Raw genomic sequence first — 131,870 nt, forward strand, 5'->3', positions numbered from 1 at the left:
AAAGTCATCATTATCCTCTGTCCACGGGTCCTGTTGACAATTTACCTGAATAGGATCATCACAAGATTCAGTTCGAAGATTATACATTAGATTTTCGGGACACATGTAGGAAAATGTGTATTCATTAGCACATATGTGGAATAACTTGCAACTTAGTGCCCCGGCAGAATAAATACCATTGATTTTTTTGTGGCAACTAAATGTAGTGTCCGTTTTCTGTAACACGCGGATAATTTGCGAGTTAAATGTATAAGGACGAAATATCTGTTCTCCAACGTTTTGACATTGGTCCTTGTCAATGAGATCACAAGAACGTGTAACCACATTGAACCAGCTACCTGTGGGACAAAGGTATGTCCATCCACTCTCTCCCCAACACTCATGCCATTTCGTGCAACCACTTTTCACATCCATATAGATTCCTTCATCACCTTGCAAACATCTGAAATTTCCAAGGATTTTCGGAGCTATGCAGGAAACTGAATTAGCCTCTTGACATTGTTTGGTCACATCACTAAATTTCTTACCTTCTGGACACTTCAAAAGCTCTTTCCTTCCGTATGCACAAATGTAGTAACGATTACAGTCAGAAAAGAAATCTGGAAATAATCCTATTCGACCTTCACAACCATAATGAGACTGATGAAAAGAAGAGAAGACAGGGCTATTTTGGCAATTGACAAGAGTGGATTCCAAACATCTTCCAACTGAGGCATCAAACAAAGTTGACTGTGGACAATACTTAGCTAAGATTCTACGGTGGCTAATGCACAAGTAGTAGGCAGAGCAATCGGTGTTAATATCAGGGTACAGGCCGTCGGGTTTACCTTCGCAGTCAGGATCCTTTGCTGAAGAGCATTTCACCAACGAACGATGGTCACATCTCCAGGTTGCTGGATTCATCAGTTTACCCTGAGTACACGCTCCGAGATGTGTCACGTGGCCATCTCTGCAAATCAAAAATTCCCGACAACCAGTTTCCTCCAGGATGTATATCCCATTAGACTTATTTCGACATTCTGAAATTGCAGGCTTCTCACAGTTTGTTTTAGATGGATAATCGCAAGCTAGAGGGCGTTTGCTGAAAGCTAAGTTTGCAGGACAAGAAAAACTTTTCGGTTTGTTTTTAATGCACAGATGAAACGCTCGGCAGCCGTTATCATATTGTGGATAATACCCATCAGGCATGCCATTACAATTAAAAGTAGAGGAATTGAAGCACCGTACTCGTTTGGGATGATCACATTTCAATGTCTGTTCATTAAAAATTTTCCCTGGAGGACATATGTACTCTAATCTTTCACTGTTACGGCATAAATAATATCGCTTACAGCCTTCTATATAATCAGCATACAATCCGTCAGGCTTGTTCTCACAGGACAATTGCAAACAAGGTACTTCCTGTATGTCCCGACATGACCCTATCCTCCAATCAAAGCGTTTGTTTTCGGGACATCTAAAGTCCAGTTTTTGTCCGCCTAGTTAAAAATAAGAAGATTTTACTCAACTTGTAAACAGATGTTTAAACATAAATAAATATATTTTGTAAAAAGAAATTATTACACGTTTTCAAAACACTTTTCTTCTACGACATTACTCCAATCAGATAGTTCGTGTTTCTACTTAAATAACATATTTTATTTATTGCTATTTTCTTTCACGACATCGATTATACTATTTTGTAAATTGAATTTCCTTGTTTGTTGTTTTGATTTGATGTTTGTCATTACACTTTTACTATAAAGATTTATTTGCATTATTAGCTTAACGTACGTATTTAGGATTAACCAATATCTCCTAAATTGTCTGAAACCCCTGAAATATTACTAATATTGTTGCTCAACATACGGTTAACAACAATGGTACCCCATGAGAAAACAATGTTTTTTATCTTTATAAACAGAAACTTAACATACGTATATCTAATTATCTCAACTTATAGTCAGGCTGATTTTTAGTTTCGATCTAATTACACAGCTTGCTCTGGTAAGAATATAATGTTCTTTACTTCACGTGAAAATCACCGTTAAACACCATTTTTATAATTCATATTTAAGTATGCCAAAATATTTCTTAAACATATTTTTCGTAATAGCAAATAAAAATGTCGAGATTTAATCTGTATCGTTTTTCATCTTTAAAAGCGGTTTCCTACTAAAAATAACAGCTTTATATGAAGCCGAATTAACATTAACTATTACGTAATTAGGTGTCACTGGTATTTGTTATTAATAGATGTGTATTAACTTGTTTACAAAGTAGTTCTTCGACCCATCAAACGTGCAAAATATTTCCATATTTAAAAGAAATTTTACAGCATAAGTTAGTGTTCATGTTAATCTGTGTTAATATACTGTTGTTTTGTGTGTGTGTGTCTAAAATTTATGTAAATACAAAGGCATTTCTGAAAGGTGCAGCAAAGTATATTTTACATTTCCACTAAGCTGTCTCTTGGAGATCCGGCATGGTCAGGTGGTTAGGGTGCTCGACTCCTAATCTAAAGATCGCGAGTTCGAATCCCCATCACACCAAACATGCTCGCCCTTTCAGCCGTGGATGCATTACAATGTGATGATCACTCTCACTATGTGTTGGTAAAAGAGTAGCCCAAGAATTGGCAGTGGGTGGTGATGGCTAGTTGCCTTTCCTCTAGTCTTACACTGGTAAACTAGGGACGATAGCGTTGGTGTAGTTTTGCGCGAAATTGAAAAACAAACAATTTGTCTCTTGGAATTATGATGTTTGTTGAGTAAACATTATTTATAGTCACATTGCCGTAGGAAGCAATTTTTTGTTGGCCAAACCGTAGATACATCTGAACAATGTGACTCACCATATGTGCAAAGCACACTGCAGGCATTAAAAGCATGCCATTTCTAGAGGGTAGTTTTTCAAAATTTAATGCTATGAGATTGAATCTCGAAACATTTTAAGTACAAATACTAAGTACACGCAACGTTATTTATTGAATCAAAAGAAGCAAGTTTTAACATACCAGTTGCAACCGTACATGACATGAAAAAGTGGTCAGGCCATGGCCTAACTGGCCTTACCACTTCCTACGACCCTGAATCAGAATTCATAAGGTTGTTCAGAGTAAAACTCTCTCGAATGAACAACAGCTAGGGATAAGTTTATCATCTTGGTGGCAGCTAAAGCTACGAAAAAAATGGATCTTTTTTATGTAAATTATATTTCACACTACCTTATTCCTAAATGCCTCTCGAACGTTTTTCAAACCATCTCATGGGTATTTTTTATGCAGATGATGGATCGAATAAAACGATATTTTAGTCAGTAATAGTCGTTGTTTCAAGATGACTTCAAACCAATTTTTGATCGGCCCTAATACCTTTACTTGACTGCTTGAAACCATTTTTAGTCATTGTCATTGTCATTGGTTACAAATCATTTTTTAGTTAATACCAACTAACTGTTTTACAAAGTTATTTTAGAGAGTATCTTCTTAAAATTTATCATAAATTAAGTTTAACAATTACTTATAAATTGCTTACAATTGTCTATTGATAAGCATTAGTACTTCGGAAAAATTGGTTTAAATTATACATTTTGTCAGTTTCAGTATCACTGTTCGGTTAACTACCAATCGTCATTTAGTCAGAATCAGTTTCTCCATTGTATTAGTTGTAAGTTGGTTAAAATTGGACAACTGCTGGATAGATTTCAAATAACTCCAGACAGCGTCAGTGCTTCTATGGTATTTTTTGTTGAATGCTTTTAGTCAGAAATAATATTTCTGATGAACTGATTATAAATATATATTTTCATCTGTTAGTCTCTTTGTTGCATTGGTAACCAGTCATTGTTTAGCTAGAAGTAAATTTCTAGCTAAAGTGCATGAAGTTTTTTGTTAGTCCCAGTGTTTTATTTGATTGGTGACAAGTCTTTATGTTATTTTTTTTTTGTTTTAGGTTAAAATTTTCTCATGAAAAGTCTTAATAAAATAGTATTATCTGAATCCGACAGGGCAGACTTTCTGTTTTTTTTTCTCTTCCCTTTAGCATTCTTTGGAATTTGTTGCGTTTTGAAATAAGGATTTGAATTATTCTATAATTTTTAATTATCCACTATCTTATAACTTCCTGTGAAGTACATTTTTAGAAATGATATATTGATATATTTAAAAGTAAATGTTTATATTATAAAACTATAATACTCTTTTTACACACCTCGACACAAGTAAAATCCACTACAGCCACTAGCGTAGTCAGTGTAGACCCCATCCTCTTGATTTCTACACTCTCCAACTAGCACTGACGAGATTGACTTCTCGGGGTCAACACAGCGAACCCTATTTACCAAGTCACAGTGACCAGTATCGGAATTGTAAACGGTACCGTTGATGCACCAGAATACGTGGGTTTGTCCTCTCTCACACAGGTAGAAAATCTTGCATGCTCTCTTATATTCAGGATAGGTCCCGTCAGGTTTACTATTACAGTCAAATGGCAAATGGTCCAAACTGTATTCTTTTGGCTCGTAAACGTCGTCTAAGCTGAGAGCAGTAGAAAACTTTCGTGGATCCTGAAAACAAGAGAGAATTTGTTTTTCACTTGCTTTTCTTGTTATGTGTTGCAGAGAATGTTTCCTTCTTTGTGAGATTAGATACACTATTTCAAAATGCACCAGCTTTCTTCAAGCAATGCAAAGATAGTCTTTACAGAATATTTTATCCAAAACGTAACACCTAGTTCAAAATTACCATATCTAAAGAATATGAAACAATTTAAATATCAAAAACTTTTATTTAATACATTTATTGTTGTTTTCTTCCGGTCACTTAGATGTACCTCTATTGGCTTTGTTATGGCCCTACTAAACATAAAACGGTGATACATGGAAGTGACTAAAACATCTGTTTAGAAAAGCAAAATTACAAGTAGTCAGTCTTAAGCTTTTAATGTGTTCCGAAAAACAGAGCATCAAAACTAGCATTCTAGTTTCATTAAGATACAAAATAGCCATCAAATTGTTTCGTAACGGTATGGAGCCACTAACAAATTAATCTGGTTTGTTTTGTTTTATAATTATCAAACAATTGAAATACGTTACAAAACTATTACCTGAAGAGGAACTTGTGAGATGTCTTGTGCTTCTACAGCCGGGACTTGAAGTAGATGAAACCCTTAAAAAGACAAATCCTAGCATTATGTTTCAATTAATAGAAAAGTTATATTTCAAAGTATATTATTTTACCGTATATTTTCAGTGTGAACTGTGTCTTATACGAAACAAGAGCTAAACGACCAGGTCAGAGACCATTAGGCATAACCACAGAGATCTCCAATTTAGAGTTGCTATCGAAGAAAAGTGACCAGTCAGCAACACTCGCTGTCTATAAGGCTAGTTTTAAATTGACTGTCATAATTATAGCACCCCCACAACTGTACTGAGAGTGTTCAATCCTAAGGCCTTAAAAGTGTAAGTAAAGAAGAATATACTTGTCTTAAGGGAACACAGCTTCACCAAGGAACCGAATCTTAAGTTCTATTTACCCAGGTTTTACTTATTTGTTGTTAAGCATAAAACTACACAATTAGTTATCCATGATTTGTCTACCACGGGTATCAGAACAGAGTTTTCAGCGTTACACATCCATAAACTTACTTATGACCCAATGAGGGGGAAAATTGTCCGAAAACTTTGAACGTGATATAGTCCCTCAAAACAATATTATGTATGTGAATAAACGTTATTTTAATACAAACCAACACTTCTTTTATTTCTCTTTCTTTCAACTACAGAAATAAATTCATTTATTTCCACAACCAAAACAAAATTTCCAACAAAGGACTAAAAGTCCGACAATTAGGGCCAAAGTTTCAGCTTTTTAGAAGTTATTTTATCCAAGAAAAATTAACGCTTATCTCAAAAGAAAACTTAAAATCTCAATATTTTTTCAGTTATAATTTAATTTTGTAAACACTTTGTGGAGATACAACACATGTAAGTTTTCTAAACTTCTTGTTATAATATCGCTTTTTTGTGTGTATGACTCAAACAGTATGAGGTAATATGATGGACTCCTGATAATTTGCTTAAAATGTTTACTGGATAACAGTAAACAGCCAGTAAATTTTACTGGCTAAGAAAAGTTTATTTAACTAATCCCCTACATAGCAAGAAACCGGGTTCCGATATTCGTGGTGGGCAGAGCACAGATAGCCCATTCTATAGCTTTGCGCTTAATTCCCAAACAAAAAATCAAACAAACAAACAAAACCTCTTACTTTCGAAGTATTTCCAGCGCCACATCTACCAACATACTAGATTAGTTGTTTGAATAAAAAGCATGACAATGTTTAACACACGCTGTAAAAATCACTGGAATCATTCCAGAACATATTATGTTTGCAGTTGTTTCATTTAGAAATAAGCTTGGAATGTTAACTAAGAATGTCAAAAAGAGCACTGAACTTCTTTTGTAACAATAATTGAAACATCTTGTCACTGGACATCATTTGTGATAATAAATAAAACATTCTCTCACTAAACACCTTTTGTGACAGTAATTGAAACATCCTGTCACTGAACATCTTCTATAACAGTAATTGATGCATTCTGCATCAGGTACACTTACGTTCTTACTATGCCTTTGATAAAAATTAGCTCCCCAAAGACATAATCATTTCCAATATGTATTTCTCGTTGTAATCATTCTGTAGCATGTATGGAGCGTGAACACGAAATGAGTGGTGACCAACTGATTGATCAACTGGGTAGTGAATAGAAACTCCTTTGTTTATTCTTGTGTTTCGTGAGAACGGTTATATTTATAAACATGCTCGAATACATTTGCTTGTAGCAATACCTCCTTCTGGGATTGGAAGCAATAACACTGACGTAAATCTACTTCTGATAAAAAAAACACTTGAATGTTTAGTTATATAAATTTTAACACCACCTATTGTGTAAAGAACTTGAAGGTAAGCACTTTTTTATGAGAAGTGACAATAAGGACGTGAGTTAACACAGTACCTGCAAGGTCATTCTGTTTGGATTAAACACTTGAGAAGTTAAAAACAATTATTTTTGCCCTGTTCTAACTACCTATTTTGGTTTGTGATTTTCATGGTTATTAAGGTTTAACACCACCGTAGCTGTTAAATTTTTTATCGCGTGATACCACCCTTATGTGTGTTAATTTAGTACGAGGATTCACAGTTCGCGTTCTCTTGTTGCAAAAACACGTTACGTATATTGAGACCGTAGATGAACTATAAGAGTAGCAGTTAAATTTCTATATTCGACCAAACATGAATAATCCAAAAGTTGGCGACAGTTTCTGATGACTAATTGTTTTCCATATAGTCTATCAATGTGTCTTTGTGCAAAACTATGAAATGTTGTTTTCTTTTTTTCTTTTCTCTTTGTAAATAAGCACAAAACCGCACATTGAGTTATCTACGCTGTGCCCACAAACGAGTTACCGCTGAGCCCTTTGAAGGAATGTGGAAATTCTGAAAGAAACAAACAAATATTTTTAAGAGTACAAAACTTGGTATTACTCTTAGAATGCGCTGAGTTCAGTTTAAATCCAAAACAAAACAAAATTCTTATGGTCCAGCACCTTTCCTCATATTATTTATAGAGAAAAACAAAATAGTGATATTAGACATAATATTGTAAGACATTTTAACTGTGTTTATATGACAAAAGTAATTGAAATTCCAAAACCTCATCTACGTGTTATAGAAAAAAAATACTTTTTTCTGCCCGTGCATATGTGCATATGATGTACTTATTTAAATAATAATAATGTTATCTTCAAATTTTACTTTTCTGGTGTGATTTATGTAATGATTTTACTAGTTTGTTTCACGACCTGCAACTTGTTGGGTCTGTTGTAAAGGGCCTTCATGTAAGTAATTATTACTAGTAGTGATGATATTAAGTGTATATGAAAATAAACCAGGACAGGACATGTGAAAAATTTATTACTTGAATCGCAGGCAGACTTCATGCAGAAAATGGGTCTAATGCATAAGTGTCCAATTACTTGTTACTTACGACGCTAAGACATTTAAGGATATTGTGGTTGTTGTCATTTGTACTAAACAAATTGCTCGTTATTATGTGAAGAAAAAATAAAGTTTCGTTCAGAGATCGCTTATTTTCCCATCACAGAAATAGAAAACCATATCTAACCACCAATAACAGAAGTCACTAGCTGGACACAATATGCTATGTTCTTAAAGCTCACGAAATTGCGTGTTTCTGGGCTTATTCGGTATTAAAATAAACATGCAGCTCTTCTTCCGGTCTGATGTTTTATCTGAAGAGAGAACTGTTATTTACTCATTAGCCCGATAGTGTCTCAACACGAAGTCTTAGGGCTAACAGCGCTAAAAATAGATTAATAATAGCGATCAGTATAAAACAGATAGCCTATTGTATTGCTCTACTTTCAACAACAGACGAGTGGACTGCTAACACGGGTCCTGAGAACCCGCAGTCTTGCGCACGAGGTAGTTAATAAAAACCAAAGAGAGGAGGTGTATGCTTTGAGCACGACTGTCTTACGGCGGAGTCTTTTACCATGGCAACTACGTTGTAGGGCTATTGTTAGTACTTATGGTAATCATTTAGAACATTGTTGCAACATTGAGTGTAACGACGTGGTGAGGTTCATAGAATAATGTTATATAGTGTTCTCAACCTCTGTGTGTATGTATATATATAGAGAGAGAGAGATACCTTAGCTTCTAAAATGTGTTTAATAAAACAGATGGTAATTCAAATTACTTCACTCTTTATTCTGTATTGACATTAAAATCTTTTGGGCTCAAAGAAAGATGATTGAGGTCTCTATTATACAAAAGAGGTTAGGATTTTTATAGAACATCAGAACTGAATATTTATGATTTATCATATTGCTCAGAAAATGTAGGCATTTAATTGGGCGCCACAATCTCATAACATCAGGGAACATTTTGGTAAACAATGTATTTGTGCATAATGTTCATGATGTTAGAAAAACACGTAGTTTAAGAAATCTTGAAGGAAATAAATAAAAACCATGTAACCCGAGCGCTTTCGAAAGATGGATTTCTGGGAATCAGTCTGACCTTGAAGAAGAAAGGTCCACCTTTCGCTCGGATTACATGGTTTTTATTAATATGTACATAATGTATCATTAAGAGTGGGCGATTTAAACGAATAACTAGGCAAATTAATCACAAATTGCTTTTTTACTTTAGCCATGTATAAGACTGAAACTCTCTTTAGTGACGATCACGAACTGTCATCCAAGATTTTTATTTCTTAACATTGAAAATCTATTTATTTTGTTTCAGGGTTTGTAAAGTAATACTAAAGTGTTGTTTTATCACCATACAATCACACACATCTGAGTAAGACAACAGTAAACACAAGAGAGCGTAAATGTCCAAACATCCCATGCATGGAAACTACCTTATTATCATATAAGAAAAAAACAACAATACATTATGTTTCTTCCTTGTTAGAGTTTCTTATCATTAGAGATTAAATGCTAGATACAAAACAGGTTGGATTCAGGGTTTACTGTTTTAGATTTATTACCATATCTTGTGAAAAAGTGATAATTTGTTGTCCCACTTGTGCAAATATACCTTTCATTATTTGAATTTACAGTTACAGATTACATTTTGTTTTTGATTTGATGTTTAGGAAAATTGCTGTTTCGTGTCACGTCTTTTTTTTGTTTTTACCGTACTTAGTACTGTTCAATACTATTTTCATGATGAATTGATTTAATATATACGATAAATTTGAATTATCGGCTACAACAAAGGTGAATGTTTTTAGACAAAGTATTTGTATATGTATCAAGTTTACACTAGGTTTAAATTCGTGTCTTCAAAATAAACTAGAACAACTTTGTTGCATTTTTTTTCTGAAAAACAAAAATACTTGTATGACAGACTTGCCTAGTTGGCCAGGCCTAGCCAGGTGGTTAAAGGCACTCGTTATCTGAGGGTCGCGGGTTCAAATCGCCGTCACACCAAACATGCTTGCCATGGGCTTTATAATTTGACGGTTAATTCTACTATTCATTGGTAAAAGAGTAGCCCAAGAGTTGCCGGTAGGTGGTGATAACTAGGTGCCTTTCCTTTAGCCTTACACTGCTAAATTAGGGACGGATAGCGCAGATAGCCTTAGTATAGCTTTGCGCGAAATTCAAAACAAACAACCTTGTCTAGTTAATGACTATCGTATTGAATAAAACACATTTTTGATTAAAATAACGTTCACCTACACGATTGACCAGTCTACTATTGATATTAAAATTACAGTAGTGGATAACGTTTTACATTTTTAGGAACCAGAAGAATGACCGTAAAGTATAACTAATGAACTTTCTTGGTCCCAGATTGGGCAGTAGACAATGTTGGCTGTTTTTTAGTTGTTGTTTTTTTGCAGAGTATTTACGATTGTTTTCTTTTTCCTTCTTACGACCTACTTGGTGTACATTGTCGTATTTTCCTGACCTTAGCTAGGATTTGTTGCCTTATTCGTGAAATAGGTCAATGGCTTTTACGTGGTAGTAATAATGATGAAGAACTGTACTTCGAAGCTTATATCATTTCGCTGTCTACGTCTAAACTACTCCGAAAGTCAAACTGCAGTAAAGAAGAAAAAAAAAACACTATCTGTCTCGCTGTGTTTCGATTTACTGTTGTGATTTTGAAGAAGTGGTGATTTAACTAAATAATTTAAAGTATTTATCGTCGTAGTCTGGTAAAAGATTAGTCTTTAAGCAACTAAATATCACATAAAAAAAACAACTTATATCAAACCAACAAAGAAAAGGAGTGTGTAGATTTAAATATATAACAATTATGGAAGCTATGAGAAACGCTAGAGGAAATATATTGTAATTTAATTCGTAATTCACTTCACAATCTACAAATACTTATGTGCTCATCTATGTCGTCATTCCTACTTGATGGTAAATAAGGCAGCCCTAATAGTGTATGCCATGTGGGGGCGCTCACCTCACGAATTGACCTCACTATACGTGATATACCGTCTATGGAAACAAGGTGCATTACCGCTTTGTGCAATAGTTCCAAACAGCATCTGTTTCAAGCACCGTTCCGGGTATTCACAAATAAACATCAAGACTCGCATAGCTATGATCCAACTCAGGTTCTGTCATCGGTGGCCTATTTTTTTTTATGGAAATCACTCTATGTATAGTTCCTTTAAAGTGATAAAAATTTAGACTTCACATTACAATAAATCAATGAAACTTGAAAGAAAACTAAGAAATCAATTCTAAAATTTAATATGCTATAATATTTTTCTTTTATTAGTTTGTTTGTTTTAACAGCTGTTGATAATAAAATGAAAACCGATTTTTTTTAAATATTAATTAACATACTGTATTCTAAGTAAAACAATAAATCTTTATACTTGAATATATGAAAGAAATTCCATAATATTCGCAATTTACAAGAAAATGGTCATACAGTTTAAGGTTTTTATTATTTTCCCATTTGATGTGAAGGCCAAAAGCATCTGATAAAGTCCATACATATGATTTATAAAATTCTAGCAGAAAATCAAAGTCCATTTATCATACGGCCCGGCATGGTCAGGTGGTTAAAGCACTTGGCTCGTGTTCTGAGGGCCGCGGGTTCGAATTCCCATCACATTAAATATGCTCGCCCTTTCAGCCGTGGGTAGCGTTGTAATGTGACGGTTAATCCTTTCTATTCGTTGGTAAAAGAGTAGCTTAAGAGTTGGCGGTGGGTGGTGATGACTAGCTACCTTCTCTCTAATTTTACACTGCTAAATTAGGGACGGCTAACGCAAATAGCCCTCTGTAGCTTTGCGCGAAATTCGAACCAAGCTGTTTAAAATAATAACAACCACAATAAACTTACATTAATAATACTCCGCTATCAGATCAGAGAGTGCTTAAGTAGCTGTTTACTAACGACAAAATCACCTTTTAACTATACATAATTGAAAGGGTTTTATCACCGAAGACGGACAGAGGTTATATTTCAAAGGTGTTCGTGTTTGTCTGCATGATTTCTCGAAATTGACGAAATGGATTTCAATTATAGTTGGTATACCTTTGGAATGTCCCCCAACTTAAAAGTGTTTAGTTTTTGGAAGATGAAGGTCAAAGTTTAAGGTCACGAAGATAAGAAAAATTTCTATTTGTTAATATGAAAAGTGATATTTCACAATATTTTTACTCCATAAATCAATAACAAAGTATCGGATTTTGACGAAGTTTGGTAGATATATGTAGAATAGTCCGTGCTTTTTGATAAAGATGGACTCATGGACACATTTTCATCTGTTTTGAAAGCCGTATATGATCAATGCTGCATGGCGGAGGTATAAACTCTTCTGAGTTCCTCTCTAGGCTAATACTACTGACATTAAGTCGACTGTTGTACAACATTCCTTTTATTAGTGCAAACTAATTCTATATATATTATTAAAATGTTTTTCTACACTAATTAGAATTTCTACAAATTTTAAAGTTTCTCTATATAGCTTCTAAACATTACCTATGTTTTCCTACCTCCGTCAGTAGTATCTATATAAAACAAAATACTCTTAAATATTACAGTAGTTGAAATCAAAACGGTACACTTGTAAAAGTTTTGTAATATAAATATTTTATTGTTGTGTTGCGTAAAAAATACTGCGAAATTTAAAGTATTGATGAAATCAGCTTTATAATTATTTTATGGATCATAGTTTTAATTACAAAATCAGTAACTGACAAGTCGCTCATTAGGACTATAAATTTGAAGCCCTAATCTGTTCGTTTAAGGGATTCAGAAATGACGTGTTGCTCATTAAGAGAGTGAAATAGTGCATTGTTCCACTCAGCTAACCCGATTTTTCAGTTTATTTAAATAGTGTTTAATATTATATTATATTTAAAATACTCTATTTTTGTCTTTTAACATATCTGTGCACAAGTCAGAGCACCTGAGCTTAACTTCTTTAAAAAGTTGTAGAGTTGTAGATCTTCACCACGTAACACATGTAGCACTTATAAAAGACTTTTTAATTCCAAGAAAGACGCATATTGGGCCTTCATTAATACATTCTCATGAAATCGAATCAGTATCAAGCGATATTAGTTAATACGAGTCGCTCTGAACCAGGATTAAAGTTGACTCATTTACAAGCTATGTCCGAACAATTGATTCATTACGTCGAATGTCCAAGTGTTCTGAGTTATTTGCTATACTTACCAAGTGACAAGAAATGAGATTTAGAAGATACACTAAGTCAGTCATAAAATAATTATTTCAATATTACCTTCTTTGTAGATTGTATTAATTAACAGTGTTTTTGTGCAAGTTGTCTCAAAATTGCATATAGTTTTAGCGTTAAAACGAACCACTGGTGGCCCAACTGTAAGATTAATGGGTTCTAATGCTAATATTCTCGGATTAAGCCCTATTGCGGACACAGCTGTCATAACCCATTATACAACTTTGCGTTGTACACACAATAAATTTGTAAATATAGGCCTCGTTTACTTTTCTCTTTCACAGTAAAACGTAGATTTAGTAGTACTAAGACATTTAACTCATATGTTCATGAGTATATCTTAAAAACTAAACAAAACCAAAACTGAAAAAAAAACACTTAAAAATGCAATGTTTTGTTGGCAACAATTTTTATACATGGTTGATTTTTGTGTCCTTAGATGTGTTTGAGTTTTGGAAAGTAAGAAACTAGAAAAGTTGCTTTAAGAAGTATATATTATACAACAGCACCATCTTTACCTTATGGATTTTAAAACTTATTACTGTTTATCCCACTTTATGCTCCAACGACTAACTGACAAAATACTTGACAAATATATATAGCGTACATTCACATACAAAGTTCATTATTTTGATTACAGAAACTTTTTACTTTTAATATCCACACACTCGAAACACAGATAAAAAAATGTGTTTTTTTCATATTTCAAGAATTATTAAATTAAATGTTGTTAAATTTATTTTTTCTAACAACTATTTTGGCTGTTACGTGGTCAGTGCTTTTTATCCTTCTGATATGTTTCTAACACTTAACCCTTATTTGAATATCTAACCTTTTTTCGTGAATCGTATTCAGACACAGACTAAATGTTTCATTATATTATTAAGAGTAAACGTTAGAAGATGGATAAAAAAATTAAAACAAATTTTCAGCAATTTTCCTCCTGCTTCACGTGTAAATACTTGTTTCATATCATGTGTGTATATATTGTTATAATTGCATCAGTTCCTTAAGTATTATGAAAAAAAAACATGTCCTCAATAGGAAGTTTTTAATTAATGTGGCTGGAGACCAGTGTATAGGTACTTGTAGCAGAGATTTCGTATTGGGTAAAGTGTACATTATTAACCATACTTCTCTAAAGCCCTGAAAACATTAATTTTATTAAATACACTAAATACACAAATACACTAAGAGATTGTTAATGTAGTTACATGGTAGTATTTTGCATTTTAAGGAGATATAGATATATATACATGGTTGTTTATCAAACTATCTTGTATAGGCCTTTCGGAAAACTAAAGCGCAAGTCGTGTTACCAATTATATCTTATTTATGCTTGGTTTTTAATTCAACTACAATTTACAAATGAAGTATAAGTCTTAGAACTTATTACAAGTAATATAACTAGTACGTTTCTTGATGTAAACAGCTATAAAAGGAACTTCCATTATTAGGTTTTCAGCTGGATAACCAGACTTGTAATTAAATTGTTCTACTTAAAATAAAAAAACAACAACTTACGAATGTAAAGTAAAAGCAGTGTAAGACTCAAACCAGCCATCACATAGTACGTCCAGAAGGGTCTTTCCTTGATAAATTTCTTCCGGAAGTCCGTCTTTGTTAATTTCCTCCTTTTACTCACTGTTATTTAACTTACTTCTTTTTCGTCTTCCTGATTTATTATAAACGCAGAAAATATCAGCTTTGGCAAAATCTTCTCTGTGTAATATTGTATCTCCTGTAACAATGTTTTGAAAAAAAAAACTGAAACGAGATGATTCCTATGTTAGAGCAATGGGATCCTACAACCGGTTGAAGCCCAGTCAGAAGTTAAAATGATAAGGGTGTCGCGTGCCACCTGGCCCCCTTTACAGGTCCCGATAGTATGCAGCCTGGTAACGAATCCCCACGCGCTGCTTGTTCAAGGAAAAAAAAGACACTAGCTGACGATGCGGATAAAGAAGCAATATCCACTGAGTTTGTAAAAATTCAATCTCTCACACATTTCGATATGGATATCATATAAATGTGTTTTTAAATGTCGATATTTTATTTCCAGCACCTAAAAGTGATACTTGAAAAACTGTATTTAATAAATAAATAAAGATTGTGTTAAAAAATTAAAGATCTGTAGAAATAAAAACTTCATTGTTTAGATACAATGCGATACATTCAGATATGTTTTTTTTGTAATTAAGCGTCTCTACAAAAATGGTTCAAATAACACTAAGGAACCTCTCTGCGTATAAGAATAATATTTTCTCTTAATTTCTTTACACGTCATTGTCTTTTTGCATAAAGACATCTTTTGTCAAAAATGAATTATTTTTGTATTGTTTGTGTTATTTTTACTAGAGTTTTCATAATTGAGAAATTATTTATACTTATAATTATTTATTTGAGATATTTGGGATGTTTATCTAAACGACAGCGTATGCGTTATCTAGGCTGAACAGTTAGGTAAGACACCTTCAGATTCAGGTGTAATATTCTTTCATCTATAACTGCTGATCAGAGAAAGGCTAAAGAACCAGCAGCACCCGCCGCCTATTTTGCTCCTTCTTACCAAATAACACACACCAAGCACACACAATAGAGTAAAGTACGGCGATTGCTCAGTAACATTTCGCAGGTTGGATCTTGGATCTTGCGAACTAGAGTCCAGCAAAGAGATTATTAGATTCCAATCACATTCTGTTTTATTTTATATAAAATTGCTATATTTTCATGCTTCAACAGACAAGTTAAATTTTTAAGCTATGTTAAAACAAACTATATTTGTTCATTTTAATAAAAAAAAATCAGCATGTAAGGTTTGTATATTTGTAGTGCGACCTATGTTTATCTTAAGGGTTATTATGTCATTAAACTTTGCAATATTATATGTCTGACAAAACGGTGGTTTTTATATGATTTTAAAAAAATAAATGTGATCAAGTTATTAACCTTGTAAAAATGGTTAGAATTTACAATTTTAAACGTAACGCTCTTTGTTTTGAATTTCACGCAAAGCTACTCGAGAGCTATCTGCGCTAGCCGTCCCTAATATTGCAGTGTAAGACTAGAAGGAAGGCAGCTAGTCATCACCACCCACCGCCAACTCTTGGACTACTCTTTTACCAACGAATAGTGGGATTGACCGTAACATTATAACGGCACCACGGCTGAAAGAGCGAGCATGTTTGGTGCGACGGAGATTCGAACTCTCAACCCTCAGATTACCAATCGAACGCCTTAGCTCACCAGGCCATGCCGGGCCTAAACGTAATGCACAGAACATTTCGATATCAATACATATATACATTTGTATCCTGAAACTTTGAATTTATGGTACAAATATTGCATATGTACCTTCTTTCACATATCATATTCTTCAATTTCCATTCTAACATTGAAATGATCTACTTAATTGATTTTATACTGCTTTATATATTTTTAGTATCGAAAAATATGAAACTACTGATTAAGATTACGGGAATTACATAATTAAAAAAACAGAGATGTTTAAGCCTGAACGTTTTGAATGTCCTTTAAACACAAAGCTGAAACACAGTTTTTAAAAAAATGTTATCGCAAATTTAGTGACATCTAGGAATAAAACTTTGTATTACCTGCCTCCAAGTTGTTGTTTTTGTTGTTTTGAGCCAAGAATTCTTTTAATATATTGTTATCTTTCTCCCCAATTGTGGTAGATCTATAGAATTAAAGTTGAAATTAACAGCAAAATAACATACCGGTTATTTTCGTTCTACATGCTTTCGTCACTAAAGTTTAATGAATTAGCTAGGATTAAAGCTAAGAATATTGAAATGATTTTACTGTTTTTATCTCAGTAAAAAGCGCACAAGAAATGTGACTGAAATATGTAAGTGTATATTCAAAATCAATCTTTAGATATTGTTACTCTCACCTGTATGTTTCCCGGATCTTAATATTAATATATAACAATAATAAAACGAGAACAAGCAGGTATATATATATATATATATTGCTTAACTTGTAGGAATTAGTCTTGATTCAAAATCACGTCATCAGTTTGACTGGTTCAGTTGTAATCTGTTTTAGTAGCTAGCTTTCTTATGTATGCAGGAACTGTGCCAACTAACAGATCCGCTTGTGCAATTTCATTAGGTACACAATGATGAAAGTCGACAATAAACCTATCTCATAGTTTTTCATGAAAATGTAGCACTGTGCTAAGAAAATACTTTATTATATTCAACAGCATCTACCGTAAATGTCTTAAAATAAACAGATCACTGAAGAATAAAGAGTATTTGCAAACTCTTAAGGAACGTTCTGATGGTTAGAAGATTTGTTTTATATACTCTGAGTTAATGGTTTCTGGGGTTTTCCAAGCTTTTTTTTTTCTATGTACTGTTGCTTCATAAGTCAATTTCACCAATGAGTTGAACTCTCAAAGAATTGCAGCTTTACAAAAACAGAGGTCAGAATTTTGAATGAAATTATTTAATTACATATTACTTGGCAACAACATTAACATTTGTTACCATTTAAAATGTGCAATGGTTGGTAATTAAAATATTTTGTATATAATGCTCAGTCTACATAGTTGTTTATAGCTAAAACAGTGCATCTGAAGCGTCTGGATACAATGTTTACAAAACTAAAATACTTTCCTAACTCAATTAATTAGGATGAAAGCATTTTTTAAAATATTTGTCCGGTAAATAAGATATTCTGGCAAAGTTTTCTTTCGTGAATGGGCCTGGCATGGCCGAGCGCGTAAGGCGTGCGACTCGTAATCCGAGGGTCGCGGGTTCGCGCCCGCGTCGCGCTAAACATGCTCGCCGTCCCAGCCGTGGGGGTGTATAATGTTACGGTCAATCCCACTATTCGTTGGTAAAAGAGTAGCCCAAGAGTTGGCGGTGGGTGGTGATGACTAGCTGCCTTCCCTCTGGTCTTACACTGCTAAATTAGGGACGGCTAGCACATATAGCCCTCGAGTAGCTTTGTGCGAAATTCCAAAACAAACAAACAAACTTTCGTGAATGAGTTGGAAATTTTGTAGGAAAACTACGTAACAAATTATTGCAAGTGAATTAAGCGGCAAAACTTAATTAATATGTGCGTACATGGATGACACAATTGAATATTAATTTAAGAATGATTAATAAAATTGCAAATTCGGTTTGATGATAATTTCGCTGTAAAGAAACGTATATTTATGTAATGAAAATAGACTAGCTCAATCATTCATTATCATTAACCGAGACTGACATACCGAAAGCTGTTAAAAGATTGTTTGTAGAGAAGCACATGACAGGTTATTTGTACTCTGCCCACCCCTGGTATCGAAATCTGGTTGTTGGTGTTGTTAAGTCCACATTCATGCTGCTGTGTCACTGGGGTACCTGATGATACTTCTTCAGCCACAACTAGAGTTCCTAATATCCCAGAACTACAGTTGTTGTTTATTTCCACAGAAATAAATGAGCGTCGGGTTATCTGCTGAGCCCACCGAGGAGATTCGAACCGCTGATTTTTACGTTGCGAATCAGTAGACTTACCGCTGTACTCGCGGGAAGCCAAAGTAAATGAATCATTTCACGATCTCATTGTACAAACCTATAAAAACATAAAAGATTTAATCGAGGTAATTACCAGACAAGCTATTTTAGAAATTCTCGTACAGGATATTAAAGCATCTACTCTACGCTATTACTAAAGCTCAAATATAGAACTGTGAGGCGACTTTCTGATATTTGTTGTTTTTTTTAACGGTCGATTGTGAAGCCTTCTTTTACTGTACACACACACACCGATTTGAGTTTAAAACGGTTCTTCGGATTTTTTACGTACTATAGAGATTAAAACAACAGAGGAGCTAAGCCTAGGGTTTAAAGGAAAGAGGATACATAATAACGACTTCGTCTTACTTTCGATTAATCTACTTTTAATTTTAGCAGCACATTTCATAAGATAGGCGTTATACACGCTTTAGAACAAACTGAAGTCAGGCCACAAACTACAGAGAGGAAGTGGGGTAAAATGCATTTTACTGGAACTAGATTCAAATATACTTTAGAATTAAGAAAACACATGATGTTTAAAGCCAAACCTGTCCTACATCTGAACTATTATCCATCATGCATGAGGAAAAGACAGTTGTAGTTGTGTAATAAAACAATAACCATTGTTGTGCAGGTGAAGTACAGTGTTCCAGTCTCAGTTCAACGAACCCCCCTTCCCCCCCGCAACTGATGTTCAACTTGATATTCAACGATTCGGTCTAACTAGAACAAGGATAAATAGAATTCTAAATTTTAAGAAATAACAGACTGTATTGTTGTTCATTTTCCCTTAATATTATTTTATTCGACATGGCCATCTTTCCATCTAGTCCTAACGTTCATGTTTCGGTTATCCCACAAAGCATATTTAACTCATAATAGATGATAAGTCATGTACTGTGACTGTTGAAAGATGCAGTTTTGAGATATAACACTCATGTTATCTTTTAGAACTTTCTGAAGCACACATATATTTTACGTACTATTTTTTCAAGTTACTTTCTGTGTAATTTATTGCATAAAACTCTAGAAATATTGGCTCATTTACTCTGTAGGATATATAAAGTTTGATAAATATTTTTTTTTTTACTTTATGTAATGCATAATTATTTCTGTGTTTATTATAATTATTGCACTTATATTATCGTGCATGAACTAAAGTATTATTTTATATCAAAAGTTTATATCTAAGTAATATTTTACTTTTTGTAAACTCATCTTATACAAACTAAATATGATTTAATTTACCTGTTTTAATGTAAATATCTATGAATATTGTTTTAATTTATTTCGGTACAAAATATTTTAATACATTTGCTTATTTTTTGTTTACGTTATTTGTATATCATTTTATTTCTCCTATTTCATGGTAAAGTTTCTGTGTTATTTGATAACACGGCTGAAATACATCCTGTCATTGATCATTTCTTAAAACTTAAATAAATGAAAAATTGTTTTCCTGAAGATTAAGCAAAAATATTTCTTTCCGTTGCTTGTGGTCCTATATGTGCATATTTATTTAATTATTTTGATTTATCTGTCGGTTATTATCCAACCTAAAGGTTTGAAACTTATTAATGGCTGTGTTTATTATAATATGGTACCATGTAATTATAGTGATTATATAAGGCCTACTGAATAACTTATTTATTTATTTATTTATATGATTATAGTGAAATAATGATTTTCAATTAATTTTACGGCATTCAAGCGCTTAAGTCTAAGCACCATACTCGATCACTTCGCTAAGACGTGCTTAGTGTAGTGTAATGCAATGTAGTGTACGTTAAATCCCTACATATTACAGTTATATGATAATAATAAAGGATATGACAACACAGAAACTTCGAAATGACAGATTTATCTAGTTGTCATTTTCACAATGTATTTTAACATTCAAGAAGTTTTAAAATATATATTACTAGACCATGACGTTAAGGCTTAGCAAGTTTGTTTGGTACTTTTGTACATTACATTGTTCTGTGGTAGCTTTTTCCATGTATTAATATCAGCTAATCTGATTTAATTACAGGATATCTGAAATTGCGTCCAATTATTTGACTGAAATATGCGTGATTACTCCATTTGTTCACGTTCTCACCAGAGGGCTGTATTATCATAATTTCAATATCCAATGGCAATTATTGTACATACAACTGCATAAAGTAGATTATTACATCTTAGAAAACAGTAATTATACAAAGTACTCGTTATCTGAACGCAGTAATTTATAAAATATCATTTCAAGTGTAAATAACTACTGAGTCAGAACATTATTAAATCCTACAAAGTTACACTGCACCGTAACAAGATTATTTAGTATGCTAACTTTCAGGAATTAGTTTCCTGATTATTCATGAATTCTAAAGGGTAAGATTAGAATTCGTGCAGCTTACTACAGTAAATAACAATAAAAGGATTACAATTTTACCGATTATATCCTAATAAACAAAATGTACAATCTGTTATCTATAGTTTTTTTTTATATAGAGAGCGAATATTTTGGAACCATTTAAATGCTATTTGTTTTTTTACTTACTCATTTCCTTGAATTATAAAACTGAAGTATAGTATAACAATGAAACTGTTTCTAAGTCGTATCAAATTATTTCATTCTCAATAAACATTTGGACTTTTTACCGAGATGAATTCTTATGGACACTCTCATATTGGCTTTTTTAATGTCGTATGCTATCAGCGTTGGTTTGGGTGTACAATATAAGTAACTAGTGTAATCTTTATCATTTCATAAAACAGTAAAAAACACAACACAACACAACCATAGTGACTGAGAGAGCAATATTTGTTCAAAAGGTCACCATCAACACTAATTACAATTATAACATTTATATCAAGTAATATAAGAGCGCATTATTGTTCCTAATGTTGAGTGTTTCTTTTTCCTTCTTATTTTCAGAGTAATAACGTATCCTTACATGAGATTTGGAAGTTTAGCTGTTTTTGGACAAACACTTCAAGCGTTCATTCCTTTTATTTGTAACAAAAAATGGTCAAACATAGAAGGCTTTCCTGTTGTTGTTGCTGTTATTATTTCACTGAACAAAGAACAAAGTTGAAAAATAAAACCTCCCCCCTCAAACAGTAACGGAATTTTGTGGATGTACGCCTCACGGAGTAGATCTTATTCATCCCGGAACTAGCGCCACCTGTACACATTGTGTTTTCGGATCACATGTCATTGTAATATATTTTTCAGTGGAATCTCTGTGTGGACAAATTTCTTTTCTTTGTTGTCCCCTGTCTACTTGTTGTCTGTTTCAATAGCGTGTCCGGGAAACGGAACTACATGCCAGTTTCTTAAAAAATAGGGAATATTTCTTCACTCTCGCTATTTGCTTGATGGTTTTCAGTACTCCAGAACAGTAGGGGGGTGGTTAAGGTCATGCCCATGCTGACATAACTCACAAGAGGTTAGGTGAGTCATGAGCACGTGCAGCCTGACCTCCCCTCTCGTCATTTGCTAGGGCTCACGGAATCGACAGCTGTTATGGCGTTGGAGTGAAATCTGCAAGGATACTGAAACACAAAAACCTATAGCCTACTAAATAAAACTTGGGACGTGATTAGATATCTACGAGATTTTAAAGTTAAGCAGTTAAATATTAGCGTTCACAGACGATGACTTTTATTCATCATTTAGAATAATTCTGTTCATCTCTTCACTTCTCTGAGCTCTTGTAATTTTCAACTTCGATATTACCACTAGATGAACGAGATATTCAGAACAGCTTTTTTTAAAACCTATGGAGATAAGTAAACCCCAAGTACAAAAGTGTATTCTATTTTCCCACATAGTTAGGTTTAAACAATCAACGCATTTAAGCAATGTTTATGAAATATTTTAATTAGACAGTTATTCAGTTCAATGGCAAGCACTTGATTATGTTTTGACCACTGTTTAACTTTTCAGAGTTTCTGTATCTATAAATTCAGTTCTTAGAAAGGTAGTAGGTTAAAATAAAACTAGTAGATGTTGTTTTAAATACAATAATAAAACAAAACAACTTGAGAAAACAAGTACGAGTTCGTCACGTGAAACAAACTATTCGTATCGTATCAGAGTGAGCTAGGAATGTAAGTTATAGAGAATCGAAACAACCCATGGTTCCAATATTTTTCAGCTGTATTATAGCCCTTGATGAATTCGAAGCTATTAGGAGCTTTTTTTTCTATCGCCCCCCCCCTTTCCTAGTGCTAGAAAGATGCCCAAGACATTCAAGATCGTAAGTCCTCCCTCGCATGAGATCCCTTCCCGGAATCACACGCACGAACTCGTGAGTTTACTGTGGTTCTTCATGTATTATACCCGGTAAGCACGGACACAGTCACGGCCAAGGAGAAAAAGAATGGGCGCTAATCTGCAGGATTCCACTGTTCTTACTTTAAGGATGGCTCTAAACTACAATGTTGCCTTGGGCACATTCAAAGCGTTTGTTGCTTTCCTTCATTTCTTACTGTGTTAAAGTTCTTTGAAAATCGGAGTACATGACCTCAAGAATCAACTGTTTCATACACTAGCGTTTAGAATGTGTTGTTGTTGCAGTATGTTGTCTGTAAAAAACAAACAAAAACATTGCACGTAAGAATCTCATTATTGGTAGTGACATTTTTATAAGTGCAATTATTACTAGTTCTCTGGTGGATTATTACTGGTATCCTTATTATTAATCCTTTAAGACGATTTCAACTTCTCCAACTTTTAAAATGTTTGTTTTGTCCTCAAACACGTTTGAACGTCACGAATTTATTTCACACGACTATCCAGTGCTTTATAAATGCGTGGTAATCATGCAGCTTGATAACGTAACAATATCTTAATCATTAAGTTACTGGAAATTCAAATCAAAATCACATCAATTTTCAAATTCTAAATAAGCAGCCCTCTAGTGGTTCAGCGGTAAGCGTGAAGACTTATAACACTAAAAACCGGATTTTGATACCCCTTGTGGGCACAGAATAGATAGCCCATTGTGTAGCTTTGTGCTTAACTACAAACTAAATAAATAAGCAGCATGGAAACAGCGAATATATCCATTGTGGACATAGAACAGATAGTGCGTTGTATTGCTTTGTGCATTTACTATAAACAAACAAATTAAATAAATAAGCAGCAGGGGATAATCTAATTTACAAAAGATTTGAGGAACACTTGATTTCTCTAAGTTTCACCAGTTCTAACGATGACTAAACAAATCTGAAATACTTGCTCATTTGTTCTAGCGCAAAGCCATTCTCATTTATCCGTTCTGTCTACCATGAGGAATCGAAACACGGATTTAACTGTTTTAAGTCCGTAAACTTATCGCTGACCTACAGTGAAAAGAAAAAGGTGAATGAGGAAAAAACTTATCACCAATGTTAATGTATAATAATAAATCTATTTGACACATCATGGATCAGAAATTTACCATTTCAAAAACTCACTCACAAAAGTTTTGTATAGCTGCTGGACGGATTCCATACTTTATTTATTGGCCGGGCATGGCGAGGTGGCTAGGGGCGCTCGACAACTATATTGAAAGAAACGGGTTTGAGCCCCCGTCACACCAAACATGCTCGTCCTTTCAACTGTGAGGACATTATAATGTTACGATTAATCTCACTATTCGTTAGTAAAAGAGTAGTTAAAGAGATGGTGGTGGGTGGTGATGACTAGCTGCTTTCCCTCTAGTCTTACACTGCTAAATTAGGGACGGCTAGCGCAGATAGCTCTCGTGTAGCTTTACGCGAAATTCAAAAAACAAAGAAACTTATGTTATAGTTAAATCCCAAAATAACTCATACATTTCAACAAAGTGTGAACTATTTGTTTTTTTATGAACAGGCCGCTTGAAATTTGTAATCAAAATATTGTCAACCGAATGTGCATTTGTAAAATAAACAAATAAATACATTTTTCCAAAAGTAACACGGCCCGGCATAGCCAGGTAGGTTAAGGCGTTCGAATCGTAATCTGAGGGTCGCAGGTTCGAATTCCCGTCGCACCAAACATGCTCATCCTTTCAACCGTGAGAGCGTTATAATGTGACGGTCAATCCCACTATTCGTTGGTAAAAAAAGTAGCCCAAGAGTTGGAGGTAGATGTTGATGACCAGCTGCCTTCCCTCTAGTCTTACACTGCTTAATTAGGGACGGCTAACACAGGTAGCCATCGTGTAGCTTTACGCGAAATTAAAAAACAAACCAAAAGTAACACCAATGTGCAATCTTACAAGAATGAACTGCTAGCTTTTCTGTTTTCCTTCCCTCTTTCTTAAAACGCTGTACAGTAAAGCGCCTCCTAGTAGTAATATAAAACCAGTTCAAGTAATTGTCACATCCCTGTCAATTAAATAGTTTGTCTCTCAGTCAAGGGAACAACTAACACAAAAATTAGTTCTGAGCTTATGCAAACAATAATATTTTTTATCATATTATTATGAAGCATTGGAGAGACCAGGGAGTCTGACGTACAAAATACACAAAAAAAACATACTAAAATCAAACGCAAATTAAAAGGTATTAGCATCCGTAAAGACGTCGAAATTGGTTAGTATTGTAGTTGGTGGTGGTTTCTCAAGAATCTATTACAAATGCGTTTTTATTTAGAAAAAAAAACTAAAAAGCATTAGTAACCTTTACAAGGTAATCAAGCTGAGTGATCGTACAGTCTGACAGTACTCAGTGTGGTGCTGGATCAGGTCTTACCTTCCCCCACTCTCACACTTAAACTTTGCCTAAAATGTGGTTTGGGATCCTTGTTCTGTGACCTCTTAGTTCAGAAGTAGTATCTTTCCACAACTTGTCAAGGACAATGAGCGTTATGAGGGAAACGATCCTTGTTTCTTCTGGTTGTTGCGCGGACAAAGCAACAATGGTCACCCATCTAGCCACCTGACGTCAGATAGGTAAACAAAATATAAATCATCCATAGATAAACATAACGGAAAAATAGCAATGTGTAAATTATCTTAATACTGAAGCTCACTAATATTACGTAATGTTAGCTAGTGATTATAAATAATTTAAATGTATACATTATTTGGTTTTCCCTGTTCTTATCTCAACTTTTAAATATTTGAATTTTAACATGTTAACCAGATGACTTTTCTAGAAGCATAAGGTATTGTGGCACAATCTTTCTTGAGTTTTTCATTCACAAGCCTAATATTCTGTGCTTTTCATTATTTCAAGAATACGTATCCTCTACGGTTTCTAGCACTGTCGTTTTTTCTTAGCCTAACCCTATTTCTAGTCTAAAATATTTCAAATCTAATTAATTTAGCACTAGTTATGTTCTCGCCCAACCTGATACATACAGTTCACTAAACTTAAAAACACATACAGCATTTCATGTTCTTACTCGGTAAACAAATATATCAGTTACTTTAAATTAAAAGACAATAAACGGAATAACGTAAGGCACATCGTTAAACATGATTATAAGGTTGGTGAGTTACGAGCTTCCCTAAGTGTTCCTAAGTTAAAGATATATCTACCATCGTAGACCAAAAGGGTTAGCAAGCTAAGAATATCGCAATCTTGACTGACAGATATCAATAATCCGATAGTTAAAAGGCATCTTGGAGCTAGTGGATACCAGGTATATAAAGCTATATACATATATGCGTACACAATGACCCCCAACCTATCTTCAAGAACGTTCGAACATCCTTTCAAGCTTTTATTGACGTTATTGAGGGAAGCTAAACATGTAAAGCAATCAATAAATTAATCTTAAAAGTTTAAAGCTATGTGGAAATGTTAATAATATCTTATTTAGGGTAAATGTATTGTGTAATTATATTATATTGACCAAGAACCTATAAGTTGTTAGCCAATAGTTCTTATTGGAACGTGACTCTCTCCATAAGGTGGAAACTTCTGCTAACTGTACTATTTGTTTTGTGTTCAATGTGTGTATATATATTCCGGAAAGTCTGCGTTAATTTTCTAACAAAAATCATACAAAAGCCAATCACACTATCCATTTACTGTACTTTAATTAATTAGTGTAGTACTTGTTTTTCTTTTGTGTTAAGTTTGTTTGTTTGTTTGAAGTTAAACACAAAGCTACACAATAGGCTATCTTTGCTCTGCTCACCACGAGTATCGAAACTCCGTTTCTAGCGTTGTACGTCTGCAAACATACTGCTGCGCCACTGAGGAGAGCTTTCTGTTAAGCTCTTATGTTGCATAACTACTCAGACTTATGCAATTCTGTGTCAAAGTATTGCATGAAATATTTTTCAGATGTCCCTTCCAAACTTGCGTCCTGGTCGCTCTACAGGGAACTAAGTTTATCAGATTCTGGATAAACTTTACAAATGTTACACAGCATATCAAATAGAGGATGTTAAAACGACGTCGAGATTTTTCTTATTATATTCCAGGTCACTTGAGAACGGCATAAGGTCAGGAACACCGTACTTGTTCTGTATTTCCAATTAAAGGCAAGAATATGCAGCCTTTTCCTTTCGTCTAGGATAGTTCCGGGTTTGTGCATAACATCTGCTGCATTAGGCTTTAAAAAAAAACAAGGTTGTTTAAAAACCTTATTTTTCGCAGTCTTCTCGACCAACTCACGCTCGAACATATTCCTATAGCCGCTTACTTCTTATTCCATCACGTGATATGGCCTTTAGGCATAGACAAAAAAAAGTGCATTAAAGTTAGCCGCCGAAACAATTCGCGGCAGCACATCATAAGCTGATTTTCTACAATTACTATTTACCAATCGTAAGATATTCAGACTCAACGAGAAGCGATGTAAGTACAATGCCAACATTACCTTATCATGTAATACTTTTCAGTCACGACAGATGAAATGAAGTAGCGTTTCCTAAAAATAAAATAGCAATTTGCAGTAAAAAATACTGTAAATTGTTTGTTTAACCTGAGAATATATTAATACAGAACGAACAGATGTAATACAAACAGTTTGAGTTCATCATACTCTTTTTGTTTATACCCCACCCTTGTGGCACAGCGGTATATCTGCTGACTTACAACGCTAGAAACTGGCTTTCGATACCCGTGATGGGCAGAGCGCAGATAGCCCATTATGTTGCTTTGTGCTTAATTACAAACAAACTTTCTTATACAATTTCCACATTATGAACAATGAAACCTTAATATTGCCTTTTCATAGTTTTCTAACGAAACTTTAAAAAAGCTAAAATAAGTGTATTTTTTTACAGACTTCGTTCAGTTTGGTTAAAGATACCTGATCATAATGTGCCTCGACACGACTAACAAACTTCAAAATAAAACAACCTTTTGTCCTGAAAGATACTTGATATTTTATTGTGTTTTAATATGTCACAAAGAATTTGACTGGTTAGAAACGTTTATTTCTTTTAGCCCAAGTTACACGTCTTAAGTTTAATGGTAACTGTTCTTTCACAGTTAAGAGATGGACACTCATTGTTGTTCGTTTTGGTGACCACTGAACAAATGTTAGCAGAATGGACTCTAAGTGAACTCATACTTAACAGTATGTCAGAACAGAAAACCATGTGAACAATAGAATTAACTCTAGTACAGTGATCATGTATGTGTTATTGTGATACCAGTTCTGCACGTTTGAAACTCAAGTAATTCCGAAGAAGTTATTTTTATTTCCTGTTGTCTAACATTAGTTTGAGAGTTTATGGTGTTACGACTCGAGGTTCTATCTCTGCAGTGAACAGAGCCTAGATAGTCCATAGTGAAGCCTTACACACAACAACAAGTCTTCTCTATGCAAGAGCGACTGCCTACTTCATAGGCGTTAGAGACAAAATTCGGTGATAGTAGGAAAGGTTGGGAGATATAGTACTCTTAGATGAGAGAAAAAGAGAAAATAAATAAAAATCATAACTTTGGAGATAAACAAATGTAAAAAGTAGATGCATTCTCTATTTTTGGAACTTACAATACAAAATACAGCAATTACCTAAACACAGTCGTGTGCATTATCATATGGATTAAGAATAAGCTAAGGGTAAATTGTTGTTTGAGCAAGAGTCGTTTATAGCCTGTAAACGTGAAATGTAAAAGTTCTTATTGCTGTCATAACAATGAACATGAAAACTATACACGAAGAAAAGTGAGTAGGAAGAGAACACATTTTTTATGAACAGTCTAAAATAACTTTTTTAAAAATGTATGGAGAAGATTAGTAAATAAATATACGTCTGGATATTTGGTTTCACAAGAGAAGAATCTAACATAATTTATCATAGAATTTATTTTGTGATGTATAAGGAATATAAATTTGTGCTTTACATGCTCTGAAATAGCTCTATATTATATAAAACAGAAACTTTATTTTACTATTGTAGAGACAGTTAGAGAAAATAAAAATACAAAAGAAATACCAATTACAGAACTGATAAAAGTGTCAAAGATTAGCAATTTTATAGGAAAATTAGACCACAATTATAATTGGACTAAATAAGGAAAGTACCAAAAACTAAATCACAGAACACAGTAGGGCTTAGAATGTAGGGATGAGTGAAGAAAGAAAATGGCTGCCGCATATTACATATTTCTAATCATAGCCTCGAATCTCTCTTATAATAATCTAAGAGACCTTTATTAAAGCCTAATTTAAGTTTTTTGCGGTTTTCAAAGCTATTAAAACATTCCGTTTAGCCAAAAATTATCGCTAAGGTAGAAAACTGGCGAGTTGTATAACAGCCAAATGTTATTCTGATTATTCTGGCGTCAGAACCTTTAGCTCACAAATGTTCGAAGTTTTTGCAATTATTTACATACCAAAATGTTTCATTTTAACTTGGGGAGTGCAGAAGAAGTATGGAATTTCACTAACTTTAACACATGATGACCATCAGGATAACTCATCATGTTAGGTTGAAAGAAAGAGGGGTAACAAATACTAACAAATATGATGTAGATACAGCAATACCAAAAAGTAAAGAAACAAGATAAGGATTAATACATAAAACCACACAAGAATTTTTACATAGGAAGTGACTGAGTTAATGTTACAAGCTTTTGGTTATGAGCCATTGTAAGACTCTATAGCACTATTCACTTTAAATGCTTTTATTCAAACACAAATTAATGTAAATAAAAATGAATCCAACATTTTATTGTAGATAAAGGTTTTCTTGAAAAAGTTTGGTTACATATAGAGTATTCTTGTATGATGTTCATTCTTCTCTTGTTTCTAGGCCCGGCATGGCCAAGTGTGTTAAGGCGTTCGACTCGTAATCTGAGGGTCGCGGGTTCGAATCCCGGTCGCATACAAACATGCTCGCCCTCCCAGCCGTGGGGGCGTTATAATGTGACGGTTAATCCCACTATTCGTTGGTAAAAGAGTAGCCCAAGAGTTGGCGGTGGGTGGTGATGACTAGCTGCCTTCCCTCTACTCTTACACTGCTAAATTAGGGACGGCTAGCACAGATAGCCCTCGAGTAGCTTTGTGCGAAATTCCAAAACAAACAACCATCTCTTGTTTCTGTACTTTTAAGCATTACCATTAATTTATCATTCTTAATTTTTTTCAAATTTTATTACTTGTTCGTTTGTTTAAAGTTAAGCACAATGTTACACAGTGGGCTATATGTGCTCTGTCCACCACAGGTATCGAAACCCGGTTTCTAGAGTTCTAAATCTTCATGTATACCGCTCTACCACTGAGAGGCTTGTTACTTGTGTAATGGAATGAAGGATAAAATTACCTATGTATCAGAGACCGAGTGAAAAATATCTTGTAAGACTAAGCATCGAACAACAACTGCAAAATAAAACATAGTATCATTTGAATAATTTGTGTGTCTCTTAAGACCGATGAAGCACCTGCCTCAAAAAATATATAAAGAACATTACTCTAGCCACTATAAACATATTGCAGCTCATACTGGCTCTGTAGATTTAATAAAACGGAGTAAATGCTAATTAGAGTTTATGGGTGAAACAGCCGTATTTTGACAGCCTTCTTTTTTGTTTATCTCCAATGGAAGAGCGGTATGGCTATTGGTATTCAGAAAAAAAAAATAGTGCTTTAAGAAAGGATACTATTCATAATTTGAGTTAGATATATCTAACTTTACCATGGTTGATCTGAAACCCCACTGACACTGTTTCATAAAAATGGCCTACAGGAGTTATAATGCTCCACACGTACTCACAAGAACGGGTTCAGGACAAACCACTACAAAGACAAATTTGCTTGTGTGGGGATTTTCGCGTAAAACTGCACAAATTATTGTTTATGTTTAGCCGTCTCTAATTTTGAACTGATAGACTATAGAGAATGCAGGTAGTCAGTCAATAGCACTTACTGTCAACTCTTGCGTGCCCTTGTCTGACCGAATGGTGAATTTGACCGTCAATTTCATAGTGAACCATTGGCTCAAGTTTTTTTCAGCAACGGAACGCGAACCATGGATTTTCATATCCATAGTCTGGGTACGCTAATCACTAACTGACTCACAACTTCAGAGGAAGCAAACAAAATGTAAATTGCCCGCAAAAAATTCTTCTTGGAAGGTTTAGATGAACTTTACACTGAGGGCAACTGAAGAAAAACACGATGGAAATGTTTCCACCTTGCTCCAACCATTACTATGTAAGTATAAGTAACTTTTCATTTTCTTTTTACTTTTACAATATAATTTTAGGGACGAATTAAATTACCTTTATTCCTATTTCAAAGATTTTTTTAAAATTTTACTTCGCCTCCCCACGCTGGTTATAAGTGTAATTTGGGCTTCAATACCCGTGGCAGGCAGAGCACAAATAGCCCATAGTTAAGTTTCGCGCTTAAGAACAGTTTTATAATTGATGAGGTACCAATTTAGAAGAGTAGACGTGAATACTTCAATGTTTCAAAGTCAACAGAATCACGTAGGACCATAACAGTTATAGCACCATACAATGCTTACATGCTATTTAATACTTTTCAAAAGTGTAAAACATATTTTCTTGAGCTGTTTCTTTATGTGAGTCTTATATAAAGCCCAGTATACTGTCAGATAATATAAAAACCGACATATTATAATGAGTTTTTAAGACATTGTTTTACTAAAAAAAGATTGCGTATAATTCTGTAAAGTTTATGGAATAAGTGATCCACATTACTAACAAGCAAACTTGGGGTTTCCATGAGACAAACAGCTTTTGACGAGTTTCATAAATTGTCTAAGTAATACAAGATAGAAGAACTACACAAGGAACTTCAACTGCAGACAGTAAAACAAAAACAAAAAACAGTTTGTTTTTCATACTTAAACTTTAAAAAAGTTTTACTTACGATTATTTACTGAAAATGTTGAGAAAGGGGCGAGGGAAACCTACTGGTAAGCTCTCTGGTCGGTCGAGCTCAGGATTCATCATATTTCCATATTAGCCGTTCCTAATTTTCAGGGGTTGTAGATCAGTGGTAGAGCGTTCGCTTTGCGTGTCAAAGACCCCGGGTTCGATCCCCGGCACCTCCATTCTCTCGTTTTGGCCCGGCATGGCCAAGCGTGTTAAGGCGTGCGACACGTCATCTGAGGGTCGTGGGGGCGTTATAATGTTTCGGTCAATCCCACTATTCGTTGGTAAAAAAGTAGCCCAAGAGTTGGCGGTGGGTGGTGATGACTAGCTGCCTTCCCTCTTGTCTTACACTGCTAAATGAGGGACGGCTAGCACAGATAGCCCTCGAGTAGCTTTGTGCGAAATTCAAAAACAAACAAACCTAATTTTGAACTGATAAAATAAAGAGAAGGGAGCTAATCAACAATACCCATCGCCAACATTTAGAATACTCTTGTCTAACTAAACTTTTCTGGTAACGGAAGCGTTTTTGTGTCGTTGTTGTTGTTTTGTTTGTAATTAAGCACAAAGCTACAGAATGTACTACCTGTGCTATGTCCATTACGAGTATTGGTAATTCGGTTTATAGTGTTATAAGTCCGAAGACGTATCACTGTGCCACTGGGGAAACCAGCGGAAGCGAACGTTTGTTTAGAAGGTTCATAACTCGGCACACTAACCACTGTACCATATTTGGCTTGTTACATTAAGCTAAAGAGATATAATTTTAAACTAAATAACATAAGTTCCTAGAGATAAAAAAAATAATAACTGACATTAAAATATTTTTCAATCTATTGTTCTTTTTGTCCATTCGGATATTTTACGTTTATGGCTAGGTGTTAAAGGTGCTCGACTCGTAATCTGGGGATCGCAGGTTCGAATCCCTGTCACACCAAACATGCCCGCCATTTCAGCTGTGGAGGCGTTATAATGTTACGATTAGTCGCACTATTCGTTGGTAAAAAAATAGTCTAAGGTGGGTGGTGATGACTAACTGCTTTCCCTCTAGTCTTACTTTACTAGATTAGAGATGGCTAACGCAAATAGCCTTTGTATAGCTTTGCGCGAAATTCAAAAACAAACAATTAAAGCTTAATTGATACGAGAGCTCATCCAAATCCACAACTTTGTATGACTAAACATTACCTTAAGAATGGTCACAGTTCTTCTTGGTCTCTATCTCCACTTACATATTTTATAACGTTCAATAAATATAAAGCATATAAATGACAGAGTCACCGTGATGTATAAAACAGAAACTTCCATGGTACAAATGCAAGATTTCGCAGTTAGAAAGGTGTCATCGTGTATAGTAAATAATATCGTATACAGTATATAAATGTGTATTTGATTGTTTCAATTTTTCAATATTGGTTCATTAAAAATTTAAACAATTAATAAATAGAAGAAATTATGGATAATTTATTATAAAATATATAAAGAAGGAAACTAAATCTGCTATGGTTATATACTCTTCAAAACAAGAAACACAAAAGGGCTATTTTTTTATTTTAAAGAGAAATATATGTAATAACGTTGCAAGCTCAAAGTATGTGATGTTACATGTGTTAAGGCACTGATTGTCAACCAAAATGACAATAAAAGTTGTGCACTTTGAAAACGGAGGAAAACATCGGATTTTTCGCCAAAACGCATTCGTGTCCAATAAAGTTGTTTGAGAGATCTGCATGTTCTGCACGTGCAACATGTGCAAAATCCCTATAAAAGTGACGGGTTCTCGGTTTCCATAGCTCAGTGTTAAGCCACCGACACGCAATACAGTTACGCCAAGAGTGACTGAAGCACAACGCAACAACGCCATTGGTTGCTTGGAAGCAGGCGAATCTCGATCAGATTTTGCCAGAGCTGTGAATGTCCACCCAAGCACACCATCACAAGGCTATGGAATAGTCACCAACAACATGGATCAACTCGTGACCGTCCACGATCTGGCAGACCTCATGTGACCACGCCCGCACAAGATCACTACATCCGGTTACGTCACCTTCGGGATAGGACCACCACTGCGACGTCTACTGCCTCAACTATACCAGGACTGCGTAAGATTTACGATCAGATCGTACGCAACCGTCTACGAGATGCAGGAATCCGACCTCGACGTCCAGACAGAGGCGTCATCCTCACCCAGCAACATCGTCAAGCACGGCTGCAGTGGACTCGGACACATCGGGAATGGCCTCATCGACGATGGAGGCATGCTTGGTTCAGCGATGAATCACGATTTATGCTTCGTAGGCAGGATGGAATGACCCGTGTTTACCGTCGCCGAGGTGAACGTTTTGCAGCAAACTGTGTGCAGGAAGTTGACAGATTTGGTGGTGGCAGCGTCATGATGTGGGCTGCCATCGCCTACAATGCCAGAACAGACCTTTTGCACATTCGAGGGAATCTTACGGCTCAACAATACGTCGACGAGATTCTTAGGCCCCATGTGCAACCCATCATGGTAAACGTCAACGACGTTTTTTCAACATGACAACGCCCGTCCTCACACAGCCCGACTCACCACTGTCTTCTTGAGACACCACAACATCAACGTTCTTCTCTGGCCCTCCAGATCACTAGATTTAAACCCCATCGAACATCTTTGGGACGAGTTGGAACGACGTCTGCGACGGCGATAACCTCAACCGCAGACTGTACCTCAGCTTGCAGCAGCTTTGCAGGCTTAGTGGACAGCCATTCCACAGGATGTGATTCGTCATCTCATCGCTTCCATGGGCAGGAGATGCCAAGCAGTTATTGATGCTCACGGGGGGCATACTCGTTATTGACGTTGAGTGACGTTAAACTTCAACTAGTGAGCGTGGACTTCGCCTTTGCAGACTTTGGATCTTCAGCAGTGAATGTGTAAAGTTTCACACATGTCATACAGAACTACCCAGAATAAACTTGTTAACAATTTGTCTCAAATTTTGCCTTTTGAGTTTCTTTTTTTGAAGAGTTTATACAGTTGTAGCTATATGAAAGGAACTGCTTCTTTTGAGCTTCTGCCAAGTATAAAGCAGTTATTTATCTAAGCAGAGAGTATAGTTGTAGCTACGTGGAAGTGATCGTTTTGAGCTTTTGTTAAGTACACAAAATGTGTTAATCTGAGGAAGATACGCCATAAGCAAAAAATTTCATCATTTTGCGAAGGAAATGAACTTATACACAGACTATTTAGAAATAGCTCGAGTTAAATTAAAATAACGTTTTCGTAAATATTTTATAGCAAAAAACTCTTTAAAACTCGATAATTTAAACATGCTGAAGTCAGATTACACTACGTAAAAAAATTTTACGTTTACTTGTTCCTGGGCAGAAAGTGTTATTTCCCAATTGCTTATGCCTAACGTAAGTGGAAAAGACCTATTTTTTTCTTAAAACTTTGCTTTTGTGTCCCGGGTAATGAACTTTTCAAATTTGGATATTTTCCAAAACATTCCAGATATATTCATTGCTGAGTAGCCAATAGAGAATTTTCTCGAGCTTACAATAACTTTCTAGAATGTTGTAGAACTTACAAGAATTTTCAAGTGCAAGTCGCAAGTCAGAGGAACGTTTTCTAAGCTTCCTCACTCGTCAAGATAGGTTCTGCTTCTGCCACAATGTATCCAGTCTGTGCAAAGCAATTGGAATTACCTGTAACCCAAACAAGTGACACCTCTTCATTGATAGCTCATCCAGAAACCTCAAATCTTTGCTGCTCCATAACGGCAGTAAGTATCAGTCTCTTCTCTTGACTCATTCGGTGCACCTCAAAGAGGAATACAACAGCATCAAGACCTTGCTAGAAGCCTTGAAGTATGATGAGTATGGCTGGGAGATTATCGGAGAATTCAAAATGATGACATTTCTGAGGGGTTTCCATGGATACTTTACCAAGTGTCCATGCTATCTTTGCCTTTGGGACAACAGCGATACCGCAGCGCACTACAACAGGAAGCACTGGCCACAACGGACCGGGTTCTCTGTGGGGAGGCACAATGTCAAGTGTAAGCCACTAGTGCACCTTCAGAAGGTGTTGTTCCCACCATTGCTCATAAAATTGGTCTTATAAAACAATTTGTCACAGCTCTTGATAAGGAGTGTGCAGCCTTCAAGTACCTTCGAGACTTCTTCCCTAAGCTGTCTGAGGCAAAGGTCAAACCTGGTGTCTTCATTGGACCACAAATAGAAAAGATCCTGGAGTGCACAGAATTCCCAAGAAGCTCAGTAGGAAGGGGAAAAAAGCTTGGGGCAGTTTTGTCGCAGTGACTCGGGGCTTTTTGGGCAACCACAAGACAGAAAATTATGTTGAACTGGTTGAGGCTCTAATGAAGAACTACGACAAAATGGGCTGCAGGACGTCCCTGAAAGTCCATATCCTTGACGCTCATCTTGATAAATTCAAGGAGAACATGAGAGCATACTGAGAGGAACAAGGCGAGCACTTCCATCAAAATATACTGGGCTTTTAACGCTGCTCCCAAGGAGAGTATAACGAAAGCATGATGGGAGACTATATTTGGGAGCTAATACGTAAAAGTGATTTACATTACAGTCGCTAACCTCAAAAATTACTCACTTCTGAACATTTTTGTTCAACTTTAGTATAAATACATGTAAATCTTGATTCATATGTTGTTTTATTCAGTTCTTATGTGAATAAAAATGTGCAAATTTGCCCGTTTTTCATTTCATTATTTCTATATTTCATTATTCAGGTTAAGTGGTACAAAGATTGAAGGGAATAATGGCCATTTTCTGTACTTTTACAATAAAAGCAATTAAGAAATAACACATACTATACAGGAAAAAAAAATGTGTTACATAGTGTTTTCAAGTGAAATCACAAACGACCATAATTAAATATTTGACTTTCAAATGCGCTCAGCCTGGCCAGGTAGTTAATGTGAGGGTAGCGGGTTCAAATCCAAATCGCACCAAATATGTCCACCCTTTCAGCCAGAGGGCGTTGTGATGTGCGATCAATCCAACTATTCGTTGGTAAAAGAGTAATTCAAGAATTGGGGATAGGTGGAAACGATTAGCTCTCTCTCCTATAGTCTTTCACTGCTAAATTATGGAAGGCCAGCGCAGATATCTCTCATGTAGTTTCTCGCGAAATTCAAAAACAAATAAACACTTTCAAATGTACTCTATAACTGTGGCTTCACATAATACAATATTTTGTCAATATTATGATTAAATATTTCAACTAATAAATAAGTATAGCACTGAAACTTGCTGTGAGCACTAAATCTCGCTGTCAAACATTTATTGTTGAAAGTCAGTATCAACGTAACGACTTGTTCCACATTTTATTTTTGTTAACTTTACGTCGCTAAAAAGTTGTGAAATAAAACCTTTAGAATGGTTTGGTGGCGTGTTAATTTGTAATTTATAACACCAGCTCTTTCTGTGATGTATGTTAAGACGAGAATCTTTCTGATTACATGTGTTAATTCTAGTTTATAACTTAACTAGTCTACGGGAATCGAGCATGGTAATTCTTCAGGTACGTAGAAGAAATATTGCTGCTTTTCCACATTCCAGTGCCGAAAACGTTCGCTGGGCAAAATGTTAATTTGACATTTCGATGAATATTGTATTTAAACGAGATTGTTTATATGCAATATTCAAGGATATTCTTTACGAGTCACGATACTGACCTCTACGAATGGCTGTTATGTGCGTTATGGATGCCAGTACGAAATCGCTTTCGTGGTGCTTACCGATATATCTCTCTCTGTCTCTGACAGCTCGTTGAAGAGTTAAATTTTGTCCTTGAAAATTTATCTTATGAAATAGAATATGAATCGTTTTTTTAAATCTGTTGTCAACATATGCATCAGAATTTTTACTTGTTTAACAACTGCAAATTTTCCAAGCATCAAGTTATCTTGTTTTTAAGTCGCTTCGCAAAGAGAAATATCCCTTGTGTATTTGTATTTCTTTAAACGTCGCACATTTTAAAATGAGACTTCCGTAACCTCTCTGTTTTTCTCGTTTGTTATTAATTACAGAGCTACACAAAAGGCTTATCTCTCTGTGCTATGCTAATTTGGGTATCAAAACCCAGTTTCCAATAGTATAAGCCCGCAAACATATCAGTGTGCCACTAAGTGGCATCTCTACTAGGTGTTTGTGTTTCTTATAACAAAGCAACATCGAGCTATTTGTTGTATCAACCAAGGGGAATGAAATCCCTCATCTTAGCGTTCTAAATTCGTAGACTTTCCACTGTCCCAACGGAAAACCGCATCTCTTCCAGTGTCGTTTTTAACTCAAAACTACATATTATGTTATAATGCGCTTTGCCTATCGCGATGAATGGAACCCTTCAAAACTTTCAGCAGTTTAAATTGGTACATATACCGCTGACCTATCAGTGGCCGTCGTCTTGGACTGTTACTCAACCGTTTCAATTAACTTGCGATGAAATCATCCATCTAAAATTTAAATATCAGAGGTGCCAAGATAATCAACCACTTCAGTAGGTGTAAACTTACTGTTTCCTTTCTTCCTTTATAAATAAAAATGAACATGAGGATGGTGGGAAGCACTTGGGTGAACAATGGAATTTTATATACATAAATGTAAACAATTAAAGTAATTAAATATGTTTCGATTTGTTATGTGTGATTGGAAATTACAGGATCAGTAACTTTGAACTCCAATATACATCACCGCTATAAAAAACTTGAGCACATGATGTTTATGACAATGCTGGAGAATTTCAAGGTGGTTCTAATCACTCAGTGCCCTTCTGAAAACCCTAATACCCATATTTGAAACAACAACGAACATAGCACTTAATGTATGCTTATGGACGATTTTGCTTTTGAATTTCGCGCAAAGTTACACGAGGGCTATTTGCGCTAACCGTCCATAATTTAGCGGTGTAAAACTAAAGGGAGGGCAGCTGGTCATCACCACCCACCGCCAACTGTTAAAACGCTCCCACGGCTTAAAAAGCGAACATGTTTAGTGTGACGGGATTTCGAATCCGCGACCTTAAGATTACAAGTCGTGCGCTCGTAGCTATCTGGCTACGCCGGGCTGATGATACTTCATACGGTTATTTTAAGGTTATTTATTTAGTTCGTTTTATTTAAACAGAATAATTTCAAAAGTGGTATTTTTGTTCAACTTGAATTATTAAATAACTGATCGTTAAATATATACGGATCCATGTGATATAATTTAAACAGCTTTTTGTTCAAAGCACTAGCCCATTAATTGACACCAAGAAAAGTAATTATGAATTTTTATCAATTATCACAACTTTCTCTGATAGCAATTTGACAGTTTGTAATGCGAAGAAAACCAAATAGAGTTATCTGTTAATTTATGTCTATTACCAAAAGTGTTGGTATATTATTTACATATAATGAATTCCCCTCCCGCCAATTGCTCAGCGATAATTTTGAGCGCTTATAACTTTAAAATTTGGGTTTCGATATTCGTGGTTGGCAGAGCTCACGTACCTTATTGTGTTTCTCTGTGATTAATACCAAACAAAAGCACAATGCAGTTCTCATAATCTTAATATTTTGATAAAAGCAGATTTCCACTGAAACGAGGAAACTGATCATTGTATAAAGCAAAAAATCGAAACGAACTAAGTTTCATACCATCAATAGTGGGCACTTTCCATTGGCCTTTAATGTTTTAAAATACTTTTAGTTGCTAACCATTACATTTCGCTACAGTGACAAAAGATATTTATTTCTAAAGTGTGACAGAATTCTCTAAACTATTAGACCTATTTCCCAGTATTGACTAGGCATGATTTAGGGTTGAATGCACAACCCTACGAACATGAGGGATGGTTTTCGTGGAAAACACTAGCTCCACCTATACGAACTGAGGCGATTTAAAATCTTCAAAACAAAAGTGACTCGCCGATGCCCGAGGTTCTAAATAAAGCTTGATTTAGTATTCGTGCGAATGGCCGTAGTCTCCAACACTCTGCCTACGGGCAACTCGTGGCATGCTTCTCATATTTATATGCCGGATGTAATACAAGCAAGCATATGTGTTTTCACCCTCTAATCATCAGACGGGCGGGATTCGTGACGCGCGAGGGGGTGGCCGTCCTCTAACCCGGGCTCGTGCCTGCTACAGCTAGGCCGCGCGAGGAGCGTGCCAGGAGGACGTTCGGCCCGTGTCTTGTTAGCATTATCGAGAAAGCTAGCTCGAAAATATAATCAGCAACTTTTTATAGCTAACTCTTAATTGTTATTTAATTATTGTGTTTTTCATAATTTCTTTACTTTCTTCTGACTACTGTTAATTGTTTTGTGATATTTCAATGGTCTCAGCAGGTGGAAGTGTTTTCCTTTTTGTCAAGGCTACGTGGGTGTGAAATTAACATTTTATCTCTTCCTTTCCTTCAATAAATATGTCACAAGTTTAAGAAGATGCAGTTGTATTTAATAAAATGTTCATATACTAAAATGACCGATAATCTAAGAAGAATACGAGAAACTTTAAACAAGGTCAAAGGTTAACGATTTCCTGCCTCAAAGATAGACTTGAACGACAAAGCTATGGTAGTATAAATATTTTTATGAAGTAATTCTAATGATCGTTCTTGAGTAGAACTGGGGTTGTTATACTTTTAACAGGGATAAATTAATTTATCTGTAACTTGAACTGTTGTTAGAAAGGCACGTTGAAAATTAACAAGGATACACGTGATATCATTTGCTTAGCCCTTATTTTCCCTTCCTTCCAAAACCCAGACCTGTAAGTACAAATTATTGTATTAAAATGTATTAGATAATACTCTACTGGAATGTATACGAGTTAAATAAAAATATTTCACCAGTGCTGGTTAAGAAAATTCTGGAAATTTTACTTCTGATTAAGTTAATCAAAGGAAAGTAAGAAAGCGCGAAAGAGGCAATGCTAGGTGCCCAAGAGATTCGGTGATCGAGCCCACAGGCACGAGAATTTTCGGCGTTTCAGTATGAAGTCGATGATGGTTTTCTATTCTGATTTCTAGTGACACAGGCTGAGATTCGGGACACAGATCCCGTGATACAGTGCCTGGCGACGCCTCTGATGTGTGAGCTTACAGTACAAGACTAACATATACCGGCTTCTTCTCTCGTCCTTTCTTATTTCTTGTTTGCTTTTTTGTTCTGAATTTCGCTCAAAGCTACAAGAGGGCTATCTGCGCTAGCCGTCCCTAATTTTGCAGTGTAAGACTAGAGGGAAGGCAGGGAAGGTAGTCATCACTACCCACGGCCAACTCTTAGGCTACTCTTTTACCAACAAATAGTGGGATTGACCGTAACATTATAACGCCCCCACAGCTGAAATGGCGAGTATGTTTGGTGCGACGTGGTTTCGAACCCGCGACGCTCGGATTATGAGTCGAGTGCCTTAACCCACTTGGCCATGCCGGACCTTTTTATTTTTTGAAGTCTTTGAATAACACTGGTGCTCACAAGGCATTCTTCAAGGACAACGATGGTGATAATGCATGAAAATATAAATTACAGTTGCAAATCAAAACTAAATTCGTGATCGTGTACAGCTAATACACAAAACAAAGCCTAGTGGGAGATATTTGAGGCATTTGCTTTTCTTTGACAATTTAAAACAGAACTATCAAATATTTTGAAGTGCAATTTATTAAGTTTTCTAAATATTTCAGGAACAAAAGTAAAACGTATTGTTTTAAGGGTATATTAGACAGAATAACGTTGTGGGTAGCTACAATGGTCTATTCCTGCTGTAATAAAGACGATCTTTAGGCATATGTACTGAGGCCTTCTTTGACCTGAATGAGGCCTCAGTATAAAGCAGAAACGTTGTCCAACCATAGAAACAGCCAGTGACAGTCCATTGAGGCTAACAAAGTAAATTATTTCTGTTCACATGATTTCAGAACTCCCTATATATTTACTCATAAGTTTTGGGCTGCAAGACCTGTCCTACTAATATTATAGTTTCTGAACAATAAAGTTGTATGTTCACTTACTCAGTTAAGTATCGCAAGAGAAAGACAAGTGCACACACTCTTGAAAGTTGGTATTACGAAAGTACATTTAAATTGACTTTCGTAACTTCAGAATAATCTAATGAAATTAACATTCAGAGTTCTGCTCTTAAATTATCTGTACAGTGCAGGAAACGTTATCTAAACTACATTATTTTGTGACAATGTTTTTGTTTTAATAGATCAGTGATTATAAGACATAAATATAATTAAATATTACTGGAAGTACCTGTGTTTAGTAAATTGATCTATTACCTAAAATAACAGAATTTTGAGTTAACACACAAAAATATTATGGGTCATTACCTACATCAATTGTTTCTTAAACAAGGGCCTATCCGTTTTACATGCAAGGGAACAAAATAATATTACACATTTAGAAAAACGCGCAGTCGCTGCTCCCTTGACAATAAATGCCTTAAAGGTTCTAATGATCGAGGATATGACCTCTGGTACTGAATTCTCATCTTTAAGTCTCCCTGTCAGTGGTCTTCTCCCCGGGGTGTCGGGATATGGGTGTGGGGTGCACGAGCTTTATCATCCCACCCACAAAGATTAAAAGATAAAAAATCACCCTAGCTGTCCCGCCCAGGATAAGCATCGTGAATTCTTTTGCACATCTCCGAAAGTCCTCTGAAACATATTTTGATTGCATATGGCTTTAAAAACCTATTACGATTGTGGGTATGCAAGGTTTCAATGTTCTTGTTATTACCATCCACGTTTAAGATAAAGTTTCTCAATTTTGTGTTCAGCATTTTACTGCAGTTACAGCCTTCACAGTAAGGACGATTATTTCTTAGAACAGACACAACGTTTCAATCACTGGTATGATAATTCTCAAGTAAACTAAAAAAAATCGTCTTTCTGAGAAGTTTTACGCCTTTTCATTCTGTTAATGTCAAATTTTGCTTCATTGACTTCTTTTTTTGTTTAGTATTTTTCAAGTTTTTTCTTTTCTTTCTTTTGTTACTAATTTCAACTATGATGTCTTCCAATGGACTTGATTGTGGTTGGGTATGAAAATTGCCCATTAAGTTGTTCTTCATTTTTGGAATGTTGAATGTTACTTGTAATTCCTTGTTGTCCTTCAATGAATTAGGCGGGAATTCTTCTCGTGATCTTGGACTCGTTGTTCACTGGATTTGCGATTTGATTCTGTTGTTACTTTTTTGCAGAGGTCTTCAAAGTTGGTTTTTAAATATAAATTGGAATGGTGGGAGGAATTACTGCATAGCCAAGACCTTTATTTACGGCTATGGTTTGATATTCACCGAGTTAAAAGTTCGCGAGGTTCTTTAGAGTGTCTGGTTTGTGTTTTATACGTCTAACCTGATTCTTCAATATCAAGAAGTAGCACGAAAGATAAAATGCTGAAACTAAGAAAAGCCATTTAAAACCCGCAAGGAACAGGTAAACTATACATACGTAAATTTAATCCCTTTTTATCAAAGATATTGTTTAATTTCCCTGTCATGAATCCTACAAAAGCCAGCTAAGCCTAATTTTGCCATTAAACAATACAAGCTTCATTGAAAGAATCAACTGTCATGGAGGGATAGGAAGGAAGTTACTCTATTCCAAAAAACAAGAAAAATTTGAAATTGAATAATGTAATTTTATGTTTAACATTTATAAAAACTTGCAGAAAGAAAAAAAATTGACATAAACCTTCCTTAAAATAAAACTGAACCTCCTGCCCGACATAAAAATCAAAATATCAGAGAAGACACCAAAATAAAATTTTTACAAATTATAAAGGATGAAACATAGAAAAATACAAAAAAAAATTCCCGCAAAAATGAATCTCCATAGTAACTTTGCACGAGTAAACACCCTTGTAGATTGTAATTTATTTTCATCACTAATGCACAAAAGCACCTACTTTAAAAGCTTGGCTATCATTTGAATGCTAGAATAACTTTGCTTGTCAGCTAAACCCCAAACAAACATAGAACCAGAGACTGTAAAGACCAATATAACCATCTTCAAAAACTTTCAACTCAGTGAATATCATACCATAGCCATAAATAAAAGTCTTAACTACACATCAACTCCCACCATTACAGTATTAGATTTAAAAACCATACTCCAAGGTCTCTGTAAAAAAGTAATAATAGATTCAAATCACAAATCCAGTGAACAACAAGTAATCCAAAGCAACAAGAAGAATTTCCATCTAATTCATTGAAGGACAACAACAAGGAATTACAATAAATATTCAACATTCCAAAAATCAAGAACAACTTAATGGGCAGTTTTCATACCCAACCACAACCAGGTCCATTAGAAGACATCATAGTTACAAATTAGTAACAAAAAAAAGAAAAAAAAACTAAACAAAAAATAAGGCTATAAAGCAAAATTTGACCACATTAGAAAAGTCTAACAACTTTTTAGGAAGAAGGAAGACAATTTTTAGTCACTTGAGGATGAATGTACCAATGATCTAAACATTATATGTGTTTTGAAAATAATATTCATCACTGTAAGAGCTGTAACTTGTAATGAAAAAAAAAATGTTGAAACATTTTTCACAATAAATGAATATTAAGTGTACAGCATTTAAAATAATATATTTTTAAATGTTTCATTCTAAATATTTTATTACACAAATTTCTTAACGATTCATCCAACCAAACTGGTAAATAATGTATTTTTAATTAGTTTCTGTGAAACCAAATATATGGTGAACACTCAATGTATTTTGAAGTTTTAAAATAGTTTTAGCTAGGACCATTAAAATTATCTGGTCACATTAAATTAGTTTAAATAAAGAATTCCATCTGTAACATCATATTTATAGCATTTTTTTTTATATTGCCACACAACTGAGAGGAAACAGTACGTTTTTTACCCTAACAGCTTCAAATAATTGCATTAAAACAATACAATGAAATACTTAAGAAAACTTATTTTTTTAAATGTATCTTTGTGCAATGAATCCAGAAAGATTTCATGATATATATAAACCACATACTAAGAAATATAAGTGAAAGGAAAAAAACGCATAAGGCACTCTAGAGCTTCCTCAAGATATTTATTGGATAAAAGCCAAGATATTACAAAAACCAGAACACTTACAATTTCATAAATTGCTCTTGAAGTTGGTCACAAAACCACACTAACTACAGAGCTGATGAGATATCAGAATCTACCTTGTTAGGCATGAAAAGCTTTAACCAGATAAAACAGTTTTTACTAGCACATTTAAGAGTTTTTATAGGCAAAGGCAATTTCCTAAGACATTCTTTTTTCTCTTAAATAAAAAAAACATGAGTAAACAACTAACACATGGCTTTTCAAACATCATGTTTAGAGAAAACTGTAACTACACTGCACTTTTCCATAGGTACATAGCTTTTTATAAATGAACTTTTCATTATAAAATAACATCTAAAACCAAAACACACAACGTGAGCACTTATACGCACATGCACACACACAGAATTAATGCATAAAACCACTGACTCCTAGTCCTTTTTTAATCTAAAAGTAATAAATAAAGATAAAAGTTGGAGATTTATCCTTTTCCCAGGCACCTTTTTATCAAAATGAAGAAAACATGTAAAATAGAAATGATGATAAACCTAACAAATTTGTTTAACTAAATACTTCATAGCATTTGTTCTTCAAATCACTAGGCTGAAAAATGCACCTACAGCTTGAGCAGTGGCATCTAAACACACAGCATTTCTGAAACTTTGCTTCAGAAGTGGTCTGTATTGGTTTCTATGTCACTATGAATGATTTTTATCTCGGTCTTTCAGGTTAATAAGTGGAGACAATCACATAAAAAGATACGAAGCAGAATAGTATATATCTGCAAGAACCAGTAATATTACTGCTTAGGGGAATTAAAACAATATCTTTTTTTTTTTAATGTATAATTACATAAATTTCAGTGCCAAACCTAGGTAAAACAGGTCACCTCTAAGTTGTTCCATTAACTATCTGCTCGTCTTTAGGCATTGTTGGCTCTGTTGATATCTCCGACTTGCAATTAGACTGAATAGGCTCTTTTTGTTGTTTTAAAGAAACAACATTACCACTGGCTAATTCTATAGAGGTCTCACTGTTATTTTCACCATTCACACTGTTGGTTTGTTCTCTTTTAATCCTTCGAGGAGGAACAAACTTATCATTCCCTCCTTTACCTTTTCCAACTTCACGGGGTTCTGAATATCTACGATTAACTTGACGGGGCTGCTCGCTCGAAAATGAACCATCTTCATGCTTGCTCCATCTTTTTTGTCGCCGCCTTTGACTTGGAAACCCTTCAACAGATGATACACTCTCTACATGAAGAAATAACAGGGTTACAAAGGCTGAGCTATTCAATGATTAAAAGGATAACAAAAAATTATAATTCCAAGAAATAAATGTTTTATGTAATGCAACAAAATGTTAATTATTGCATATACAAACATATCTTAGAATAGCTTGTTTAAATATAAAGCACAGTAAAAAATGTATTGCAGAAAATCAAGTTATTGGTATAACAAAACTGTTAACTTAATATTATGCAGTTTTCAAAAGTCCTTCATGCAGCAATGTTTATAATTTAATATATTCTATGTACCTTAACAAAAGCTGTGATGATCTAATTGACATTAACATGTTTTTTAACATACAGTATGTAGGAATGTTGGGTATCAATACCATAAAACAACCTTTTATTTACATTTTTAGATCAAAAACATGATACAAGCAACTTTTATAGTACATAAGTTCTGATTCTAATAACTCCAACATTTTAACCCATAGTACTGGAAGACAAACAAGTAGACTTCTGTTGTTGAAAGAATTATGCAGAACACTATGCATAGACAGATCAGTCTACACATCCCAAAAGATCCCTTTGAGATTCACAATGCTGCTGGTTAGTGACCCAAAATTTAAATGCTGTAATCATTAATATTAGAACTTGCTTACTATGAAAGTTGCTGTTACCATATTTCTGATTTTAGTATTCTGTTCTATAGATCCTTCACCATTCATAAATTACACAACAAAAGTGTTTATCACTCACTTTACCAATACCATGAAAATAACCTGGAGTTTAACACTAAAGCAAAATGCCAATACTAATTTACTGATACTATAGATTTTCCAATTAAACAAAAGGCCCACATTCATTATATCAATATATAAACAACAATTGTGTACAAGACATTTTTTCAAAGTGTATTTACATTTTTGTACATCAACACATAGAATTTTGTGGAGATTAATGTCATTTTGTCCTATGTAGCACTAACTTTCTTTTTATTATGAGTTCCACTTTTTACATAGTTCCAGACAATTGCATGTTGTTTACCATTAGGAGGTGTGATACATATTATAAGACATTGTTAAAAATGATAATGTCAAAAAAATAATTATTTATGCAAGTGTCAAATCCATTTTTGTCATATCCCAAAATTTAAACCTGTTATTTACAACAATTTAATATATTAATGAAAAAATCCACATTAACCTTATAAATCCCCAATTTTACTCAGTAAAACCAGTAACAAGGTTACAATTTATAAATCACATTATCCAATAAAATTTAGACTTTTTTTTAGTATGGAACCAATAATTTTTTACAATATTGCTTAATGAATGGCTTATAATGCTAAAACTGAAGTAGTGTTATCAATACGTAATTTAGTCACGTCGAAGAAATACATGTGTGTTGTAATCCATGTAAAGTGTAGGCTTAATAGGTTATATGATTACACTATGTAACACAAATTTTGTTCATGGACAGTATGCGTTATTTCTTAATTGCTTATGTTGTAAAAGTACAGAAAATGGCCATTATTCCCTTCAAACTTTGCTTTTGTGACCTGGATAATTAAATTTAGAAATTAACCTATTTTCTGTTTAAAAACAGGCAAATTTGCACATTTTCACTCACATAAGGTCTGAATAAAATATCAATCAAGATTTACATGCATTTATACTAGAGTTATACAAAAATGTTTAGAAGTGAGTAGTTTTTCGAGATTTGCGACTGTAATGTAAATCACTTTCACGTATATAGTCTCATATCATGCTTTATTTATACGCTCCTTGCTAGCAGCATTCAAGGTCCAGTATATCTTGATGGAAGCATTCACCTTGCTCTTCTGAGTATGTTCCCATGTTCTCCTTAAATTTATCAACATGAGCATCACGGATATGGACTTTCAGGGACATCCTACCATAATTCTTCACTAGAGCCTCAACCAGTTCCACATAATTTTCTGTCTTGTGATTGCCCAAGAAGCCCCAAACCACTGCAACAAAGCTGCCCCAAGTTTTTTTTTTTCCTTCCTACTGAGTCTACTGAGTTTCTTGGGGAATTTTGTGCACTCCAGGATTTTCTTTATTTGTGGTCCAATGAAGACACCAGGTTTGACCTTTGCTTCAGACAGCTTACGGAAGAAGCCTTGGAGGTACTTGAAGGCTGTAGACTCCTTATCAAGAGCTGTAGAGATGCCAACTATTTCAAATGACTGAGCGTAATGATTGTAGACAGAGCCCTTTATCATTTGCAGTTACTAGGCCTGACCAATGTCTCTAAGCTGTTTATTATTATATTATTATTATTTATTACTGCTATACATTGATCATTTATGACTGTGTTTTGTGTATTTAATAAATAAATTTGAAAAAAATTATTTTGAAATTATGTCTTTTATTTAATCCAGAGTAACAAACATACTGGTAAAACAACACTGAACATGTACAAACAATAAGCAGAAAAAGCCTTTGTGTAAGGACTAGTTTATATCATGTTTATGACACTTATTGTAATAGTTTTGCAGCTGTTGCACCTTTGCTTTTTATGAGAATGTCTCTGGATGGTTGGGAGTTATAACAACATTGTCCATTTGACTGCATACACATCTTGTGTGTTATAATACCGCTCAAAACTGAGGTGCTCAAGTTTGGTCTGAACTTGCTTTTGTTTTTAGTCACTAAACTAAATATCCTTTCACTGTCAACATTAGAAAGGAAGATTGTAAGAATTCCAAGAATAACCCTACACAGAATGTCATACTTCTGGTTGCCATCCTTAACTGTAGATAGCTGAACCCAAAACTTGTCAACATTCAACTGAAGGACAGTTTCTGAGAAAGTATCAATTTGATAGTTCAAATATTGCCCTTCCAACTTATCAATAGTGTCGTGCTCATGTGTATTGACAAGGACAGGATATCTGTCTGTGAAGAAGCATAGAGAAGAGAAGTCTTTGCTGACTTTCAGTTTTGGATCAGCAACCTCTGCGTGAATCAGACGTTCATCATTTAGAGGGAAATGTTTCATCATGTAATTTGTAGCTGCAATATGGTATTTCTTGACACTGGTGTAGAAGCTGATCAGGTCCAGGTTCTTTTCATATTTAACAATGTATTCCTTGGCAGCATTTCCAATAGAAACTGCTTCATCAGATTTGTGTAAGAATTCATTGTTGTAGTCAAGTTCAGTGATGTTGCCTTCAAGATATTCTGGCTTGATGTATCTGACAAGTATATTTTTAACTTGTGTAAACAGAATTCTATGCATAATGTGTATGCAAGGTTCTTCTCTTTGCAATATCAAATTGGCTTGCTGAAATAAAGGAATTGCAAACTGAAGAAAAAGACAAAATAACAAGTTCATTTTGTTGTACAAGAAAACTGTTAACTTATCTAACTTGCTTTGCACATAACTTTTCTTGGTTACTTTCTTGCTAGCTTTCGTTTTCTTCTCTTTTTTTTCACTGATTGTCTCTTCTTTAGTTCAAGGTCAGACTGCCTGAACATATATTGAGTTATATCAAATGTTTCTTTGTCTGCTTTTGGAGACTTGTCTTGTGTCCCTGTGTGGCTGAGAGGATGTCTTGACTGTGTCCCTGTGTGGATGAGAGGATGTCTTGACTGTGTCCCTGTGTGGCTGAGAGGGTGTCTTGACTATGTCCCTGTGTGGCTGAGAGAATATCCTGACTGTTAATGTCTTACTGCCTGACTGAGCTGCACATTTAGATCCTTTTGAATCTAGTTTTTCCTTTTCACAGTGAAAAAACTTCTTCAATGGCTTCCACATGTCCAATATTATGTTGAGGCACACCCCAAGTGATAGCCATCTTGTGTTAACAAGTTGTAGAATTTTTCTTGTTTCTTTGTCATAATCCTTGAAACTCTTTGAAATGTTGTTTTTTGCTAGCACTTTTGTCCAGAAAATAGTAAATATCTATCAATATATCAGAAACTGGGCAGGGCAGTTCTCTGGAAGCTTTCTGGGCAGCAATATTCATGAGGTGACAGGCACAGCCCATGAAGTAAATGCTAGGCTGTCGTCTTGAGATGTGTCCCATCACACCTTTACCTATACCAGACATAACTGAGGCATTGTCTGAAGAAAAACTAAGACAGTTTTCCCATGGAATTTTCCTCTATGTTAGTTTGTGGTCCAAAAGCTTGAAAATATTCTTTCCCATTGAAGCTTCTTTCCATTCCACCATTGTCAAAAGAGAACAAATAATTTTTCCAAGCAAAGGGTCAAGATATCATACAACCACTGGATACAGTTTTGAGTCATCCATGTCTGTGGATCCATATGTGGCTAAACTGTAAACACTGTTAGTAAGTATGCTTAAATTCATTTTGTCATCTTCACAACCCAACATTCGTACAATGGCTGTAGTTTTGGTTTTAGCATAGCCATATTTTTTTGCTGTATCAGAGTCTTGGAACATTTTTCTGAATAGATGTCCTGCATGATCAGCTACAGCTAGGGGTAAATTATGAGCAATGACGAATTGCGTGAACATCACTTCTGCATTTATGGTTTCATATTCTGAATACTTGCTCATAAATGTTGTTATCTGCATTGTTTTTGTCTTCGCCTCAGCTTTTTGTTGGTGAGATGCCAATTTTGTATGTCTGGAACAATCATTTATCCCGCCATGCGCCACAGAAAAATCGACATAACAAACTGAACTAAATGCATGACTGTCACTGTCTTTTGATGCAATGACCGGATATTTTGCACTATACTCTTTCCTAAATTTTTGATTCACAGTTTTAGTCCTTTTAGATTTGCCAGAAACCAGACAATTTGGTGAATGAGGCCTCTTTTTTTTTCCATCTTGTGAATGATCACATTGGTGTTTCTATGCTGCTTAGAAAACAAGAAATACTCATCTACGCGAGCGCTGATTGGCTGACAAGCACTGATAACATAACTATGGATTCCCCCACGTACCCAGTATGGAGAAGCAACGCACCCAAACTATTGGTAGACGTCGGAGATACAAATATTTTTTATTATATCAAGCACAAACATGATTATTGCAAGTAGTCATTTGGACTATGTCTTTTATTTATTATCAAAATTTATTTGTATCTCACTAGAAAATTTCTTTTCACCCCTTTCAAGCCCTGGGGGAACAATTTATCACTTTATTGTATTGGCCTATATAATATATAATAATTTGGGAGTTGCAACAAGTCATATTTGTCTGTATGAGCGTACAGTTGTAATGTATACACCAAAATTGTAATGATTATGCTCAAATTATAATGGTTGGCATCTCTGGAGCTGTGACAAATTGTTTAATAAAACCCAATTTTATGGGAAATGGTGGGAACAACACCTTCTGGAGGTCTACTAGTGGCTCACACTTGACATTGTGCCTTCCTCCAGAGAACTTGGTCCATTGTAGTGTGCTGCAGTGTCCCTGCTGTCCCAAAGGTAGAGATAACAGGGAAACTTGGTAAAGCCTCCTTGGAGACCCATCAGGAATGCCACCATTTTGAAGTCTCCAATAACCTCCCAGCCATACTCATTATACTTCAAGGCTTCTTGCAAGGTCTTGACCCTGTTGTATTCCTCATTGAGGTGCACCGAATGAGCCAAGGGAAGAGACGAATGCTTATTCCCATTATGGAGCAGCACAGCTCTGAGGCTTCTGGATGAGCTATCAATGAAGAGGTGCCACTCATTCGGGCTACAGGCAATTCCAATTGCCTTGCACAGACCAAATACATTGTGGCAGAGGCAGAGCCCAGTTTGACGAGCGAAGAAGCTTGAAAAATGTCGGTGACGCTTCCTCAGACTTGCAACTTGCACACTTTCATCTAATAAATCCCACTCCTTGAGATGTCAAAAGCTTGGCATTTGACTTTGTAAGACCAAGATCCCTGATCAAGTCTTTGAGGTGTCTCTGGTTGGGGTAGTATGGGTTTCTCTCACCAGCTGCACTTATGAAATTGTAAAAGCAAAGTTTGAAGAGAAAAATAGTTCTTTTCCATTTACTTTTGGCATAAGCAATTGGGAAATAACACTTTCTGCCCAGGAACAAACAAGAAAAAGTAAACATTTTGTTACACAGTGTTACTTAAGAAGACAGAAGAAAATATCTGTAAAAAATGATGACATTTGATCCAAATATTGTGAAGATCAGGTTTGATAGGTTCAAGACTAAAATTACTACATCTGCATCTTCTGATAGGTGCATTGTGTGAATTCTTGATTCATACCTTGCTGACAGGTGAAACAATGATAAAGCAATTACTCATCAGCTATTTCATAATCAAGATGAAAACATTTACTCCTTGATAGAATCACACGATGCAACTATTTTGGAATGACGAATAAAAGATGCATTGAATTTCCTTTACAATGTCATTCTTTTTGAATTACACAAAGGAATACAATGTTTCATAATTTATCAAAAATATGCTTTAAATTGTTGATGTAAATAAAAAGTGAGTGCACAGAACAGTGTTACTGGACAGTTTTGTTTCTTTTCTTTTGTAAGCAAAAAGTTACACAATAGGCTATTTAAAAAGTGCTCCCATCAGGAATCAAAACCTACTTTTTAGTATTATAATCCCTCAGACTTCCTGCTGAGCTATTGGAGTGGGGTGTGGAGGGAAGGGAGCACTGAACATAGTACTTACTGAAATGTATACTTCTTTCATAGAGAATTATATGGAAATTGTCAGTGTTTTTTACAACTGATACTGGACTGTTTTCTGAGGATAGAACATATGGCACGTAGGTCAGTGATAAAAGGAAAGGTCTTCTACATACAGATATTGTCTTGCAACACTTCAATAATGTATACTGTCTCTGGATTCAGAATGACAGTCAAAGTGAAGCACATAACACTACCCTGATATTGCCTGTGCCACACAAAAGTGACTGGATGCTTGATACATAATGTCAGTAATGTAGTTCCTAAGACTCAAAATGTCAAGAAACACAGGATCAAAGGATCACCACCCAGAAATGAATGTATTCAGAATGCTGTATCAATCATCAATGACAATTATGCTGAGATGGACAGTGAATGAATGACAAACATCAATATTTTGTTTACACAATATATAAAATGTGGCAGTTTGTGGAGTTAGTTGAATCCAAGATTAAATTTTCTACTCATTTTGTGTTTTTTTTAAATTTGTGGGATAAAGCTCATTGATCCATTATATTCAACTAACTGATTATTCTCATATGAGATAAGGATAGTTAGAATAATCAAAATAGCAGAAACTGGGAACAACAATTTCAATTAGCTGATAATTTTGTCACTATTGATACTAACTGTTTACACTGAACAACCCTGAATTATACAAAAATAATAATAAGAAATCACGGTGGCAAGACAGCTAGCAAATTAATTGAAAAATAGTAATGGCTGAAAACACCAAATAAAAATATATTTTCATCATGCTTTAACAGTTTAGTAAAAATAAGAAATTAATGGTTCATAATGTGAATGTTTTTACTGATAAAAAATATTTTTATTGTTGGATGTATCCATTAGTAACCAGTTTAGTTAAACGTTTTAATTTCAAGGTTACTGATATACATAATAATATGAAGTCTAGTAAAGAACTTGGAATTTACTTCTTTCTTTTCTGTGTATATTTTTTGAATGTTTCTGATACTTTAGTCTTATCAATTTACATGTATTTTTAACAGGAGTAACTGTATAATATCTGTTGTGAGAAGAATTTAAAGGTCAAAGGTGACCAAGAGCTTACAACTTAAGCTGTGCATCCAAAAAATAATACCTTTATATGGAAACACAGCAGAATAAAGCACAATCATCATATAATGTCCTTGCAGTTACATAACTAATGTATATAACATATTCAGAAAGTTGTCTTTGAAACCAACCAATGCTAGTTTACAGGACTAACAAAAATCAATTGAGCAGGGGTACTTGTTAATTTTAATTAACTTACTTTAATTAATTTACTTGTTAATTGTGCTGTTTAAAGCAACAAACACTAACCATAATTCTGAGTCATTTTATAACAAATACAATTGTTTATAAGCAATTACATCTGTCCTGAGACAATAGTACTAAGCTTATTGTATTTTCTAACGCTACATTTTTTATTTGGTCTCTTACACTTTTTCCAAGAATAAATGTACATAAATGTTTCAGTACATTATGTCTATCATATCCATTGCAAATGACAAGTTTCTCTCAATATTAGAGTTCATCAGGCCAGTTGGGATACAGCAATCATATAAGCCATTTGTTTCTTGCACATTAGTTCTGAAAATACTTCAAGCATCAAGTTTAACATTCAGTTCAAAACTTTTGTAATATTGTTGTGACATTTATTGTAATTTAGATTAGGATTACTACATTACTCCTTGTATGATTAAGGTGCATGAACCCCATGGTTTTACTTATACACATAAATTTGGTATATTATAGCTTTACTAAAATTATTAAATGTGGTAGTTTTTGCATAGTGCTTAAATTTTGATATCTTTTCTTATATATTTGTCTTTCCTCTCAGAAAACTGTAATTTTGTTTACTGTAAACCTAGTTCCTAAATAGTAGCAATGTCAAAAAGTACAAAAATGCCATAAACAACACAATAATATCTTCCCAACTGGATTTATGTAATAAACAGCTAACATCAATGTTACTAAAAACATCACAGAAAACAAGATTTGTATCATAAACAAAAACCTTGATAAAAAAAAGTTTAGTTCAAAAAAGTTCTCAGAATTACCTAGAGTTATGGACTAAATAATGTGATCCTTATTACTTATAACAATGGTTCCAGTAAGACACCTACAGGTATAGACATCTGTAGGCTTAGAACAGAAAGCAAGAAACAAAACCCATAACTTGACAAGTGACATAAATAACAAAAGGTTTACAAATTTTGTTCTGTTTCACTTTTACACACACACATATAGAATTCTATAAATTTCTTTAGAGTAAATCAGTCTCCAATATTATAAATACTTGCAATAGTTTAATAATTAATGTTACATAAAGCAGAAATTAAATTAAATGTTTATGATTTTTATCCACAACAAATTTAAGTATATACATGATAAAACAACATGATGTTTACATTACAAGTAAATCAACATTGACATCGACATCTTATGGATGTCAAGTTAAAAACCTACATTAATGTAATATTCAAATATTCTATGTAGAAGTTTTTCCCTTCATAATCAAAATAAGGACAACACAACCTCAAACATTTTGCAATGGAGCAGCCCATGTATATTTGTTGATTTCTTAATGTGTTTTTTCCCCTGAATATTCAGCAAATATTGCAGGTATTATCTTTTTCAGTGTGATCATTTTATAATTTGCTGCTCTAGTTTTCTCCTTCTGTTCTTCTTATTCCTGTTCTTAATTTTTCACAAGCAACATATTTTCTGAACTATATATTAACTTCATTACCACTAAGATCTCCATTTTCTAATTTAACACTTTTGTTTCTACACTGGCATAAATTCACTGCAGAATTAGACAAGTCAGTATCTATACCTGGTATTGTGCTAACTGTTAGAAATATATACTGAGCTTATGAAATCATTGCTTTACTCATGAGATGTCATTATTTGCTTAAAAAAGTTTTTATAATATGAGAAATGTATTATTTTCTCGACATCCATAAATTGTCCAAGCAGCTTAGCCAAGTTTGATTATCCTGCTCATATGACAGTTAATGGTTTATATCCTGCACACGTCAAGAGCGTAATTCAAATTTATAATAACAGAAACAAAAGCAAATAAAATAACATTTATATGTTCCACTTCTTCATTAATTCTGGACCTCCATTACAGTTGTATTTATCCAGAAATGGCTATACAAAATGGCACAATCATTAAAACTGCAATTGGATGACCTACTCTGAAAATAATTCCTTCCAGGAAAGATTTTAAGAGAAATAATATATATGAGGTAATTTAGTATTAAGTGTAAAAAAAACTAATGAATGGCAAATGCACTATATTTCTCAAATTTTTAACAAGAATGCATACTAAAATCAAATTGAGAAGCTGTACTGAAATCATTAATACATTTTCCCACTGATCTTCTTCAGTCTTACTATGAAATTCATACTTTTCAAGTACGGTTTTCATATGCTACAATTACAGTCATGTGAAAAAGTTAGGACACCCTATGAAAGCCTGTGTATTTTTGTAACATTTTTGGATATACAGATACTTAATCTCAATTTTAACAATACTGAGAGATTATAGGAATATAATAAAACAATTAAACCTGAAGAAAAGACTTCAAGATCTTCTGTGAATGTAATTCTACAAAAATGCATATTCTACCTGAGGAAAAAGTTAGGACACCCCCACATTTATTCCCACTTAAAATGGCTCAACTCATGCACAGGTGTATCACACCAGGTGCACATGATTAGAAGATTGTTACTCAGCATTTTGAATGATGCTTGCTCCATTTAAACCTCAGACATTTAGTTTGGTGTGCTTCTGCCTGTTGAAGTGAGAATGAGCACCATGGTGAGAGCAAAAGAGCTGTCTGAGGCCTTCAGAAAGAAAATTGTAGCAGCTTATGAGTCTGGTAAGGGATTTAAAAAGATCCCAAAAGATTTTGAAATCAGCCATTCCACTGTCCAGAAAATAGTCAACAAGTGGAGGACTTTAAAAACAACTGCCAACATGCCCAGGTCTGGTCATTCAAGCAAGTTCACCCTGAGAGCAGACTGCAAAATGCTAAAAGCGGTATCCAAAAATCCTAAAATGTCATTACGGGACCTACAGCAGGTCTGGCTACTTGATGTGAAAGTGCATGCCTCTACAATCAGAAACCTTTGCTCTCTAAGAGAAACATAAAGGCCAGACTGAAGTTTGCCAGAGAGAATGTAGACAAAGACCAGAACTTCTGGAATAATGTTCTTTGGACAGATGAGTCCAAAATTGAATTATATGAACACCAGAACAGAGGACATGTTTGTGTTAACCAAATACAGCATACCAGGAAAAGAACCTCATACCAACTGTGAAGCATGGAGATGGAAGTGTCATGGTTTGGGGCTGCTTTGCTGCAGCAGGACCTGGACAGCTCAAAATCATAGAATCCACCATGAATTCTACTGTGTATCAGAGGGTGCTTGAGGATCATGTGAGACCATCTGTAGGAAAATTAAACCTGAAGCGAAACTGGACCCTGCAACACGACAATGACCCAAAACATACCAGTAAATCTGCCAAGGACAGGTTGAAAACTAAGAAATGGAGAGTCCTGGAATGGCCGAGTCAAAGCCCAGATCTTAATCCCATTGAGATTCTCTGGGGTGACTTGAAATTGGCTGTACATGCAAGAAACCCCTCAAACATCTCACAGATGACAAAATTCTGCATTGAGGAGTAGGGCAAACTTTCTTTAGACTGATATCAGAGACTAGTAGATGGCTACAAGAAGTGTCTCACTGCAGTTATTTCAGCCAAAGGAAGTAACACTAGCTATTAGGGGGGTAGGGTGTCCTAACTTTTTTCTTCAATTAGAATATGCATTTTTGTAGAATTACATTTACAGAAGATCTTGAAAAGTCTTTTCTTCAGTTTTAATTGTTTAGTTATATTCCTATAATCTCTCAGTATTGTTAAAATTGAGATTAAATATCTATATATCCAAAAATGTTACAAAAATACACAGGCTTTCATAGGGTGTCCTAATTTTTTCACATGACTGTATATCTACAAGGTATCCACACACAATGAACTAGCTTCAGATAACCAAAACATCTGAATCCCAGTGTTATTTCTGATATAGGAAGAACAAAACAACTGTCATTGATGGTATATGGAGCCAGGTTTCAAAACTTATTTCTACCAGTTGTTTAGTCAATGCAGAAAAGCTCTTCATGTTGTACAAGTAAGCTTGGTTGTAGTTACAACGGCATTAATATAAACTTTTTTGGTAAATACAGTCATCCATTTTATCATGAAACTACCCTGCCAAAAGCAGCTATTCCAAAGACAATTATGAATTTTATATCTCAAAATGGATTCTCTAAGTCACTTGCAATCATTTTCAATAATTCATACTCATTATATTTTTTCCCCTTCATATTTTAAGCATAGTGGTATTAAGTGCTTTAGTTATATACTTAGAAATTATTATTCATGTTTAATTATTTCTAAATGTTTAACTATTGTACACATTTCAGTTACTTTTAAAACTTCCATTGTTTAGAATGATATAATTCATATGTAAAGTGTAATTTTAATAACAAACATTACACAATATGTTAGTAACTGAAAAAAAAAAATATTTTGTACCATTCTGTTGAACATGATGTAAAATAAAATGCTCACAATTTCTCATAATGATCTTTCAATAATTTTGATTTATATTATTAAATAATTTGCATGTACCTTCATTACTTCACGTATAATTTGTTTCTATGTTTCACACACTAAACAGTTGGAAAAATACAAATTCATGAACCTGCTAGTCTTCCTGAACTTGATGTCCAGCAGTGCTTTTATTATTCTCAAGTTGCCACTTAGTTAGTTCATATTTATATTCCCAACCATTTTGGTCAAAATACTTATAAAACAGATCTGTTACTTCTCTGTGTAAAGCTTAATTCTACAAGCACATAACAGCAATAAACATATCACACTGCAACAGAGATAAAATATCTGAGCTTTATATCTGATGCAAAACCAAATAACACTTGTACTTAGCAAGAGTGAACCTATTTATGCATGGAAAAAAAAAATGCAACTTTTATGTAGTTCGTACATACCCCTATCCATACTAGCAATGCTGGATGCTTCATGACTGTCCATAATTGATTCATCTTCATCTGTCACACGACGACGACCTCTTTGGCGAGGTGGAAGACGCAGTACCCTGCCATCATCTGACATCTCTCTATATGATCCTAAAGATTTTAAAACAAAGTACACAGTATTACCTAACACACTGAGCATATGTTTAAAGTAAAAATATTATATTTTAAATACAAAATTATCCATTTACAATAGATTGGTTCAGAAATCAGTTATTCACACTGTAAAGCATAAAATTTAATCTCACATTTAAAACCAAAATTTGTTTTATCATTTGTTTCATTCACACAATTTTGAGCTGAGAAAAAAAGCAAAAAGTATATAATTTTAATAAAGATGAAAAATACAAAACTAGAAAGAAAGTGCTTACATTCTATTTGATTCTTACACACTTGAAAAAGAAACTGTCTGTGAATACCCACCCCTCTTACTGGGATCACTGTACATGCACAGTTGAAACTAATATAGAATTATAGGTTAACAATTCATTTACAAATACCTAATTTGTATATAAGCATAATAATACAAGGTTCTACAATATAATTCAATATATTACATATAGGTGCAACTGCTAAACAAGATCCTCAAACACGGCTGCAAAAAAGGAACTAGGGTTATCTTAAATGATATGTTTATATACATGGCAACTAATGCATAAGTGGTAAAATCAAACAAAAAAAAGCGATGTTAGCAATCTTTGTTTTTTTTTCCATTTCTGAAGCTGATTAGCCTACTAGTGCATTTCAATTCCTTTAACAAATGTTTGGGGTTTTATATCTGATTGCTCTTACAATACCATAAATCTGCAATGGATCATTATGTGAAAAAAATAGAACACATAAATAACAAACACTGAAGTAAAAATATATTTTTTGATCCAACTGCATGATAATGTAAACATATTTAGTTTAAAATACTGAATTCAGCTAAATATACTAGTTTACTTAAACACACAAATAAAATTACAATGTTGACTTTGCTTTAGCATAAAGTGACACATATACATTGTTTATTGCAAGGAACCAAAGTCCAAATTTTAGTAATGTAAGTCTATAAATTTACTATTGGCACACTAGGTGAAACTCTTTTGTGTTAATGTACACATGACAGAACTCTATCCCTCCTACTGAATGTTTAAATAGAATAATTTTTAGTGTTACATAGTTTTGATGTAAATATTTAGATATGAAAGCTACAGACCTACTGCATATTTACAAAGTAACGAAATTGTTCTCTCAAAATCCTTTGTATACATGACTAAGTAGCAGAACTTTTACTTTATCCCTTTGTTAGTGAAGTTTAATCAGTTTTTGGTTTATTCTCATTGTACAAAGCACACTGTTGAAAATTACAAATAAAGCAGAAATGAAGTAGTCTAATCTCTGGTATTTCTTAAGGCTGGCACATCTGCAGCAATAATATCTTCATGAGATTTCAATCTATATTTTCACAATAAAATAAAAACCTCACTGTACTGTTGTAGCTTCACTCTTAATTTACAATGTACAAAAATATTTATGACTGGAACAACCTTAGTTTTGTACAAATAAAAGAAAGCAATCTAGATTTTTATTTTTACAGTGGCAACTTCCAAGCATAATCAATTAAAAAAAAGGAGAGGGGTTAAAATCAGAGATCCCTATATTTCAGGTGTAATCCTCATTTTATTTTGAACCCAGATTAGAGAAGACAACCGGTTACCAGCACTTGCTTTCTGATGTGGTTACTCTTAACTGAACAGTGAGCTGCATTGTCTCTCTTATATGTAAAAGTGTGAATTGTAATTTGCTTTGCATTGAAAATAAGACATGGGATCCTTCAGTTCAAAATGCAAGCTCTTCTATTAACTGTGAGATAACTTAAGACAAACTATCCTCTATGAATTTGTACATGAAGTAAAACAAAAATTTTATTTCCCAATTTTTAAATGTTTTGTTCATCCCTAAAACTGTCATTAACTATTCACTGGAACACTACCAGGGGAGGTTACCAATTCCCATAACTTTCATTCCCAAGTAAAAACTTCTACCACACCTAGATCCATTACTGTTACTATCATATTTCCAAGTAATAATGTAGAAATATTTACATGGCTCTGTTACAAACCTAAATAATAATGTAGACAGTAAACTGGTTTAAATTGCAAACACCTAGAAAATTAATCTAATTCTAGTTCTTTGTAATGACAATAAAAAATTTACATTCCTAAAATGGAGGTATGATAACCAAAAATGGAATTTATTAGTTTAGGTATGAACCTAAAAGTACAACAAAAAGATAAGGGAATTATCACTAGCACCTAGTTGGAAGCTGCATTGGACTCAAAAAAAATTTTCTTTTTATTCCAGGAGAAACTGATTATTAAGATGCAACAAAATGTTTAGTGGTACATAAAAATAAAAAAAATATTTAGTTGTAGTAAGAAATAAACTGCAACATAAAATTTTTCTTTTTGATTAATAAAGTCTATGTTAGAAGTAATAAAAAATGGATCTGTCAGTTTATTAGTTTTATAATGATTTTAATAAAATATACCTATCAATTTTCCTGGAAAACTACGAGATGATTTTAGAAAATTAATCAGAAAGTTTTACAAGAATCTGTACAATAATTTTAACACATCCCTTTATACTAAAAGTTTTTGAATGCTAATAGTTCAATCCAGAAACTCTGAAGAGACTTGTTTTAGATCTACCTTTTTGAGACAAGATTTCATTTGTTAATGTATAAATTTTTAAGTGAAATACAGCACCCTCAAGACTCTATACTAGCTAGTACTAAGGTCTAGTTTTGGGAGTAAATCTAGTATATATATTAATAAAGCCACATTCTCAGCATAATTTATTAACTACTTTCCAACCTTTTATATTTCTGCTATCATTTTTTGTATTTAGCTATCAACTGAGATACTAATAATTTCACTTGTGATTCTGTTGGGAAGGTTTAAGCATCATGATAATCAACAGTAAGATGAACAGTCAGGAACACTTTCAGAGCAGCTGCAGGAATAATATTAAGTTTACTATGCTTGCTGTACAACATCTACGAAGTTGGTTCTAAATGGCTCCTGAATACCTCAGTGTGTCATATGGAGACTTCCAAGCTCCTTATGCTTTGCCATTAAGTTTATGATGCACTAAATGATTTCAGTCATGTTACCACTTCAAATAATTTTTTTCTAGCCCCAATGCCAAAAGTGTGGAGAATACCTTCTTTTTTTGCCACTAAAAGTATCCAAAAAAATTTCATTTCAAATCAAGAAAAACAAGATTGGGTTGTGTGTTTTTTCCCACAAAATGTCCTAATTGACTTGTGATCACTTTTGTAAAAATTTATACAATGAACCTAACAGATCTTTAACTTCTGCTAAAAAAAATGTTTATTTCACTGTCAAATACCCAAAAACTGAAGAAAAGGGTATTTTTTTTCTGGTTTGTGTCTACTATACTTTTCACAATACCTGACAAATACTCTTAGTTAATAAGCACTATAGAACTGCTTTCACTGATGTATATTTTACTCATAACTAATTTACTTTTAACTAAACTCAAAATATACTTACTTTGAGATATATAAATAATGATACTGAAAATAAGATTTACCATATTTTATATGAAGCTGTCACTTATTAGTCCAAAACTGTATTATGTTATCATATATCAAATGATTAGCATAGAATAAAAATACTATTAAAATATATAAATCTTAACATAGGTATCAGATAACATCAGAATACAATTTTAAGTTGATTACCTTATCTGCATACAAAAAACACTAACAAGTAATAATCCTAGTTCATTAAGTGAAATACAATTTCTAGCCATTTAAATAGTTGTACAACAATGCCATGAGCAAAATTACATAAAAGCACTTAACCACTGTTGTTCAAAACTGTGGAAATAATCAAGTAGCTCTGTTCCCATGGTCTTGATCAAACCAGTATGATAAGTAGTGATAACAGTCTGTTGGTTCTACCATGCTAACTTAATTGTAACAAGTGACACATTTAAAACTATTTGTGCCTTTGAAAAAAATATATATAGTCAATTTATCTTATTTTTACTACTATAAAATTCTTATAATATACTTCCTAAGAAATACTGATGTTCTACTCAAAATTGGTAATTTTATGCAGAGGTGGCAACTTATCAGCAATTTTATTTTCTAGGTAGTAGTCTTTAACCTACTTTATTCATACTCTCAATTACCAAATCAAAGTTCAAATGTCTGTACATTTATAGTTCATACCATTCTTGTTACGTCTTCCATAAATATAAAACCACATCCAAATATAAAATGTTGGCACAATTACAATCCACAACACCATCCATGTTATGTTGACAAACATCCAACACCGTTAAAAATAACCTAACTGCAAGCAGAACATCTTAAGATGAAAAAACAAACAAAGCACTGACATTACACAATGCCAATCCTGTATGAAAGTTTCCACAAGTACAAATGATTTATTTCTTCATATTTAAGCACACTGGGCTTATCTGTTCTGTGCTCACTACAGGTATTGAAACTCAATTTTTAAGCATTATAAGCCTGTAGGCTTACTGCTGAGCCACTTGGGGGCAGGTGAAAATGGAATTGTTAACACAAGTTTATGAGCATAAGGTATACAAAACATAGAAACATAAACGTCATTTGTTCACATAAGATAACTTTTAATGACTATTCTTTTTAGATAGTTATCCTTTGTGTGTTAAATTCTTGTTGGTTTTCAATTTTTTTCTAATAAAATTCATTGCTGACCAGTTTTACTAACAGAATGAAAAGGATGCACAAACATAACAAAACTAGTTTCTCTAATATCAATGCTTCTGACAGTTTATTTCATAACTGTGATTTTTCACTAGCCATGCTACCATTTTAATGAAATGACCACACTATGTACATTATTAGGTCTATATGTGCAAGTTCTTGGGACTAAAGTGACACAAAAACTACTAGATTAGTACAGTAGCACACTACATGCAAGTACTGTAGAACATTTTAGGGGCTATGCAGCTACCCAACCCTTCTGAGTAAAATATTTCCAAATCAAATAATCCTTTGTTCCAATTAATTCAATGTTTATAATTCTACAGTGGGCAGACAGGGCTATGAGGACACTGGGCAAAATCTTGGCAGGCTGGTTGACAACCTGGTTACACTGTCCCAGTGCTACTGACAATCCTTACTGTACAATTCTCTTTCTCTCCTGACTTTTGAGTACTTGCTTTAGGACCCCAATCTGCTCATTCTTCATGTTAAACCTTCTATATGGTTTACACATCATACTGCTTATAGATTCAGGATTTTGTTTGTTACAGGATCACATTACAAAACATTTTATTTTGAACAAAATTACCATGAATATTAGGATTTTACTAAGTGCTGTTAGGGTCTGCAATATACATATCACACAGAAAAGAAGTGATTTTAATCTTTCTTCAGGTTCCTTCAGTGCTTTAACATTACAAACATATAAAAATTATTTAATATGATACTGTAGACTCCATGAGTAATGAATGGTTTATAAAGAAGTCATTAATTTAAGGGTTACGAAAAATCTCTATGGAATCTTTTAATTAGGTTGCATGCTAAAACTATGCTAAGGCATGCTCGAATCACCTATCCAGAACACATTTGGATTATATTTTTCAGTACACAAGTCAAACAAACCAGAAGACAGAGGAAGAGAATGTGTTACCCTTCCTTACTTTTTGTTCAAAGAGAACTTTGTGATGATGCTGAAAAAAGTGATGACAAAACAATCCAAGGTTTATTATTTGGAATAACCTCTGTTTTGTAAGTGACTAGAATAATCACTAAAGAATCAATAATGTTATATACAAAAGCATGAAAAATGTTGTTCACAAAACAAACACTACATTTTGGTAAAATATTTCAAGCACAAGCTAAATTGGTTCACTTCCTCTTAATGATGTTACTATTCCCTTTATACCACCTTCACATCAAGAACAATCACAAGAAGTCCAAAAAACTATTCTGAGTCACCTTATTATGGTGCAGAAACATGATCGTGAATCGAGCATACCCCTTCGTTTCTGGCTCTTTCGTTCTCAATATGTTTATTGATGATAGGCATGTTTATTTATTTATCTTTTATAATAATTTGTAGTACCACGTAATGAAATGCCAAAATACAGTAAAAATAAAGCTCAAGAAATGTAAGACATATACTTTCTATATGATTACAACTTTCAAATGAAGCAATGTTTTTGAAGTAGAAAATTTAGATACCTGTCATTATTTTTAAAACAAATCATTATTGTTTTCAAAACTCATGTATTTCCCTAAAATAACAATAAAAACATGAGTTACTCAATTTTGTGGATGGTACGAGAAAATTCAAAATTTACCTTCCCAAAGTAACTGAGCTCCCAATCTTAAAACGAAGTATTTGTTATACTGCCAAGGTTATGAAAACAATTTAGCAAAGTTACTACACCACACTTAAGTGCATTCAAAAGAACAATGCATTGGTAAAAAATAGGAATATTAAGGAACATTTAATGTTAAACAACTGGGTCTTTGTTCAAATTTATGGGGAAAATGGACTACAACTCACAGAGTTCATAAGAAAATTAGTTTAACCATAATGTGTTCATTTAAAAAAACAAAAAACAGTTCTAACTTCAAGAGCAAGTTACATCTAATTCCTTCTATTGTATAAACTTAAGGAATATAATAAATTATTTCAGCTACTTGTGTATGATAAAAAAAAAAAAATACCAGGAGTGAAAATTTGTTCGCTGACTATCTGCTCTTTTATATATATAAATTTAGTTGACAGCCCCATGTTAAAATATGGTGATTTCGCTAGGTGTTTCGGCTGCATGATATGTTTCATCATTCATGTGAGGCTTTGTGTTCCACATTAGTAATTTAATTTTTTCTATAAAATAATTCAAGCATATATTCTGATACTAGTTAAATAGACTGTAAAATTGGAGAAAATTTTAAAAAACAATATCAGCAATTCCCACTAAATTTCTATTGTGTTTGTTTTGCTGTCAGTTTTTAAGTTTTGTTTAAAACATGGCTGAAAGAACAGAAAATTTTCATAACCAAATATTTTTTCTAAAGCTTAAATTGAGTTAGAAAGTAACTAACTGGAAAGACCCTTTCAACCCTATTTTCATTAAAACAGATTCTCCTCTTAACTTTAGACTTACTATTACAATATAGTTGACACAGAATTAATAAGTTATAAAATTCAAATTTACTTTTTTTCAGTTATTACTATCAGTGAATGAGATACAAGCAGGGAAGAAAGGGTCTAAACCAGCATCAGGCACTACAAAGTTAGGAAGAAAGGAACAGGACTCCATCTGGGATTGTTCAATCTTGGTAGCTTTATTACAACAAGAGGAAAATTACCTCTCAATACAAAAATGAACTGAATGTTTATAAATGAGGAGCCATGGGAGAATGTCAAAACAAATCGAAAGCTTCACAACCATGATGTACAATGATGTGGCCTCATTTGGTCACAAGACCCTTTCATGTCTGCTTGGCTCACTCACCTGGGAGTAAGCAAGAGTTTATTCTCATTTCCAGGATAACAAGACATTGCCAGGTTAATGACACCATAAATGTTTTTGTACTGACAAATTATCATCAGTATGTTACTAAATAGTCATTAGTCTAGTTTATAATTTCAACACTGGACATAATCATGCTATGCTAGTTAGGTTACAGATGATCAACAAACCCAACAATAGCACACTACAAGCAGGTTGATGGTATGGTACAAATATACTTGCCACCAATTCCTGACTTAGAATACGGTTAGTGAGCCACACAGATTTTTTCTCAGTAAGTTGTTTTTTTTTTCAAGATCTTGCAATTCTAGATGTTACAGATAAAAACTCTCTGCATGTCTGAGAATAACAAAAAATTCTTACAAGTCTAAAGCTGAACAAGAACTCTCATAACATTTTTCTGATCTTATTTCTGTAAACACACCTAGACTTACCAACATTAAATACACTGTATGATGTAAAAATTAGGCCAAGATGTAACGTCTAGGTCATTATAAACAACTTACTTTCAAGGCCATTATAAATTTACTTTTTAACACTCTATTATTGGTTTAAACCAGATAGTAAAATTTTTGTAATCAAGAATTCCACAATAATTATAACAGTTTAATATTCTTGATGCTCTCTACCAAAACATACTTTGTTACATGTTTGTGAATTTCCTTTCAATATGTTAATATTAAGAGAACTAGATTCTACAAATTAAGCAATATTAGTACATATAAGTCAAATATCAGCATCTGTTTAAGAGACAAATGATGGTTCATAAAGAAGATAACACTTTTGATATTTCTAGCAGGTACAAAATTTGGCTGCTTGTAATACAATATGTTAATGCACTTGACACTCTTGCAAATAATAATAAACCAATAAAACTGAACTTCATTACTCCTTTAACATTCAGAAGAGTTAATGTCCTCTATTAGTTAACAGAATTAGCTGAATTAGTTTTAATGTATGACAACACTACCTTAAAAGCCAAGTTATTTAACTACACCTTTATTAGAAATATTCTTTTAAAGAACTTTTCCATTGGTAACTGGTAACTGTGAATTGTATTAATATTAATCAAATGGATTAAACTTACAGCAAAAGGAAGTATATGAAAAAACTCATTAAATGATGTCTCACAATTTAAAATAAATGATGCATTTAGACACTTATTCAGAAATATCCAGTTAATATAATTAATCCTACTTAGCATTTACACTATGAACTACACAACTACATCTGATTTTGCTTTGTTTTTTGTTGTTCTTGTTTTCAGATTTTAGGTTTAATCTCTGTTGAAAAGTATATAGCTCTTATAAGTAAGCTTTAGACATACTGATCAAATTTACGAATGTTTTGAAGACTGAAAATCTAGCATACAGAAAAACTACGAACAAAATGGCAAGAAAGTAAGTTAAATCCTTTAAACTACTATTAGTATTAGTAGGAAGACTGGGACTCCTCTAAACACGTTTCATATTGGCCAAATCAATATGTTTAGGAGCATAGACCTCCTGGTTCATTCCAGTAGGAAATTCTATTCAAAGATTTGTCTGTACATAATCACCTTTCTAACTTGTGATTAAATATATTAAATTATAAAAACAGTACTTATTCAAATCATTAAATGGTGAAAATCATGTGCTACCTACCAAAGATGTTACAACATGAATGTGTAAAATTATCTTGAAAGCCATAAAAACACAGGTAAATCAAACATTCAGTAACATCTCAATAATCCTTATGTTTAGCATGTCAATTATTTTCATTCAACTTAGCAAGCTATACCACCAATTAAATCTCAGTTTAATTACTGAACTCAATGCTTTCAAGGTAAACATATGTCATGCTGTTTCTGCTTCATTAATTTTTTTCCTTTAAAATTGACTGAGGAGGAAAACATGGGTGAAACATCAAACTTATTTTTAACAGCTACTTTTTTATGTGCAAAAGCTACAGAAGAAACAACAGGGGAAACAGAATGTCACACGAAGACTGTATTAACATGAACCTAGTAATTGTCAAGCAAACAAAAATTTGGGAATTTCAACATTAATGACATCACACCAGCAAAATCCAGAATGCTGTGTGTTAAAATTTTGTAGTTGTTGTCAAATCCAAGTCAAAGTCTGTTCAATCACATAGTCACTTTTAGATTAAGTTTACTTTCTATTTGGGTTTCCTCTGTTTCCCCCCCTTGCTCCACCTCTATAGCCACTTGCAGATCCCCCCCTTTGAGAACTGTTATTTGTGTTTGCACCACTTCTCTTGTCATTAGGGATGTAGTCACTGAGAGTTGCAGGATGAGTACCAGTACTGTTATTGTAGCGAGAGTCTCCTGCCCATCTCCGGCCAGGGCCCTGTCCTGGTCCTCCACCTCTGCTACGACCTCTTGGAGGTCCTCCTCCACGTCCCCTGCCAACATCCATGTCAGAATTATAACCCCTATCAGGCCCTGCTCTTCGGGGTACTGGGAAATTTAAAATGCTACCCATCTGTGTTCTCAGCTGATGATCAATTTCTTGTTTTTCTTGTCTCAATTTCTCAACTTCCTACATCAGGGAGCAAAATAAATTCTAAAGTAAAATAGGTGATCAAAAATACAAACACTTCTTTTGTGTCAGATATAAAAGCTGGACAAGAAACTGTTAACAACCTTTTGATCCTTTATATTTAATACACTTTACTTTGATAACTGTTTGCTTGAATTACACGTGTTTAAATTAAAAATGATAAAGTTGCCAAGATGGAGTATGCTGGATCATCTGTATTACACTAGTTTACTGAAATAATGTTACAGAAGAGATCAGATATTTTGTATCAGTTTTTCTCAAATTAACTACTGTTATTCTTATAGCTCTTGCAAATTCCAAAAAAAAGAAAAAACATTGACAAAATGAATTACTTAAATAATTTCTTTTTGAAATTTAAAATATATAAGTACTATTACACTTTCAGCAGAAAAACATTTTTCATCACTTAAAATCAATACTTCTGTATTTAGAGCAAACGTTTTCAATTATAATCTCCTTCTAACTTTAACACTTCATATTTTCCAATTTTTAGTTTCATTACTAAGGGTAGTCCTTGGTTCTCATCAATTTACATTAGTTTTGTTTTTAACCAAAATGCAATATTATTAATAAACATCTTTAATTCTTTTTTTGTTGCAAACATTTTTTGGCAAGTTATAATTTTTCAAATAGGAATACTAAATAATTGATTTACTCTGGATCAAATATAATAAAGTATTCAAATTTTGCAGTAAACATTTTTCAAGGTGAGGAGAACAGCAAATGTCAAATAAAAGTAAATTCACTGAAACAAACAAAAAAAAACACAAATAATTTTGAATGGATTATAAAACTACTGGTATAATTATGGAAGAACACATAGATTGTAAGCTGTATGATTTTCTACTTCCACTAGTTTCAAAACTGAATGTGCTCTCTATACACATACACACCTATACATGATAAAATTATATATTCATACCTAAACCAATAAACCTGTAGTCACAGCAAACCTACCTTCAAATGAGCTAAATGATACTCGAGAAGAATTTTAGCATTTGTAATGTTCTCAACAGTTCCAACAAAAACAAAGGGAACCTACAATGAGAAAAAAAAAACAACAGAAGCCATTCTTAATAAACCTGTTGTACTGCATAAATTTCTTAATTAGCAAAAAGAGGCTTGTTAAAACATCAATTTAGATCAACAAATTTCTGCATTTACAAAACTGAATAAGTTTATTAATTTAGTACCTCAAACTGAAAATCCTCCCACTTCTGATCAGCAACTACCTCCTTGAATTCCTAAAAAGAAGGTCATAATTAACAATGCAATATTTGCACATAACATTCCCATGTGGTTTTAAACAACAGGCCTTAAATCCACAAGATATTTTCAGGCTCTGCTACAGCAGCATCATATACAAAATTATCGAACATCTTGCAACAACTGCCATAAAAGATTAAATTCAAAATACATATTGTTTAAGTTGAAAAATTATCAATGGTAGTAAAAACAACACAAATGAACTATGAAAAAGGAACAACTTAGTTGGTGAACATCATAAAAGCTTGTGTAAATATGAAAATAAATATACAAAAATGTCATTTCCATGGCTATAATGAAAATAAATAATGAGAATCTGCTTGGCATTATTCTTCAAGAGCTCACAATTTTATTTTTAATTTAATCTAAGAATAACAGTAAATTTATAAACATGTTTAAAGTAGTAAAAAACAATCAGCAACAGCTTAGAAAGCTGGAACAAGCTTTTGATATGGATAATATTTTTCACAGTATATTCAGGATTCTCATATTAATATACAAGAATAATCAAGCAACTATTGAATTGAAGGTAAGATACAAAGCATAACAATTTGTCTGAAAATAATTTATATTAACCACTATGCACTAGAAGTTGATTAATAAACACAGGAATGATTTAGCATTTTCTATTTTGAAAACAAAAAAATAACATATACATACATACAACGTGGGGCCATCTTTAAAAGGCACAACAGTAGAAATCCATAAAATATATTACACACATTAAGTATTCAAGATTCAGACCATTAGAAATATAACTACAGTACATGCAACAACCACTTTCTTATCACAGAACACACTTTTAAATAAAGTACTTTCCTCACAAGAACATGACTTGCACCTCGTATATAATCATGGTAGATGATCATATATTTGAACATTGAAGCAATTTGTAAATATAGTATTAAAAAATGGAGTTCTTCAAAAAAATTGTTTGTTCAATAAAGGTTACCAGTTTAAATACATGAAACATTATAATTCATATCAGCACACTCTGAACAATTTTCCCATAAATATCCTTATTTTTTTATTAAGAAAATGCTCACTTTCTCTACAATCCCTTCAATGAGGTGAGAATACTATGATTAGTAACTGCTGGAACAAACAGCCACACACAGAGCAGCATTACCACTAGTAATAATAATAATTACTATGATAACAATTGCATAAATAAAGAAGATTGAAAGACTTGAAATAAAAATCAGAATTTCTAAAAACACTATATAACTATTTACTCACACTTAAAAAATGATTTAACAACTTTAAACTGTACAATCTAAATGATTAATCACTTAAATTCAATGTTCTTTTGAGATACTTGAGTTTACATTTGTTTTGCTACATAAAATCACAGAATAAAACTGCTGGTAATAAAAACGCAGAATGGTATTCTGGTAATGAGGTTCATCATATCTCACACAAGCTAAAACTGTTATTTTTACAAGAAAAATATCTTCAACTAAATATGAATCTAAGGCTGATAATTTTACTGTATTATTTGAAACTGTATGTTATGAATAGTTAAACTTCAAAAAAGGAAAGTAATATTAATATAAACAAACTTGTAAAAATAGCATAAGATCTCAACATTCATACAAAACTTAAGTATGTAAGACTCTGTAACATCATTCATACAAAACTTAAGTATGTAAGACTCTGTAACATCATTCATAAAACCACCCTCCCATTAAAGTATTCTGAAAATATGATGTTTACTTCTAAGGAACAAATGGCTCTTAAAAATTGTTTCATGTGTGTGTGTTTTTAAACTATGCCAGTAGACACAGTAGTTGAAGAGTGTGTAAGTAAACAATTGTGTTTGGATTAGGTAAGCAATTTGTGTCTTGCATATCATGTAATGTGAATGTTGCATATGTTGAGAATACTCTTACAATATTTTATCATCAATAAATTATAGTCAGTCAGTCATTCACAATGGTTCTCATTATTTTTCACTAAATTCAGATTAATCTGTCACCATTCTTCTTTCTAGGGCAACCTTGAGGTTGATTGTCACAAGGTAGATTGTCACAACCTTGTAGGTTGATTCCTACATTGTTTTAAACATTGTTATGTTACTTTTTTTTATCTTTGGTTTTCCTTTTTTCCCCTCAACACTCAAATGAGTCCAACTTCAGACATCATGATTAAAGACCTTATAATATGTTAGCATTACATAAAATTTATTTTCCTTTACATAAATCTTCACCTATACTGAGAAAAGCTTTGTAGATCTTAAAACATCATTCTCTTAGCAACACAAAAACTCTGAGCCATTAAAACTTTCAAAATAATTCAGTAATATATTGCTAAACACTTCATGACCAGGAAATACTCAGAAATCATTGTTTTCATCACACTGTAAATATGCTCACAGAATTTTGCAACAAATTTAATACCTTGCACACACTCTGAAATCACTTATTTTTCTCAGTCACTATGCAAACATGTCAGTAGTCTGCTAAAACCTTCATGACTGCTATGCACTATGAGGCCAATCTGTTTCCTCAATCTCTAAACATGTTCATTTGTACCTTACTGAAGACATCATAGTTACTGAATCATAATTTACCTCTTAAAAGTCTACCTAAATTAACTGAGTGACCATTTATAGGTCTTTGCTCCTGTACAGTTCTATGCTAATGTTATAAGTTTTCCCTCTTCAAACAAAACATAATATGTAAGACTTTCTTATTTTATTTATTCCAACACAAGAGTACAAAATATAATTGCAAAACCTACTTTTCATACTTTACTTGTGTAATAAATCTGTACAAACACAAAACATACTTTTCATACTTTACTTGTGTAATAAATCTGTACAAACACAAAACCTACTTTTCATACTTTACTTGTGTAATAAATCTGTACAAACACAAAACATACTTTTCATACTTTACTTGTGTAATAAATCTGTACAAACACAAAACCTACTTTTCATACTTTACTTGTGTAATAAATCTGTACAAACACAAAACCTACTTTTCATACTTTACTTGTGTAATAAATCTGTACAAACACAAAACCTACTTTTCATACTTTACTTGTGTAATAAATCTGTACAAACACAAAACACACTGGCACTTCTGTTTTGAATGAATCAAAAAATTTTACAAATGTAATTTGACCAGGATTGTTTACAGATTTCAAATTTTACAAACCGGTTAATTTCAGTGAACTAACTTCGGACGTTAGTATTTTTACAAGAACATTAGATACTGTTACAGGTGCCTCAAGCTTACCTAGCCATCAAAAGAAGTGAACAGGTGTATCAACAAAGAATTAATTTGTTTTCTGTGAACATCAAAAAAGGATTGAATTCCAGACCAGGTACAAAACTGTAGTGTTTTTAAAACTCTGGTATATAAACCATCATTTGTAATAACTATTAGTAATAACTGTTATTATAAATTTTATTTATTTTATTTGTATATTAAAATATACATGTAAAAAAAGAAGACTGTGTGTATCAATCTTGTTGCCAAATATCATAAATTTAATACATATTAATATAATAAAATGGAGACTCATCTGAGATAAATTATAATACATAAATGCATTCTCTTTCTCACACTTTTCCTTAAAATGGATGAAAGTCTCTCTGGAAATTTTTTCTTTTAATTATTTAAACTTTTTCTAAAAGAACAATAAAAATAATCCACTTGGAAAATATAAATTTCTAGGTACTATAACATTTTTTCATATTTACAATTCTACAATTCTTTTTTCTTTAATTCCACAATATCATAAGAAACACTTATTAAAAGGATAAATTTCTAATACGCTCTTTTTGTTGAAATACACATTTAACATACATTTGAAGCATTCGTCTCTTATATATTCAACAAAACCCATAGGAAGATAGTTACTGATACATATCTATGTCTGGCTTGTTACACTCAACAAAATAAGAAAATTCTAGCCTAGATGTGTCTTGTCAAGTTTTTGTAATAATTTTATATTAGTGCTATACCATAGCTTGCTTACAACATAAATAGTAGCACATATGAATGATATAATCTTTCTTGTTTTTGTTTGCTTGTTTGTAATTAAGTTCAAAGCTATACAAAGGACTATTTGTGCTCTGCCTACCATGGGTACTGAAACCTAGTTTTTAGTGTCATAAGTCCGAAGATATTCCACTGGGGGGCTAATCTTTCTTGAAGATACTGTACTTACAAAGTTAATAACTGAACCCTTTTAAAAGCAAAATTAGAACACTATGTATCAATAGATCTTGTGTAAGGTTACAATGTATCATAATTATTCTCTAGGTTACTTCTTCCATACACTACAGATACACAGTTTTAAAACAAACAGTAGAAGACCTACATAAGTACTGTTAACCATACATGTTTGATTTTTCTTTTTTATGTTAACAGGAAGGTTAAATAATACTTATATCTGAAAAGAAATGCTTAAAAACATCATTATTTTTGGGAATAAATCCAATCAAACATATATGTATTTTTCTGTGCTAACAGAGAAAAGACAAATTTTAACAGTTTTGTTAGTAGCTGACATCTAAACCAGAGAATACTTCACCTCTTCCCGTGGAATTTGGTTTTCATTATCACCCTCTATCTTCACTCTCACTACTCCTGATTTATCCACTATTTCTTGAATGATTCGACCATTTTTTCCTATGACTTTTCCTGAAAAACATCAGTCACATTTCTTCAAATTGTAAAAATTTTTTATTCCATGGGGAATTATAGCTTTAATATGCATGCACACACGAAAAATATGCCCGTTTGAAAGGGATTCATTAATACTCTAAAATTTATATTAAACTTGAAACAAATCATATAACTCAACAAATACTTTCTATATGCCTTTCAAAATATCAATTACACTTTCAACAATGTCATAAAATGGAATCATAAACAAGTTTGTAAAAGTGTACCACAAGCCTGCATTATTTTTATTTTAACTATTATTAAAGGATTAAATCTATCATTAAACCTAGATGAACTAGAATAGAGTTCTTGTGGACAATACCTGTATCAATTCACTTGGCATTAGCTTATCAACCAAGACTAAAGACACTAAGAATAATTAACACTTTAGAAAACAATGTGATATTCAGCTTGACATCTAAAAATCAAGGCCCTAGTATTTAACACCTGTGAAAACAATCTATTACACATTTACTTCATGTCACATTTATTAGCTATTACTCTTAGCATTTACTGTTGTGGAAACAAAATAACCAAATATCAATTGATAATCAACTTATTAAGACTCTAGACACTAAAATTAGTTAGCAGCAGTAAAAACAACATAACAAAACATCACTTGATACAAAACTAAGGCTCTTGGCACTAAGCTCCCATGATAAAGATAGCACACAACCTTATAGAATCAAAGCACTGTGTTCAATTCCTAAGAGAACAATGTAATGCATGTTAACTTCAATCTACACTTCTCAACCAGTTATTGCAATGACAACAATACATTGAAAGCTCACATACATTCTGCCTAAAACATTAGGGAGTATAATTATTACTTCTGAAATTTGCCTTACCAAGCCTACTAATTAGGCTTGACTCTTTCGGAAACACTGAAGAATATAATTGAAATTATGTGTTACTTACCAACTAATACTCTAGGCACTAAAACTGTCTCTTCAGAGAATTCCAGCATACTTCTAGCTTTTTTGACTGCTTCTTCTGTCTAGTGGTTTAAGAAATAATTAGTCACATTACACTAATGATAGCTCTTCTTTCCATTACTACTTTACACACTGTCAAGAGAACATTAACACCTTTAATACATTAGGTAAGAAAATATGTCATGAATGATATGTGGTATTCATAAATCAAAGTAAAAAAAAAGAATGCAAATGAATGTATGAAAAAAAATACTGGCACCAACATAATTTCAAAGAATATGTTACCAAGTAAAATGTTTTGAATTAAACTGTCAAATAAACCTTAATAAATTTCCTGCCCTTGAATTACATATGCATGTCTGCTGCAACTTATCAATTAAGTTTATGTATCTTACAGTTGTATCTCTAACTTGTATATAAAATATGTTATTTGTATATATTTGTAAGTCATTGTTTTAAACACACAACTTTAATATTTTCACAAATAGCTTTGTAACCATGCATGTTCAGTACCAGAAAACATTTTAGCTACAACTTAAGTTCATTTTCTAGCTCCATAATTACAGTCCATCAAAACACTACAGGAGTAGAATTCTAAACCAGCTCTATGATTGCCTTTGTGGGAAAAAGCCTTATGATACTATCTAACCTTCTCAATGAAGTTTTGAAATTAAATTATATAAATTTCAAAATTGTGTGAAAATTGCAAAACAGTTATAAACCACAATGTAAGCATTTATTATTTTGTAATCTCAAAATGAGGATTAATCTCTTTGGATGCACTAATAACGTCAGCTGTTGATTCTTATGTACTAAGTTATATGAAGAATCACAACATTTAACTCATCAGAACAGTCTGTTATCACTTTATACTAAACTCAGTAAATGTAACTAAACTTACCTGGTGTCTTGTCATAGAATAAATTCTGTAGCTTCCGAAAAGATATAATTTAACAACAAAACAGCTTTAAGAATGAAAAGAAAATCAAACCAGCAAACCATTCCAAAATCTATGGTTTGTTTCTAAGTGTTGTAGACTTCACATGTGAATCCTTTAAACATGAAACTACACTTGGAGTAAGCTGAGAAATTATAGAAAACTAACAACTATTTACAGGTGGGAACCTCTGAAGTTCCATAGAATGAAGATTGGAACACTGTTTCCATTTTTCCTGGTGAATTACACAAACATACATTATATAATAACAAATTCTAAAGTATTTCTGAATAAACACTGTATGAGATGAAGTCAGAATAAAATGTTCAATTAAATGTTAAAATTCATTTTATGCAAGTGTGCATTCAACACTTGAAAGGTGCACAATGATCCTGGAGGTGTTAAGGTTTCCATATCTCACTTTTGTCCCTATTACATAAACTATATTTAACATTTTATTCAAACTGAAATATTCTGATTCTAGGCTAAATATAAAAAAAAAATATTTGACAAATGTAAGAGTTACTACTACTACAGTTTTTCAATGAAAAAAGCATCTGTAAATTAATTATACTTTTTTAAAAATATATTTGCTTTCAAACAATTTTTTTTTTAATCACATACACCAGGGGTCACCAAACTATGGCCTGCAGGCCAGATACGGTCCTTGAGGTCATTTTGTCTGGCCCGCCAGCAGTTAGCCGCTTGGAAATAAAAAGTGACATTTCATCAAATGTCCAACTGTCATAATAAAATAAATCACAGCGATGGTCACTTTAAACTGACAAACACAAGACGTTATGATAAAAAGAAACAAGGCTGTCACGAGCATTTTTACCCAATAGGAAAATTCTTCTTTCGTCCTTGCTGCCTGTTTATTAGTATCGAGGCACATATATATGAAAGCTTTAGGATTTCGAAAACAAGTACAAACTTAAACCTTCGTCGTATCGACTTGTCTTGTAAATTCAGCAGCCTAGGGTTACCGCTTCAGCAAGCTCATTTCTCTTAGTTGTCGGGTTATGTGCTTTTGTAACTCGTTCTTAGGTAAGTGTCATGGCAAACGTAGATTTCAATGTATTCTGTTTGTGTGTTCTTGGACCAGTACAATCCTTTTCTCACAGTGTTCTGTGTTTTTCATTTTCAGATCCTGTATTTTTTCACCCATCATTATGGCTGCTTTTAAAAAAAGAAAAGTGAACTCTGAGTGTCGTGCTTTCAATGAAGAATGAGGAGAAAAGTACTTCTTTGTGGAAACAAAAACCAGAAAGCTACTGGTGTGATATGCACCGAAGGTGTTGCCATCTTTGGTGTCACTATGAAATGAAACATCTATCAACATATTTGAAATTTTCAGGAAAGTTCCGTTCTGAGAAATTTGAATTCATGAAACGTGTTTTTTGAACCTCAAAAGAATCTCTTCACGAGAAAGTTTGCTGAAAATGAATCTGTCACTCGTATAAGTTACAAAATAGTGCATAGGATGGCAGAGTGAGGAAAACCTTTTACTGACAGCAACTTCATCAAAGAGTGTATAAAAGAAGTAGCAATTGAGCTGAGTCCTGAAAAAGCCAATTTCTTTGAAAGTATCAGTCTTTCAGCAAGTTCAGTTGTCGGAGAGCAGAAGAACTTGGAGAAAACATCTCATTACAGATACGCCAAAAAGCTAGAAACTTCCTATGGTATTCTCTGGCACTGGATGAGTCTACTGATCTCTCAAGTACGTCACAACTTCTCGTGTTCATTTGTGGTGTTAATTTGGACTTTCAGATCACGGAAGAGTTAGTATCAGTTTGCAGCATGCATGGAAAAACAACTGGAGAAGACATTTTCATGGAAGTGCGTAAAACTTTGTAAGACTATAACCTTCAGTGGAATCAGTTTAGAGGTGTAACAGTTGATGGAGGAAAAATCATGGCTGGAGTAAAGAAGGGTCTGGTGGGGCTGATCAGGAAACAGTTGGAAGATCTTCAAATCCCAAGCGCTCTGTTCATACACTGCATCATACATCAGCAAACACTCTGTGGAAAAAGACTTAGATATTTCTTGCATACTGAAACCAGTCATTTCTACAGTGAACTTCATTTGGGGTCATGCACTTAATCATCGCCAGTTCAAGGCGTTTCTTGAAGAAATTGATTTGTATTTCTGTGACTTGCCTTATCACACGGTGGTGAGGTGGCTCAGCTGCAGTAAAGTCTTGTCTCGTTTTTATAAGCTGAGAAGAGAAATAGATATATATTTCTTATCGAGAAATATAGAGCCGATTCACTTCTGTCGGATCCCACCTGGTTGTCATTTTTGGTTGACATCACATCCCACATGAATGAATTGAACTTAAAACTTCAGGGAAAGAATAACCTTTTCTGTGATCTCTATAGAATCATTAAAGGATTTCAGAGAAAGCTGTCATTGTTTGAAGCACATTTGGAAGGAGGAAACCTCTCTCATTTTCAGTGTTTCAATGAGTTTCATACTGGAATCACAGAAGATGTCAATCTGGAGTTTCAGAAAAAGATTATTGGTGATTTAAATAAGCATATTTTGGAGAGATTTTCGGATCTCGACAGAATCGAAAGTGACATTCTCCTTTTGATTGTGTCATTGATGACGTGCCAGTGGAACTTCAGCTGGAGGTCATCGATTTGCAAGGAAATGACTTGTTGAAAGCAAAACACAGAGAGGAGTAACTTATTGAATTTTACAGCTGCATACCTGAAGATGATTTTCCAAAGCTGAAGCAGTTCGCATCTGGTATGGCATCAGTATTTGGAACAACTTATGTCTGTGAACAAGCATTTTCAAAAATGAAGCATGTGAAGTCGGTACATCAATCAAGGTTGACTGGTGAACATTTGAAAGCAATTCTAATGATTGGATGCAGCAATTCAAAACCAAACACTGAAGATATTTTGAAAGCCAAATGCCAATTTTATAAATCTCACTAACTTTTTTGCAGCTTAGTGAAATTCAGATATGCACTCACAATGTGCAATGTTTTTGCTAATGTCACCTTTTGATAACCTTTTGGTAAATAAAAATGTTGGTTGTATTTCTATTTGTTTTTTATTGTATGTGTGCATTGCATGCTACTCCCACATGGCTAATGTGGCAGCCTAAACTTAGTGTTAAGTCTTTTACAGAGAGCTTTTGTTCTAGCTTATGAGTATTGAACATAATGATCATGTGGCCTGCACTTCTCATTCCCCAAGTAATCTGGCCCTCTGTGAAAAAAGTCTGGTGATCCCTGACATACACCATTACATTTAAGTTAAGACTTCTGACATAAAATTAATGTTTACATGCCATTTACCCTAAAAATACCAAAACACATACATCTCCATATATTTTAAAAGTGCAGGTAGGTTCTTCTAAATCAATGCCTGTAATACCATCAAGTTTACGTGCATTCTGAATATTGGCCCCATGAGCTCCAATAGCTAAACCCATAAGATCATCTCTAACACTGAATTCTTCTACATATCCTGAATTAGAATGCAGCTTTGTGTTCTGGAAAAAAAAAAAAAAAAGAGTTTTAGACACAGTATTGGCAAGTAGAATTTAGTAGCAATGGGGAATTTTCAATGTTTCAAACAAGTTCCTAAATATAATCTTTGATCATAAAGAAAGAGGTTTTATGTTACAACCTAATTACTTGTTAGGGCTTGCCTTCTGCAATGATTAGAATATTAACTAGAAAATTTCACATATTTCTTTTTATTACCAGTGAAATACAATAGGCAAGTTTGGCAGATAGAGTTATGTAAGTTATAAAGTTATAATGTATACAAAATGTTTATTTCTGAGAAGTAAAAAACAATATCATGAAAACAGAAAATCAAAACATCTTACTTCTAATTGTCGGGCGGCTTCTTCAGTTCTATGGACTAAAAGCACTTTCTGTCTTAAGTTTCGAAAATGCATTTCTATCAATAACATTGCTCTTTTTTTGGTGGCTTCTGATCTCCCCTGTTAAGAAAAGGAAGATAAAATGTTTCATTATCATGTAACTTATGAAACCCTTTCAAAACTACTTCAAGCTCTACATTCAAGTGTATTATCCAATCTACACATACAACAAAATGAAAAAAAAAAAAACACACAGCTTTCTGTCATTTGAAACATCTCACTTTTGCAGCACACCCAGAAAAAAGAAGGCTATGGAGTTACAAGTGAGCAATCAGTGTAACTTTGTCCAAACAGTTTTCTTCTTGTATCAAAAAAACTTTGAATTCAATATTTTTTAACATTTTTAGAACTAAAATGAACATGAACTATATGCTTGAAATTCATTTTTAATTCCTAACACATAAATTCAAATCAAGCAATCTTAATTCTGAAATAATGAAAGCCAATCTGAAGTTGAAACTATATAACTGGGTAAAATATATTCTCAATAGTTGCTTAAGAGCCAGAAACTTATTTTCAGAAGTAGATTTGAGAAAAATGTGCAAGGCAGACAAGCCTCACACAATTACTTGACATAAAAAGCACACTCTAGCAGAGTGATATTTTTCTAAACAAGGTGTTTCTTCTTCCATAAAGCCTTTAATTTAAGTAAATTGTAAATGCATCCATCAGAGAATTTTCTAAGTGAAAAGAAAAATCACTGGAAATTCAAAATATGAAGGGTCCACTAAATTAATAGAAGCCAGTTTACTTTGGGTTATACGTTCATAATACCTAGTGTAGACAAGCTCAGAAATGACATAATAAAATGGAGATAAAAAAAAAAGAGAGAGAGAGAGACTGCAGGGAATCAACGACTGTAAATGAGTTCCATCCTGTTTGTTGATACATGATACCACAGTCAAATTATCTACTTGTACCATCACAAAACAGTTTACTTTTTGCCAAAATAGGAAATGAAAGAGACAAAGAAGTCAGAGTTCTGTTGCAAGGAGAGGTGCAACTGGTGGATAGCCAGCCAAGTACTTGCATACAATTTGTCACACAGCCATTTCGTCTGTACCTTGTGTGTTCATCTATTATATCATCCAACTCAACAAGTTGAAACCAGTTGTGGAAAAAGGAGAGAACTTGTGATAAGTTTCTATTCTCATCGAAACTCTACAATTAGACTTTATGGGACAGATTCCAACTGCAGGTAGAAAGCACTTTTAAAACAGCCAGGAAGTGTAGAAAAGAACATGAATGTGCAGTGATAGTTCACATGCCTGTCTGGAGGAGCTATTGATGGAGACATATGAGAGGAAGAAAAGACAGCAAACTAAATTCAAATGAAAGGAATGTGGTTTACAACAATTCTCTTCCTGAGACAAACATGTCAATTGACTCACTTTGTAAAAGAAGTTCCATAGAAGCACAAGAATATGGACAGTGACAGAAACCCTCTAAAGGGAAAAATTCAAATAAGGCCCAGTAAATAGTCTAAAAGGACACAGGAACTAAGCTGAGTTCAAGTGAAAAGAATACGAAACATGAGTGAAGTACGGTATTCCTTCAAATTGGTCATAATCTGAGAATAAAAGGGTCAGTCCACAGGGTGAAAATGGTAAGTGCAGTGAAAGAGAGTGCAAGAAGTATATAGAGGAACAACAGTAATTGTAGGAAAGAAGTAAGAGGAAATAAGTCAGAAGAAAAAGACAGGAAATCAATGGCTCAAGCAAGACAAGCACAATATCATGCAAAACCTCATTAAGGTTCATAACAGGCAAGGGAACTGGGAAAGGAAGACTTGGGAATAAAAAAAGACAGAGTATGGTCTCGCCAAGAAAAGCAGTCTGCCACTGAAATTGAAGCCAACAGCAAAAGTAAAGGATGTGAACAGGCTCAAAAGTGTATGGTTAATGCTTAAAACACAGAGGTCCTGAAACAAAAGCCACAAGGATAGACAGAGCAGGAAAAGACCATAAAATAGGCTGGGTGGAAAATAACCAAAGTTAATTATCAGTAATTAAAGGAATGAGAACAATGCCTGTGAAAAATGAGAAAGCACACTAATGTGGAGTGAATTCGTGTCCACTTTCAAACATCAAAAGTCCTGTCCTCATCAAGAAAAGGGAGATGTTTTGAAAAGTGGTCAGGTACCACATTAGTAGTAGAATGGGCAGGATCCAGTAACCATGACACTTAATTAAGGAAAAGTTCATAAAAGAATACAGAGAATCCAAAAAAAGAAAGCCTTAGGTCCACAAGGTCCAATGCACAAAAGCTTGTCCCAAATAAATGAGGGGTTACAAGAAAACCTCTCACATTTCCAGCTAATGCAAGAGGAGAAAGGAATGAGGAGACACAATATAAGATGGACAATAAAAAGAAAATAATGGGAGAATGAGCTGAGATATATGTGTAGTAAGGTGTAAGACACATCGATCATGCCAACCACAGACCAGATAAAAAAAATCATATTTGGAGTCAGAGTGAGGAGAAAAGGAAATGGGAAGAAAAGCAAAGTAATGGTAAGCAAGAAAAAAGACTAAAGTGGAGAAACAGAAAGCTGTTGGCAAAAACTGAGACCAAGAGAAAGATACCCAAAGAAACACACATATAAGATGCACATTGGCTTAAAACAAAAAAAAAAGTGATGAAATAGATTTCAGGTAGAGGGAAGGTGAAATGAAAATAAGAAAAAAAGCCTGGAAACTGGAATAAAAAGGTAGGAATAAGATTGATCTACATGAGAAATAGGAGTAAATAGCAAAGTTAAAAAAAGAAAAGCTATGGAAGATAATGAAAACTTAAGTCATATAATATCAGACCACGTCATCAGGAGAAAAGGAACATTACCAGAGACATCTAGGTAATGAAAGGGAGACAAGCAAATAACAAGTACACGAGAAAAATGAAGGGTTACAATAAAGAATAATGTAACACAACCCTACAAGTCCAAACAGAAGAGGAACAAGGCATAGAAAGAGAATGTAGAAGTGGAAGAGCTCAAATAGAGAGGAGAGAAATAAATATCTACAGAAAACTTCAAAAGCAACTCAGGTGAAGGTCATATTCTGGTCATTCTCAACTGAAGAGGGAATTTGGCCATCAAGATGGGAGTAGGAGACTAATTAAGCATATGGTAATCCACTGCACTTTGAACGATGGTTGCAACAATGCTGACAGATAACAAACCTTCAAATAACACAGTAGAAACAACATCCCACTTTCAAAATTAAGTAAAAATTACTGTCATTTGAGAATTCATGATAAAAACAAAGCTCTTGAAATAAAAGCTAAAGAAAATGAGAACCAACATTTCCTTAATAATGCATATCTCACTCTGAACATACACAAGATATTTAAACATGTAAATGTAAAACACAGTAAAAAGGAGAAAAATGAAGAGGCATGACTGTAATTGCATAGAGAAAGTTACTGCAAACAGAGTTGTGATGACCTCCTACTGGTGAGGGCTTTTGTCACATGATGGTGTTATCATGCAGTGGTATAATTCACACAAAATGTGGGAGATGTCTCACAGCTAGCAGCATGCAAACATCTTTGACAGTTGTACTGAAAAAGATGACTAATCTGTGTGAGAAGTGAGTTATTGTCTTGGAAAGCAAGATCATGCTAAAGTTTCTAATATGAGCATGACCCATTGAAATTGTCATACAATATCCATATGAAATGAACAAAATGAGAAGGTGCATCTAAAATTCTTTGAACTGCAAGGCTAAAGATTATGGGTGAAGTGTTTTGAGCAATGTTAACCAAAAATTTAGGATGTAGGAGATACTACATAGGAACAAGCTGATAAAACAGCCACATTTTTGTTTAAACTTGGAATATCATGATAAGTGAAAAACTGATAACTACTCTATGATAGATAATATGAAGAAACAGACAATAAGACTTGAGAATTTTAATGTGTAAAGAAGCATCTTTGATATCCACTTCTGTCATCCAATTACTGTGATGAAAGAACTTGCATAACATTCACACAGCTTCCATCTTGAAAGAAAGAATGCTAAGATAATGATAGAAATGTTTATTTTTCTGAATTTTGTGCAAAAGTACACTAGGGCTATCTGCACTAACCATCCCTAATTTAGCAGTGTAAGACTAGAGGGAAGGCAGCTAGTCATCACCGAACACCAACTCTTGGGCTACTCTTTTACCAATGAATAGTAGAATTGACCATCACATTATAATGCCACACAGCTGAAAGGGCAAGCATGTTTGGGGTGACAGGGATTCAAACCCACAACCTGTGGATTACAAGCTGAGCGGCTTTAATCACCTGGCCATGCCAGGCACAATATAAACGAGATGATCTATTGCCAATTTCCAATATCCTGTTTTCTTTAGCACTATTAAAGCAGAAGAGTAAAACACCCCAGGAATTCCACAATTATCACTTTAACCTGATAGAGAGAATGCCATTTTTAAACCCCATTCTGTGCAGGTTACTGAGTTACACTCAAAATTTAATTAAACCACTTTACTACATATGTCTTTTAATGAAATCACTATCATCAAGTGTGTTATAATTTAATATTTTATATTACTTACATTTACTTCCTTCATTTTAAAAAGAACCATTCAAAACAGCAATTCAAACTGCAGCTTTTGCTCTCACATGATTAAGAGATCTTATACAAAAAAAATTGTGAAAACTTAATATAGACTGTTGGCCTAAATGGTCAAAATACACTTGCAGATGTATTTTAGTATTGTTTGGAGACATTCCAAGAATTTCTCCCCATATGAAAACCTTAACTTATTAAAGCCAGTGTGTCATGTTATGTCTGACTTCATGAAATAGGAGGAGCCATGAAAACCAAAATGCATTTATCCAGACAGAATGGGCAAATTACTGCTTGTCCATTACTATTTCAGTGATTAAGTTGCAAAGGGGGCCATGAGAGATGGGTGTGTTGTGAAACCTTAAAGTGTAATAAGTGTTAGTATAATAAGCCTAAAGTAACAATAGTGTAAAAGCCAAGTGCAATAATTTATCATGAAAGTAAAAATACTGATTCAATCTTAAATCATTTCTATATTAAGATATTTTCTATTATATATCCAACAAAAAACAAATGTCTTTAACCAATGGATGCTCTAATTAAAAAATCAACAAATATTTTGTCAATTTTGTTGTCTATATATTTCAACTTGTACTTTTAATACACAGACTAACAACAAATTAGGTTATACTTTGTTGCTTAGCAACATGACATAAAAGCCATTGTTGGAGGGTAGTATTACCAAAATGAACTGGCTTTTCTATACATTAAAAGTTGCTAATCTAACAGATTTTTACCAGCAATTCTTCTACAAATATGCTACAAATTCCTTTCATTAATGATCTTAATTGTGACTGGCTCACAAATAAATTTCAGATTGTACACACTTGCAAAGTCAAAGCTATAATGCTTAGCAACAAATTGATGTTCAATGGCATGCCTATAACTGATTTCCATGTATGTACTGGATAGTCTGAAGAAACCTTTAGCAGTGTATGAATCTGTAGTATGAGACAGAAAAGAAACTTAGCCCATTGTTCTCTGAAGGGGTACAAAATAGTGTTTGGCAAATTTTTCTTGCCTTATATGAATTAGTTTTCTAGACAGATTACATTTAGGTTTTACTATTATGCCTTAAGTAATTATGTATTGTTTGTGTTTTAAAATGCATACTTGAAAGGTTTACGAGTTTTAAACATTTAACTTGTAGTTTGGATTGTAAAAATGGTTGAACTAAATGGGATTATTTTCTTATGTAGCCATTTGGGAAAGAATTTGTGCATGTGCATCACCATATAATAACAGAGCACCATGTGGAAATATTGGCATGCCAGTATGAATAAAAGACAAAAAACTGGTAATAAAAATAACAACTGAGCTATAAATGAAAAGATAAGAACGTGAAATTACGCATATTAAAAACCAGATTTCAAAAGACTTCTACGAAGAGCTAAAAGGTATGTATATACCTTTGTTGATAATAACTAGTGATAAAGTAGATAAAATTGAAAAAAAAAACATTTACCTTAAAAAACTTTTGATATTCATTTACGAGATTCTAGAAATTATGAAAATGAAATGTGAAAACTGTAAGATAAGAAATAGTATTTTCATACTGAAAATGCAAGTCACATTGCATGTGAGCTATTCAGAGTTGGAATGCAAATAACTATGGTAAATAACAAATCTTTTTATTATAAATGATATAAAAATCAATATTAAATACCTTCTGAAACTAGAGTGATCCCTTGCATAAGTACTTTAATTCATTCTACAAAATTGTTATGTGAGTATGGAAAATATTTGTTAAAATCCTAATTTGTTCCAAGATCATAAGTCAAACTTTCTTGACCTCAAAAACACAAGTTCACCAAATTAAAACCTTAATGTGTATTTGACAAATAAACATTATAAGAACATAGTAAAGAATTAAAATTAAATGATATAGAAGAATCCATAAACAATGCATAAACATATTCATACAGTAAACAATTATTGGTTTAGACTAAGAAGATGACTGGCTTAAGAAGTGGTCAATGGAAAAGTTTGAATAGGAGGAATGTAATTTTTGGAAGAAAATTCTTCTGATATAACCTTTGAGGGTTTGCTGAATTTTCTGAGTTGCTTGATGCTGATGGATTCAAACTTGGCTTCTTTCCAAAGAAGCTATCAAGAGTTAACTGCTGTACTGCCTTCTTCTCTATCAACAACTTTTGCAGTATGACACAACTTTGTCATCAAACTGACAGATAAGAAGCTTTGTTTGCTCTACAGATGGTTGTCTTCTGACATATTTCTTGACAGTGTCCCAAGAGTTTAAAAGTTCATTCAGCTGTGTAGTTGTCAAGCCATCATCCTCTTCTTCCTCCTCCCCACTGTCATATTCAACAAAGCTGTCAAGTTCCTGTAGATCCTCTGTAGTAAGCTGCCTATTGTGAGACTTAAAAAAAAAAGATTTTCCACATCATCCTGGTAACCTCTAGTCAATAGGTTCACCAAGAGAGACAATTTCTTGTTGTACAGCAGCAACATTTCAAATCCTTTAAAGTCTTGCATTTAAACAGCACACTCATACTTCTTGCAGCTTTCAGAATGTTAAACTGAGTCTTACAAAACTCATTCAGTGTTAGCCCCTCTTCGTGTGATGTAGCCTAAAAATAAAACACTTGTGGAAAACTTTCTTGGTGTACAGCCTCTTGAAATTGGCTATCACTTGTCAGTCTAGAAGCTGGATCAAAGATTAGTGTTAAGAAGCAGAAGCAACATGACTATCAAAAAAGGAAGCAAGCTCATGGTCATGGCCAGATGCATCATTTAAAAGTAACAAAGTCTTTACTTCCACCTCATTCAGAGTTAGATATGTCTTCACAGAGTGGAAAAAAAAAATCAAAAGCCCTTTCACAAAAAAACTGCCTGGCCACCTGTGCTTTATGGCTGAATTTTCAACATACACACAATTCACCTCTAATGACTTTTCATTGCTTAAATACCTTTAGATTCTCAAAATTGTGCACAAGCATGGGTTTCAATTTAAAATCTCCTGATGCATTAGCCCCAAGCAACAAAATAAGCCTCTCCTTTTAGGACTAGTGACCTGGCAAGGCATTTTCTTCTTTGAAAATGTAAATTCTCCAAGGTATCTTTTTCCAAAAGATTCCAGTTTTGTCAACATTACTCCTCCATTAATTCAACAAGTTCCACTTGTACTTTTCTGTAGTCTTCTTATTTGCACAGAATGGTTCTTACTTCTCTGCTTGAACCTTCCAAACCAACTGAAATGTGCTAATTTCAGCCAAACAGAGAGCTCCTATCTAAACTTGACAGGCTTCAGATAATCAGCAATGCCAATTTATGAGCATCTGTAGCCAAACAGCCATTATTTACATAATGTGCTATGCTGAGGCTATGGAAAGAAGCCTCTTGCAGACTGTGGTTTGTCTGAATTTGATTTAAAAGTGAATTAAGACCCCTAACAACAATTTGCCAATGCAACTAGGTTGTTGTCATAATGTAACAGGTGCAATTACAGGTGTAACAGGAAAAAAGAAAAAAGGTAAGAATAATAATGATTTAGTAGCTGAACACAAAACTGATGATGAGGGAGAGAAAAAGAAAGTGGAAAATTCAAATGTTGAAAAGGTTGATTAAAGAAAGTAGACACAAAAGACAAACTAAATGACCTGTTATAAAAAGTCAACAGTTCTGAAGTAAAAAATTCAATAGATGAGCACACAAACATTGTCCCCACATACACACTAAAAACAGATGTAGAATAGGAAATACTAAAAAAGGAAGAAAGACACTGTCGAGTTGAAATTTCTCACTCTGTTTATATCACCATTTTGTAACAAAAAAGGGAGAGAAATGATCAAGAAATATTAGAAGTAGATGACTGAGAAGTAATAGCAGGGTAAGGACCTAAGTAATAAAAGTGCAGTCTTGATCACTAATCAGCTACTGCTAACAAACTTCTCCTGATCAAGAAATGAAGTCAAGAAAAATACCAGAAGATGAAACAGTTCCACAAGCAAATGTGTTAAAAGAACATGCAAGCCATGTGACAACAGCAAATGAAGATACTGAGAGTTCCAGCCAAAGATAATTCCTGAGAATAAATAAACAAGGGAACAGCTTATAGTCAATAACTTACCTGAAGAAGAAAGTTGCCAACTCATCACAATTATGGTACAAAAACAGAAGTTAATGATGTTAAAACAGAGTGAAAGACCACATGAATGAAATTTAACATTGATACAATTTATAAAAATTATAATAAGTAAATACAGAGCCTGTTTTATAAACATACACAGATTTCATGGAATTAGAACCACACTAGATTCAGGCTTGTTTGCACTGGTTTTATCATTGCCCTAAATATAATTCTGGCATCAGGTTAGTGGATTTTTAAATCCAGATTTCATGAAAAATTGAGTAAAATAACAAATTTAGCAGGTAAATGTAATAAATTATCTGTCACATGATCAAACATTTGTTTCAGTGTTCCTCTATTCACTGTTTTTTTTTTTAAGTGATTACAATTGATTTAACAACTAATGTATGATTTATGTCAATAAGTATAATTCACTGGAATGATTGTAACAGACATCACAAGTGTGTCTAACTTCCTAAAGAAAACCAAAGTAAATTTATCCCACAAACTAGATATCTTTTTTATTTTGATTTTTATCAAGTTTTCAATGTGTCATTTCTCAAAACTATGTTAAGGTTTGTTGTTATAAGCCCAACATTTTAGTGGTTTACTTTTATTTATAAGTTTGACATAAGCCTTAAAAAACAGTGGCTGACTAAGACACCATATTAAGGTTTGTTGTTATAAGCCTGACATTTATAAGTTTGACATAAGCCTTAACAACAGTGGCAGACTAAGACATCATGTTAAGGTTTGTTGTCATAAGCCTGACATTTTAGTGGTTTACTTTTATTTATAAGTTTGACATAAGCCTTAAAAACAGTAGCAGATTAAGATACTTTGGAGACCAGAACAGTGAATAATATGGGGACCTCCTCATGAATAATATTCTTTGTTGTACAAGACATATATTACTTCATTGCTATATATACACACTGATTTACAGATCTGTGTGTATTCATATTTACATTCCATTTTTCTGTTTATGTACATTTTTAATTGATAATCATATTTTAACAACTGCTCGAAGAAAGTTATTCATAACTACTACAAAATAAGCATTTATAGAAAAACTAATTTCCTTTCTAATAATCCTTTTTCTACAACACTCTTTACATACAGCATCATAAGCTTAAATCTTTGAGGTCGCAATGTGCCTCAGGATCACTGGGCAGCAACCCAATCTATCCTCCCGTCAATTTGCCACTGTTTACAAAGAAATCATAATATCATTTTTTCTGATTAATAATATAATTTTAGATCTAATTATTTATTTTGCATTCATACATAAAAAATATCTTCACTAGTATTTAATTTGCAAATATATTTAGGTACTAGGCAGGCATAAAAGCATCTATTTTTGTTAGTCTGATATAGAAATCATTTATGCTAAATTTCAACTTTGTTATTTTCATTATAATTACTCAACTAATCAAACTTAGAATGCTGTGAATTACAAAATAGACAAAAACATCCACACAAAACTAAAAAAAATATTAATCCAATTTCTAATTGGAGATGTATTAAAATTTGATCTACTTACAATTATCACTAAAACATTCTTTTCTGCATTATATGTAACAACATCTGCACCAATGGCCTTCTTATATTCTTTATGAGCATTTTCTATTTTGGAGCTGTAGAAATAACATCAAACAACATTAACTCTTATACTAAATTTGGGATACAGGACCAGACTTAAACACATATATCCTTGTATTAAAATATAATAAAATAAACACACCAAATTATATTTCATAAAATGAGTAATAAGTATAAAACAAATTAATTTTCTGTTGATGTGGTAAAGTGTGAAGGAGACATACACGTCAGTTTCTGTTACCTTTATTTTCCACTTTAATAGCATGTATTATTGGCAAGGAGTATTTGACATAAAATAACCTATCATCTTTCAAAGCAGGAAAAAATTTGGTCAAAAAAGAAATTACACTTATCTTACTGAATTTTACATTCAAGTCAAACTAAATTCATATTTTACTCACTGTTCCCGAAGGTCTTCTGGTACATCTATTTCAAATTTATGAAATGACCACTTTGTGACTGGAGGGCTGTAAAACAACACAATTTCTTAAACATATGAAAAGGAACCATTCTCTTTTATTTAACCTTGAAGAAAATGCCTTTGCAGTTATAAGACAGTACATAAACATACATTTTTGTAGCATTTTGCAAGATCTTTGTATGTGTAAAAACATACTTATCTATCACAACACTTTATAACCTTTTAAACATTACATAAATTACCAGTGTAGCTTTGGTACCTCCTAAATGGTATACATGTTACAAAAGTTAGTCAATAAAAGCCTTCTACAGTCTATATTGTTCCCTGTACTACCTATGTACTAAAAATCTTCCAAGTAATTTATATGAGAAGTTCCTAAACTGTGATACATGGAAAAGTTTCATAATTATGGAAATACGTAGTTTGTACACCTTGAAACAAACCCAAGATATAATGACCTGCGTGTTGGTTTCTCTATGAAAGAAGATCACATGTTGCGACTTCTGTGCAACCAAACATTCAGATCAGAATTTAAAAGATATCAACTATTAGATATTTTTGAGTTTGAGAACTTGAGAGTAACAAGAATTTGCAAAGAAAACAGTTTGTTTTGTGATGACATATGCTTCTACATACCTATGCAAGATTTAACTTTTCTCACTTGTGATCCTGACATTTAAATATAGGAAGATGATCAGTAGTGAATCTGAAGTTAGAGCTGACAAACATTATACCTAACATTACAGAACTTTACTCACAATATGAGGCACACCCACTATACTAAAGTCCGTGATTAAGATTAATATAATGAATTTTATTCTTCTATTTTCTTTTGTCAAGTTATACTGTTTTTATGTAGTCTGCTGAAATGTTCGTTACAATATTCACAATTTTAAGAGATCTTACTTTGAAGATACACAGCTGGAACTGTTGCTTCATGAAAATAATCTAACCACTTTGTTAATGTACCCTTTTTAATTTGAAAAAAATAATGTTTTTGCTGATAGTTTTTTTGTTCAGTTTACTTCCTGATTTTTTTTTTTTAATTTACAAGTTTTACAGTAAGTAAAACTGTTTTTTGGAACAGGTACAATGTTTCAATCACTGATGTGATCATTATCAAGTGAAAATTTTCACTGTAAATTGTAATAAAAATTGCTGTTTATAAGAAAAGTTGGAATGTTATTACTGGATGGATGAAATCTAAGATTTCATATACAATTATACAATTCAAGGAATACATATTCAATACAGGCTAAGACAATCTTCTGTCATACAGTCTGAATGCCCAAAATCTCTGAAGCAGCTAGCATTAAAATTTAATTGATTACATATGATTATGTGATTGTAGGGTATCATCAGGCAAGTTCTTTTTTTGTTACAGATCTTTGTATTATTTCTTTAAAATTCCTCCCAGTTCACTTCTTATATCAACCCATCCATATCATTTTTCTCCTTTCTGAGTATACATGCCACCCATAATCCTTTCAACTATGGTCAATATCAAGCTCACACTTCTTTTCCAGGATTTTTACCAATTGTCTCACCTAATAGCTAGTTCTCCTATCTCTTCAGCACACTTGAGTACCTGCTTCCAGCATATGCTATCATATGGCTCTGCTTATTCACCTTCAGAGTATAGCTTTCACATTCATAAAAATATATATACTCCACACAAATGCTTCCATTACCTTAACCACTATCTTGCTTCTATATGTCTTTCACTGTTTAGCTGTCTGCCATTTTGTCCATCAAATCCCTTCCCACTGCAAATTGCTCATGAATATTTCTCACACGACCAGCAATCATCCAAACAAGTACATTGAGATACTTGAAACTCAACATTTAAGAACAACTCCCTCTAGATCAGGGGTAAGCAACCTCTTTCAACACAGGGGCCAGAGGTGATATCTGCGAGTGGATGGAGGGCCACATTAAGTTACAAACTTGAATACTTTTTTGGGACCACCAAGGGCTGTGTGGATGTGACATTTCATTTGGGGACTGATGGCTGGATGATTTTGGCTGGCAGGCTGTAGGTTGCCAACACCTGCTCTAGATCTTCAGAACTAGTAAAATTTGTCTTGCTGATTACTATTACAAGCTTCAGATTTGTGTTCCTTCCTCTGAATTCAGTTTTCCATCAGAAACACAGTATTAAATGCATATCAAAGACTCAGACATCAAAGTCAGCATTTAATCATCTAAAGTTGAAATGCAACGTATGAGAAAGAGATTACACAAGATAGCATATGGCTACAGAACAGAAGTGCTACAAAACTCATTCTCAAACAAAATGAGAAGCAAAGAAAAATGCACAAACAAAATGCCTGAAGTCCAATTCTTGTGATAAAAGGCCCATCTCCAAGTTAAAGAGAAGTATCCATAAGATATTATAATGAGTGTAAAGTAAATTACTTCAAAATGTTCTTTTGGCTAAAGCTCAAATAACTTATTTACCAAACTTAATTTAACTTAAATGATAAAGCCAAACTGGGATATTACTTCAACATTGAATAATACTTATAGGATTTCAACAAAAACTTACAAAAAAGCAACTTAAAGAGAGAAAATCTAACTGCATATTAACATGGTAACTATTAAATGATTTATAAAGAATTCAGAACAAAACCTAGTCATAGAGTAGGCTTTATAATTTTATAACTGTCCATTTACAATTACAGCAAAACAAAACAATCACAGTTCTTTACTTAGTATTTTTATGGCGTAGTCTGTCACTAGGAACAATCTCTGTGTAAGTTGTTTCCCACCCAAGGTACTCTACAACATGGAAATCTCCTTTGGTCATTTTCACCACAGCTTTCCACCAACCACATGCTTCTTGCTCATTGGCCCTAGAGTAGACCTAGAAACACAGTTTAATTTTAGCATGCACGTCATTTATAAAACTGACAATGATAATTCATGTAAATCATTTCACTGTAGACTTTTAAACATTCTAACATATTGTGTAAAGTTAATTCTCATAAACAAGCTAACTCTAGAAATGATGAGTACCTCTTAGATGGTATACTTCAAAAGTAAAAAATCATTATGCACATTTCATATTACTCACAACATAAATCAATTAAACAAATGAAATATTTCACTGCAGTAGTAATTATTAAGATAGCCAATTCATGTTTTACTTCTGTATACAGGATAACCTGGCAAAATATTTAGACAGTGATTGTAATAAAAATATCATCAGCAACACTTGATATGTTGAAAACATTCAAACCATAAAAATTGTAAACATTACTGAACTTTATAATTTTAAGATTAAACATCTTCCATATTCAAGCCTTTTTTATTTTAACCGTTTAATTAGAAAAACATTAAATGTTACTGTCTACACTGATACCAATTATTCCAACATTTGAAAATTGTTTCAAATAACAGTTCTTGTTGAAGTTTATCTAAATATTCAAAAAATTTGAAAATTATTTTAATAATCCTGAGTTAAAAGATACTTTTATGAACTGCTAAATATTTTTCTTTAAACTTCTAATAATTAATCTGACTTATTCAAGAAAATACTTTTTATCACTACTTGAAGTAATTACATTTGCTGCAAGCATACTTGTTAAATTGATAGTCTTTATAAAAATTATATGCAATATGCATTTTCTAAAATTTCATAATTTTAAAAACACCATGACTTATTAACATATAACAAATTATCACTATGCAATGCAATGTCTGGACTATAATATTTAAAAATTTTAGTGAAATAACTTCATATTCAAAGAAAGAATGACAAACATGCCCTTACTTCAACTTCCTGTCCTTCTGTCAATTCTAATTTCTCTCCCTCTTTTAAAGGCAGTGGAGGAAGTCTGACTCTTTGGAAGGGGAACTTGCTTTTGGGCTGCCAGCTGTTGATTGAATCAGATTACATTTTTGTTATATAACAAAAAAAATAGCTAAACTTCTTTCTATTTTCTATAATAACATTCTGAATCCAAATAAACAGAAAACTTTCCAGTCATGCACACCAGTGATGAAAAGTATTTGAAAATCAGTGAAAAAGTTATACATAAAAGTTAATATTTTTTTTAATTACTTACCTTGAACACATTCTCACACCAGGTTGTTTGTACAATATTTATAACCTCTCTATATATAAAAATGTTTGTTTACATTATGCAACCACTTCTAGGTTACAAGTAACGATTACAAAAAATAATATTCTGTAGCACAACAGAAAGTAAAATTATTTACCATTTAATATACCTGATAGCCAACTAGTTTTGGTAAACATATTACCATCATCAGGTCAAAATGTGCTTTAAAAAGAATTACTTCTAGGTTGCTGATCCAACTCAAACAAATTTTGTGGGATAATAGTTTGGTTCAAAAGACAAGTTAATGGGGATTCACAACTTTCTCCACTCCCATAATTAGTTATTGACGTTTATTATCTTTGATATAATTAACATTAACTATATTTGTAGATGGTGCCACATTCTAACACCAAAACAGAAAAAAACATAAATGTTCTATAAAATAACATACACACAAGTGTGGGGGAAGGTATACAAATGCTATATATATTAGAAAGTGTACCAGCACCCTTTATGAGAAAATGCACTAAAAAAAACTGCCACCAGTATTAGAATACTACAAAAAATCAGCTGAAGTTTTTACTCCAACATCCACCATAACACTGATATGAATATCCATTTCCTGAGTTACACCCACTTCCTACTACCTTTCACCCTTGCCCTACAAGACACTTCTGTAGCCATAATCATCAATTAATCACATGAAACACTATGGAAAAACACAAGAGCTGGGTCTTGTAATCAGGTAATGGATGGCAAATGCTACTTTGACTGCTACTTCTATGAAATCACCCTTACTATTGTACAGTGTTTTGAAGTATTTACATATTGAATTCTTAAAGATTATACACAACCATTGGTGAGGTAATAATAAATACTGTAATAATATGTTATAAATAAATTGTTTGAAAGTTAAAATTTTTGTATTATTTATTCACAGCATCCACCCCCACATTTTTTATAAAGTTCATAACCCAGAAAATGATGGGTACAAAAGTTTGTATCATTATTAAAGGAATAAAATCATAAAATCACACAATCACACACATTAAAACAACATAAAAATAAATATCCACACATAACAACAGGTGATATACTTAAATCCACATGTTCAAAATGGATACATAATAATAATAATCCACAAAGAGACAATTTAAATACATGTTAAACATGGACACAGACCTTAAGAACATTTTATTTGCAAATACCTGGCTTGTTATTTCACTATGTCACTATATTTCATTGTACACTATATAATATTTCAGTCATAAGAAATACAACATTCTAAAATACAAAATTATGATTTTGAAAGAAATTTTATATTTTTAAAATTAAAATGAATTTCAAATGCACCTTTACCTCTGAAGTACAAAAAATCCACAATACCCACATTGAAGTGAAGGCGAGAAATAGTATTGAAAGGACCTTTGCATCACTAAAATTTGTGTCTTTGTCAGTAAAGAGATAACCTAGACACCAAGACCACAACAAGTTTTAAAATTTGTCAAACATAAGAGTTCATGAGGATCCACCATCATCACCAGAGCAGATTCAAATGGACTGGATTTATTATAAATAAAACAGAGCAGACCAGCCTCATCATCTTTGAAGTAAAAAATAAGAATGGTTGTTGGTAGTATGTATTTACCTGTCAAATTATCATTCTCAAATAACGTAACATAACAGGTAAACAGGTCATATCATAATACAATGTCCTATACCGGTAGAACAAGATTTTTGTAGGAATAGAACAGCAGTAAACTAATAATTGTTTTTTTAGCAATGTAAACTGGCAGACTTACCATTGTTCCACAAGAGAACATTTGCAACTGGAGTTTGTTCTTAGGCTAAGGATTCTATACAAGCATCTGATAAGACCATAATACAGTGATGGTGAACCTATGGCACGCACAAAAACTTTGCTGGCACATGGCATGCAGTGCTGCCTCTTGATTCTATAAACCCTAAAGCTAACCTATAATAAATAAATATACACATAATGATTATCATTAGTGTCAAATGCAGTAGCGAATGATTTTTTCCAACCCTGGAGCAATAAGAAATTTTCACAGGAGATGTCTCACACCCTCTTGGCACCAGCTTTGTGGTTGCGGAAACAAGACATCAGATAACATGTTTTGAATTCCTCGCAGACCCAGTGTACATATCAGTATTTGAGTAAAAACAGAAATAAACCGTTAACATTGGCCTCACTCTGCTTATATTTTTCTTCTGTTGTTCGTAAGTGAATAGCAGATATTTTGTGAAAATAACGGTAAATATGCATTTGTTATTTTTGCAGTAAATATATGAATTATATTGTTAAAATTATGTTTTTTGGCATGGCACAAGTATATTTTTGATCAGTGATAAGAGTGAGCAAAAACCAAAAGAACACATTTCTCAAGAAGCCAGCAACAACTTACAGTCAAATGTTTTGATGAAATCTGTTTCAGGTAGTTCCAACTTAGTTGCTGGTCGTCTTGAGATTTCAGAGATTATTGTTCAACATGGTAAACCACTTAGTGATGGAGATAATATTAAGGAATTATGGCTAGAATGTGCTTCTTTCCTTTTTGACAGTTTTCCAGAAAAAGAAAAAAAATTTAGTGCATTAAGAAATTGCCAATGAGTAGAAACACAGTAAAAGATAGAATATTAAAGATGAAAACAAACATAGCAAAACAGCTAACAAAAGATATTTGTTCATGTAAATTCCTTTCCATTTGTCTTGATGAGCAGTGATGTTACATCATTATTGCTCGATTTTGTAGGGGTGATGAAATCTGCAAAGAACTGGTTAACTTGGTAAAGTTACCTGAACATACCACAGGAGCTGAAATATACAAGGCTGTAGTAAACGAATTATCCAATCAACAGGTTGACCTTTCAAAAACAGCTTCTGTAACAAGTGATTGTGTACCTAGCATGATTGGTAAAGAAGCAAGTTTTTTAAATCTGTTTGTAAAATATGTTGGACATCCATTAGTAGGTTTTCATTATATTATAAACAAGAAGGCTGAGTGTGCAAAAGCTGGCCTTAAGGAGCTTAAAAAAGTGATGAAAGTTGTAACTAAGGCTGTCAATTTCTGTGCATGCTTTGAAAAAAAAAAGAATTTCAGAATATTTTGCAGTGGATTGACTTGGATAATTTTGAGATGCAACTGACTGATTTACAAAGCAGCTCAATTTGGAGACAAAATTTGTCAACTTGAGAGGTGAACTAGAAAATATTGAAGGAGACCAGTTAGTGACTAGAATAATGCAGAAAATGAGGTTCTGCAACAGTCAGCATACAAAGTTTTAATACAGTTATGATACAGGAAACTGACAATGCTTAAAATACCCTATACAAGTAAAGTTTGTGCAGGATGAGTAAATTCTTGTCAAAACAAATCCATTCAAACACAGAATTTCATATTATACAAATTATACCCCTTTAACTCTTATAAGGGATGTTAGATCATACAGTGATTTGATAGTTATCATGCATAACAGAGCTGCATGCCTAAGTGAAAACTAAACAGGTAAAAGTAAATAACTCATCCACAAGGGATTCATTATGGGTTGGAGAATTAAAAACATAGACAAAATTACACAAACAGAAATTTTAAGGTAGTATTCAAATCTTTTTACATGACAGCCTTAAGAATGTCTTCTAAAAATACTGCAACAAGAATGTCAAACTGCAAACTTATCACTTATAAGGAGTTCAGAAGCATTACAGTAAATAACATAGATCAGTTACAAAAGTTCAATTTACAACACAATAATGACAGATCAGAAAAGCTCTATTCATTGCAAATTAAAAAAAAAACTTTAGTGAGACACCTAAAATGAACCCATCATTCACAAAGCAAAAAAAACGTCACTAACTGCAAGTGTGAAAAATATAAGATTACAAAAACAAGACTCCAAGGCTTCCAGTGTCATAAGAAATGGCAGAAGTGTATCCTGCCAAATACTGCATTGGTGTTAAAATTGGAACTAGATGTATGTATGATCCACTGAAAAGACATGGCAAAGGTAGTTAAATGAGCATGTGTAAAAGAATCAATGATAAAAGGTCAGAATAAGCCAACTAAGTAAAATAAAAAATTGATGGTCATTGAATGTAGACCAACAAAAATAAAAGTGCTCATAATACATATGGAATGGAAAGGAAAAGCTATGAACTGACCACTATACCTGACTGCAAAAAAAAATAAGACGTATGAATAAAGATTTGAAAATAAGTATCCTTTATATCTACCATTGTCACCCAATGTCTAAGATTGAAGAGATTTATAGAAAGTACACAATTTCAAATTTAAAATGAGGTGTTTCCAGGAATGTAGAGTTGAAAAAGAGCTGTAACAAACCTCCCATTTACTGATATCTTTGGAACCATAAAGAAAAGGGAGTAAAACTGGGCAGAATAAAACAATGTTAATTGTACTCATCTAAAGAAGAGTTTTTACCTCTTGATCCATAATTTGTAAGCATCTAGAATAGAAGGAAGAATGAAAGGCATTAAAGGAGAGACTGAATGATCATTCATATCCAAATTAAAAAAACCAATGGTCCCACAAGTGAACCAAAGATCTGAGATGTCTCCCTCTCCACTATTGATACAAACAGAATGAAAGGGTTATTGAGTGGATCACAAAATCACCATCTTACTTACTGTTCTTTACTTTTAGCCACTTAGTATGATCAAGTAACTGACAGAGGTTTCAAAGAGGACAAAACAAAAAATCAGAAAAACAAATTTATTCACTGATCCTCTCAAAACAATTGACTACCAGGATTTAAAATGTTAAAACCCTTAACAAGCTACTACTGACATGCTTCTCTGTGCTCTTCAATGTCAACTAGAAAGTAAGGGTAAGGTGACTGCTCGTAGTGAAGCATGACAGGATAAAGTGTTGACTGTTAAAGGAAATTATATCAGTTAGACACACACCTAAAGACCAAGGTAACATCTTCATCCCAACTAAGAGGATCAGAAGAGTAGCTGATAGCTAATAATAACTATGAAAAATAAAATCTCAAAATGACAAAAAAAAAAAACTAGTAAAGAAGGATTATGAACTTGAAAAATAATGTAAGCAGGGGGAACATGACCTGATATGTGGTTTGTAGCATTTAGCACTTTTTCATGTCAATGATGACAAAGAAATGAAAAGATGGAAAGTAAATATGTATCTTCCAACATAACATCAGCACCTTCAGGCATAATAGGAATTAGTTTAATGTATAAAATACCTGAAAATGATAGAAGTGAAACAAGGATAATCTTCAGAATTAAGGCTAGCTGACAAAAGCCCATCCTTCAGACAATGAAAGTGAATATGCTTGATCAAAAGACAGATTTTTTGTTTTAAAATTTATTATTATGCTTGAATTATTTTTTATAAACACCATCACAAAAAACAGCAAATGTTTCACAAGTGACCATCCATAGAAAGTTAACATTTTCTTTCCCTGAAAATGAATTTCTGAAACCTATTTACATAAAATAACTATCTTCCTTAGCTATTCCATGCATTCTGTTAGAGGCATATGCAAGCTATAAGCCTTGTGAAAACTTCTACTTTATCTCATGTGAAACCACATGAACTTGTGTCACTGCATAATGGCCAAAAGGCTAGTAATAAAGGAAGAAAGGCATTGCATAGAATTACCACTTGCAGAAAATGGGTAGTGGAAGAACTATAGGCAAAAGACCCATCAATGATGGTGATAGACAAATACAGTGGAAAAATGACAAAAATGTGATTAGAACAATGCCACAATAGTGGAAAGTCCAGACTGATGGATAACAAACCAGGCAAATCCCACTTGTTAGGGTGGTTGGAATATAACTCTGAATGGAGAAGGGGAGTGTGAAAGTGCAAAATAAGGAAGTGGGTAACTGAGAGAGTCCATTGAATGGGCACATCAAGGTATTGGTGGTATAAAAAGTACCAACAAAATGGCCCAAGAAGGATAGCAGTGTGTAAATTCAAGGTCCAAAAGAATGAGACAAATAAGGGGACAGGTGCTGATAAAAAAGTAATACCAAATCCCATTGAGGAAAAAAAAAGGGATAACCAGAGCAAAAGGAAGAAGAATAAAGGGCTGTAAGAGAGGAAGCCCAGAGTAAAGAAAGGTAACAAGGTTTCAACCAAAAGTAAAGCCCACAGAAGATTTGGGGAGTACAGGATGTACTTCCCTCTATGTTCTATGACTTGCCAAGAGAAACAGCCTCCCAAAAAATGGAACCTCTTAACAAATAATGAAAATGAGCACACAATTGTATAGATAATGACCCAAATAAAAGAACCAAAAGAATGGTTAGAACAAGGAAAGACTATGGAAAAGATTAAGTGAAACATTTATAATAATATATGCTTTTACCGAAACTAACGGTAGTTATTAATATTAGGGCAAGTTTGGTTTCCTTTCCACTTACTTTAGCCTAATAGTTAAGTAGCTTAGTTACTAAAGTGAACTAAAAATTGTGTAACTAAGTGAACCACCAAAAGGAGCAAAAATGATAACATGTCCAAGAAAAAGAAAGAAAAGGTCAAGCATGCACAAGTGTCAAAATACCTGATCCTATAGAAAAAGGAAAAAGTATCTCAATCTGAGAGGGAATCACTGAAGGAGGATGAGATATGATTTGAGAAGTTGTAAGAAAATACAGGATATAGAACAGGCATGATTCAGTCAGTGTGACAATTCCTAGAAGAAAGTTTACAAAAGAAAACTAAGTATTCAAAAAATAAACCCAGGATATGCAAGGTCTAAGGCAAGAAACATACCAGGACTCACTTCAAAGGAAGAAGGAATTCTAAAGAAGCCAGGGTTGCAATGGGAGAAACAATCTCTCATACAGGGAGAGAATAAATGTAAAATTTAGTGATAAATCATAGTTTGTAGACAAAGATGATAAGCTGAACTTGACTGAGATGAGAAAAAAAAATATCCAAAAGTACATAATAATGAGTGAGTGAGAGATACATCCAAATTCTAAGACAAGTCTCTACCCCCCCCCCCCAACAGAGAAGCGAGAATAATGACAAGGAGGTAGGAGAAGAAGAAACATCTCAGAATGGATTAACAGATATAAACAATAAAAAAAAGGAACTTCAGTCAGGGGTCATAAATATAGCAATCAGAGGTCTCCCAGAATAAGTACAAGAGGGGACAAATGCTGATATGAAAGAAATGTGAATACACAAGAAAACGACAAACAGAATAGAGAAAACTAAGAGGACAGGAGAGAAATGCATGTAAGGTGTCTGACACACACTGACAATGGCAGAACTAGATCAAGTTAAGGCTGTAGATGAGATTAAAAAGAGGAGAAAATGAAATAGGAAAAAAGGGAAAGAGAAAAAGAAGAATGAGAAAAAAGACTAAGAAAGAGAAATGGAAATTAACTGTCAGTAGAAAATGAGACCAAATGCATGAGGAGAGAGAGGTACCCACAGAATTATATATGTGATAGGCACTGGCGAGAAAAGTAATAAACAAGGCAACTGACAGAAGTAAAACATGAAGAGATAAGAACAGGAGTAAACAGGAGAATATGAGTATAGAAGTTACATATTATCAAAACATGTCACCAGGTGGAGATAAAAAAGCACCACAGTAAACAAATTAGTGGAAAACAGGAAGCAGACAAATTATATACTCACATAATATGAAAGAAGGGATACAGTTAAGAGAAATGTTCCCTAACCCAATGAGTCTCAAGAGAAGAGGAACAAATTATGAAGAGACAGAGCAGAATAACTAGAACAGGTCCAGCAGAGAAGAGAATGAACATCCTTAGAAGCATGAAGTGCCACAGATAATTGATGGAGGTAGGACAGGGAATACAGAAAGATAAAAAAAAAAAAAGATGGAAACTTAAAGACAAGGAACAAGAAAGCAAAAAAGAAAGTTAGGTAGGTAGGTATTTCATGTTTACTGGCACAAAGCTATTAGGTTACCTGTGCCAAACAAGATGTAGTACACTATAATGGTGTATGGAAATGAGGGTAAAAATAAGTGAAATATGTAAAATTAAGACCTGTCAGGAAGTCTAAAGCATTAAGTTCAAACTTGCTCTCAGTCACTTGAAGTTGGCCTTTCCAGTCCTGGGTTCAGGTCAAAATAAATTAAAATGTGTAAAAGAAATCATGCTAAAACAGTGTATAGTCCAATAAAAACCTTAAATTAAGTTAAAAAGACCAATGGCTCTTAAAAATGTAAAAATACGAGTGAGACAACCAGTATCACCTATGACATTGGCTAATGTCAAAGGCAAACCTACCTTAAAAATATGTTTAAAATGGCATAGTCATTCTTGGTTATAATGATGGCATGATAATAAAATATGTATGATTTTGACCCAAGTGCCACCTAGACCACACATTGGTGCATCATTACTAGATAAAAGGAAGTGGTGAGTTAAAAACTGTGACCAATATGTAGCCTAGCCAAAATAACTTCCTCACTTTGATCTTTACAAAAACAAGATGGCCAAAGAGCTAAAGACGGCTTGATTTGAAAAAGCTTATTATTTCATTGCTCACTCCAAATTGGCTGCCAATTGGGTTTTGATAACTGGACCATAGTCCATGTATGGAACAGGGATGGTGGTGATAGAGCCAGAGCAGAAAGACTTTGATGGAACCCATAAGATGGACTAAAAAACACAGTAATAGCATTGGCAGAGAAACCTTAACACAAATGCTAGAACACATCTCAAACCTACAAATCTAATTAAAAAAAAACAAATTTAAAGCTATTGTATTCATAGTTCTAAATCAAATGTTTAAAATTTGGTATTGTTTCCTTCTCATAATTCAAGAAAAATGACTGGGCTATGAACTGGTGATGAAAGCTTAAAATAATTACCATAAAAAAGTCTGTTAATTCTGGTGAAGAAACATCTCAAACAGCACCAAGGAAACAATGAGTTTTTGTTCCAATATTAGTGTTCACACTAGTTACTATAAATGTAGGATTTGCCACCATTCTATTGGTGAAAGGCTATAGTATAATGCTAATGACATCACAGAGTAGTGCAATACATGTTCATACACATAGGAAAGGATGCTATGTTCAAGGTTTGTGGCATGCACAAAAATTGTTACTTTCACAACAAGGAATTTTTTAAACATTTCTTAAGATGAATAAAGGAACTTATTATTATTCTAATTTTGACTATATTATTTTAATATGCTAAACTACCTTTCTAATATTACTTGAGATTTTTCACTTTTGGAATTTGTGAATTTTAAATATATCTGATGTTTTATATCACTTCCACTGTTTTGTTTTTGTTTAAATTTTGCACAAAGCTACACAAGAGCTATCTGCACTAGCCATCCCTAATTTAGCAGTTTAAGACTAGAGAGAAGGAAGCTAGTCATCACCACCCACTGCCAACTCTTTGGCTACTCTTACAAATGAATAGTGAGATTGACCATCATATTATAATGCCCCCACAGCTGAAAGAGCTAGCATGTTTGGTGTGAAGGATATCATTTATTTCATCTTCACTTTGAAAGTTTCTTTCACAATGTTCAATTCAAACAGCTTAAGAAATTGTTCTAAGACTCTTATACTACATTCAGAAAGCCAGTTATGTTAATTATAGGACATTTCTTGAGCATATTATTATTTTGTATTCTTCAATGCATTATTGTGTTGGTATTGTTAAGTATTATTACTATTATTATAATTACAAGAAAAGTGGGTTTAAATTTCATATTGGCAACTGACAGTAAATAGAAATGAGGTAAAAACATTTCTTGTTTTTCATGTTTATTCTATATTTGTTGTTATAAAAGTAACTAAAATGTAAAAATCAGGAAGTTATGTGGTTAGGTAAGATAGTGAAAAATAATAAAAATTCTTTACGACATATGCTCATGAGTAGCTTGTGTTATGTCATTCAATATGACGATGTTAAGCTAAGTGTTTGCAAAGTAATTTACAACTTGTATTATGGGATTATTAGTTAGAGTTCACAAGGCAAAAAATTAAATATAAACAGATGTAGACTGTTATGAGTCAAGCTACTTAGAACACACAAATGTAATTTTCAACTACTACAGTCGTTCTAGAAAAAATGAAAAGGATAATTTAGACTTATTTTGTACTTTTTATGGCAATTACAAGAAGAGTTAAATCAGTTAACTTCACATGAACTTAAGATAGAGAAAACAACAGAAAATATAATAGTTTTATTGAAAAAAATGTTTGTAATTATTTAGGTTTTAGAGGTTATGCAAATACAAAATGAAAAATTTTCATGTGAAGAAAAGTATTCTTAATCTTAACATGAAAATCACTTTGCAGTAGGAGTAATCAACACTGACACCATATATTCATGGACAAATCTTTAGTAAAAAATAATTACAAACTGTTTTTTCTATGTTCAAAATACTTGTAGTATTTACTGTAAACTTGCAATTTTTTTGAAGATACACTAAGCATTACAAAGGTAGTAGTATAAAAATTCTGATGGTTACTTTGTGTGGTTATAAGGTCAGTCACATCAACTGATCATTTATGAGAGTTATCACAAAGACACAGATATTCACCTTTTAATTTGGCAAAAAAAAAAAAGGTTTAATTTAACACAAACATTTTCCTTACATTCTGTAACTAGCAGTAACTTTCAAACGTATGAAAAGTTTCTGAACACAAAATTATACTCTGATAAAGAAATAAAATAAAACCTGAAACAATTACATGCACTAAATTTGAAAATTTTATTTTTGAGTCAAAAGGCTTAAAAGTAAAAAATGTTTATTCAATTATATATGCAATCATTATTTCTTCAAAAAACATATTCATATATTAAAGATGTTTTTTAAGTGAAAAGTTTATAGTTGGAAACTTCTTTTTCCAAATTCTTCTGAAACATTTCCTGTAGCAATTCTGTGTATTTTGTGGAGAATTATTTTTATGAATTTCAATAATTTGCCTATTTTTGAACATATCAAAAGGTTATTCCCCTCTTATAAAAAAAAACAAAATTAAAAACAACAAAGCAGTAGTGGCTGTAACTGCTGGCAAAGTACCCAAAAGATAAATGAACAAATTATAAATACCAGCTGCTAATAACTGAAAATGTATGCAGCACAAAATTGATTTTATTTTTTGAAAATGAAGGCAATTTAATATGCTTTGCTTTAATCTTAAGCATCAAAGAGATTTCATTTATTTTTTTTGTAGAATAGTACCAGTATTATTATATTGTACTAATGAAACAAAAATGCTAAGTTTTAAAACATATAGACTTTTCTTAGTTTAAGGTAATTTTTATTTTACCAGTGTTTGATTTTCTCAGTGGCCATGTTTGTAAATCTTTGCTTGTAAATCTAGACATACATACTAATATCTTACTTAAGTTTCAGGCTTTTCTTAACATATGTAATACATTGCAATAAAACCACAATTGCTTAGGTGTAATTACTATCCCTGTCAGTTTGAAAACAAATTTATGACACAATTTTAATACAGTATCATTTTCCTGAATTGTATCTAGGATAATTTTTACAAGTTAATACTGATGTTTATCAAGAAAACTGTTCTAGTTATTTTTTTTATTATTATTACCAGTGGTCTTTTTCCCAATTAAATACATAACAAAACTTTACACTTTTATGCAATAAAAACTTTATAGTAAGGTTTTACAAGAATGACATAAAAATCAGTAACAGAAACCTATAACAAAGGTAACAATATTAATTTTAAAATAACACAACACACAAAATCTTATCATATTTTCACAGCTGTGAATTCAATATCACATATAAAACAGAATATTTCATATATTAAAGCTACCCTTCAAAGCCTCATACTTCAGTTGTTTTTTCTTCATAATCTAGCAATACACTCTTTACAACAGATTAAACACATCCATCTGTTTGAGTTAAAATCTCAAATTTCATGAATATCCAGGATTTTCTTGACCCATATGAATCCTGTTAAACACAAAATCAAGTGGCTGCTACCATCACTTTGTGACAATAGGTGTTCACTCTACAATTATGCAAAGAAAACAATATTTAACATTTTCTTTCATCAATATAAATTAAACACAGTTATATGTTTTATGTAATAAAGTATAACACAACCTTCGTTAACATTTTATGACAGCCATCTCAGAACCTGGTATTTTGAAACTAAGTGGCACCATATACAACATAATGATTAAATAGCAAAGATAATAATGTCTAAGGTTCAAATAGCCCTTCCTAATTCCTTCAGAGCTGAACAATACCTTAGTTAACTGAACACTCATGAGTTTCAATTACATTAATTTAAATTAGTATTTCTGATTACTGATATTTTAGATGGTTACAGCTTAGCTATGTATTGTGTAAAAAGAACCAATTACTTGATTGTTGCTAAGTAATGAAACAAATGACTAACAAATTATCAAAGTTTACTGAAAGCACAACTTTAAATTAAGGTACTACTAACCAGGGTGAGGGCAACAAGTCAGAAGCACCTGCCATCTATACTTTTATCCTTAACCATTTGTATGTCACAGTTATATGCCCTAAACTTACAGTGGGAAATCAAGTTCTTTAGCATATTGTAGCTCGAACCTTTGGCCTTCTGATATGCAGTTAGGCATACTAACCATCAAGACAAACTTTTTGTCTTATCTACTTCAGTGATATGTAAAACATTGAAGTTAATTGTTTTCTTATGACAACCCACACCATCTACAAAATTTCAAAGGTTTACTGTGTATAACATTATGAAAATAATGTAGAATAAAGTCAAACTGCTTAAATACATTAATCAGAGAAATGTGACCATACCTTCAACTTTAACTGCCAAACCTTCAACTCGCATCTTACGTAAAGCAGTTACAAGTCCTACACAACAGATACAATAGCAATCTCTGTTTAAAAGTAAAGAAAACCATTTTTGACTGACTTTGAATGAATGCTTTGAATGTTCCACTACTAAACAGAGATGCATCATAATTAATTACCAAGTTTACCAAAAGGAAATGTCTACCTATTAATGCATCCTTATTCTGCATAAAATAAAATAGTACTTTCTGACTTTTTGGGATAAGTACTGTAGTGGGTAGCCACTAAAAATGCAAACACAGTTAGATATACACTTATGGGCAAGTTGTACTTACTCATTTTCAAATGCTACTGTGAGTTCATCATCGTGAATGTCAGTCACATAAGCCTGAAATACAAATTATCTTATCAAAACACAAGTATCTTTCATATTCATTATACAGTAATAAATGTCAAAAGAAAAAATATGAAAAATACAGACATCAATTAAGAAGCACTCAATTTACATGGTCAAAAGAATTTGCATGATTATCTGTGTACATATGTCTATTAAGTATAAATCCAACTAATATCCAAATACTTACCATTTATTTCAAGATATTAACACTAAAAGGCACCTTCAAATACTATTTGTAAATTTAGCTAAATTACTAAAGTACAAAGCAAATTTTAATCCAATCATGTTTTAGTACATAGTTATTTTTTAAACAAATTAAGTATGGAGACAACTATCAATTCACTATTAGCAATCCACCAATCAAAAAGTTCAATACATAAAGAAACTATATGTTACATCAAAAAGTTACTATATTGTTATATAAAAATGTGCAGTTAGGTCACATTAAATAAGTTTAAGAATGTTAATATACTGCTTTAGTAATAAGAAATCATGAAAGGAATTAAAATATTCATAATATAAAAATACATTTATGTGTATATCCAATAATACTTACCCTCACTGACAATAAAGTTATTTCTCAACTTCCAGGGTTTTCATTCTTTGCCCATATATGCAATGAACACACTTGCTCCAGTCTTTTATACCCCCACTTGAATGCCCTTATCGAATTCTAATTTGCAAAATTCCCCACCAACTTCAATGCACCCTCTATCTAGGTACTATACAAAAAACACCTCATTCAGATAATGCAATCACTTTTTCAAGACATAAACTAACTCTTAGTGGAGAAGTAGGGTGGATGAATGTCAGCAGGGGAAAATGTTATTGGAAATACATTTTCAGTTTAGGAAAATGTTAACTTCCCAAATATACATACCTCCACTGAGAATATAGCTAAAATTCCACATTGAAAAGATGGAAGGATGGTGCAGGCATGTCATACAGAAAGCATTTGTATAGAACAGGAGTATAAGATAAAAATTGTACTACAGTGGGGGTAAACCACACATCCAAAACAGGTATGCTCTTCACCTGGAACCTAGTTCCTGTACCAAAAGTGGAATAGAATAAGAGTAATCATCAGTAGAGACCAGCCCAAACCAGACAGCTGAGGTTCCACAACTCAGAGTTGGAATTAAGGGGTCATGGTGACTGTATCTCACACTGGTGCCTAGGGCTATCAAACAGCATCATATATATATATATATTAGATTTGATTATATCCCAGCCTGTAACAATAGAATGATACATTTCAAACCACCAGAAATCACTACAAGAAACTAACATCAAAGAGGAGAAGCTATATCTTCCATCTAAGGAGTCCTAAAGGCAACACCCCAGGCTTTGAATAACAGGACCATGTACAGGACAGATCTCAGGCCCACATGTTGCAATCTACAAAATGTACCAGTAGCACTAGGAATTCACTGATTGTCCAAATTACAAAACTGCAGAAAACAATGTAGATCTCAAAACATTATTGCAGACATCAAAGATGAAGTTTTATATTTCACCACAAAACAGATTCAAGAGTACAAACTTGTATGACAACAGAAAGTTCCTGGAACTTGTCATATCTGTTCATGAAACTCCTCCTCAATGTGTTTATTTTATACCACAAGGTGCTACACACCATGCTCAAAGGATAGCCAAAGCCTTGTATGTGCTCAAAATCTACATATTCCACAATAAGTTCAGACTGAGTGCATATGAAAGCAGAGGAATTTATAATGTTTATATATTTTTAATCTTATTTCACTTTAGAGCTTGGTTCCATGCTCCCAGTGTAATCTCTGCTCTTGAAAGCAATCCAGCTATATCCAAATCAGCTTCAAAGAACTTTGATGGGATATGTGGTATTTTAGAGAAGAGTTAACAGCTGTGGCTTTTTGATGCATATGTAACACCAAATGCAAAATGAGCCAAGATCAATGAATGAACACTAACATTATGAAGGTACCCAAAATCCAAAGTTAATCAAAATCAACAGAAAGACAGTTCACCAAAAGTCCCTACCAGATTTTGTGACAAAAAAGACACCCCAATATTTTAGATGCCGAGAACATTCAACAAATTTCTTTGATGTGGAACCTGAATTGTAAAGTATCAGGGATGACTACCAAGAAGCATCAGAAATCATGCAGAGTGTGAAAGCCATCAAAGATATAACTGAAAGGGAAGGTTGCACTCATGAAGAACTCTTTGCTTACCAATGATGATCAAAAGCAGTGTCTATTTTAAGTTGTTCACAATAACAGGCATCACTTTCCTAATAAAGTAACTAGTGATATGGCACAAATATCATGTTTACTCATAAAAACTTCAAAATGATGGACATGGATTTTAATGAGATTTTAATTTAGCAATATAAAAACTGTTTTTTCATAATTTATTAAATTTTATTTTGTAAAATAGGAATAACTTCAAGAATCTAATAAAAATAAGTTAAGCTTTATGCTTGTTTCTTTTATCTTATTATCATCCTACATTAAACTTCAGTCAATGAAGTCACATTGTAAAACTTTTTTGAAGTCTTGAACACCAACAATATTCCACAAAATATTTAAAATTTTGCCAAAGTTTTTTATATGCAGTGCAAGAAATCTGAAGGGTGAGTTTATAAATTCTAAACTTTAAAATTTTATGTCCATTGGAAAACCACTCTAATAAACATGTATATTCATAGTTGTATCCATAGGTTGTAAGTGATTAAGTTTGTAATTTGAGAATCAAAAATCAAAAAAGTCTTCATTGCTTACAAAATGAAGGTAAAAATTCTGGAAAATACATTAAGAAACTCTGAACATTAGACTACAAAGTTTCAGTCTATCTGCTAAAAAGTATTCTTATTCAGATATTTGCAACAAAAAAGAAGCCATACTGAAAACTTCAACAAACCAATATGGCAAGAAAGCCCTTACTATCCTGCTGAGAATTGTCAATTAGTCTTTCAAACAACTTTTAACAACAGATTTCAATGCTTGATTAAAAGCAAAAATAACACTAAGGGACAATAACTTCCTGGATATTTCAACCTTTAAAATTGAAGATATAATATTAACTTTATTTTGTTTATTATGCACTTCCTCAGTGCCAAGAGCTATTGGAAAAAATAAGTTGATATCCCATGAAATCATGAACTACTTGCTAATAATTAGTGGGAAAATTAACATATTTAAGGATTTATGACTTTATCAGATAAACAAAAGCTTTACTTGTATAATCAGCAAGTTTCCCCAAGCTTTTCTTGAACATTTTTGTTGTTGTCTAAAGTTAAACACAAAGCTACCCAACATGGGTATCACAAACCTGGTTTCCAATGTTGTAAGTTTGCAGACATACTGCTGTGCTGTTGGAGGGGGCAACAACTTTATTAACGTAATTGTAACATGACAAAAAAAAAAAAAAAACCTCAACTTTTAAAGGAATTGGCCAGACTTAAAATCTATTCATCTCTCTCATAAGCAAAAATAACAGTATAAAATTATTTACCATTTAACCACATTTCTCTCTCCACAAAAAGTTTCCTTTATTATTTTCCTATTATAAAATTATCTTTGACTTATTTGCAGTTAACATATCTATTAAAATTGTTCAAACAAAATGTTATTATTGTTCAAACTAAATATTCACCATTCATTTTGGGAAAAATCAAAATACTTTCTATTCACCATGCTAATGTGAAATAGTTATGAAAAGAATAAAGTGGAGATTAAACATTTGTGAATCAATTTCAGACAGTTTACAGCTATGTCGTAATTACTATATGCAATCATAAGCTATACCAACATCAATGGCATACTAGACAAACCACAAGTATATTAAAATCTTGTCTGCAAAAGTCAAATAGTATGGTGTTATGTGACCTATCCTTGATCCAAAGTTCATTTATTTTATAAATTAACTATAAAATAATATTATCTGTTTGTAGGTATATAATAACAGCTGACCCCATTTCATGATTATCATGAGGATATACAAGTACATAATAAATAATTTACAAAATTTTAGATTTAATGTAATAGCTCAACTTCAACATACTAATTTGTTATAGCTTTGTCCTAATAACCTTCATATGTTACTTCCAATTTAATTTAATATCCTATACATTTGATGAAGCTAATTTGTTCAATAATACTTTAATCTTTATTTTGAAGTGACAAAGTTTCTACTTAGTAGATAAAAACTGGAAGTTTATCACATGCTGCTAAGTTCCATTTATCTATTTTAATTATTTTTCTATTAACCATTAGTTGTAAATCTATTATTACAAGTTATAACCAAGTTAGTATCATAACCAAAGTAGTGTTAAAATGAATTAGCATTTACAAGGTCAATAACATAGATAAGAAATAACAGAAGTCCTAAAGACCATTATGGAACTCCAAACTCTAAACAATCAGGTTGAAAAAAATTTAATTGATGTGTAGTTTTCTATTAGCTAGATAATTTTATAAGATGTCCAAAGCTATATCTCTTATATCATAATGCTGCAATTTCTATAAAAATATGTCACACAATAAACTATCAAATGCTTTCAGTAAGCCTAAAAATGCACTACAAATCACATTATCAACATAAAAAATTATACCTTATCATAAACCTCTAACACTGCAAATGGTGATTTTTAAGCACTTGAAGGTAACAAATACTGCATTTGTGTGTTCCCATATGCGAGATATACTCCATTCTTTGCTTAATTTCACTTTCATTAGCAGTAGCTGTCAGAATGTTTCATATATCTAGTTTTATCATAGTTTGTTTTGCATTGTCAGTTTAGTACATGGATTTAGGGCTAATTAAATTTCCTAACATTGACAAATATAATGAGATTTATTGAATTTACAACCAAAAATATAATTAACAGTAACAATACCCAACTGATTAAACAATACATTTTAATTTTTGTGAGTAAAAATGTAATATAATTATATTTCATTATTTATACTCATTACATAGTAGATTTTTAATTAATTTAAGTAGACAGCTTGCTCTGATCAAAAATTAATGCTGAATACATTTATATCATTATGCAAATAGCTCTGAAATTGGAACTATATACATCAACTCTTATTAATTTTTTTTTACTAACTTAGCCCTCATTTATGACTATGGAATTCTTTCAAACAAACTATACAAATTACTATATCCTTCTCTTATTTAAAAAAAAAAAAAAAAATTTACTAATCTTGAGTTTTGCTTTAAATACATAACTTACTCTGATCCAAAATTATTTTCATTCATTCAGGTACTTTAATGTACTGGTATTAGCACAATTATTAACTATAATATAGTTACGATTAAAAAACTATTTCTTTTCTGATACACATTTTGCTATATAATAAATGGTAAGCTACTTTTGGGGATGATTATTTTCTAAAGTTAAATGTGAATACTCAACCATAAAACTTCCATGATTTCTGTTAGTCCTAATATTCAGTTTTGTTTATTTTATTTATTATAGCATCTTTGTTTTCACAAGCACATTTCAAATTTTTTTCAGTTATATCATTTTTAATGTATTAATAATCTTATTCCTTCTTTAACCATTTAGGAAAACATTCTTAGTTAGGATGTAGGATTCAGAAAGTTCATACATTCAGTTAACTTAATCACCCTAATAATAACATGTTGAGCTTCATTAAAATTCTTCCACATTTAGATGAGCCATTTTGCTATTATTGAAACTCAATATTCCTAAAATTAGAGAAATATTGTAACTCTTATTAAATTTAATGAAAAACTTCAACTAAAACTTTAAAGCTAGTAACATTACCATCAATAGTATCAAAGAGCTCTTGTATATAATTTGTAACTATATTCTCCTTTGTACTATATGTAAGATTTAAACTAGTTTCATTTCCAGTAAAGTTTATATGCTATAAAAGAAATAACTCTCCACACACACTAGAAATATTTTAGTATCATGTAAAGAACAATGATTAACCAAGTCAAAAATTGAAGTCTCCCATTAAAACAATAGGCCTGTTTTAAATGGCAGCATAACTAAGTTGTATCCACACATTACTTTGAAAGTCAGTGATCTGTCCAGTAGCATATACAAACAAGTTTTGATTTTTAATTCCTTTCTAAATCCTGAACCTGAATCCTCTTCACATTTAATGATATATTTCAATATCACCTCTGTCCACTTCTTACAACCAAAATTACCTCTTTCATTAAATTTCTGAAATAACATTTTCAAAATCTTTTAACCATCACACACTAACATCATTGACCTTCTAAAATCAGAATAAGAAATGGAAAACACTCTGCTTTGATAAGGACTTCAATCCAAAAGTATTACCTTAACCAATTGTGTAAACCTGACACTTAACTTACAATATGGGTCATTGTAATATCTAGAATCATAACTGCTACCAACGCTTTTAATTTTAATGTCTTATCATATATACTCTTACAATTAATGTAAAAAAAAGTTCACTTTCAGCTTCAAAATCAATAAATAATGTATTTGTTTCACATTTTTTTAAAAATCTATGACAATTCCATAAGGTCAAAGAGATCCTATTATTATCACCTCAACACAGTTTAAATAATTCCAAATATATGCATTTATATACCTTCTCCAAACAATTTGTTTTCAATCCAACTAACAAGCAGTATTCATAATAACAGCTATCTAAATTGATTAGTATTTCCTCTAAAGCAACCAAAGCATTTTGTGATGTTTCTTACAAATACAATCAGTAAAAATATTTATTACTAAACACTTGAGTTTTAGAAAACACTTCACTGCTTTTTGTACTTCTGAACTTTATATCAATCAGTATAGTCTTAACCAAAATCCACCTCTAATTTTCATTTATACATTCATTCAACAAGTCTGTGGTCTAAGTTAAAAAAGAGACTATAAAATTATGAATGTCAACATCCTCTAAAAGAAAATGTATAATTTTTTCTTTAGCTTTACATCACTTATATATATGTCCCAGATAAGTACAGCTTGATAACTGTAACTTCAGTTTTGTCTTCAGTCAAAGGTTAGTACTTAATCTTTTAACTGGTAGCAAAAACATTTTAAAATATTATTAAAAATAAACTTTATGCTGATACTTACTGATTTTATTAGTTAAATAATCAGTCAATTTTCAGTATTTCATAGAATACAGCTTGTTTAAATTAATCCAACTTTTTTTTTAGAATCTATCTAAATGTCATTTACAGTTCTTTTGTTTATTATTCCCCTTTCAAAGTATTGTACTTTGAATATATAGTTGTATATGCTCAATGATACTGCCAAAATAATCAGGAAAATAACAGTATGGAACACTTATGTGTTGTAAAAAAATATTTACAAAAAAACTGCTACTTCATTAAACTATGAGCAAATCTAATAAAATTAAATTAAACCTGCAACAAAAACTTACAAGTTGATTTACAATTTACCATACTATAATTTTTTTAAGAATTTGATGGATTTGTTTTCTAAACAAGCTTAGCAAAATAGTCTGCTTTTTATACAAAAAAAAATAGAAATCATAGACCCTCTTATGCTCTGTAGTATAAATTTTATCACAGTAAACAAAATATCCACTAAACTCATTGCTAATGGATCACTTTGTGTCTTGAATTTGATAATGCCAAATCTGAAGAACTAGAAAGACAGGTAGAATTGGAAAGTTTAGTAATAATACTAGCATGGGAAGTAGCTTGGATCTTTTAACTTTTAAAGGTTAAGTGCTATATTTAATTTTCCTTCTTGCTACACCATTCTATAGATGTTTTAACATTTCCTTCTTCTAGTTTTGGCAATCTACTTAATGATTAATATAACTTACAAATAGTAACATAAACAACTTAAAATATTCATAACGCAACTAAGATCTATAATTGATCATTAAAATTAGTAGTCTGTCAAGACCATTAAACACCATACACAAACTTCAATTATATGTTTTTGTTATGGCTAGGCCTAACAAAATATAGGACCTGACATATACATCATGAACTGTCTCAATAAGCTACCTTATAATTTGACAAAAGCTTAAAATTGTTACGACTAGTAGTATAAGCAATAATCACACCCAACGTGTTTTGGTTTTGAATTTACATTTACATCGGTTATCTACTACGCTGACTAGCATCAACATAAACAACCCGTAGCGTAAATACAAGATACACAATACATGACAGTGATCAGGCTTTATTTTAAGCCTATAAGCATATTGCTATTGCACCATTACCGGTAGAACTTGCAATTACATTACTATCCTTAAGCCTAAATAGAGCTCTTGAGTAGAGGTGAATCGAAGCACATTACCCGAAGTCCCAGAAGTTTCATTCAAAAACGTGCAAGTCTTTTATTCATCGCTTCAGTGCGTAATAAGGTTAATACACTTTTTAAGTGTTTCCTTCTATTAGCGAACAAATATGAAATATATAAACCTAAAACTTCTTTGTCATTTATTGATGATCATTAAAATATTTACCTTATAGTAAGCACCATTTTCACCACACACCTCCACAACTAAATCCTCCATCTTGCCTCTGTTTCAGGGCTCATGGGTAATTACAGAAAACGAGGAGTTAGTCCAATATTTGCTCCATGTCTACTCGAACTATCATATTTTAATAAATATAAAATAAAATAAAATATAACAATCATACGTATCTCTTATAGGTGTTATATACAAAAATTAATGTTTTTATATAGAAACTAAGAGCTAGTCAAAATATACTTCAATACTTTATTGACGTAACTATGCAGGTATTATGAATATATTTATGGAGAGTTTTTTGTTTTCTCAGTGCACAGTTGTTCACTGTGAAGGGTCCCGGGTTTTTGCTTTGTAAGTCTGTATACTTACTGTTGACCCACCAGGAGACATTTGATAAAAACAACAGAGTATTTTCTAAACTTCTAAATAGCATACTGCTTCTTTCAGCCAATATTAAAAACAACACAAAAACAAAACAGTTAGAATATAATCAAGAAGAAAATGGTTAATTTATCAAGTTTTAATTTAACAAACGCATAAGAAGATATCCTCAGTGAAGATTTGAACTTTGATGTGTGGTTAATAAATATACCACGTGTTTCTAACTTTCTGAATTATAATATTTTCTTTACATTTATCCTTTATTCTATATACATATAGTCTTCACATAACACGTTGTCGAGAAAGCTACAAGCTTATCTTGTACAAACTACCTTTATTTCTGTGTCATTCACCAGGAGAAAGAGGCTGTTCTGCTCATAATATGAACATTGCCATACTGACGCACGCTGTGCAAGAATGTAGACAACAGTGTCCTTCAACGTAGAACAGGCGGTGTATCGAGGTTATGGCCTCTCCTATGTTTAAATGAAAACGACATGCTGGGTAAACATTTCTGGCAAAGTATGATACAAATAGTTAAGTTTAAGTAGTCTAGTACACAACCTTGAAGAGTAAATAGTCTGAAGAAAGATATAATAACAATTACCATTGTGTGTTTTAAAATAGCAAGCAAGCATATTTAGTATGTGAATTAATGTTGTTATTTCTTGCATTATCTTCTTGCTAGTCACTGTTTTTCTCAAACTTAGTTGTTTAGAGATTCAGTATAAGTCCACAATAACATAATCAAATTTCCTATTATTCTGTGGGCCTAGCCCATCACACTTATGTTAATTGAATTTGATCTGAATATATCACAGTGTACAAGAAGATGTTTGTTGCTGTGACTACAGGATACATTAAACGTTTGCTGCTTTTATTAAAGTGTATAATGCCCTTTAATTGAACTATTGTGCATTTAATTTCGAAAAGCTTCTTTTCCACAACAAGAAGGATTCACGGCCAATATTTACAGCCCGTCACTGAATGAAAACGGTTCTATAGGAAAGTTGTAAAGTTGACTCAAAGTTATTCCTTCGACAGTAGACTTCGAAAATCCATTACTTCAATCTCATTACCGCCGCTTATTCAAGAAGAAGAGTCACTAATGTCTGGCGCATCCACACTGCTCATACCCTTCCCCTGCAGAATGATCTAAGTGCAACAGAAACATTGATGACTGAGGATCTGAGGCCGAATAAAATGATCTGTATACGACCCTTAGACCTACCCCAGCTGGAGTAACCCAGTCTCAGCTTTGGTTAAAGCCATCCAAGAGCATTGGAGAGAAACATGAGATGCCACTGGTGGAAAACATTTACCAACAGAAGCTGTCTTAACACCAGATGTGATGGTGGAACTAAATGACAAAGTAAATAGTCTAAAGACAGTGTTAAGCATCTTTAAACAAAGAGGATATTGTTGAGATAATTATGGGTCACATAAAATCTGAGGTCACGTACATTGGTTCTACCACTCTAAAAACAGGAGTCTATTGTAGATGAAGTAGAGGTGCTGGATATTATGATTATTCATATGAGCAAGCTGAAGTAGATTTCTCTGCCAACATGCAAGAGTAAAGCTAATGAGAACTTGGACCATTTTTCAAAGCATTTCAGACAGGTGTGAACTCAATTGAGAGTTAACAAGCTACTCTGTCCTGTTTTGTAAAAAGCTGCGATTCTTTATCGTAGGTGTCTTTGACTTGTTTGGGTAAATTTCAACAATAAAGATGCAGCCAAAAATCTACTTGCTTTAAGATAATACATTCACGTCAAACGTATATAAAACAACAGTTACATTATTGGTTATCGCAACTGAATCTTGAGCTTTAAATAATTCTCTTTTTTCAAAGGTCCGCACATGCTGGTACTTTAGAACCCAACTGACAAGACGAATTATTCTTTCCTATATCTGTTTCTACAATACAAGCTGTGAAACTCACTTTAAACTCACCACTATAACTGTTGGTAACCACAGTTCTATCCAGAGCTATAAATAATTTACTTCTTTCCATCAAAGTCCATACAGGCAGGTTCAATTGCTTCAGAACATCCTTTGAAAAGACAAATTATTTTCTCTTATCTGTCTTATTTCAATAAAAGCTATGAAACTCACTCATTATGAATAATTCACGCAGTCTAACTTCACTTTTAATTTCATTTTCACAAACTTACTTTTTGTATGTGCACGTATCTAGAAATAGCTAGCTCTTTAGTGACAACAATATTTACATAACGAAGCATTGAGTAAAATGACATCAACAACACTTAAAACCTAGTACAATAATCAAACTGCACATGCAATGTAATATTCACACAGGGTTACATAAAGAACTTGTTGTAACTATTCCTTTAAAATAATTATCTTTTAACACTCTTGTTATGAAAGCTAAACAAGCATTAAATAATAAATCTCTAAACAAACTAAATAGCCTGTATATCCAACCCACCCACACACCCCAGTTTTAAAATACAACTATAATGATAACTAGTATAATAGTTTGAAAGATGGTGTAACAAGTGAACGTAATCAAATAGCAGGTGAAAATAGCTATTGCACAGCTCTGGAAACTAAATGATCCCAAGTTGAACGTGATCACCAACCTTGCAACCTGCATCACAAAGTGTGGTGTCCAGTCCAGCTCTGTCAGAGTGAGGTGCCCTCCAGTGGCATAGTGGTATGTCTGTAGACTTATATTGTTAGAAACCAGATTTTGATACCTCTGATTTACAAAGCACAGATAGCCCTTTGTGTGGCTTTGTACATAATAACAAAACAAACAAATAGAGTTGGGTAGGTCTTGGTATGTGCTTCAAAGTAAAAGGGTGACAGATAGAGTTCCTAGTTCGTACAAGAGTGGCCAGAAAACAGATAGATATTATTAGGAGTTAGGTGCTCTGAGAAAAAAATATCATTAAAGCCATTCAACCTGAACTTTGTTCTGGTGAATGAAGATGAACTAAATATGAATAAAAAGTCACACTCTAATATCTGTCTAGAAGGTTTTTGCTTTAAAAAAAGAAGATAGTCATTATTGACTTTACTTCTGTCATTGTCATCCTTGAGAACAGCATGCCACAAAGCTTATTAGTCATATTTCTTGTCCAACTGGTAAGTTGATGTTTTATGGTAAAATCATCTGATGCTAGCCAAATCAAGCATAAGAAGAGAGGTTGGAGAAGCAGATATAGTATTTCCATGAACACAAGTAGTGTTCTTTAGCTTACTATGGACGAAGTATAATATATTGGAGTCGTGTAATGTAATTATGATGCCCACATATGAAATGCGCGGCTTCTTCTCTGAATACAAAGTAGCATTAATGGCACTTTTCTGGTACTTTCTGTGTAAGCCATGCCATGTCTGAAAGGGAATATTCTGTCACTAATAGATATGAGATAACTAGTTGAGGATTGTTGAGACAATATAAACTCAACACTGTGGCAGTAACTTAGCGATTTACAGGCAGAACACGCCACTGTATTTATGGGACCATATATTTGAATGTGTAAAATAATAGTCACACAACAGTACACATATAAAAGTGGTTTACATCTGACTAAAAACATAACACAGGCCTGGAGAAATAAAGATGTAATCAACGCTGAAATACAGTAGATGTAAATGTAAAGCCATAGAGCTTACTTGATTGTCTGCTGTAGTGACAGGCAAGAAGGAGGAAGGTGTGTCTAAATTTTGCATTGATTTTAGATGGTTGAACACAGTAACTCACGCTAGTGATTTCCATTACCATAAACAGATGAATGCTTGAGTTCATTAGAATGGGCATGTTGGTTCAGTATATTAGACATGATATTTGGGTACTGTCGAGCTAGAAAACGAGAATACATCTAAAACTGTTTTCAGCAAAAAAAGGTGGCTTGTATGAATTTTGACTCATGCTATTCGGCCTGTATAAGGTACCTAGACTTTTGAAGCTTATTCCGAAAGAGCTGCAATGAAAAAAGTTCCAGAGCTGCCTCAACAATATTACACGTCGAGGTATGTGACTCAGTACCTGAAAATTGTATTCCAGCAAGTAAACAAGCTAAGTTTGAAAGTGAAACGAAGAAGGCATGTATAAATGCATAATGGTCATGTTGTGGATATAGAAGAAATCTCTACAGCTCTTGCTAAAACAGAAATAACGCAATATTAGCCTTAACCTGTAAATGATGACTTGCAGACAACTTCTTTAAGATATTCTTACTATTACTGACTTTCACTAAAGTAGAGATGCACTTCGAACGGAATGAGGAATGCTAGCAAACATTTCAGTTCTTTAGTTGTGTTTTATCAGAAGTCATATTTTTGACATATTTGTGAAAAGATTGTGAGTTCCTGAGTTCAGTGATATTAAAATAAGAGCAATATTATATTTGCACAATAAAATAGAATGTGCAATTATTTATGTTGTTCATGCACTTGAAACTCCAGTGCCATGCCACTATATACTACTTGTATGGGAGAAGGTTTAGTGATGAAATTGACCACGTGTTGCTAAATGGTTGAAGATCTTTAAAAACACACAAGAAGAATAGCATGTCGGACCACAGAAATACAGGAGCAAGATTCAATTACACATTTTCACGTAGGCTCACAACACGGAAACACAGTTGTTTTGACTTGCAAACCTACAGAATATAAACCCAAAATTCAAGCGGTCTGAAACGTATCAACCTGCTAATGCCAATTTTTAATTTTTAAAGGAGGGTGGTATGACGGATTTACTATCACATATCCGTTTTAATATCAATGTCTGTTTAAGTTGAATTTATATTTAGAAACGTGCATAACTTCTACTGTTAAACCTGTATTGCGTAATTCCTGCTTATTCATTAAAGTTGTAAAAATTATAGAGTGAAAGAATCAACAACATATATGTGTGTGTATGTAAACATTAGTATATCATCTTTATTGTTGTGTAGACTTACATTTCTAAAAACTTACTCACACCTATAAATGTAACTAACTCGACGCACCTATAGACAACGTATATTATTGGTTTGCTATAAATGCTACACTGTAAACATCGGAAATGTATAACTGTGATTAACACTTATTAATCGGGAACTCCAGATATTTCACAAGAACGTTTGTAAATTTTGAACATTACAAACCATTGAACTTCAACAGACTCACATTGTGCATGAGTATTTTCACGAAAACATTACACATATTCAAGGGTGAAAAACTCGACTGTAATTAGCGAAGAATGCAGAGCTAGCTAGTTTCCTGTTAAGTGAATTGTACCTATGTAAACTCAGAATTAATTTGCTCATTGTGAACCCTCGATGAGGCACCAACGAAGTTCTAGTCCAGAAAGAAGATTCAATATCATTTGTAAGTATGTAAAACCTTTGTAGAGAGATAATTATTCGTAATAGCTGTTATTGCAAATTGTATTCTTGTTTGTATATTAAAATAAGTTTGCATGAAAAGAGAAAACTGTGTGTATCAATCTTGTTGGCAAGTAACAAATTTAACTCAGTTTTAGGCAATTTGAAACTGTAATACACAAAACACGGACAACCAGAAACATGTTGCAACATTTGTAACGTTGAAGGTACTGTTAGTGGGTTGGTGCTGACGCTACAACATTTGGACAAATAGTAAATCACAGACCTTGGTTACCAAAATGACAAGGTATTAGAGATAGCACCACAATTGACTTTGCACGACCCCAGAATTTTGGCGAATAGTTGTTATTTCGGCAGCATATCTCCTATCACCGATATCTCATCGATCATCACTTACAATAGCCAATGTCCACTGTCTCACCTGCAGATAAATATCTCCAGCAGTACTTCTAGAAACTAAGATTAATCTACTCTGGTAGTCCTGTAGAGATCAACCACTTCAGACTACACACCATCACAGAAATCCTCAGTTGTTCTTGTTTCCTGTGCACTAAGGTCAAACCTCAGACAGAAAGCATGATTGACGTTTTACGATCATATTATTCCATCATTTCTCCTTCATGTAGCTTTAACAGCAACGTTTATAGAACTGCAAAAAATCTGATGACGGGGAGATAACTTCTTCAAAGCCCAACAACTTTTTCTTACAGCAACAGTCCTCAAACCTGTCTTCCACTTGGTTATAAGTCTCTTGACTGGTGGAAAGTGCTATTTCCTCAAGTGTGATATAAGCTGCTTAACATAAATCAGTATTGTAGTGTCTCATATGTAAAGTATGCAGTTAATATTTTCATCATTATGTTTGGTTGTTTGTTTTAGAGCAAAGCCACATTGGACTATATGTTGTGGCTATTGCAAGAAATCAAACTCCGGATATTAACGTTATGAGTCCATAGACTTTCCGCTCTACCTGGGGACTCACCTTAAGAATGCAAGTTGCAAAACACAGTATGTGTTTGAAGTGAATGAGTTTGACAACTGTGACGCTAAATATAAATATCAACGTTAAATTTTATAGCAAGAAGCAATGTGAAACTCTAACGCTTTTTAAATAATATATAATAGTTCAGAAGAGCACGGGCATATACATTTATCCAGAGAAAACAAACATTCCACACAAAATATTATTTGGTTGCAGCCACAAATTTTCTCCTTCCTAACTACTCGATTTCCCTGAAAGTAATTAGTCAGGAAGCGCAAGATAACTGGAGGCTCACTATAAAATATATTGCAGATCATAGGTTTAACTGGACACAAGTCACATGCAGTAAAATAACCTTTATTCACTCAAACAATAACAAAAGTAAAGTGCAGAAATTTAATTTTAAGCTCCAAATAGCAATGAGTTAGTTAAAGCTCAAGCCTTATGAAGATGTTGATCATAGGCGATTGAAGCTTTAGAGTTATGAAAGTAAGATAAGCTGAATAACGTTTTATCATAAAGTTGTTCCAGACTGACATTATATATATGAAAAACATCAATGGCATTAATCACAGGCAATAAGTGCTACTCACGTAAATGAAAGCCACTGGCACTTCAAAGCATGAGAGCTACCACTACGACATCACCCGTGTTGGTAGTGAAAAATATCACTGTCTATTTTTATAACTATGTTCTTTATTATAGTAATTTTCCCCACAAAAATCACGTGATGTCCTAGGTGATTGACTTAGTTTCGTGAGTAGCTGGAGCGCTTAAGATGCACAGGAAATATATGTTATGTTTGTATACTGCACTTATGAGAAGTGAAATTCTCTGAAATCATATAACTTGGTGGTTCGTGATGATCCAAATGATAGATTAGGCCTAATATTTATCATTAGAAACATACATCCTATATGTTTTGCAAATTGAGTAAAATTTCGTTAAATCAGTGAAATATCTTGGTATTGGATTTCTTTTCAATTATTCGTGAGAATATGAAGTCTTACAGAAGGCTTTGCAGTAACTATATTCACCAATGCATATTATGCTTATATTATAAGATAAACATTCATGCAAGAACAAAGAGACGCAATCCACAAGAAAGAAGTAAAGTGTTCATAATGCTTACAGAAAAAGTCATTTTAACAGATTGATTTGATACTGAGTACGTATAACAAATATAGATAATTTAGTTAAAAAGTATTTGGAATGTATAAATATATGTGCTTATGTTCGGTAATAAAAATTCATACTATAACAAGACGAAAACGGACTTTTGCGTAACGTCTCATTTCATCATTTCAATTAGATTGATGATAAAGGTTGTAACTTTGTAATGACTAAATTAGTCATGAATTTCATCTTTCCATAACTAATTTATAATCTATCTTTAGTCAAGTATATTCAGGAACCTTTTTCTAAATTTTCACGCAAGACCTCCTGTATGTAGTTTAAACGAATCCCGAAAGATAACAAACTTGTACCAATACAATCTTGGTCAAATTATTTGCATATTTTGTAACAATTTATATCATTATTATTAAGAGGGAATACAAATACATGTAAGGGAATCACATTAAGAAATGCATGTTATATCAAGCATCTACATATTTATTTGTACAATGAGACGGGTTCTATGGACATCATGAATGATTTATAAGAACAGCAAACAATTTTATCATGCACCTGTAGAAAGATGCATAATCAAAATTTTACGTATCACAACAAAACTTATCAAAATATATATATAATGACAAAATATAACATCAAATTATCACAAATAGCGTTTGTTACATTATATTAATTCATATTAAACATTAAGTGCTTGGTTGGTCCTTGTCATACTCTAACAACCTTCTCAAGGTAACATGGCATGCTGCTGATGTACTTATTGATGGAATCCACCTTGATTTCATCCCACTTTGTCACTAAAGATCACTGCAATTCAGCTACAGTACATGATTTAGGATCTTAAGTAGTTTTTGATTTGTTCATTTTTGCCCAACAGTTTTCAATGGGACTATAATCTGGAGAATTTGCTGGCCATGGCAATATTGTAACGTCCCCTTGATCACGATCATTCTGCACAATACACGAAGTGTTGGCAGCAGCATTATCATCCTGGTACAAATAGTTATTGCTAAACCTTACCCTAGAATATGGCAGTAATAGCATATCCATGTGGTGCCTGAAAGATTCGTCAATGACGTTTCCCTGAAGGATGTGAAGAGCGGTTTTTCATCATGGTGGATAACCGTTCAAACATGTACTGCACCAACTTCTGTGTGTTCCACGTAGATAAGAACGTCTTCCTTCATCTGTTCTTCAGAAAAACGGCGAACACGATTCTTGCCATCAGCTTTAACAAGACGGAAGCACGATTTATCTGGAAAGATGGCACCTCCCCAATATCCTAATTGTAACACTTTTATGCTGTCTTACACGACTAACATGATGACAGAGGTGACTTCTGATTAATATCGGTTCACAGCTGGCTCTTTTTGAAAAATAACCTTATTTGGACAATCTTCTACTCAGCGTGATTTTGAATATAATGATGTATTTATGGCATTTCTATCATAAGGTTTTGAAAGATTTTTTTTTTGTATCTTAACGTGTTAACCCGATCAAAACGCGGTCGTTTTAGATATTATTGTTTCGTAGTCCACCAGTTTAATTTCCTGTAACAAAGTTTCCTGTGGTCTGATGACGTTTTCGAATTCTTGATACAGTACATTGGTGTACCAAACTGTTCTTGCTATTTCCGTTTGGTTTTTACAATTTCTGGACGGTTGAACAGTTTGACGTCTTATAACTTTTGGCACATGACGAGGCACGACACTACACCAAATACAGAGAAACTGGCTGAACAGAGCATTGATCTGTTTTGAAAAAAAATATTACACTAAAAGCACACCCTTTTTATTCAAAACAGGTGTGTACGAGGGATGTTCAAAAAATACGCGGACTGACGTCATAAAACAAAATGTACTATATTTAGAAGTTACAGGTCTGGGACCCCTTCAAGGTACTCTCCTCCCCAACGCACACACTTATCCCAACGGTGTTTACACTTGTTGAAACAGTCCTGGTACGCTTCTTTTGTAATGTCCTCCAGCTCCTTCGTCGCATTTGCCTTAATCTCGGGAATCGTCTCAAATCTTCTTCCTTTCAAGGGTCTTTTGAGTTTGGGGAACAAGAAAACATCGCAAGGAGCAAGGTCAGGTGAGTAGGGGGGTGGGGAAGAACAGTGATCGAGCGTTTGGCCAAAAACTCACGAGTTCTGAGGCACACATTTCGCAGCAACGCGGTGCATCTTCAATTTTTCGGTCAAAATCTCGTAACAAGATCCAACTGATATCCCAAACTCTTCAGCAAGCTCCCTAACAGTCAGACGTTGATTTGCTCGCACCAGGGTGTTAATTTTGTCGACGTGTGGGTCGTCAGTTGACGTGGAAGGACGTCCAGGACGCTCATCATCTTCAATGGACTGTCGACCATCCTTAAAACGTTCATGCCACTTGAAACATGCCGTACGCTTCATAGCAACATCACCGTAAGCCGTGTTAAGCATAGCAAAAGTTTCAGTCGCATATTTTCCAAGTTTAACACAAAATTTCACAGCAAGTCGTTGCTCCTTCAGGTCATTCATTCTGAAATCCGCCAAACGAAAAAATCGTAGCTAATACACAAATGAAGATATCTGCAATCGGGAAATGGCGTCGTAATCAGCTGATCTATGCGAACCTAGCGACACCAAGCGGATTCCACTGGAACCAACTGGAGCCGCGCAATTCAAACAGTCCGCGTATTTTTTGAACAGACCTCGTATATGTATTTTGACGTACAAATAACAGTTCACAAGTGTTTTCTACTGATCGTATGCCACTCTTTCTGTTACTACCCGGGCATTTTACTCAATAACTACTTCATGTATGTAAACAATAACATAGATACAGAACAGTATGGAAACATTTTGGCCAAGCCTACATATACCAAAAACTAGAAATTCTTATCACTTTAACCCTATTTTTGCCTCCCTCATCTTGGAGATGGACGAAACTATGTCAAGGAGTTGTGTGAAATATCCGTAATCCAGTACACTAACCAATAGATCACGCCTCATTCTAACGTAGTAACATTCAACAGAAGTTTAGAATAAATGAAATATGACAGGAAATGACAATTTTCTGCCTTCGTACCTTAAAATGAGCATGAAAGATATTAAAATGTATATTAGGATATGAAGTTAGTAGGTTTTCATGGTTGAGATTCATTTCAAAATTGGCCCGGCATGGCAGGTGGGTTAAGGCGTGCGACTCGTAATCTGAGGGTCTCGGGTTTGCATCCCTGTCGCGCCAAACATGCTCGCCCTTTCAGCCGTGGGGGCGTTATAATGTTACGGCCAATCCTACTATTCGTTGGTAAAAGAGTAGCCCACGAATTGGCGGTGGGTGGTGATGATTAGCACCCTTCCCTCTAGTCTTACACTTCTAGATTAGGGACGGCTAGCACATATAGCCCTCGTGTAGCTTTGCGCGAAATTCAAAAACAAACAAACATTCCTAAATTACTTTCAGTTTTATCACATTCGGTTATAACAAAGTTCGTACAACTTTAACAAAGGTCAGTTCTACTCACAAGCCACTGAAACTGAACATGTGCGATCAACATGATTTTTTATGATAGATTCAAGGTTTATTGGTTTCTACTGCATGTAGAATTTTGTTTCTGTTAAAATCGCAACATTTAAATCACAGAACTCTTCATACCGATTAATAATTATGGCCTGATAAATATAACATCATTAAAACTATATAATATGTTAAATTGTTATATGCGAATATTTTAACTGCTTATTTCATCCCTACGTTTATACAAAGATTTAATTTCTTTAAAAAACGATGAGTAGACTTGTGAGAACGAAAAAAGTATGATCAATTTTAACTTTATTTTTAATTCTTAGGTACCTAGAAAAATGTTAAGTGTTTCAAAGAAACTGACAGGAACTTTATCGGTATGTGCTGCTATCTATCGACTTGTTGTAAAAGTATTATGAATCTTAAAGCTTGTACTTTTTGAATATCTGTAAAAGCATCGGGCGTGATAAAACTTCCTATGAACAATAATTAAGTGAAAACGTCAGACACCTAATAACGATATTGTTAATGCAATATTTTGTGTTGCATCTATTATAATTTTCAGAAAATTATGTAGGTTGATTTAGGTAAGCAACAGATAATGATTTTAGGCCTTACAATTATTTGATAACAATGCCAAAAGTGTTGGTATTCATGAAAGAGTTGAAAAAAACAACACGAAAATATAAAATGTATTATAATTGCTAGAAATTAATATATAGTATTAAAGTTGTCATCCCATACATAGAGTTGGGTTAAATTATTACACACTTTTTGTTTTCTCAACAGTATTTAATTTTTTAAGGAAGACAGATAGAAACACATTGGGAAGCACTTGCTGATCTATAAATCCTGAATTTTATTATAGTTCAACAATGTGTAACAAATCAAGATTTACATTTTGTCAACAGACAATGTTTAACTGGTGACTGTATGATGCTTATTGACAAATTATTGTTCGATTTACATTAAAACTTGCAAGTGAACCGTGATAAACGAAAATGTCTTGCTAGTGTTTAACTGCTTGCATACCTTATTATATAATGACTTTCCTCAGTGTTCAGTAGTATGCTGCTTTAAGTTGGCTCTTTTTTTTTTACCGAATGATTCGAAAATTATGTGGTTCTTATTGTTTATTGTTCTATTCAATATTTTCAGCCAGTAAAACTCTGAAAAGTTCTTGTTGCATTGCAGTATACAGCTTAGTCATTTTAGCTCGACGGATGTGATGGGAAAACACTTAATGTACATCATGCATAACTGAAGTGTAATAGGATATGGGTGTTCCAGTTGGTGATCAAATAGCTCATACTGTTTGTTTGTTTTTGTTTTTGAATTTCACACAAAGCTACTCGAGGGCTATCTGTGCTAGCCGTCCCTAATTTAGCAGTGTAAGACTAGAGGGAAGGCAGCTAGTCATCACCACCCACCGCCAACTCTTGGGCTACTCTTTTACCAACGAATAGTGGGATTGACCGTAACATTATAACGCACCCACGGCTGAAAAGGCGAGCATGTTTTGTACGACCGTGATTCGAACTCGCGACCATCAGATTACGAGTCAAACGCCTTAACCCACCTGGCCATGACGGGCCAGCTCATACTAATTTATTTCGTAAAAAATATGCCGAATGTAAACATAAGTAATCTACGTCAGGAACAAAATAATTACTTGAGTTTAAGAAACAGAAGCAATGAGCATGTATATCAGGGGCTTGTTTGTTCCATGAGGTGAAAAACTTACTTCTTATACGTGATTATTTAATAAGTAAACATTATATCTTACCTAGCGTATCAGTCAAATCATCATATCTTACCAAGTATTTCAGTCAAACTGCTAACACTAATTTAATCTAAATGAAAATTGAATAAATAATAATCATATCCTACCAAGTGAATCAGTCAAACTTCTAAAATTCATCACTTCTACATGTATTAAATAACAACATATCCTACCAAATGTATCAGTCAATCTGCTAACATTCATCTCCACTTCATAGTTGAGTTCTAAGTCACAAATATCAAGGAAGCTTCTACAATGCAGATGTCCTTATGGTCTTTGAAGCGTTTTTCATATTGTCGTTTAAAATATATAAGAATTTAATATACAAGTTTCATATTCATATGAAAAATCAAGATAGAGGGCGCTATAAATAATCTGTAACGAAATTAGAAAAACTTAAAAACAGATTTGAGATTAACATTGTTGTGATTTTATTTAATTTCATTACCAATTCATAAAAGACAAAGAATTGAAACTGTATTGCTTTGTAACAATAAAATATTACACTAAGTATGCATCATAGTAAAAGGGAACTATATTTTCAGACAGTTGTTGTTTTGAATTAAGCACAAAGCTACACCATAGGCTATCGGTGCTTTGCCCACCACGGGTATCGAAACCCGCTTTTTAGCGTTGTAAGTCCGCAGACATACCGCTGAGCCACTGGGGGGCATTTTCAGACAGAGAATGCTAGCAATGTACGTTTCAAAGTTCAAAACAATCGCAACAATAAAATAGTAAATTAATACAAGTTGGCGCAACTTTCGTACACACTTTTGTATCAGAAATATGATGAAACAATTGTTCCTTTTTTGGCAAAAAATAACAAACATTTTAAAGACTATATCTAAATCCTTTAAGATAAAACCTACTTAAGAGATTAATTTGTTCTCTGTATTTTTCAAGGAATCATTCTACTGCTGTAAGTCAATAATCATGTTCTATACGCGGATTCAGATCTACTATATTTAAAGAAACAAAACTCTGACTTCCTACTAACCAATTTTCGCAATTTTCAGGAAATTGGAAATAATCCTTAATAATTTTTGGAATATGAAATGGAAATATTTTAATATGTCCAAAATGTTCATTAAATTTTTAATTACCTCTTACAATCGGTCGTCCCGAAATATTGGGAGATTTACAATACGGATATATTCACTTCATGTTTCCAGCAATAATTTTTTAATATCTTTTGATTTATAAGTATTGAAAATGTAACACAATTTTCCTGACACATTATCTGTGGTTTAGGGTTTATTTCTTT

General features: G+C 33.1%; 2 protein-coding genes across 8 annotated transcripts in view; both read right to left on the bottom strand.

Annotated features, from left to right (window-relative positions):
* Positions 1–16,970, bottom strand: part of LOC143232423 (uncharacterized) — a 19,642-nt gene extending 2,672 nt beyond the window's left edge. The window contains exons 1-5 of one of the 2 annotated variants that reach the window (XM_076467872.1): positions 16,872–16,970; positions 14,782–14,932; positions 5,085–5,146; positions 4,191–4,545; positions 1–1,478 (exon numbers count right to left, since the gene is read on the bottom strand). The exon at positions 1–1,478 is cut by the window's left edge and continues 2,672 nt beyond it. In XM_076467872.1, the coding sequence (XP_076323987.1) occupies positions 1–1,478; positions 4,191–4,545; positions 5,085–5,146; positions 14,782–14,821 (1,935 nt within the window). In that variant the 5' untranslated portion in view covers positions 14,822–14,932; positions 16,872–16,970. Of the gene's footprint in view, positions 1,479–4,190; positions 4,546–5,084; positions 5,147–14,781; positions 15,131–16,871 lie in introns of those variants that run through there. The other variant, XM_076467871.1, reaches the window with a different exon arrangement.
* Positions 16,971–45,126: 28,156 nt separating this feature from the next.
* On the bottom strand, positions 45,127–117,583 carry LOC143232425 (RNA-binding protein FXR1-like). 6 transcript variants are annotated; one of them, XM_076467873.1, is made up of 15 exons: positions 117,443–117,583; positions 108,925–108,977; positions 95,495–95,597; positions 94,431–94,585; positions 91,700–91,765; positions 91,240–91,333; positions 80,973–81,089; positions 80,457–80,630; positions 76,167–76,245; positions 75,115–75,224; positions 70,497–70,547; positions 70,261–70,341; positions 68,991–69,282; positions 59,135–59,272; positions 45,127–46,403 (listed from the first exon to the last, which is right to left on the bottom strand). In XM_076467873.1, exons 1-15 carry the CDS (start codon positions 117,491–117,493, stop codon positions 46,039–46,041), a joined length of 1,929 nt encoding a protein of 642 aa, XP_076323988.1. In that variant the 5' UTR covers positions 117,494–117,583; the 3' UTR covers positions 45,127–46,038. The 6 variants fall into 6 exon arrangements, with proteins under 6 accessions (XP_076323988.1, XP_076323992.1, XP_076323989.1 ...); XM_076467877.1 differs by having other exon boundaries at positions 69,042–69,282; positions 70,497–70,538; positions 117,443–117,571; XM_076467874.1 differs by having other exon boundaries at positions 70,497–70,538; positions 117,443–117,571.
* Between the last annotated feature and the right edge of the window lie 14,287 nt (positions 117,584–131,870).

Source organism: Tachypleus tridentatus, chromosome 11 (assembly GCF_004210375.1).
Source record: "Tachypleus tridentatus isolate NWPU-2018 chromosome 11, ASM421037v1, whole genome shotgun sequence".
NCBI lineage: Eukaryota > Metazoa > Arthropoda > Merostomata > Xiphosura > Limulidae > Tachypleus > Tachypleus tridentatus.

Bases quoted from the DNA above. Each gene is read 5' to 3' on its own strand.
- LOC143232425 (XM_076467873.1), bottom strand. From the start codon at position 117,493: ATGGAGGATTTAGTTGTGGAGGTGTGTGGTGAAAATGGTGCTTACTAT. The intron at 80,631-80,972 runs GTAAGATGTTTT...TTTTTTTTCCAG, and splicing joins AAGCCGCCCGACAATTAGAA to AACACAAAGCTGCATTCTAA. The intron at 46,404-59,134 runs GTATGTACGAAC...TTCTTCATGTAG, and splicing joins CATTGCTAGTATGGATAGGG to AGAGTGTATCATCTGTTGAA.